Source organism: Strix uralensis, chromosome 2, assembly GCF_047716275.1.
Source record: "Strix uralensis isolate ZFMK-TIS-50842 chromosome 2, bStrUra1, whole genome shotgun sequence".
Taxonomy (NCBI): domain Eukaryota; kingdom Metazoa; phylum Chordata; class Aves; order Strigiformes; family Strigidae; genus Strix; species Strix uralensis.
This window is the reverse complement of record NC_133973.1, coordinates 108710223-108854401: the sequence shown is the minus strand read 5'-3', so window position 1 is coordinate 108854401 and position 144179 is coordinate 108710223. Positions and strand designations below refer to the sequence as shown.

At 42.8% G+C, this 144179-nt stretch overlaps 1 protein-coding gene across 1 annotated transcript; it reads right to left on the bottom strand.

Annotated features, from left to right (window-relative positions):
- Positions 1–71633: 71633 nt before the first annotated feature.
- On the bottom strand, positions 71634–143972 carry FOXO1 (forkhead box O1). The gene is made up of 3 exons (XM_074859774.1): positions 143245–143972; positions 82466–83822; positions 71634–82112 (listed from the first exon to the last, which is right to left on the bottom strand). The coding sequence occupies exons 1-2, from the start codon at positions 143842–143844 to the stop codon at positions 82479–82481; spliced, it is 1944 nt and encodes a 647-aa protein (XP_074715875.1). The 5' UTR covers positions 143845–143972; the 3' UTR covers positions 71634–82112; positions 82466–82478.
- Positions 143973–144179: the final 207 nt, after the last annotated feature.

Genomic DNA, 144179 nt, shown 5'->3' with positions numbered 1-144179 from the left:
TGAGCGTCCAACCTATACCAAAAGCTGGAGATCCACAGTTTCCCCACACAACCTCCAGCAGTATTTCACTATCCCTGCTGCTGATCTAACCTCAAAATTGCTTGATGCTGTTTAAACCCAACCTATCTTCCCCACCACGGACATGCAAAACAGATGGCTTCCTTCCATTATGCATCAATCTTACAGATACCTGAAGGCTTTTATCATCCCCTCCACTCTCCAATACTCTTTTCTTTCCATTGTATCACCACTGTCATTCAGATTTTCTTCACAGCACAGGATTTCTAGACCATTGACCATTGGCATGGCTCTTTTCTGAATTCCCTTCCACAGCTCTACTTTTGTCTTGAAGCCCAGTCTCCAAAACCAGATATACGTCATAGCTGAGGGTCCACTAGCAGTGGGCAGAATGGACAACTGATGGAGCGTGTCAGGCCAGACTTCTCCATGCACATCACAGAGTGGCATCATGTCTAGTTCATAGCATGTGCCTTGCCATGCAGTCTGGGTTGTTATCATGACCCTTACAGCTCTGTCAAGGCTGTATGGCAGAAATCAAGTTATAATATTGACCGAGGCACTTAGCATAACCTGCCCAGGTGGTGAGAGAAACAAAACATGCCACTCAGGAGGGAATAAAGAAGGGTAGGCAGAGTGCCCTCTGAACTGATGTCAGAAATTGCTGACTAAGAGGACCCAAGGTGTGACTTGTGATTAAATAGTTGGAGGATGTTAGTTTTTGGTTCATGGCTGTCCTGGTTTAGCTAGGATAGGGTTAAGTTTCCCCAGCAGCGGAGGGGAAGCTCTAGCCAGGTTATTCATATACCATGCTGACGTCATGTCCGGGCAATATAGCGCGGGAAGAATCGGTAAGCACGTGGGTTTGTGCAGCCGTTCCTCTCACTGCTGTATCGGTATATACCTTGCTCTGTTCCTTGTTATTACTGTTATTGTTGTTGTTGTTTGTTGTGTTGCTGTTGCACTGTTGTATTAAACCTGTCCTTATCTCAGCCCCAGGGCTTTGTATTTCACTCCCTTTGTGGGGGAGGGGCAGTGGCCGCGTGGTCTCAGACCCCGGCAGGGACTAAACCACCACAATGGCATGTAGAATTGAGTGCCCTGCAGAGAAGATACCCACTAGACCTCTGCTGAAAGCTGGTAATCCCCACCTGATGACAGTCTCCTGCATCTGGACCGCAGACTGTAGAAGGGCAACTTGCCAGGTGGTTCTTTCAGGGCGTCTATGTACTTGGCATGGCCACGCTTACCAGTTTTCAGCAGACTTCGAGCCTTTCCTCACATCATGCTCTCAGACCACAAGGCCTGGCATATCTCTGTTTCTGCTTATATAATACTCCCAAATTGGCTTTCACATTCTCTCTGAACCACACACAAAACCTTTGCCTTAGAGCAAAACACTCTTCTCAAGCAATGAGGAACCAGAGCAGGCACTGAGGTTACAGGACCTGACTCCCACTGCTCAGCAAAGGGCAGCCCCATGCCTCAGCATCCCCTCTGTGCAGGGGTTAGAGAGGTACTTGAGCGGAAGCAGCTTTTCCAAAAACACCTGCTCCTCACCCAAACTCCCCCATCTCAACCTCAGCATGCATATAAATTGTTGCAGAAGACCAGGAATGCATCATGGAAACACTTCCCCTGTAACCGTAGCTGGGTGTAACGTTTGCAAGTGTTAAGCACTTATGTTTGTGCAACAGCGCTTCTGTACACTGTGTTCCACCTGGACCGCGGGAAGAGGAGTTCACCGTGACCCCGTCACAGCATCATATTTAGGCACAGTCACACTCTCCTGCCATGAAGGAGGTGAGGGAGGGAGCAGGGAGATGAAAGCTCCAATTTAGTGCCAGATGAAGCAGTAAGTTGAAGTGACAAAATTCAGGTTTCCACCCACTTTCTTCTAAATTTGACATTTCACTGCTATCATTTTCCACAATTTATCTCAGAAAAATGTACTTTTAGGAATAGCAGTGTGACTCTAGTCCATAAAACTCAAAGATATCATGTCATTTTATTGATAAATGTGCCAAACAGCAATGTAGACAGTTCAGATAAGACATCAGTAAGAGGGATTTGGGCTGCCAGGACACCATAGAGGTTAGTGCAATGGGATTGCAGGAGGGATCACATAGTGACTCCCAGATTGTCAACAAAAACACTTACATGCACCTCAGATTCCTTTGTTCAAGGGGGAATCTGGTATTATTGCAATAAATACAGAATAAATTCTACTTAAGTGGTAGATATACATCTATTTAATCTCCACTTAAGCAGAGATAGAGAATGCTTTTATCTGATCAGCTGTCTCTTAAGTGTAGCTACTACATGGCACATGGCAAGACAAATGGAGGAGATACTAGGCAGCAAACAAGGCTGAGCATTTACCTACCGTTTTTCAATGTTGTGAGACTCATGGATTGTTTTTTAATAGCCAAAATACACTGGCAGAGTGGCAGAGAGTTAATGAAATAATGAAAATGCTGCACAGATGGAGTGACTTGCAGCCAGGTGTTGTGCTGGGGTTTGAGACCAGGAAGTGCACTGCAGCCTGAGGGTCCTATGAGAGCTATGGGGAGGTCTCCCTCAGTCCCTGGTTGAGATGCTCCTCACTATGAATCACAGAATCACAGAATCATCAAGGTTGGAAAAGACTTTGTAAATCATCCAATCCAACCATTAACCTAACACTGACAGTTCCCAACTACACCATGTCCCTAAGCACTATGTCAAAGCGACTCTTAAACACCTCCAGGGATGGAGACTCCACCACCTCCCTGGGTAGCCCATTCCAATGCCTAACAACCTCTTCTGAAAAGAAATACTTCCTAATATCCAGTCTAAACATTCCCTGGTGCAACTTGAGGCCATTCCCTCTTGTCCTATCGCTTGTTACTTGCTTAAAGAGGCTCATCCCCAGCTCTCTGCAACCTCCTTTCAGGTAGTTGTAGAGGGCGATGAGGTCTCCCCTCAGCCTCCTCTTCTCCAGACTAAACAACCCCAGTTCCCTCAGCCGCTCCTCGTATGACATGTGCTCCAGACCCTTCACCAGCTTCATTGCCCTTCTTTGGACACGCTCGAGTAATTCAATGATGAAACAGCGCAGTGCTCCATGGGAGGAAACAGGGCTCAGGGACTGACCCTACAGACTGAGTATCAAAGCATTTAAGCAGGGATGGAGGGATCCAGACAGACACTGTTCCAGTTAATCATTCTGTGCAAAGTGGAACAGTCTGAATGTGAGAAATTGGAAAGAAACCATCTCAAAATACACAACCTGGTGACTGGAGTAACATTCAGGTCCCATAAGAAAGCAGAGGGAGCAATAACACCACTACCAGATGAAGTGACACATTGGTTCCCCCCATCATTTTGTGTATCTCTCAAGGGAAAGTTTTCCATCACATCTGTTCCACAAATTTAAGTCAAATTTACAGAAAATGTACAAATTTCCTACAGGAGGAAGAGACTTCTCCCAAAGCCTGAGGTTCCCTCACAGAACTGCTTCACTGCTTTTCAGACTGAAGAGGAAAGACCCTTCACATCAGGAAAGACACTGGAGCTGAGTAAGGCAGCCTGGTCTGCTCCCTGTATAACTACCAGCACAATGAAGAAAAGGTGACGGTTGATAGTAGTAGGCGACTCTCTTCTGAGGGGTATGGAGGCACCCATCTGCCAACCTGATGCACTCTCTAGAGAGCTGTGCTGCTTAGTGGGGGCTCGTATGAGGGATGTCGCCAAGAGACTACCGAGCTTCATACAGTCCACTGACTATTATCCACTGCTGTTGTTTCATGTGGGCACCAATGATACAGCCAGGAGAGTCTGAGGAGTATCAAGAAGGATTACAGAGCCCTGGGAGCAGCAGTAAGGACTCTGGACCGCAGGGAGTTTTTTCATCAGTCCTCCCAGTCAAAGGGAAGGGGTTTGAAAGAGCCAGTCGAATCTGGCAAATCAACAGGACTGGTGCCACAGCCAGGGGTTCAGCTACTTAGACCATGGGACTAGCTTTGAGAAACCTGGTCTACTGGGGGCTGATTGGGTCCATCTGTCAGAGGAGGGGAAGAGCATCCTCAGTCATAGGCTTACCAAGCTGGAGAAGAGGGCTTTAACTAAATTTGCCGGGATAGGGGAACTTCAATCTACCTGACTCTTACCAGCTAGATGCCAGTGCCAGCAATAGATGCCCAGAACCTGAAGAGGGATCACAGGTCAGCAAGAGAGCACCTGAAGAGCAGCACAAAGGAATTACAGCCACTCCAGCCAGTAAGTCAGCTTCATCAGGGGCCCAGCTTAAATGCCTCTATGCAAATGCACATAGCATGGGGAATAAAAAAGAGGAGCTAGAAATGTGCATACTCCTGCAGGGCTGTGATTTTATTGGCATCACAGAGACATGGTGGGGTGACTCCTACGACTGGAGTGTTGGAATGGAAGGATACAGGCTCTTTAGGAAGGACAGGCAGGGGAGACGAGGAGGGGGTGTCATCCTCTATGTCAGTGACCAGCTGGAGTGCATGGAGCTCCACCTGGAGAGTGATGAGGAGCCAACCGAGAGCTTATGGGTCAGGATTAAAGGGAGGGCAGGGACAGGAGACATTATAGTGGGGGTCTGCTACAGGCCACCCAACCAGGAAGACTGAGCAGGTGAGGCCCTTTGTAGACAGATAGGAGCAGCCTCACATTCACAAGCCCTGGTCATCATGTGGACTTCAACCACACCGACATCTGTTGGAGGGGCAACACAGCAGGGCATAAGCAATCCAGGAGGTTCCTTCTCCAAATGATAGAGGAGCCAACAAGGAGAGGCACTATGCTGGACCTTATTCTCACCAAGGAGGGGCTGGTGGGAAGTGTGAAGCTCAAGAGCAGCCTTGGCTGCAGTGACCATGAAACAGTAGAGTTCAAGATCCTTTGGGCAGCGAGGAGGGCACACAGCAAGCTTGATAACCTGGACTGCAGGAGAGGTGACTTTGGCTTCTTCAGGCATCTGATTGACCGAGTAGCATGGGATAAAGCCTTGAAGGGAACAGGGGCCCAAGAAAGCTAGTTAATATTCAAGGATCACCTCCTCCAAGCTCAGGAGTGATGCATCCCAACAAAGAGGAAGTCACGTAAGACTGCCAGGAGGCCTGCATGGATGAACAAGGAGCTCCTCGACAACCTCAAACACAAAAAGGAAGCCTACAGAGGGTGAAAGCAAGGACAGGTAGCCTGGGAGAAATACAGAGATGGGTAGGCAGGGATCATGTTAGGAAGGCCAAAGTCCTGATAGAATTTAATCTGGCCAGAGACATCACGGGCAACAAGAAAAGCTTCTATAGGTATATCAGTGGTAAAAGGAAGACTAGGGAAAACGTGGGCCCTCTCTGGAAGGAAACAGGACACCTGGTCACCCAGGATACAGAGAAGGCTGAGGTACTCAACAAGTTTTGCCTCAGTCTTCAGTGGCAAGTAGTCCATCCACAATGCCCAAGATGCAGAAGGCAAAGGCAAGTACTGGGAGAATGAAGAACCACGTACTGTATGAGAAGATCAGGTTTGAGATCATCTGAAGAACCTGAAAGTGCACAAGTCCATGGGACCTGATGAGATGCATCTGAAGGTCCTGAGGGAAGTGGAGGATGAAGCAACTAAGCCACTATCTATCATATTTGAGAAGTCGTGTCACTCCAGTGAAGTTCTTGCTGACTATAAAAGGGGAAACATAACCCCCATTTTTAAAAAGGGAAAAAGAGCGACCCAGGGAACTACAGGCCAGTCAGTCTCATCTCTGTGCCCGGCAAGATCATGGAGCAGATCCTCCTAGAAACTGTGCTAGGGCACATGGAAAATAAGGAGGTGATTGGTGACAGCCAACATGGCTTCACCAAGGGCAAATCATGCCTGACAAATCTGGTGGCCTTCTACAATGGGGATACAGCATTGGTGGATAAGGGATACAGCATTGGTGGATAAGGGAAGAGCAACTGATGTCATCTACCTGGACTTATGCAAAGCATTCTACATTGTCCCACATGACATCCTTGTCTGTAAATTGGAGAGACATGGATTTGATGGATGGACCTCTCGGTAGACAAGGAATTTGCTGGATGGTCACACTCAAAAGAGTTGCGGTCAATGGTTCGGTGTCCAAGTGAAGACTAGTGATGAGTGGCATTCCACAGGGATCAGTATTGGGACCAGTGCTTTGTTGGCAACATGGACAGTGGGTTTGAGTGCATCTTCAGCAAGTTTGACAATGACATCAAGCTGTGTGGTGCAGTCAACACGCTGGAGGGAAGGGATGCCATCCAGAGGGACCTTGGCAGGCTTGAGAGGTGGGCCCGTGTGAACTTCATGAAGTTCAACAAGGCCAAGTACAAGGTCCTGCACATGGGTCAAGGCAATCCCATGCACAAATACAGGCTGGGTGGAGAATGGATTGAGAGCAGTCCTGCAGAGAAGGACTTGGGGGTATTAGTGGACAGAAAAGTGACTATGAGCCAGCAATGTGTGCTCGCAGCCCAGAAAGCCAATCGTATCCTGGGCTGAATCAAGAGAATTGTGACCAGCAGGTCAAGGGAGGTGATTCTCCCCCTCTACTCTGCTCTCATGAGACCCCACCTGTAGAACTGTGTCCAGCTCTGGGGCCCCCAACATAAGAAAGACATAGACCTCTTTGAGTGGGTCCAGAGGAGAGCCACAAAGATAATCAGGGGCTGGAGCACCTCCTTTATGAGGACAGGCTAAAATAGTTGGGGTTGTTTAACCTAGAGAAGAGAAGGCTCCAGGGAGACCTTATAGCGGCCTTCCAGTACTTAAGGGGGACCTACAGGAAAGATGAGGAGGGACTCTTTCTCAGGGAGTGTAGTGATAGGATGAGGGGTAATGGTTTTAAACTTAAAGAGAGCAGATTTAGATTAGATAGAGGAATAAATTCTTTACTGTGAGGGTGGTGAGACACTGCCACAGGATGCTCAGAGAAGTTGTGGATGCCCCCTCCCTGGAAGTGTTCAAGGCCAGGTTGGATGGCGCTTTGAGCAACCTGATCTAGTGGAAGGTGTCCCTGCCTATGGCAGGGGGGTTGAAACTATATGACCTTTAACATCCCTTCCAACCCAAACCATTCTATGATGTTCAATGATGGATACTGGAGTCAGCTCAAAACTGCATTTCTCAATTGTTAAATTACTGGCCACAAAAAAAAAAACAAGGAGAGGAAGGGAGAGGGAATGTGCAATCCAACCTGCAGCTCTTGGAAACAGATGGAACTGAAGTTTACTTCAGAGAGCAGAATCAGACTCTTCTGGTCCTGGGGAGCTCAGGGAGGTGGAGGCATTGTAGCAGTGTTCTACTGCTGCTGCTTCACATGACAGCAAAGACAAGAGCTTGTGATCCCCCTGCTCTGCTGCAGTTCCAGCTGCAAAGGTCGTGATGCTGGACACAACCGCCAGGGCTCCATCAATGCTACCACACCTAATGGTTGCATGAAGCTCTTTCCCACCCTTGCCAGAAGCATTTTGCAAAGGAAGAGCTTGGAGTTTTGTCCTCCACTTGGCACTTATCCTGCCTCCAAGTCATTAAAAAGTTTTTTAAGATAAATATGTTACTCCAGTTGAAAAAACATCATAATCAGAGTCTGTTACAAAGTTATAGATTTTGCCAAACACAGCCTAAGCAAAGATCACAAGAGTTCTGTGGCAGAAATCAAAATTTGCTGTTTGACTACATAATGCCCCATGCAGTGGAGTCCCAACCTAACTGGTGCCTCCAGATGCTCTGAAAATAAAATAGGATACTTAAAATATTAACATATTTCAATAAAGCTACTAGTGTTACTGATTATAGTGCTACTATGTCAATACTCCTACAGATTGTTAGTACCAATAATTGTAAGAGTAAAGTAGTAATAAGCACAATGGAACTAATACTGACTTTTTTAAATGGAGATTCCTGAAACCTCTTGCATTTTGATCTGAAATTCAGGAAACAGTCTCATCATCTTTATTTGCTGAACAAATTGATGTTAGCCTGTTATGGAGCAGCTCATTTGCTAACACGTCATCAGAAAGGCTGATAAAAGTCAGTACACTGAGCATTAATATATTTGTAATAGTGCCAAAGGACAGTGTCTGGATAGACAGCTTTAAACCTTTCCTTATGCTACCTTTCCTCCTAAAAATGTATCAAAACTGTCTCCTTCAGTAACTACAAATAGGTGCTCTCAAGGGTTTAAAAACTAGTATTGACCTAGACAGTCCAAATGCAAGAAAAAGCTAACATTGAGAGGGGTCCAAAGCAAAACCTCAGACCTGAATAACTCCAGTTTTAGGGAAGTTCTAAGTCTGGTTCATACAGATGTTTCACATAAGGGAGAGGTGCTCTCTGAGCTTCCTTTGTCCTAAGGACTTTTGCAGCCTTGCCAGCAGTGACGTGCAGGATGCACCTATATAACAGGGAACTTTCCTGGGCACAAAAGCTCAATCACCTGCACCACAAGGATGGTTCCTGGTGTGCTTTTGGCTCTCAGCCACCAGTCCCCAGAACTGGCTTGAGAGCTGACTGTGTTGTGCAGGTCCCTGAATAGAAGAGTGTTGCCCTTGGGGGTGGCCTTGCATGGCACACACCTGTGTCCCCCCAACCTGCCTGACACTGCAGAAACGAGCTCCATGATGTGAAGAGCTGCTCAGACCATCCCATCACTTGCAGCCCTGATGCTCACTTCAATCTCCAGCTGTCTCCTGTTGTTGTTGTTGCTGTTTCTTTGGAGGACCGCAGGAGATGTCACCACCCATGTATGAAAACAAAACTCACTTTATGTTACATCAGTAACCTATTGACATGGAACAGCACAGTAAGCTTTCTTGCTGATAAATAAAAATGATTAGCCTAACTGATTATTGTATATTCATCATTCTTGATACCTGGCAAACATTCTGGTTGTCAAGCAGGTAATATCTGATACATCTGCTCTGTTGTTTATCTCTCAGGCTACACTAACTCAAGCACCCCATCCTTGTCTTCATTCTTTGCCAACTCTCTCAAAAGCCTGATTGAAAGTATGGCCATATTCACATATTTTTAATGTATTTTTTTAAACTCCAACAGTACGAGGCTAATAGTGGACTTCTGAAACCTTATAAAAACTGCAGCTCATACTTAGTACCATTGTCAATTCCAACCATTTGCTACCTGCTAATATAATAAACACTTGCTCAGAGTTATATTCAGACTACCTAAAATAGCACCTAACACTCCAGCTTCAGAGCCAAAGCTCAGGGGAGCAGGAGCAGTTTGGGTTGGCTCCCCACAGAGCCTTTGGAGATAAATAGTCACAGTGTCCATATTAGGCATTTTATAAGTACCAGTTAGAAAACACAGTCCCTACATCTCTGTTGGCTGGATAAAAAGCCAGCTCTGCAGCCCTGGATAGCAAGCAGCTTGTTCAACTCTCAGCTCCCTTGAACTTAGGGTTTGTAACTAGCGTGTAAGTATAGCTAATGTGAGGCTCTCTAAAAATCATACCAGATACTGCTTGAAGGGCCACATTCAGATAAAGTAGAATTTTAGCTAAGTTTCTATCTAGAATCAATAAAGTCTGATAGGTACTTATAAAACCTTTTCAGAGCAATTTAGAGAGCTTACTCAAGGTGCTGAGTCTCATCTTGCTATGTTATTGGCATAGATTCAGAAAAATAGTTTTTACATGATCATGACCATTTCTGATCAATTAAACTATGTTCTGTACATTTAAAAATAAATGTGTCTCTAATCCCATTTTTCAGCTTTTACAATCAACCAAGACAAAATTGTGGTTCTTCACCCTTCCACCAAGATATAATGAATTTTCTTCTGAAACTATTGAAAACAAGAACAGCAACTGAAACATCAACCTTAAAAGAAGATTGTCTTATATCCTAATCACTTTTGCAACTGGAAAGAACACATGCAAAAGTAGAGAAGATCTTCAGTGCTGGGTCTCACTTGGGACTGGGCCTCAGACTCACAAAATAGATGCAACGCCATACACTTTGTCCTGGGATCATTAGTTTTCCCAGTTCTTCCCTCAAAATTGCCACGAGATGTAACATAATCCCAACCTAAACATGGAAAGAGAGACAGAGGAGAACACTGACATTTTCAGGTGATGAACAGACAACCAGTTGTGCCAGTTCAAAAGCAGCAGAGCCACAGGATAGGCAGGAATAGAGTAGACAGGGTTGTGGAATCAAGTGGACATAGATGGCCCCTGCCTGCTGCCCGCAGAGGGGAGACTTTGGGTAGTGGAGGAGGAGGAACAGCATTTTAATTGGCTGGGCTTTTTCATTTCAGAAGTAGAAACTATAATGCTACATGGTGCTTCACTGACCATATAGCCCCTGTCTCCAAGATGGCTGGTTTCTGCAAGAAAACATGCAGATATGCATTCCTTTGGGTCAGCTCATGTCAGGCAACTGTTCTGCATGAACACACTACACCAGGATCCTGGGCCCTTGCTTATAGTTCACCCAGATGGGTACAGATCACAAGGAATCCAGGGAGTCTGAGTAGCATTGGAACCCATGCATGGTGAGTGACCCTCCCCCCTTGAGCAAAGGGGAAGAAAGATTTTTTACTTCACTTATTGTTTTCTCCACTTTAAAAAGTCCTGCCCTTTCTTTTGCAAGGCTGTATCAAACATTCCTATGTCTTGATGACTGGAATGAGCAAGATCAAGAGACAGAAATCAGAAGTGTGTAGAAAAATAGGAAGGACAACTGGAAGCCAGAGAATGACAAAAAAGCCTGAGACTGGAGAAAGAAATTGGGAGAGCCCCTCACTTCCCACAGTTGACTGTGAAATGGAGGGCTGAGGGAAGAGCAATGGACAATCTGACAAAAATTCATGTTACACATGAGAACTGGGCCTAACTGGGCAGATTCATACTGGGCAAAACACAAATTAGGCAAGCAGACCCAGAAGGAGATTAGCCCATGGAGCTAATCTGGAGAGATGATCAGGAGCACAAGTGAAGATGGGGAATGACAAAAGGGAAGAACTCAGCAACAAAGAGAGATTGATGGCAAAACAAAAGTGGTACAGTATGAAGTGGGAATGACAGGTTCCAGTCAAAACCAGCTGGTGAATTTGCAGTGGGAAGTCATTGAAGGATCTGCTGAATGAGGAAACTGGAACTTGAGATAGGAGAGCTGAAGATGAGAGAATGAAGCTGGCTGGACATGGAGAAAAGGATTGGAATAAGCAGCCAGAATTGGCACAGGACAAGGCAGAATGATGTGTTGATCCTGTACACTGAAGTAAGCAGTGCTTCTGAGCTCTCCATCAGGAAGTTAAAGACTGTGCCAGGAGATAGGCATAGGAAATTATTGTAAATTAAAAATCAAGAAGGAGCCTTCACTTTTGGTGTAACTTGGAAGAGCTGAATTTTGCAACCTTAGAGTTCTTTTAACATGCTTCGTGCATGTATATGTTTGTACTTTATAGCACAGGATGGGTTCAGTCTATTCTATGCCAGAAGCCAAGAGTGTGAAACCAGGGCTTTCCTTCTTTGTGATTTACCGCTTCTGACTCTTTGGCTGGAAAAGTTCATTGGTCTGTCTTGTTTGTGCTCCACATTACAGTACCTAATCTCACATCTGATCAGTTGTCAGACAAGGCTTGTCAGAGCTGTCTCACCTCCTTTACCTGTCCCCCATCCTAGTTTTTCCAGCTTACTGCTCCACCAGTTTCTCCTTTCTGTGGGAGGAGACCTTACATCACCTCTAGAGGACTGGCCTATTTTTGCCTACACTGAATTTCATTGTGCTGTTTTGCACATATTTTAAACACTGATGTACCTCTTACTTATTGTTTTTCTTTTCTCAGTGGGGCTCAGATCACCAGTTTGATTTCCTCTGGAGATGTCACCTTCAGCCACAAGCCACCATTCAGCAGAGTCCTTAGCAGGCCACTCCTTGCGGGTGCAGGTCTCTGAGGCCACCAGATAGCCAGGTACTACTGAAGTGACACAAGAACAGAAGTGCTAAGAAGAGGGCAACAATACATATAGCCTCTACTTTCCAGTCCTGTTTCACAAGCAAGACCAATCTCCTTGTACAGTACCTGCCGGTGTGCACACACATCCCAGCCTGGGCAGAGCACTTGGCACTCCAGGTAATTCCACACAGACCTAGCTATGGATTAAGGGTAGTCAAACAGCCTCAGTGTTGCCACTAAAATGGTCATGGGATTTCACAGCCTTTTCCTTTCTCCTGGGGAAGCCCTGTTCTTACATCTCTTCAAATGCCATCTCCCCAAGCCAGAAGCCCCAGCCCATGCATAATAGGATTTCTGATTCTCTCATTTCCCAAACCCCTGCTGCTCCACCCACAGCCCCAGTCCCTCAATTCCTGCTTCCCAGCTCCTCCTAGAATTACTTCAGAGAAGAAGCACTGACTGCTGACCTCTTCCACACTCCATGTCCACAGGCCCTTTTCCTTATTTTCTGAGTCCATCCCTCTCCCACATCCTCAGCTGAAAGCATTGACTCCAGTATTAGCTGAATTCCTCCCCAAAGTGCTCCATAGATGGCTATAGACAGATATTGGAGCCAAACCTTCCACCTTACACAAGAGCAAGTTATCATGTGTGAGTTGATCCTTGATCAGCCATAACAGCTCCTTTGCTCACCCGTATCATCGCTGCACAAGAATTGCTTCTCTATCGCTATCCTAGTGTTGCTAAAGTCCATGCAGTCCCAAGAGAGTAGGCAGAAGCAGCTGATATCTCCTGGACACTTCAAAACTAAGACATATGGAGAGAATTGCTGATGAATTTTGAGATGTATCATGTGACAGGTGCTTTTGGCTCTGGTTGTCTGGAATGAGGGGGAAGAGGTGGAGAGGGTCTCAGATGGATAGTTTTCTAGTGGAGGTTTAAATATGCCTAGCCATGAATCATTCTTGTCTATGCTGACCACAGAGCATCACATCTGTTGTTTTTATGGTCAAAAAAAAAAAAAAGAAAATGACTAATACATCCTTATATAGACAAGCCACTTGAGTCAAGCCTAAAGCAGAGTCTGCTAATTGGACAAAACCATGGCTCGTAATAGCATTTTAACATTTCTCCTGCTTAATGTTTGTGTTTTGGTTAGTTACTGAAGGGTGTTAACCTAGAAGTGGTCACCACAAGGGTTTGAAGTTACAGTAACACCCCATTAAGCAGAACATGGCAAATTCACTTCACACCTGGCTTGCCAGTGGTAGCATTTCACATGCCAAAGGCTGCCAGCCAATGTGGAGCAGTTTGCTAACAACTGGCTACGTGAGAAAGGGCACAGCACCGAGGAACTGCTGACAACGGCGACGTGATGGGAGAATACCGAAAAGTATCAAAGAAGAACAAAGAACAGAAGCAGGACTATGTAGAAGGCCTTGCAGAAATCATAAGGGGAGAGATTGGTATTTAACCTTAGCAACCAAAGTATCTAACCTTAGCAACCTATAAGGAGCTTGCTTTTTGCAATATGTATGAACTAATTATTGTGGATATAAAAGAAGTGTGAGTACTAATAAAGTTGAGCCTTTGTGCATTAAATGATGGCTGGGCTCCCTCTGCGTTCTTTCAACAAATGGTGACCCCGACGTGATACGTGCCAAAGGACGTATAAGGCACCACGAAGGATAAAGACCAGAGAAGGTTGTTCAGGTCCTTAAGCAGCGAGGACGGCGAAAGGCGACTAAAAAGGCCCGCGCCCAGGGTGTCATAAGCGGTGAGCCCTGCTGATACGTGCTGCCGAGACCTGGAAAGGCTGCAACGGAAAAATTAAGGTATGGACAGGCAAGCAGCATATGATTTATTTGCATCCTGGCTGACACAACGCCGGGTTGAGGGAATAGATGTAAAAAAGGATCTTCAGGGGCTTTTAGCTTATGGGGTAGAGCAAGGTTGTTTTATTAATCCACATACAGTTCATGAGTTATCGGAATGGAGAAAATTTGGAGATAAGTTATGGGAATTAACATTGAATGATGATAAGACAGCAAAAAAGTTGGGAAAGTTATGGAGGGTGGTTCATAATGAATTGCTAAGGTATCAGGCTGAAAAAAGAGCTGCACAGGGCGCAATTGCGGCAAAAGAGAAAAACACCAGATATGGGGAGGAGGAAACTAGGTGGCCATTACCGCCTACGTTTCGTGAGCTTGTTTTACCACCTTTACGTTCCGAAGAGACGGGACAGGAAAGCTCAGAACGAGTTCTCCCTACCGCTCCCCCCGCTTCTGCCCTGAGTAGCCCTGATGAGTCCAGCCAGACTGTGACGCCGGAAAGCGAGAATTCTACTCCTGGCTCAGAAGATGGGCTGGGGATAGAGATCGCTAAAGAAAGGTGTCGGGCTTGGAATGCATTGGCACGAGAGGGGTTAGAAAAAGGGGATGAGGAGATGACTCAGATGGCGACAGCAATGGCTTTTCCAGTTCAGTTTCAGCCGAACCCAGCTGGTGGACTAAATGCTACTGTTACGGCATTAGATTGGAAGCTTTTATCACAATTGCGCTCTACAGTGAGTTCTTATGGTGTTACTGGTGAACCGACTCGTCAAATGTTAGATTATCTCTGGAGCACTCAACTTCTTTTGCCTGCAGATTGTCGGGGTATAGCAAAGTTAATTTTCTCTCCTAGTCAGTGGTTGTTGTTTAATGCGCATTGGCAAGCGAGAGTGTTAGAATCGATAGCGGTACAGCGGCAAGCAGGAGATCCATTACAAGGGATTACAATGGATGAATTAATGGGGTTAGGACCTTATGCTAGAGTAGAAGCTCAAGCATTGCTTGGTCCGGATAAGGTGAGAGAGGCAATGAGGTTAGTGAGAGAAGCCATAGAGCAAGTGAAAGAGCCAGGCGGAGTTCCAATGTATATGGGGATTAAGCAAGGGAGAGAAGAGACTTTGGGCAGTTTTGTAGATAAGTTGGTAAATGCAATTGAAAGAGCAAGAGTACCTCTCTACATGCAGGGTGCTCTCTTAAAACAGTGTATTTCACAAAATGGCAATCCTGCTACAAAGAGTTTATTGAATACATTAAGGGCACATTGGACTATAGAGGAGGCACTTGAAAAAGCGTCATCGATACCTACTGGACCTCAGGCTTTTCTTGTAGAGGCAATAAAGAAATTAGGGGAAGGAATGAAAGAACAGGCTCAGGCTACTCAAAGTCAGGTTATGGCAGCCCTTGCGCCTCTCCAGACTTCAGCAGCAACAGCAGTTAAAGTGCAAACACCTAAAAAGGGGCAGCTGCGGTGTTACCGATGCGGAGCTCCAGGGCATGTACGAAAGAGTTGTACAGCCAGAAATGTATGGTGTCAAACTTGCCGATCTAACTCCCATAATGAGGTGGCTTGCTGCAGACGGTCGGGAAACTCCACACGGAGCGCGTTCGCCGGCCGCCGCGCAACGACCAAAATTGCAGCCGCAGCGCAGTCCTTCAACCCGCCACCCGGGGAAGTCTCGGGTTGGACCTGGCAGCAGCAGTAGATGTTATTCTGTTAACAAATAATCCTCAAACAATATCTACGAATGTACGAGGACCTATCATTATTAATGGGAGAGCCATGGGAGCTTTATTATTAGGAAGATCATCGGCATCACAATGTGGACTATTTGTTTTACCGGGAGTTATTGATGCAGATTATGAAGGTGAAATTTATATTATGGCATATACACTGAATCCACCAGTAAAGATTGCACAGGGACAACGGATTGCACAGCTGGTGCCTCTGCCACAAGTGACTCAAACAATACGACCAGTAACTGAGGAGAGTCGCGGAAATAAAGGCTTTGGATCCACAGGAAGCCTGACCCTGCTAACACTGGATCTGAGTACGAGACCCAGGAAGACTGTTCACCTGTCATTTCAAGGTAACGCAATAACTGTGGAAGGGTTGTTAGACACAGGCGCAGATTCCAGCATACTGTCGCCTTCTTCTTGGCCACAAGGCTGGCCGTTACAAGAGCATACCACTACCATCACTGGCGTGGGTGGTTTAACTTTAGCTAATCGAACGCCGCCCCTACAATTAACAATTGAAGAACAAACAGTCACAGCGGTGCTTGCTGTAGTGCAATTACCTCCAGGGGTAAATTGCTTAATTGGAAGAGATGTGTTAGCACAAATGGGAATAGTTTTGACAAACGATCACCATTTATTCTAATGGCCATTGCTTGGACTTTCCCGATCCCTATAACTTGGACATCTGACAATCCAATATGGGTAAAGCAGTGGCCACTAAAAAGGGAAAGTCTTGAGCAAGCACACTTGCTAGTACAAGAACAATATCAGCAAGGACATTTAAGATTATCTACTAGTCCTTGGAATACTCCAATATTTGTCATAAAGAAGAAATCAGGCAAATATCGACTTTTGCATGACCTTAGAGAAGTAAACAAACAAATGGAACCAATGGGGGCTTTACAACCAGGTATGCCGAATCCAGCTATGTTACCTTATGAATGGCGTATATTGATTGTGGACTTAAAAGATTGTTTCTTTACGATTCCGCTTCATGAAAAGGACATGCGCCGATTTGCTTTCACTTTACCGGCAATAAATAGAGAAGGGCCAGATCAACGGTTTGAATGGACAGTTTTACCGCAAGGAATGAGAAATAGTCCAACTTTATGTCAGATTTTTGTAGATGCAGCCTTACAGCCATTACGTCAAAAATGGACTGATGTTATAATTTATCACTATATGGATGATATATTATTTGCACAGAAAGAACCATTTACAGAAGCACAGATAAAAGAAATTGTAAACACCCTTGCAAAGCAAAGATTAGTAATTGCACCAGAAAAGATACAAAAAACAGCTCCATGGAAATATTTAGGATTGTCTTTGACGAAACAAATAGTAGCACCACAAAAATTGACAATTAATCCTGAAATTTCAACACTGCATGATGCTCAAAAGCTATTAGGAGATTTACAATGGCTAAAACCTATAGTGGGCATCCCAAACGAGCTTTTACAACAACTACGACCACTGTTAAAAGGAAATGATCCTGCACAGGTAGTGTCTTTATCAGCAGACCAGAAGCGAGTGCTACAACAGATTATGGATCGTATTACTTCTGGACAAGTGCGTCGGAGAGACGCTGAGCTCCCCCTGGACATACTTGTGTGGATGGGTTCACAGCATTTGCTCGGAGCTATTACGCAGTTTAAAAAGAAAACGGGGGAGACATGGGTGCTAGAATGGATCACGCCAGCATTACAACAATCAAAATCTCTACTTCAAAAAGTTGAGGCATTAGCAAATTTAGTAAAGAAAGGTCGTGTGCGAGTTATTCAAATAAGTGGAAGAGAACCTCAATTCATATACTGTCCAATGCAGAAGGAAACCATGCAGTGGTACCTGGCAAATAGCACAGCATTGCAGGAAGCCATGTTAAATGGGCCAATGATGTTGTCAACTGATCAATTATCTATGGAACCTTTGAGATGGTTAGGACAATTACATTGGATTGAACAGCCAAAAAGACAACAGGCGCCGATCCCGAATGCCATCACAGTTTATACAGATGCAGGAAAGAAATCTCAGACAGCAGCTATAACGTGGCAGGAAGATAATACATGGAAACACGAGATATTAAAAGCCACAGCACAAGACACACTACAAACTTTGGAACTGTTGGCAGTAGTTTGGGCGATGGTTAAGTTTAATGAACCATTGAATATTGTAACTGATTCTATGTATGTAGCGGGAATAGTAGCAAGGATAGAAGATGCAGAAGTCAGGGAAGTACAAAATAAGCGTCTCTATGAGTTGTTCTTACAATTACAGAGGGCCATAAAAATAAGGGAACAACCGTATGCTGTAATTCATGTTAGAAGTCATAAATGGGATATAGGACTTGGGGAAGGTAATGCTCGAGCGGACAAATTGGTATCCACTGTTATACATGTTCCCATGCCGAAAGACAAATTGGCAAAAGAAGCACATGACATATTCCATCAGAATGCAAAAGGGCTAAAAACACAGTTTGGCATCACAATGGCGGAAGCAACGGCCATAGTAAAAACATGCCCTGTTTGTAGTTTTCACAATAAAGGGGTTGGTATTGGAATAGGAGTTAATCCTAGAGGGACGAAATCTAATGAAGTATGGCAAATGGATGTGACTCACATACAAAGTTTTGGTAGACTTAAATATGTACATGTTACTATAGATACTTATAGCAAATATATATGGGCCTCCGCGCAGAGTGGAGAAAAGGCCATACAGGTAATCAGACACTTAACATGTTGTTTTGCAATAATGGGAGTCCCGAATACTATAAAGACAGACAATGGACCAGCATATGTCGGAAGTCGAATGCAAAGATTTTTAAGCAAGTGGGGAGTGAAGCATGTGACAGGAATACCGCATTCTCCCACAGGACAGGCCATAGTTGAGAGAGCAAATGGTACCTTGAAACGTTATGTAGCAAAATATCAGGAAATACAGGATGTACAGGAAAGATTAGCAAAAACATTATTTGTAATGAATCACTTGTGTATATTTGGAGACGCAGAACAACCACCAGCTATGTTACATTATGAGAAGGCAAAAGTAAGTGAGGGAAGGAAAGAGATATGGGTAAATTATAAGGATCCAAAAGATGGATTGTGGAAAGGACCAGCTAAAGTAGTAATATGGGGAAGGGGATATCTTTGTGTTTCTACACCAACAGGCACCGTATGGGTTCCAGCGAGATGGGCGAAACCTGCCGCACCTCCCAATGACACCAGAGGAGAGACAAGCTCATCGACAGCGGCTGAAGATCCAGCCTGTTTTGACCCAACTTGAGGGTCTACTCGGACATTCACTTTACTGGGCAACATTGTCAGATGTATGGAGAATTATTGAGTGGTTAAATGGGAATGTAATAAGAAGTGGGCAAAATTGTTTAAACTGCAACAATCCAGATCATCAAGCGTGGGTAAAGGTGTTTTGTGGAGGATGTGAAAAAAGATATTGGATACACCAATCACAGCTATATTTTGGGTTAAGATGTATTAACTGTCGTAACACATGGATTAATGACAACCCACAGAGGGCATTAGCAAGGTTTGCAGGACAGCCAATTCAAGAATGTTTCGGTTTGTGGGAAAATCGAGAGTCGTTATCCCTGGCAGCGGCTGTTTGGTGGCTGCAGCATCATAAGCAACGGTTAGAACAGGAATCAAAATCTGCATGTTTACAGACTGAGTGTTTCATACATAGTGCTATTCCTACGTGGATACAGATTGCTCCCCGTAGGTGGGGACAGATGAAAAGGCGTTATGTAGCAATAAAAGATGGAAGTACAAAGAACAATTGATTAATCAGGATTAGGAATTTATTTGTGTCTCCACAGATGGCAACCTTCATTAAGATCCTATCCAGCGTGATTGGCCTGTTTTGGACAATATATCAAGCTGAAGGCTGGATGGTTTCACAACCTAAACAAAATGTCTGGGTAACTTTGGCAAACATGACACATCAAGAAACCTTGTGCCTTTCTACTACGAATCCGGAAAATCCATTCTCCACCTGTTTGGTGGGAGTGCCAGTAGACACATGGCCAATCCCACAAACCCTTCAGATTTTCTCTCTTTGCAACTCTCCAAAAAAATTGTACAGATAATTGGGATGGTGTATACAGTCACCTTCCACAGGTTACGCAAGAACCTCAAGAGCTAGAGTTGCTAGGCTCTGTTATAATGGATGCTTGTGTGTTTTTTAATTACTCCTATAACACCACACGGAGAGGGCAAAATGTGAATGCAACTAATGCTGCTTATCATAATTCAACTGCTTGGTGCAATTATACTTCGACTAACATCTCACGATCTTTTGCTGTTCCTCTTGCATTACCTCCTGGTGTGTTTCTAATCTGTGGAGATCGTGCCTGGGGAGGCGTCCCATCTAAACTGAATGGAGGCCCGTGTAGCCTCGGACGTCTCACGTTATTAACACCAAATGTGTCAATGATTCTGAATATGACTCGAAAACATAAGCGAGTCCCAAGGACCGTTCATCGGTTTGAAAGTTCTTGTCGAGATAACATTGAATTCTGGAATCCAGACCAAATCATAACAGCCTCCATATTGGCACCAGGAGTTGGTGTTGCAAATGCCTTAACTACTTTGAATAAGTTGGGATGTTGGCTTAGCAAACAGACTAATGCTACTTCTTTAGCTTTAAGTGGTCTTTTAACTGATGTTGATAGTGTTAGACATGCTACTTTACAGAACAGAGCAGCTATTGATTTTTTGCTCTTAGCGCAAGGACATGGATGTGAAGATTTTGAAGGAATGTGTTGCATGAATTTGTCTGACCACTCAGAATCTATTTTCAAAAGCATACAACAGCTAAAGGATGGTGTCAAACATTTAACAGAAGATGATGGATTAGATTGGTTAACAAGGATGTTTAAAGGATGGGGACTTTCAGGATGGTTAATATCTCTGATCAAGTCTGTGGGGGTCATGATCTTGGTAATTGTGGTTGTGCTTTTGATGTTGCCATGTATTGTCAGTCTTCTGCAAAGGGCCCTGCAGAAGACTGCCTCTGCAATATTTTTAGCACAAGTGCAAAAAGAAAACGGGGGAGATGTGGAGCAGTTTGCTAACAACTGGCTACGTGAGAAAGGGCACAGCACCGAGGAACTGCTGACAACGGCGACGTGATGGGAGAATACCGAAAAGTATCAAAGAAGAACAAAGAACAGAAGCAGGACTATGTAGAAGGCCTTGCAGAAATCATAAGGGGAGAGATTGGTATTTAACCTTAGCAACCAAAGTATCTAACCTTAGCAACCTATAAGGAGCTTGCTTTTTGCAATATGTATGAACTAATTATTGTGGATATAAAAGAAGTGTGAGTACTAATAAAGTTGAGCCTTTGTGCATTAAATGATGGCTGGGCTCCCTCTGCGTTCTTTCAACAAGCCAAGCCAAACAGCAACACAGGGATCCATGCAATGACTGGCAGTTGTATAACCCAGAAAGCAGGCAACATTCTTCCATCTCTTATAGAAAGCATGGGGGCATTCAGGCAAAGACTGTGAATGAACCATGTGCAGCTTGGACAGGTCTTCTCTGACAGCACTCATTGTACAGGTACATGCACACATGCGCTCCATGATGGGCAAAGCTGCCCAGTATATGTAACAAGAACAGCAGGCAGTCAGTCTTCATATAACGTCTGGAGCTCAGCACACAGATTCAAATCCCAACAGTGGCAAAAACACATGATAAAAGCACACAAAACACGGACACTACAGCAATAAATCAAGTGAAAGTGTTGGCTTGTAGGACTCGGTCTCGCCTTTCTTTGCTATCACTGAGTTAGAGCCTATGAGGTTTCAATTATGCTCTAGGTAATACTTCTGTGCACTCTAGACAGCTCTTCATGCCCGGGTCAGTAGTTTTCAGTCCTCTTTGTCCTTCTTCCCTACTGATACACTCAATACATTACACCACTGTGGCCTCAAATCTCCTCTGCTACCATTCAACCAGTAAACATTCAGCAAGGAGAAAAAATATCTTTCTGTATTCCTGTAGTTCCCCAGGCTCAGTTCCCAAACTTCCTCTGAAATAATGCCAGCTGCTTTACATAGGTGCTATTCATGTTTGTATTTATGTATGAAAATTTATTTAACCTACAGGGTGGGGTTTGCTTCTTGTCCACTGAATAGTGCCGCCTTCAAACATGCAAACTTGATCTGTTTGCAGCATCCAAAATAGAAACATTGCTCTAACAGTAATTAGATCAGAGTTTAAAAGGATCAGATCCTCATTAAGGCTTTTCCTCAAAGACTTTACAAGCTTAGAGCTTGAAGCTAATCTTCAGTGTCAGCTGAAAGGGAAGCCAGGGGCGTTGAAAGAGGGGAACAACAACCGTAACTTGCATTGGTTGCTGTTGGTGAAAAGAAACAAGGACTTAGTGCCGCAAGTAGTTAAATCCATAAGATCCTTGAGGGAGAGACACAGCCTTGAGACTCTCTTAAGTATCCCTGCTTTCAACAAGACTTAGGTGTATTGTAAAGCAAAAGCTGAACTGGGAGTGCCCTGACTTTCCCACCGTCCCTCTCCCCGCAAAGCAGCTGTCACTGCAGGCAGCCACATTGAGCATGAGGAAAATCTTTGGAGGAAAAATCCATAATGAGGGTGCCAAACCTGGCCTGACTTAATTCAGTCTTCCAGAAGCTTCATCCTCTCTTTTTTCTCTCTGTTTAATCTTGGTTGTTTCTTCCCTTCCTGCCACACTGGTGCCCCTTCTTCCACACCCTGTTTCTAAATAGCGCAAATGAGTCACGAAATATCGTGGTGAGCTAGCAAGGTTTTTATCATCTGTGTTTTATAGATAGAAAACTGAGGGACAGAAATATTAGGTATCTGACCTAATCAGCTCTAAGAACAGTGTGGCAGGCCACAGATCCAGCCTATAAACCCATCTTTCTTGTCTCTATCCATTCATTCACACACAACGCTTGAACAATGTGTTTCTTGTTTACTTTTCTGTTCTTGCAACCAACTTTCTTTCCTTGCCTCCTGTTTAATTACCTCTCTGCTTCTTAAAGTTCTTATTTCCTTCTTGATCTTTTGCTAGTCCTCACTCCCATAGGTTTTTACTGGTACCCCAAAACATCCCCTTAGCAGGGTTCAGTAGATTTTCTTTGTGTCAGAGCTTTACACACCCCAGGAAAGCCTTACATTTAAAAGGTATGAAAGGCAGCAAGAAACCTAATAGACACTGGCAGGTTTATTTCAATCTATAGGGATGGGTTTAAGATATAACTGATTCTTAGGGCCTGGGATTTAATATGGAAGATGAACTGAAAGAAGTAATCCAATTGATCTAAGCCTTAAATATGGCTCAGCTCTGCTTGCTAATTAAAAGCAATAATTATGCATAACCTATAAAAGCATTTGATTTCATTTTAATGGCCTTTGCAAATTGCATTACTGGATCATTTGTTTACAAGAGCAACAGATTGTAAAACAAATCTATCACCTCTTACCCCCGTTATCACATTGATTACGATGAGTTGTGCAGGATATAAAATTGAGTGGAAACACATCCATACCTTTGATAATGTTGAACTTCAAATTTCCATTATATAGAAAGATCAGTTTCCTCTTTAACTCCCAAGATGCTTCTGGTCTAAATCTTACAGTATTAAGAATTGTATTTGTACCAGATGAATGGCATCAAAATATTGGTATGCAAACAAACTGATTATAAAGATTCATGAGACAAAGCACAGTCTATAATTAGGGGCCACTGGTCTACTGTGAAGCCAGGATCAGAGCATCTTGCTCATGAGCCACTGAGTACATGTGATATTACCTGTTGTCTTAGCTCCTGACACTCCTCAAATAAGAGGGAAGCACCTAAAGTATTTTTTCAGTGTTGCAACAATGCTTCTTCCACATTACACTTGACTTCCATTTATTAACGTGGGTTATCCACTTCATGATAAACCCTGACATCTTTTTAGTCATTAATTAGCTAAATTCCCATCAGACCTGATGCTACACAGTTCTGAGATTTGTGTAGTCAGTTAGGCCTGGACTAATCAGAGCAGTTTCATTGTACAATCAGTCCTCAAGGGTATAAAAGTACATAAAAGAAAAAGAAAGAAAAAACAGAGTGTTACCTCACATTGATTTAAGTGAGTCAATGGGAGGTCTGAATAAAGACCAGGTAAAAGTCGAGGAAAGAACCTGATAAATCAGTGCAATACAGATGACATTGTCAGTCTATCAAAATGCTTTTTGAATAAAATAAAAAGTGTCACCAACATGCTGGGAGAAATATTTTAAGTGCCTCCAACTTAAACAGAAGTAACAAATAAAAAGAGATTATGCATTCTGTACAGAAAGCCGAGGATCTTAGATATCAAAATGAAACAACAACCACAGTGAAGGATTCTCTAGTTCAGTGATCCTCATAACGGAGAAGGAGGGAAAAGAGCAGTCTATCCAGTCTTCACCTCCCGCCCCTTTTTCCCTCTCTCTGATAGCTCCCTGAGGATCATAAGGGTTAGCTGAGCCACGGGGAGCCAGAGGCAAGCACGTTATGGATGCTGCAGCCAGCCCATGGACCAGTCCCATCTTCCACCTTCCTGTGGAATCTGGGGCCAAGCCCACATAGGGATTTGCCAGAACAGGAATTCAAGACTTGCTGCAGGGAGAGAAGGCAGTGTAAGTAGATACTACTGGCTGCTACACTCAGGGAAAGGTAGAAAGTTTGGAGGGGAGGTTAGCATGGCAGAGTAAAGGTTATGTATCTGGGAAGATGGGAACTGGAGAGGGGGTAAGAAGAAGGAAGATGAATTATTGAAAGTATTACTCATTTGAATTGTTACTGAATTGAAATAAATTCAATATTGATTTTTTTTAGTTACTGAAATCTATATTGAGGAGAGGAAAAAGGAAAACCTGATGAGAATTGTTGTTCTCCTTTACAGACGAGCCATTACACCTGCTGAGTGAAAACAAAAGGAGTAGGACCATCACCTCATGCAAGATAAAGAGAAGCACCTGCTAAGTGAAATAGATGTTCTACTCACACACCCCAGCTAGGGCTCTGGACCCAGATCCAAACAGTAACAGAAGTCATAACTTCTTTTTTTGCTTCTGACTTCTTATTTTGCTTTTAAATTATAAACAAAGGTTTATACATTTTGTTTGGTTATTAATCTGACCCCTCAAAATGTGCCTTTTAGATTTAAAAACTTCTGGAATTTGTACCAAAAAAGAAATCAGTGATATGAAAAAGAATGAAGAATCTGTGCGGTGATACACCATCATCTCAGAAATGCTTACAGAGAGCTTTTTGACCGTGCTAATGAGTAGCAAACCAGATCATATTCCCATCTGCACTAGAATCGGGGTACTTTGTTCAAGTGTTTTCTGCTTATTAAAAAAAAAAATATGTAAACAGTAGGGATGAAAGAGACAGAGAAGTCTCATGGGCCAAAATCTACTTTCTGAAGCAAACAATGGCTCATCTGAACTTCCATCAGACTCCTCAGAAACATCTTAGCTCAGGCTGTGCCTGCAAGTGAGCAGGCACTGTACCAAACATAAATATGCCATCTAGTCAGAATGAGACAGATATCTTTTTGCATGTCAAAACATATCTAATAACTGAACAGAAATATACAAGTATCGTGGAGCACCTTTCATTAACCTCACAGAATCCCTCAGTGAGCACATGAATTTGTTTGAAAGCAATCAGGCTTTGCCTTTCTCTCCTCATGAAGTTTTGCCATCTTACTTCCCCAGCCATAAACACTGAATTTCATCCCTATCCTGGTTTGCTGGGGTGCAGCCACCTTGTCACCCAAATATCTCTTCAGCATCCTACTGCTGTGACCTTCACACAATACGAGCAACAGCAGCTACCTAAAATAAAAAATGAACAAAAATCTCCTGAATTATGAAGAAACTTATTACACACACATCTATTAAATTGTGGTGTTTAGCACATGACTGTCCTTCACTTTGTCTTCCCGTTGTGTCATTTACACCCTTATGTCTCAACTCTGCTGCCGGATTAGCCTGGAAAGACATACACAAGTGAGGAACCCTAATGACACTAATGAGCCCTGGTTTAGGAATGGGAAAGCTGTGTTTAGAGTGTGCGACCTAGTTCTTGCATCCTGGTAACATGTGGATTTGCTCTTTACATGGGGCAGAAACCTGCTGAGGTGAGTCAGGAGCAAGGAGAGACAGGTGAGAAGAAGCAGGACAAAACCTTTCTGGTCACAGCTAGCAATTTTAGTCAGGCAAGCAACATACCCATTTTTTAACAGAAGATTTAAGTTTGGAAACTCTTTATTTAGCAATTACAAAAAAATACATGTACACATAGTGGAATGTGGCAAAAGAGAAGAATCCCTAAGCCAAGGAGTGCTTTCTGCTTGCCCATGATGGAAGAGGTCTGCACCTCCAAACTGCCTCAGTCCATTGTGGAGGCACAACCTGCTCTGCAGAAGGGAAAGTCATGGGGGCAGGCATCCACTTTTGCCTTCTTCACCTCAGTACTGCCATACACTCACTCCTGAGCACTCACACCAGCCCTGCCCCACTGGCTCTCCTCTGTGGTGGCTCCGTTCTTGGGTTGCTCAGGGCCCCCTTCCACTCAAGTGCTGTGATTTCCATCCAACACTGGTTAAAAGGAGGGATCTCACAGGCAGGTGGCCTGGAGGAAAGGAAAAGAAAGGAAAGGAAAGGGGAAGGGGAAGGGGAAAATGGGAAGGGGAAGAGGGGAAGAGGAAGGGAAGAGGAAGGGAAGAGGAAGGGAAGGGAAGGGAAGGGAAGGGAAGGGAAGGGAAGGGAAGGGAAGGGAAGGGAAGGGAAGGGAAGGGAAGGGAAGGGAAGGGAAGGGAAGGGAAGGGAAGGGAAGGGAAGGGAAGGGAAGGGAAGGGAAGGGAAGGGAAGGGAAGGGAAGGGAAGGGAAGGGAAGGGAAGGGAAGGGAAGGGAAGGGAAAGGAAGGGAAGGGAAGGGAAGGGAAGGGAAGGGAAGGGAAGGGAAGGGAAGGGAAGGGAAGGGAAGGGAAGGGAAGGGAAGGGAAGGGAAGGGAAGGGAAGGGAAGGGAAGGGAAGGGAAGGGAAGGGAAGGGAAGGGAAGGGAAGGGAAGGGAAGGGAAGGGAAGGGAAGAGGAAGAGGAAGAGGAAGAGGAAGAGGAAGGGAAGGGAAGGGAAGGGAAGGGAAGGGAAGGGAAGGGAAGGGAAGGGAAGGGAAGGGAAGGGAAGGGAAGGGAAGGGAAGGGAAGGGAAGGGAAGGGAAGGGAAGGGAAGGGAAGGGAAGGGAAGGGAAGGGAAGGGAAGGGAAGGGAAGGGAAGGGAAGGAAGGGAAGGGAAGGGAAGGGAAGGGAAGGGAAGGGAAGGGAAGGGAAGGGAAGGGAAGGGAAGGGAAGGGAAGGGAAGGGAAGGGAAGGGAAGGGAAGGGAAGGGAAGGGAAGGGGAAGGGGAAGGGGAAGGGGAAGGGGAAGGGGAAGGGGAAGGGGAAGGGGAAGGGGAAGGGGAAGGGGAAGGGGAAGGGGAGGGGGAAGGGGAAGGGGAAGGGGAAGGGGAAGGGGAAGGGGAAGGGGAAGGGGAAGGGGAAGATCTTCACTGATTAAATAGTTAACATCAATTCTGGCTGTAGGATTAATCCAACATATTCTTGAACGAGACTATAAACCCACCGCCAAATACCTTAGACATGCACATGGGACATATGCATGGTGAGCCTGCACTTGAAGCTCTGCTGCCACGGGATAGAGGTGAGAGTCATCCTATGCCCTGGGACCTGAAGAGGAACATATTCTAGCACGAGAGTTCCCTGGTTTTCTACACAAGCTGAATTTTACCTCAACTGCCACATAAACAGTCTCAGTTCTATCTTTCAGTATCACATTCTGGTGCCCTTAAGTTGTTGGAGCTTCTTGAGATGCAATATAATGTTTTATTTCTTTCATATATTTTGAATGAGGGGTTTCTATATAGAAAGCTGTGAAAAAAATTTCTGTCTTCATCATGCTCGGTCTTAAATGATGAGTCTAAGGCTCTGGAACATGTAGCCCTCTATATCTGAAAGGTCTGGGTAAGCTGTGAAGTGCAGGTATCCCCTGTGTAACTTAAATATACTTTAACAGGTCATCTCAAAACATATTCTCTGACTTGGTATCTCTCCCTTATGCCCTATAAATGAAATCTCTAGCCAGTAATTAGGCTGTCCCCAGTTTGTTTTTCTGGAATGAGGATTCTCCACATTTGCATCTAACTTCCTAGGTATGCATCTCTGTAGATGCCTCTTTCTCTGATGATTCAGGTATTTTTTAAATGAAGTGTCATATACAGTGTGCTTTTTATTCTATTTAAACTTTTAATTCTTATACAAACAAAACATTGTTCCAATTCTCTGGCTGTGATTTCTTGTTCTTGCTTCATTGTTCAACTCTAAACTCAGTGATCGAAACATTCAAAGGGCTTTCAGGAGGTCATCTAGTGGTGCCCAAAGGCAGAATTGACTACACATCAACAGTTCTTGGCAGTTGCTTGTCTAACCTGTTCTTAAAAACCTCCAGTGATGAAGATTTCATCACCTCCCTAGGCAACCTGTGCCAGAGCATAACTATCCTTATCATCAGAAAGTTTTTCTTCCCGGTATGACATATCAGTCACTGAGAAATGCTTTGAGATAATGCTGTGCTCCCATCCAAATCCACCAGGTGCTTACTTAATCTTAACATTTGGTCAGGAATATGACATCCTTGAAAGATACAGAAATGTTTTTTGAGCCAATCTCAAGACAACAACTGATAGCAACTAATTCAGATTCAATTAGCTGTTGGATCCTTAGAGGCACCTTAGAGGCAATAAATATCTCTGTGGCTGCTCCTGGGTATCTTCCACACAATGAATAGGAATGAACTGGGACCAACACTTCTCCAAAATACTTAATTCTTAAAGAATAGCCATTAAGGGGAAGAAAAAAAAAAGTGCCTGGATCAAATGCTGAAAGTATCCAGCCCCTGATGAGATCCAGATGGCATTGTGAAACAGATCAGATTAGACTGGATTAGGCCAAATATATATTCCAAGTTCTTTTGCCAGTGAGCAAAAAGAAGAAGCTTCCAAGAAGGCCTACTGAGTTTGCAATTTAAACTGTCACTCCCTGCAACATAATCAAATCACTTTAGTAAGAGGCAGCCTCGTGAATGCAAGCTTATTTTGTGTATGGCTGTTCTAATGCAAAAAAATAGAGCGGTTGTTTAATGGCACAAGAGACAAGGCATTTCCAGTGGTGTTCTGACCAGCAGTTCTTATTTGGTGTGCACATTTCAGGAAGGAAAATGGGGGCCAGGAGAAACTGATCACTCAATCCATTTTGGCTAATTCAATTCTCCATGCCTGAGATTCCTGACTTTAAAATGAGACAGAGATGCATCTTATTTCTTCATTAACTTTTGTAAGAAAAATATTGAAGCTGTTCTCCTTTTCTGTTGAAAAAGTTTTCCATGGAAACCAGATAATGAGAGTTAAAAAAAAAAAAAGAAAAAAAATCACAAAAAACAACAGAAACTCTAAGTCTCAATCACAAGCCCTCCATTAAAATTTTATTCTATTCAGATCCTAGCACTCACTTGGTCCTCATCCAAATGATGGCTGAGAGATCCCACTGAGCTACCTACTTTATTGCTTCGATTATCTGGCAAGAAAATCATCAAGTTCTGTGCTTGTGTGAAGGCTCAAACATGTGCAGGGAGGCTACAATGTACAGGAAAATCCTACGACCCCAAGAATGAACTGGTGACATACGAAATAAGCTAGATGTGAGAACAGATGAACACTGAAGTGGTTTTCAGTGGTCCCACACAGTGGACTTCTTCCAGGGGATTGTACCTGAATCATCCCCTCTAACTCAGGCACATAACTGAAGTGCCTCTTCACCCTTGGTGACCTCATTAGTCAGTGGAGGGAGACAGACATTTCCAGCCCACCCAGAACCTGTGTTGCTCTCAGAGGCCTCACTCTTCCACCACTGTTGACAGAAGTTTGGAGCATCCAGGCTCCTATATTAGATGTTTCCTTTAAGTGTCAAAAATTAGATGGGATGCAATCAGGGCTTACCACAGGGTGGGATGCAAACAGGGGAATCTTAGCTGGGCAATTTAATGCCTTGTGTAAAGTATGATGGCAACTGCGGGGCACAGGAACCTATGAAAGAGTGGGGAGGCCTGTAAGCTATTCTAAGAAATAACCTCTAAGAAAGTTTAGAGCTTGACTTCAGAGTGCAGAAAGGGCTTTTTACCCATCTGAGATTCTCAGGACTTGGACAACATGGCAATCCTGTCTCCTCAAGACTCAGTCAGAGAAAGGCAATGTATGAGCCCCCTGAGCCCTCCTTCCGCCTCAGGGCATTTCAGACCACTTCTCCTACAAGACAGCTGTAACCACAAAGGTATGGAGCTTTCAGAGGAGCTCCATCTGGTTTTGACCATATAGTCCTCATGTTGGCAGGCCAGGTGATCAGTTAATTTCTGTAGCTGTGATCAGAATATGTCAATAGGGTAGGTCCTACAGCAAAACTGAACTAATACCTAGCTAAGGGTCTACTTTCTGACTCTGTCTGTGTTTGCAGATACATGCATGTCTGAATGTGACTTTTCCTGTAGATTCTTCACCAAGGACCTAAAAAACTAAAGTCAAGACTGTCCCCAAATAAAGCATCCTTGGTTTTAGATCAAACCTCTCATTTTCTGGCAGTAGGAACTTAGTCAGCATTTTGGTAGTGTTCACACATTGCAGACATGATCATTAAAAAAGGCTTACGGTTGACTGCAGCCAAGACTCCCTGTTAGACCCCTTCATTTTGCAGCCCTGAGGCTGTGTCCTGGAGAGGCTGTGGCAGCATCCCCTAATCCTTTAAACTCAACCTTTCCAGGCTACCAAGGACAAGCAGTCACAGGATTGGTATGGTTCAGCCTGTGGTTTTTCAGTTGCATGTTAGACTACCTCTTTTTCGCTATCCCCAGCCCAAGGCTGATATTTTAGGCTGTGCCAGATTTGGCCTTTATCTCGAAGAGGGCTGCCAAGAGGACAGCTGCCAGCGTGCCCCGGAGCAGTGTGGCCTGGGAGGAAGCACAGTCACGGGTGCAGGAAAGCCGCTCTCCATGTGACCGGGCTCTGCTTCCACAGCTGGGCAACCTGGCCTGGAAGTGGCTCCAGCCTGAGATGGGGAGTGAGCACCTGGCTGAGCCAAAGGGCTTTTCCCCTCAGGCACCAGAGTAGCCCCAGCCCTGTAGGTCTGGGAGCACTTTATCTGTCATCTCCATCCTTCATCCCATCCCAGTCACCACTTTTAAGCACAAAAAGGAATAGCAGCTAAATGTGAATGTAGGAAAAGCAGAGGGTCCTCACCTCTCCTCACATGTTATTTTGCCCAAACCATTGAGTCTGTAAGAAGGAAAAAATTAGAAAGAAGAATTATTTAATCTTTGTTTGAGCATGGCTAGTAATTAAGAAAAGTTTTGTATTACTAATCTGTACGTTGTCATCAGATCCTATTTCTCAACAATAAACAGACCTAGAAAATATGGTTAGACAGGGGTATTAAATTTTATTGGTTGAAAACATAACTAAAGATTATAAGCCTATATCTGTTAATTGGTCTGTCTTCCATGTATTGAACAGCAAAAATTGACCGGGCACTAATAGCTGGGAAAAGAAGAAAAAAAAATTACTAAAGTTGTCTCTCTTTTTCCTTTCCACCATGAAGTCATCCAGAGCCAGTTCCTTATCCTAATAACGGCTAGTTAATAACTCATTCTAGAAAGAATAAGCATGTACAGTTTCATCTTGCACCCTGATTAGTTAATAATGATAAAAATAAATCCGTTTGGACAGGAACTTAAGTGGGTTTAAGAGTGGCCAAAAAAGTCACAATTTCCTGAAAGGGTATGCTGAACAACTGACATTAAGTTATTTTCCTAAATCCTTGGTGAAAACCAACCCAGCCGCAGCTCTGACACTTCAAGGTGGGTCAGAGCTTTATGGTCCTCTATGAGTTCAGCCACATCAAAATTATAAAAGGTACATCCAAAGGAAAGCCAGGCAGTGGGAACTCAATTATTAATTAATGGGTCTGGTAACTCTCAGATTCCTTTCCTGCAGATATCAAACCTGTACAGAGTAAAAATTCACTTCAGTATTCCCTTCTTCCTTTGCTCCTTGCTGAAGGCAGGTCAGATAAGCTTGTTCCATGTGAGGCTTCTTTCCTTGTTTGATGTAAGGTGCTTATTTCAGTACCACTGAAGCAGGAATTAATATTAATGATTCATTGCCTCCAAAATCTTGACTCATCCAAAACTGCAGGGGTAGGTTTTCTTTACAGCTCCAATTAAAAATAGAGGTGGCTTTATCCTTCTAAAAAGGAACTGTCAGCAATGAAATACAAATGACAGAAACTTTGATGCCTCAGGATCTTCCACCATTCTCTGCTGTGAGGTTCAAAAGGCCAGCAGGTTCCTGACAAAAATGTATTCAAACACAGATACCTGCTAAGACTGGTTTTCAGCTACTATAAAATGTATTTATTTCTCAGTGATCAAACTTTTGTTATGATTGGCTGAATTTGCATGTTTCCAAAATAAAAGACTGGCTCTAAGGGGTGGGGGCTGGTATCCAGCCATAAAGGAGTATCCATTTTTAAATAAAATCATATACTTGTAATTTCATTTTGGCTCTCATTTGCAAAGGAGAAAACCAGAATAATTTCTTAACAAGAAATTTAACTGTCAACTACTGAGCCCCAAACAACCTTGGACCCCCAAATGAATTTGTCCTTAAGGATTACAGTCAGGACATCACTCGTGCTAAGATGTGATGCTGTGAAGTGTTTCGAAATACCAGTGCTAGGACCTAAGGCTGACTTTGGGGCAACCTGCCAAGTAGGCATTGCTTTCAGAGCCTTGTTTCCCACTTGCCAAGGCAGGGAGGATTTGATTTGGTGTAGATGTCACAGTTTATGCAATATCACCCAGCAGAAAACTAAAATTCACGTGCCCCACACTGACTCAGCAGAATGGGGTTACAGGGATGTGGTCTCATCCAGAGATATCACGCACAAGCTCAGGTCACTGGTTCCCTCTTCATGGCCTTCCTCCTCCCAGGCAAACACCCCACAAACTAGCAGCCCCTTGGGGTGCCACGTAGCCTACACTGAGGGCAGCACAGCAGATGTGTGGGCACCCAGCCACTACTGCCCACAAAATGCACCCGTGGGTATGGGACCAACAGTCCAGACACCAGGGACCCTCTTTGAGAGCTCAGGGATGCTGATGCATGTGAATCATTCTACTTCCCTCTTTCTGGGTTATTCCTTCCCTCCCCCAAAACCACTGTCCCTCTGCCTTCCCCCTGCACCCTGCTCCCACCAGACCCATGTCGTGAGTGGCACTCCTTAATCCTTTCTAGGGGGCCCCACTTCCCAGCCATAAGCTGTTATGTGTGAGTGCAAACTTTGGCATTTCTTGTGTGTCATGAATTTGTGCTTCTCTCTTCCTGACCTTGAGCTCAAAGCTCAGCTGCTGGGGACAGCTGTTGTCTTTCTTTTTTCTTTGCAGTTGCTTCCAAGGGACCACCCTTCACATCTGACTCACCACCTCACAGGCAGAGCCCAGAAGAAGTTAACTTCCTTGTCACCCTGTTTTGAGGTTTCCTGCTTTGATACTGCAAAGACTCTTCATATAGCAACACAGAGGAAAAGGAGGGGGGGAAGCCCTTCTGATTGTAACACCTGGTCAAGAGCTGCTTGCATGAATAAAAATTACACTCCCCTTTCTCTCAAGTTGAAAACAATCATCAGAACTACTTCCCTGCACCCAGAATTAAATAAACATACAGCCAGGCTGAGTGGGGAATGGGGAATTGCACATCGGCCGGTGTCTGAGATAGAAGCCCCCTCAGCTGCTATTGGCTTCAGCAGTTCTGTCTGTACTGCTGCAGTGGAGCGATGTACAGACCATCCCACACTCCTGATGTTTTGGGACTAGCCCCTCTATGGCAGACAGGCTATGTCTGTACTACACAGCATATGACCCTATATCTCTGTCACTGTGGTCCCTTATTACAGTATCATAGACTCATAGAATATCTCAAGTTGTAAGGGACCCATAAGGGTCACCAAGTCCAACTCCCTGCTCCTCACAGGACTACCTAAAACTAAAGCATATGACTAAGAGCATCATCCAGGCGCCCCCTGAACTCTGGCAGGCTTGGTGCCATGACCACTTCCCTGGGGAGCCTGTTCCAGTGAGCAAGTATTATTATTTTTCATCCTTTTCTTAACTGAAAATGTCTGAAGTAGTGAGGTCTTGGCTCCACCCCAGGGGGATAATGTTATGGCCCTGAAAGTACATGTTGCATACTCCTGGGGTAGCAAGAAGTTATATGGGCATGTTTGAGGATACACAGCCCTCTGAGATAGCACTGGATGACCGTGTAGGGTGAAGGCACACACACCTGGTGCCCTTCCAGTGGGCACTATGAGCTGTTCCCAGGACTCTGCCAGGGCTGTATCTTGGAGACAGATCATTGAAAGAGTTTGAAAGAGAGCCAGGGAATGAGTTAAGCTGTAGAATCAATCATGGCTTCAGTGTTCAGGATTCTTTCCTGGCCTTTTCTATTTAACATGATGGACATACTCTACGAGGTTGAGGGTGCAGAGGGCCATGTGGGGACACACAGTCTCCAGGAATGTCCACAGTGGCATGCATGCAAAGATTTTGTCACTGGGAAAGTGGAACTAGCAAGGATGTGAGATTCACTTAACCCAAATGAGCTGATCCATAGCACTTATGTATGAGTCTTCTTTCTGTCTATAGCAAATGCAAGGAGGGCCCGACTAAACCATAGTGATAGGGGGTTAAGCTGGGTCAGATTTCCTCCCATGTGCCATAGGGTAGGAGCATGCACTCAATTACCGTGCCTCAGCTGATGCTCAATGTATTTATTGTGCTACAATATGCTGATCATATGTCTGAGCCTCAAGAAATGATTAACATTTCTGGTTTGATTAAGTGAAGGTCCCTTTTGAAGCTGCAAATGATGCCGCTACAATCTATCAAGCAAATATGTATTTATGAATATTTAAAAATGCTAGTTATGCAAATGTGCACTTAGGGAATTTAAAAATACATGTAATTAATCTCTTTGGGGTTGCTGTGATCTGTTGAGTGAATACATATCCAAGGAGAATAACCAAGCCAATAACCCAACAATGACTATTGCAGAAGGATACTCAGTTCTATCTCCCTTCTCCCCAGGTGAAGGTAACACACAGTGGTTCTGGAGTAGACAGTTATCTTACATCTTTAGTCATTTCTCTGCCAGGCTGCAATAGCTTGGACTGGGTGATGAAGCATTCCCTGCCACAGCCACATCTAATCAGGGCGACTCATTACAAAATCACTGCCGGGGGAAAAAAAAAAAAAAAAAAAAAAAAAAGAGTATGCAGCACCTTTTTTACATTAAATGTTTGTGTTCAATCCTTCATCCCACCATTCACTTCAGACTATGTCCTCAAAGGTACTAAATGCTTATTTTTGTAATGTCTGACCCCACAGCACCCCACTCTTTAGTGGAATCCTCATCCCCAAGCACATGTGATGTCCAAGGAGTGTGGATTGTCTATAGAAAGCAGTCCTGAAAGCCATTCAAGTTGGTATCCACTTAAGTTAGCAAAGACACAAAGGAAAGAGATGGTGCTTAAGGTATATAAGGGTTGTTTCCATCATCTCATAGCTTAGCTCCCATGCTTACTCCTGCGTCTTGGTCCCTTTCCCACCCATATTGCATGTATATTACTACATACCCAGGATCTTTTTTGTAGAAGTCAACAAGATAAAACATAAACACAGTAATAGCAGGACAGACATAGCCTAAGAGGCTAAATGGATCAGCAGTGTGTGTCTGCGGGCCAGTTAGAATTTACACACTCACTAGCTGTCCAGCTGCTCTCCCATAACTTCCACCTAAGCCTATCAGACTGTTCTTGTGGAGCAAGCAAATGGTTCCAGGAGCCACACATGATCTCCAGGCTATACAGCATAAAGGCCCATTGAAGAAATCTGGATGAGACTTCTTTCCATTTGCTGAATTTGACTGAAATTAAATACTGGATTTAAAACTTATTGGTGGGGAGAGCAGGGGCGGAGACAGGAAGCTAGCAAAAGCATGCATGCAGAATATATGCTCAGAATATTTTTCTATAATTTTCACAGAAGATGGTATTTTAAAAACTATCTTTGCACATAATTCTCCTTGGTTATTTACCTGGTGATCTGTAGAAGATTCTACTTCCTGAGCTGAAACACACTAACTACATCTCCTCTTAAGCTTTCAAATGTTCGGGGATGGACTTCTAGCTAGAGCTTTTTTACTTCTTCCCTTATTCCATGTCAGTTGGTGATTGGCTCTATAATCTGCTCAACAGGGTTTTCATCTGAGATACAAGAGATTGAGGATCAGATCCTCCGCATAACCCATTTGTACAGTGTTCAACAGGCAAGATTAAGAAAGTTTGACCCCATAATTCTCCACAGGCAATTATTCACCTTATTACTTAGATCAAAGAGAAGGATTTGAACATGAGGGAGGATGCTTTTGACTGCCAGGGTTCCATTCTTCCTGCCTGCTGGATGAGTAGCCTTCACCAAGACACACTCAGAGCACACACTTAAGGTTTGATGGGAGATCATCTGCCCCATGACTGGAGTCAGCTCAGCACCCACCCTGTGTGCATGCTTAGGATTTGATTTTCTGGGTTCAGTAGCCATGATTTTCAAGACACCAGGAGAACTGTGTTGAAATACCTTTAGATTCAAGGCCTCATGCATAATTGTGGTAAAGGTGGGAAAGGCACCATGGCACTGTTGTCCTATGTCCACGGCTTTCATGCCATGCTTTGCCTGCTTATCTAGTGACAGAGCTTTGGTCCATATAGGCCCCCTCCTTGGAATAATCTCCCATGAAGACTCTGGGTTCATGTTCACAGGATCTCTCACTCCTTCTGGCATTAGGAACGTGCCTTGCCACAAGGCTTGCAGAGGATTCATCTTGCAGCAGGCCAGCATCCCTGGAGGTCACTAGCATTTACTGCTAGCCTGTCCATGGAGCCCATCAGCATGTACTGCCCACACCTCCAGCAGTTAGGATCCAGCACAGGAACCCAAAAAAATGAACAACTATTTAGTCAGCACTGACTCACACCTGGAGGATAATGCTAAGCCCCAAATATTACACACTGTCAGCTCTGTATAAGCAGTATAGCTAATTTTTTATTTATTTCACATATCAACTAAGACAAGCAGTCAGTTTCCAACTCCAGAGTTACCAGAATACAACAGAAAGCAGAAAAGAACCAGCTAAATTTTCAGTGACAAAACTGAGAATGCAGTGCAGGCATTTAAAAATAATTGTTTTGAAAGCATGGATCTGGGTCCATTCTTTCTGGAAGTGAGAAGTATATCAGGATCCTCAAAAGGGCGTTTGAACAGGCTACAGACCTGGGATACAGAGAGTAAGGGCACAATTCATCCTTGTGCAAAAGTCTACAACAAGTTTGAGCTTCACTGGAGCCCACGGTCCACGTAGTCCTGAGTACTCTCCATCATACATGTTGTAACACTAGCACTCTGCACTTGTGGTAGCCACGCCAAGCAGGAACAGTGCTGGTCCCAGAGCAGGTTCAGGAAATGTAAGGGCAGCTGGACAGCAAGGCAATGCAGCAGACAATACTGTGGGTGGTTACATTTACTTCATGACTGCTTTCCGAAAGTAAGTAAAGGCAGCACAGCCTTTCACAAAACAGTTGCTGAAATCTCAACCTGGGGCCAGGCTTGTGCAGAGGGATGAAGTTCAGCCTTTAGGGAACAGGCAATAACTTCATAGGTGCCTTTATTAGCCACATCTGAATCCACTGTTACCACACTTGTGACCACAGGAGCAACAAATGCACCTCTAAACCATGCCTGGAAATCTGATCAGTGTGAAAGGGACCAATGTGAAAGGGACCATAGTTCACTAGAAACAAATAAAGTTTAGGAAACAGCAGCCTGTTTATAATTTCAGATGTCTGTGAGAAAAGGTAAAATCAGGACCATTATGTTCAGCAGTGCACTGACTGACATTTTCGTATGCTAAGTTTCAGTAACAAAACCACTTATCTCTAGTGGAAATATTGACACAGATATGAACAGCATCACTAAATGCTTTTAGAAAAGCATTTTATTCCTGAGCTTAAGACCTACTGTTTCAAGTGGCCACAACTAGTAGTTCTCTTAAGCAAATTAAGTCCAATTATCTGATGTCTAAATTATAATCCTCTCCCTCCTCAGCTCCATTTGCAGCAATTTTTAGCACAAGAGCAATAACAGTTACACACACTTACCTAATTATAGATAATGATCTTTATAAAGAGCTGCTAGAATATGCTAAGCATCTTAGCATAAACATACCCATTCATTGCTACAGCAAAAGTATGGTAAAGCCTAGTGATCATGGGAAATAGTACCCCCTTGGAAGCAATCTGCTCAGTACAAAATACTATGTTAGTGAAATGACCTACCTCCTCCCTTTCTTCCATCCCATTGGCTGCAGGTGTTTTTTCCCAGCTCAGAGAGAAGATCTCAGTCTGTCACTCACATCAGCAGTTTTTAGGAAAGCATCCTTTATTGCCTCTGTTTGTGATGCTTTCTCTCTTTGTTGCCATGAGGCAGGCCAGTTTGAAGACCCATTTTGTCCCAGATCCCACACTGCTCATACTGTTAGATAAAAATTAATGACCAAATTCTTATGTCAGGGCTGATTAAAGCTACCACTTGTTACAAAAGGGTCAGATTTCCTCAGTGTGATTGGGACAGGCAACGTAATAGACCCCCAGTCCTGTCCTCTACTCTTCCTTCCCTTCCTTGATCTTCGTAGTCTGATTCTGGACACTGATTTCACATAAAAATTAAATAATAGGTGAACAAATCCTTTTGGTACCCAGCGATTGTGGGTGAAACTCTATCTGCACTGGACCCCATATAGTGAAATTTACCCTGCACATTACATATTTTTCCTCACAGAAGAGTTCATTCTGCTAGAGACAGGTAAAAGGAAGAGATCCACTTGTAAAACTACGAGCCTGAGCCTAAATGTGTTGCTTGTGTACTCAAAGAAAAGCCCTACCTCCGAGCAGCCCTATGTCCTGACAGTGCTCAAGGCACAGCTCTATATCCCTGTGATGTCTAGGACTCCTCATCTACTGCTGCTCCCCAACCCGCAGCAACCCCACAAGTAAAGCAAAAGGCTCCCCAGCAGCAGTACGCTTTCCAGGTGCTTCAAGGAGCTGGAAAGGGAGAGGATAAATGCATTGTAAATACAGATTCCCCAGCACCTGGGCAGTGCAGCAGGAGACTATCCTGACATTAAGATCATGCCTTTGCCTCTCCTGACATTGCATCCTAGGAATTCAGGAGCAAATGCTGACAGTTGCCAGGATGGTCTGTGCTACACTTCCCAACTCTCCCTGCATGACAAAAACAGCCTCATCTCACAAAGGGCAGCTACTGGAAAGACAAAGTCTCCTCTTGCCACCGTGAACTCCCACTGACATGTCTCTGAAAAACAGCTATGCTGCTAATAGAGAGCTAAAAGGAGCTGAAATACAGCTTCTGCGTGAGCAGATGCAGCCACCAAGGGCCTGTGGAGGTCCTCTGGAAAGTTCTGGAGGACCCAGCCCCTAACGTGCTGTCTGGAGCATGCACGCTTTTTCACATCTGAGGACCAGGTCTGCAAGTTCTGGTGAGGCAGGCTGAGCAACAAGTGCATTTCCTCCTCTCGCTGCCAGCAGACCTGAGAAACCACAAACCGCGGGGCTGGGAGGGGCTGTGGGAGCAACCTCTTCACAACAGAGTGGTCCAGCATCTGTGCCTGACACAAGGACCTCCTGAGAGAGATTGTACTGGCCAAAAAGATTCTGCCAGAGCTGTCTGTGCTCTTGCAGCTCTGACAGCAATGGGGTCACCCCCATGAGAAATTATTCCTGCTTTCTATCTCTGTGGAATAACAAAAGAAAGGAAGCCAGTCCCCAGTTCTGTGCTCTGGCCCATCAAACCATCAGCAGCTGCCTCAGGGTCTTAGGCAATGGGCGTGTGACAGCAGCCTGAGGTAGCAAGTTTTGCTACCCTGGTCATCTGGTAGAAACTGAAATTCTTGCACAGGATGTTGTGAGAACCATCACATGGAACACTTATAAGATGTATTTCCATGAGTTGTTGAGGGTCTGTATCTCTTGAGCATACAAATACGGTGCTTCTGTCAGGGGAAACATACAAGAGAAGCACCTTTGCTGCTGTCAGGAGCAAAAAAAGATGCAGCAGTAAAAGAAAATTAGAAAATGGCCCCATTAAGGTCTCAGCTGTTTGATCCTGCCCAATTAAAAGGTCTAGTCAGAGAAAGGCATGATGGTGAAAGAAAACTGCTTTGAGAGGCTGATCCCATGTTTGGGAAAAGCAGTAGAGATGAGGCTGTTACAAAAGAAGTACGTCTGTCGAAGGGCCTGCTTCTACGTGTGGTACACTATCTGTGTGAATATCAACTCAGATGCAAACTCACATGACAAGTTACTGTACAAAACCTTTCGTAACTTAGAGGTGAGGTTGCAAGACTGCTAACCTTACTGGCACAAACCTCAACACTGCAGACAAACCCATCTCACTGCTGCTATTTGCCAGTCAGATCCTCGCCACCATCTCCGTACAAAACAACCGTACAACATGTTTTCAGGAAAGTCACACTAATAGTGTGCAGAACGGATGAGCATGTAGCTAATGTGCTGGGTTATGAAGACTTCCTGCCTCTTACCCAGGAAGGGCATGGTCTGCAGGTGTCATCTGGGGTGAAAAATAAAGGGCAGCTCCCAGTGACTTATTCCTAGTTACTGCTTTGACTTTCAAGGCTTGTCTTAGTGAAAGCAGCCCTTTAGCCATGTTGTATTTATATGGAAATCTATATGTCTAGAGAACACATGTGATACCAGGAAAAAGAAGTATGGCATTATTTTGGGCAGGCAGAGTGGAACTGAAGCTACACACACAAACAAAACCCCATTCCTTGCAGTGATAGAGGAATGGATGAGCTGGAAATGGTTGCTGGAAACAAGCCTTGAAGATGTACCTGTAGTGCCTTTGCATGACTGACCTTTGCATGCCCCAGGCAAGCAGAAAGCAGAGACCCCAGGGTTGAGGGAGGCTTTCCAGCTCAGCCAGCTTCTCACTGTAGCAGCTCTGTGAAAATCACCCAAGAACGGCCTCAGCTGGGCGGATTTAACTGTCAAGAAAAAAGTCGTTTCCTGCTGATATGAGCAACAGCACTAACTCTCTCCTGTACATAAATTTGTGTGTCCCATTTTACAGATTAAGAAACAAAAAAAAAACAGAAAAGGGTTGTGATCCTCCTGACTTGGAGTCAGACATAGCACACATCTGAGTTGACAAGAGCTTGCACTACCCACTCCCGTAATCCAAGACTTTCTCTTCAAGGGAATACACCAGCAGAATCAATTTTAATAGTCAGCCAGGAGGTATTCTCTGGTGAATGCGTACAGGTGTACATTTTTCAGTACCTGAAACTATACAGATTTTCTACAAAATGGGCTCTGTTAAGTGATCCAAAATACTTAATCAAATAAAATCTTTATTAAATGAAGCTTTCCATAAAATACTTCTTCATTATATCTAGGAAATGTGAAGGGCATCTTCTGCCTACATAGACCTGTTAGTGCATAAGTCCAACAGGCATTAATGATCGTAGTGCTGACAACTATTTGCCATCAACCTAATCTGGAACAATAACTCTTACAATGCCCTTGAATAGTTTCAGCTGATTCACCATAGAGCTCATTCTTTACTTTCAGTCACTAATCTCTTTTTCCCCAGTTAACACTATGCAGAAAAGATGGTATGCCTAATTTGTGTTATTACTACAAGTATTTATAAAAATGGTATTTTAATGAGGTCAAGGCACAGTGGGTCTGGTCCTCATCTCCAAGGCCAGGGCTGCAGAGCACAGTTTGTTTTACTAAGCTAGCAAGATGAGTTGGCAGCATTGTGCATGGGCATGAGATCTTCTTATCCTGTCTTTTTCAAAAGAAAAACAAACCCAGCATGCTCTCTTAAGTGGCTGAAAGAATAAGAAAGTTTTTCTATAGAGGGACACATCAGTGGGCACTATACTCCACCCAAGGACAGCAAAGAACTCAGCTTCATTACATCATGATCAGTGGAGAGGATTAAATCTTTTTATCTATTTCTAAGCACAGTTTTCATCTGTCTTAGCCAACAGATTAAATGGAAGCAAAGGAGCAGCACCCGCAGTGATTTACAGACTGCTCATGATATCAAATGTGATTGCTCAGAGCAAGAAGGTATTCCTGGCTGTGCTGCACTTTCCTGTTACAATTCCCCTGGAGCACCCTCCGGGCCTCATTCCTTGGCCACCACCTACTCACCCCATCTCTGGAGACTCCTTAGCCTACCAAGTGAGCATGTCCCTTGCTACACCAAGTGGGAAAGTCTGCAAGCACAATTCTCTTATTTTATGCTCTCTGGTCATCTATCCTCACACAGGCATCTCCAACAGAGAGGCAATGCCACAGAGACCACTCAAAGCATAGTGCACACAGTTGCATAAACATCTTGTAGCCTAGTATCCCCATGCCTTCAGGCCTAGGCAAAACATCTTCAGCACAGGGAAAACATGATCATAGTGTAGCTACATGTTGAATACTGTGGCATATTTTGGCCTTCCCATCTCAAAAAGTATACAGCAGAATTGGAAAGGGTGGAGTGAAGGACTGATATAAAGGCAAAAAAAAAAAAAAAAAAAAAAAAAGAAACTTCTGTATAAGCAATAGCCAAAGATACAAAAACACTTCAGTCCAGAAAAACAGGGACTGAAGGGGAATATGACATCATATATAATGGCATGTATCAAATCCTGAGTGGTATGGAGAAAGCAGGGAACTTCATTTTTCCCCTCACACACAAAGAACTTAGGGAGCATTTTACGAAACTAGAAGATGGTAGATTCAAAAGAAACAAAAAGAACTACTTCACACACACACAGAGTTGAGCTGTCTTCACATCTGGCTATTGTGGATGCTAAACAGTTTAAAAAGCAACCAAACAGGTTGACAAAAGTTGTGAAAACTTTGAGAGCTTGGGAAAAAGAAATATAACCTATTGACAGCTATTAAATACAAGGCGACTCATCTCCCTCCCAGCTGAGGAAGTGCCTAGACAGGTAACTGTTGGAAGTCAGAAAAACTTTCCCATGAAAGTGAACATTTGTCCTACATATCCCTGTCCTTAGGTGCCCACTCTGAGCCTGGTGGGGAGAATTGCCAGCCTTCCTTTAGTCTTATCCCTACGAATGCTCTTAGGGTGTTTCTCAAAACACACGGTTATGGTGTCAGACCTTTAGTGAGCTGTACAGACCATACCAAGGCAGTCCATCACCTACAGGAGTCACATAGCCCTGCAAGAAATCCCATACCATCTTCTTTATCTGGAAGAGATATATGTAGGATCACAGTTTTGGGAAGGCCCTTTACAGCCACCGTGGTGTTGCAGACAGATTACCCATGTGTCACAGTGGGGTACAGAGGGAAGAGGGAACTGTGTTAGATAAAAGGAAAAGCCACTAACAAGAAGGATCCCAGCTCTTCAGCTGCATCAGGCAATAAATAGGAGGAATTACCCTTCACAAGCAGCATGACCCCAGATCCACCCAGGCCCTTTGACAGCTCAGCAGACACCACCAGAGGGGATGCCATGGGGACTCAGAACATCACTCTGGGAGCCATCCACGAGGAGAGGAGAGGAGAGGAGAGGAGAGGAGAGGAGAGGAGAGGAGAGGAGAGGAGAGGAGAGGAGAGGAGAGGAGAGGAGAGGAGAGGAGAGGAGAGGAGAGGAGAGGAGAGGAGAGGAGAGGAGAGGAGAGGAGAGGAGAGGAGAGGAGAGGAGAGGAGAGGAGAGGGGAGGGGAGGGGAGGGGAGGGGAGGGGAGGGGAGGGGAGGGGAGGAGAGGAGAGGAGAGGAGGGGAGGGGAGGGGAGGGGAGGGGAGGGGAGGGGAGGGGAGGGGAGGGGAGAGGAGAGGAGAGGAGAGGAGAGGAGAGGAGAGGAGAGGAGAGGAGAGGAGAGGAGAGGAGAGGAGAGGAGAGGAGAGGAGAGGAGAGGAGAGGAGAGGAGAGGAGAGGAGAGGAGAGGAGAGGAGAGGAGAGGAGAGGAGAGGAGAGGAGAGGAGAGGAGAGGGCACATGTGGCCATTGTTTCTCTGATTACATCTCCAGCATGTTGACTGAAGTTCCCCATTTATTTCCTAGTTGTCTTGATGTGTAAACCTTACCTTACATGTAATATTTACGTTTGTGCCTGCTTGCAAAGTTTGTTTCCATTAGATGTTGCTTCACCATAGCTAAGAATAAAGGACCTCGGAAGGAAGGTGCTGAGCTACATTTACTTTAATTCACTTAGAAGTTGAGCTGTGATTCACAATAAGCTGGAGGTGATGGCAAGTGCATAAACATCAGGAAGAGTGTGTTTTCTTTCCAGCACAAATCACTTCACTTGACTAGGTCTCTGTCAGCCTCATTTACAGAGGTGAAAATATTTACCCTCCTTGGAAATCCACAAACACAAAAGCATGAGATAAGTGCTAAGTATTAGCTGAGGGACTGTAAAATTTCAAAGAGACATCTCCACCATGCTGGAACTTCCTTTAGCAATGAGGAAAAGACATTGCCATGAGTAGAGAAGGAAAACATAATTCCTTCTCATTCACTCACTGCAAGCATAATTGTAAATCCACCTTGACCAGATGACATGAGAGGAAGAAATGCTGCTTCTAAAGTTGGTTAGAAATCAGTGTCACTAGCACTAAATGCTCCAAATGGTTGTTTTTAAACTGGGGACAGTAAAATTACAGTCCTTGCCATGTACATCAGCAATGATATATAATGTAACTAAACAGCTCCTATCACGCTCCTGCAAATTAAATGCAAGTGTTTTCAAAGGGATGGGTTTGTTTTCAATCAATGAACAGCCACAGGACAATTAATTACTGAGCATACACAGTAGAAAAATTCCCTTTCTCTGCAGGGAGGTAGCTTAAACTATAGACTCTGCACTGCTACTTGAAGGTGCATGTCCTAAGACCTGTGGTGTTCTATTTGTGCCAATGGAGAGTCTATCCAATTATACTCAATGTGATATCATTGTTCAAGTCTCTGTAAAACACAAACACACATACTGCAGGTTGGAGGAAATTGCAAGTGAGCCATTATGATTAAGTAACCAAGTAACTTTTTGATAAGTTCCAAGTAATTTAGTTTTCCCTGGAGCTATGGTGTTGAGTCCCTCCAATGAGCAGCACAGGCAAGACAGTGAGGGGCTGGCTGGGAGGGCAGCCATCCTGCAGCTATGCTCATGCATGCAAACCAAGTTTCTGGAACATTCACCTCCTTAACCACACTTCCGTTGAGCTCGCTTTTTAAAGGTACAATTATGTTACACACTCCTGCCAAAAAAACAGCTGACACAATTAAATTTTAAAGAACTCTATTTGCTCTCTGACTACAGCACTTGTCCTGCCCCATGTTACTTTTCTTGGCAACTCCATCGAAAGTCCATTTTTCTTTGTCTGGTTCTAGTAAATAAGGATTTGTGGAGTGAGCATCTGGCTGCAGACCCCAGGTCTGCCAAACTTTCTTCTTTCAAAGAGTTACTTTTCAAGAAACAGGGAACATTCTGCTGAGATGAAGAGCAACATTGACTGACTTCTTTGTATTGAAATTACTTCTTAGTCCTGTTTTGCAGATTAAGAAATCAAGTCTTACAGATGGGTTGCAATTTAGCTAGGAGCAACCCCACAGGAGAAGCACATGGAAATGAGCATCTGGAAAAACCTGGATTAGCATCTGGAAGTGCCTACACTGCCACATTCCTGACACAAACGCCTGAAATCCCGGTGCCCAAGTAGCACTACAACGTCTGCACAGAAATAACTGCACAGGACCTACACACAGATCTATTAGACAATTTCAAATGTCTCTCACAACATAGAGAAGTACCCAAAAGGCTGGAAGGAAGGGAAGGGGTATCCAAGCACAAGACCCCTTCTCAGTGAAATCAGGTGCCTGGAACCATTGCCTCCAACACCCAAGTGCACATTCAGGTGCTAGATAACTCTGCAACTCCAATCCAAAATGAACTTCAGTCCCTGGGGATGACATCTGTGGGAAAGGATGTCCTCATCTTCATCTGCAAAATAATCAGGTTCTACTCACTCTTTTTTTAAGGGTTGTGTGTTCCCCTTAAAAATGTATCTTAACTTGCAGGAATATAGTAGCATCCCAGTAATTTACCTCACATTACATGCTACCACAGCAATGAGATAGCAAAGCCTTCTGGCTTTAACCACAGCCCACCAATTAATGTTGCGTAGGCAAATGTAGTTCAGAGGCAAATGAAGTTTTAACCAAAGGTTATAAGTGTCATTGTGTCATTTTTCTAAATGGGACAGAATCGAACACCATAATTTGAATCTAATGTAGTTTTTCATGTTTTTCAGGAAACAAACCAAATATTTGGCTATGAAAGTAGATCTGCTCTTTCAAAAAAGACAGGTGGCATTTTTTTGCATTATTAATGCTGGCCCATCACCACAACACTGAAGTGAAAGGCATGGAGAGACTAGTTGATTTCAGTAGAGCAGGGTTAACCCAGTGCTACCTGCCTTTGAAGAACCAGCCCAGAAGGTCCTCCACATGCAAAATCATGGCCCAAATAGCAGAACTTCGAAGTGGGAAGGAAGTAGGTGAAGAAGAGACAGCAGTGAGTTTTGACAAAAGGGGAAGTAGAGAAGCTACTAATAGAATTGCTCAGGGAGAAGCCTTGGCCCCATCTTGTTTAATATTTTTGCAAGTGACCTTGATATACAAAGCTAGTGTGCTGCTGATATCTGCTCATAGCATAAAGGAAACAGGTCCCATTTTTCTAGGGGAGGCTTGCAAAGCCAAGAACTGGAGGAGCAAGGTGACGAGATACAAAAATGGGATGAAATTCAAAGCTACTCAACACAAGATCATATATCCATGGAGTAATAGTGAGAACTGCTGCCATAAGCTGAGAGCTCATTAACTGGAGATGACTGAGGAGGAGGAGAAGATGCAGGGAGCATTAGTTAATTATAGGATGACTTAAGGTACTAAATGATGTAACTACGAGAAAAAGCAAATGTGATCCTAGGATATGTCAGTCAAGGTATTTCCAGAGGAGTAATTGTTGTCATGGCGTAAAGCAGTGGTGCAACATGGAATGGCAATAACATACAAATGGCCATACTAGTTCAGACCAAGGGTCCTCCTAGCCCATTACCCTTCCTTCAACAGTGGCCAGCGTAAGAACAGGAAGAATAAGAATAGGACAAGCACATGTAAGACTTCCCTCTGGTACTCTCACAGCCTTGAAACATTTTCAGCTCAGGGGATTTCCTTTGCTAGCTGTGGTTTGACTATTAAGCAACCCACAATGGATTTTTCTTCCAAATGATTCTCAATCTACCCTTGAGCCCGTGTAAATTCCCTGAATCCACTGTGTCCTTCAGCAAGGACTTCCTCATGTTTACTGCTTATCACATGAAGAATCACCCCCTTTTTTTGTTTTGAATCTAATTCCCAGTAGGGGTCAGTAATTTCATCATTTGGCCCCTAATTCTTGTGCAGGATGAAACAAGGAACAGTCAATCCACATCTAAATTTTCCCAAACTTTGTAGACCTCTATCATGTCTTCCCAAGTGGCCTCTCTTCCAGGCTGAACAGGCCCCCTGTATTTAGTCCATCCATATCCGTGGACACCCCTGCTGTCCTATTCTCAGTTTCAATACACCCTTTCTAAGCTAAGGAGAGCAGGACTGCACTAAGCATTCAGGAATGATCAAGTCACCAAATTAAACAGTGGTATAAAGAGGTTGTGTTCTCTATTACATGCCTAATAGTTCTTATGTTTGATGAGGATGGGAATTTTTTTTCTTTCTAATGGGTAGAAAAGTGATGTGTGCATGTCTGATTCAGTCATCCATGCCCAAAAAACATTAGCTTAACCTTGAAGAGGTATTGAAGTACAAAATCAGGCTAAGATAATGAGAGACATGAAGAGTTCATATGAGTTGACTTTAAAAGAAAAGTTATGATTCCTGTCTGTACATATCACTGAAAGCACCAGGCAAATAGCAGAGTTACTGAGGATAAAAGGCAATGCTAAGACAAAGATGTAAATTGGGTTTGGATGTAAATCAGGTTTGGATATATTCAGACTGGTGATTAGAAGAAAGCTGAGGACTGACTCTGGAACAGCCTCTCAACAGAAAGGGGGTTAAAAATGAAATTAGTTCCAAGATGGGGCATATTCAGTTTGTGAAAAGACAATTGCCTGCAGTACCAGGAGATTCGTTAACACAGGTAGGTCCCATCTAGGTATGCATTTAATAACATATGAGGTGCTTCACACCAGCTCCCTCTGCGGCTCCATTTAGGCCTTCCCAAGGGCGATGCTGCTTCCTTGCCTTTTAGGACGGAGTATGTTTCTTTGCACATAGATCCAGAGACCTGCCGAAAGCATCCACAAAGTGAAGGTAGAGGAAGCAAGACGGGCTGTAAAGCTTGCTGCTGGTTAGGGTTACAAGCCATTACCAGATGAAGAATTAGCTTGGGCAGCTACATGGCGGTAGGAAATCTACATTAATCCTTCTACCTCAGAGTAAAGTGGTGGGACAAGCTGGTTACATAATCCCTAACCATTTAAATAATTCAATACTTATTAAATACTTAAATCATTTAAGCAATTATTTATGGACTGACTAATCCCCTTGTTTATTGTTCCTTGTGTAGACAATCTCGGAGTAACCATTACTGCAAATACCTGAGCTTATAGTAGGTCAGATAACAGGAGTGTGGAACTAGGCACTGGATGGACAAAGAAACTGTTTGGGTTTGGGATAAGGGGCTTTTTGGTAGAGTTTTTTTTTCACCAGCCTCAGCATTTATAAAACCTCAGACTACCACCACATTAAAGAGAAAAAAAAAAAAAATAAAAGAGACTCCAGAAGTCTTCACGTTCACTGTTTTCCTTATCATTCGATATACGACCAAAACGCTAGAAGATACATGTTGGAAAGTTAACTAGTCAAAGGTATTGTATACAATGGCAAAATGCAGGCACATTTCAGAGAAGTGTAAGGCAAATTTAATACATTTCTCTTCTCTTGGGAGGTCAGAAAACTGGGAGGAGACATTTCCGTATGCTCAAAGAGATCCTGTGTCACAGGCAGGAACAGTAAATGTCTTCCTTACTAAAATGCCAGTAGAGATGGCAACTCTGATTCAAAAGAGTGAGACCAGTCTGTAAAACTCTCTTTACTTTGGCTGACAAACAGCTGCCAGGCTCTTTAATGTCACTGCCAATCTCAGAAGATTCAATCTAGTGACACTGGTTATAATGCTGTGCTTCCAAAGTTATCCAGCCAAAATCCATTGTCCAGAGGGACAGAGATTTAGAGCTGACTACAAGTAGATCCTGTTAAATAATCTTAAAAAATGAAAATATGAAATATGAAAAAGTATATGAAAAAGTATATGAAAAATGCACGTAAATATTGTTTAAAGTTATTTATTTGATTACTTGGTGTACATAGGCAGTGCAGAAATACATTCTTTTCTCAACAAAAATATATTTTGCCCATCACAGACATACACAAATGTGGGTTTGACAACCAGTTTCTGTATTTTTCTTTCAAGAGTAGAGGAGGGATGGATCACAACAGCAGCTGCAGAGTTTCAGAGGTCGAGCTTCACACCACGCAGCTATAGACACCTCACAAAGAAGGCCCAGCTTCCACATGAATGAAGAGAGATCAGCAGAGAGCAACGCAGTCTCCCTAAAACACAGTCTCAGTAAATTAAAATTCTTGAAATTTTGTTTGGAGGAAGAAAATGAACAGAAAAACCCTCATGATTTCTATTCTATTCCCACTGGGTCTGTGTCATCTCATCATCAAGAATAACAATAAAATCAATTCATTGTGTTCCATTGAAGGCAGCCTCAGGAGGGAGATCAAAGAATGAGAGGAAATGAAAGCTGACTGACTTTATCACCTTTGGAGTCAGTCCCAAAGATCTCAAATTAATTTAGATTGGTGGGGCAGTGCATAAAAGCTGGCAAATCCTTTACCAGTGCAGAGCCTCTATACAAACCAGTGAAGTGCTGTGGTCTCTGGGGTTTTTCAATAAGCCAAACATTTTTGCAAGTGCTAAGTACTTCTTCCTTTGGCCATTTCAAGTTTATTATCAGAGGCAGGGGGAATACTTTCACATTTTCCTCTTGAATTCTGCAGGGAGCCATCTCTTTCTGCTAAAAGACCCAGCGGTGACATTTCTTCATAAAAACTCTTCCCCCATGGGAGGCTGCCGGCTGTTGGCCCTTCTCGCTCCCGGCACCAACCCTTACCAGCCAGCCAGCCCAGGACAACATCCTGAGCCAGCAACCAGCAATGGTGCCCGCAGGAATCAAGGGCTGCCTGCAGCAAATCTTTATCTCTGCTCAAGAGAGTAAAGCAGCTCCCCAAAGCTGCAAGTCACAGGGAGTTTGCCAGCGTTGCTGCAGCATAAAAACTCTCTGGGAAGGGGCTGCAACCCAAGCAGTTGCTCACATGGGGAGCAGGGATCCCCCTGCCACCGGTTACAGAGGGCAACACAAAACCTGACCCCAGCCTCCCTTCACTCATCCACACCAGGGCCACAACAGCTGCTGGAACTCCCTCACCCTGCTGTTTATTTTTGTCCCTTTCCTAGGAATTTGATTTCAGATGTTTGAGAACAGCCTTCTGAGCATTAGTTTCCCCTCCAGTCTTTCCTCGCAATGACTTATTGTGTTTCATTTTCAAACCAGATCACCATTTCCTTTTCAGCCTTTGCTTTAATACCCAGGCCCTGGACTCCTAGACACAAGACTGACTCTGTACAACAGCCCTGCCTTATCCCAGGCCAAATTTCACAGCAACCATGGTACCACATGCCAGAGACAGAGAGACAAGATCCTGACAGACACCTTCCCTTCCCTCACCTCCTTGGCAAGTGGCTGCCTCCTGGAAACACCCAGTTAGTCAGTGGATCCCATTAGCCCTGGTGATTCAAAGCTGTGTCATCTGCAGCTGCAGACGGACACTGCCTTTTTCCACTCCACTGAGTGCAACTCTCTGAATGGCATGAAGGTATTAAACATCTCTGACCTCATTTCTTAACAGCCATCAACGTGGCATCTGAGCCTACAAGGCTGGGGAATCTCCCTCAAAATGAGACGTGCTTGATACCTTAACACCTTCTGTATGAACCATAGGATGTTTAGAACTGTGTGTTTCAGAGAGGATATGGGCTTTGAAGAGGCTTCCAGGTAGGTAGGCGTTCCTCACCATGCAATCAAGCCCCACCACAGAAACCAGGGTCTGTGAAAGGACCCTTTTCAGCTAATTACTGAACATCCAACAGAAATTGAATTCCCTCATTCAGTCCCAGTTCTACGTTCAGTAGGAGGTAAAACCTCATGAAAAAATTATATTTTATGGAACAGTTCCTGATCTTCCAACTTAACTTACCACCTGAGGACTCCCACAAGGAGTCCCACAGGGACAGTACGAAGTTTGCAGATCCTACTGCATCAGCCAATTTTGAAGGCTCAGCCCTGAAAAAGAGCTGCTCTGAAGAACTAAGAAAAGATGCATTTACTGCCATAAAAAATCTGTACTCTTCGCAAGCAGTTTGAAAACCTCCATTTTCTTTCACTAGCCCCCTCACCACATGGCCTCACTGGAGGGCAGCTAATATTTGTGGAGGGTCTCCTTGCCTCCTATTCCCAAAGCATGGTGGAAATACATGGTGACTAAACCTAGGTGTGAACTGTGTGCTCCAAAAAAAGAAACTCTGTCCCCAGTCCATATCTTGATCCACTGGCATTCAAATGTGCATGCAAATAAATAATAAAAAGAAAGCTGAGAATTTTTTTAACTGTCTGACAGCTGTTCCTGGACTTGAATGAGAGGAGTCATTTGTCTCAGTGTAGCTCGTGATGGATAGATCCACATGATCAAAACCACTTTCAAAAGTAAAGTGTAGTCAGGCTGCTGGCAAGCTCAGAGGACAGAAGGGAAGAGAGACAGAAGGACTTTTCAACTGCTTTTCCTGGTGGTCAGTTCAGCTGAGTGTCAAAGTACAGTGACAGTCTAAAGAAGAGATGCTGTCACTGGCGCATGCCAGCCTTGCCTGTAAATAAATAAATAAAAGGCATCATTTTCCTCTGGTATGAATCTGGCACTTTTCACCAACACTAAATTGATTTAAAACCTTCCAAAGGAAAAGCCTCAATGTTTAATTTCTCTGGCTAGCCTTAGATTCTTGGCCCTAATTTTATTTTCCATAACATCCAGTTTATTTCTTTTGATACTTGTTATCCTTCAAAAATGCTGTTGTAATTAGATCATGACACTCTACAACTATCTCCAAACTTAAATATTCCCTTTCACTTAAGACAGTTTATGTGTAAATTTCATAAGATTTTGAACAATGTTATCTTGAAAGTACACAGTGTTCAGAGCCAGGGTGGAAGGAAAATAAACTCATAGAAAATAAAAAGCAACTCAAACTTCTGCCCAAAAACTCAAATTAAACTCTTTTGATCCTCCAGAAAAACTTACTTGATTTTATTTATTTTCCCATTCTTCTCTGCTTCCTCTGCTCAGACTGGGAGGGAAATACTGAAATACCGCGTGAAAAAGCTATTTTTTACTGTATTTTCAGCTCATCAAGGACTGGAAAATTAAAGAGAAAGCATTGTGACCTGAAAATAATCTCAGTTCATTCACCTCAGAACAGTTGTCTGATTAAGGGCCACTATGTAGTATGTTATCTGAAATATAGATCTGTCCATTTCAGACTGGTGAGATGCCACAGACTTACCAAGGATCACTTGCTGCTCCTGCCAAATTTGTTGCTCCCCAGATTCCTTTGATTTCAGCTTCACACAGTTCACCATCAAATCATTTTCTTTCCCTTATTTTTTCCAGAGTGGTTGTGGCCTAAAAACAGAAGACTTTGCTTTCTTTTCCCAATTAAATTCATCTGCTGAGGAAACCTCTCCAAAAGCAAGCAAACTAAATAGCAGCTGACTTTTAAAGATTAAAGGTTCATCCCCAAGTACATGTGACTGCTTGAGAGTTTGGTTGGTTCTAACTGCTCTAATACCCTCTCTAATTGCTGGCCGCCAGCCTTGAGGGCACCTTTCCACACCAGCGTCCAAGGGTGCACTCATACAGAATCACAGAATCACAGAATCAACTAGGTTGGAAAGAACCTTGAAGATCATCTAGTCCAACCATTAACCTAACACTGCCAGTTCCCATCTACACCATATCTCTCAGCGCTATGTCAACCCTACCCTTAAACACCCCTGAGTTTCTGTATGGGCCAGAGACAGGTCCTGGCCTTGGCTTGGCAATGCTGCATGATCAGTCACATAAATACACCTTCAAGACACTGAATACAGGAGCAGGGGGAGGAATCCCTGAGCTGCTCTCAGGCAAGGTCACAAGAAGTGGTGCCAGGAAAAAAAATCATGCAAGAAAACATATTGGAACCAGCTCCAGTAATGTTGTCACTGCCTTTGCATATTACTGGCACCAAATTCCTGCAAACCAGTGCCCCCTCCAAACCAGAGAATAATGTTATGGATAGGGTTATACAGAGGTCCCAAGGCAGCAAGACAAGCAACCAAGTTCCACAGGTGTGTTCTTTTAACACAGACATGTTATGGGGTCCAACCATAATCACTTGTGAGTATCTGACCTACCTGATCCTGCTGCTACACAACAATCCACTGCGCTGGACAGGACTCAGATAGTATATTCATGTTCCGGGTATATAATCTCTACCTAACATGCTCAAACTGCTGCCTATATCACAGGCTTGCAGTGTAAATCTCATTTCCCTGAAGTTTCACTTTATACTCAGGCTCCTAACTCTCCCACCCCTACACAACAACCCCACCCCATAACAAGGCATCTAGAAGTCATCATCTAGAATCTAAGGACATTTCTAACATGCTAAGGCAAGAAGAGACCTACCTTTACCATTGGTGTGCTCAGCTTTTAGGAGCCCAAAACAATATCCTGAGACTTTTAGAACTGCAGAGGGTTTAAGGCACTTGGCTTCAGAGAAATCTCCACAGAAATCTGTTGATTTGGTGATTTGTTTCATGTTGATTCATAGGTTTTAAAGCAGATAAAGATAACTCCTTTTTGGCACATTTTGTAGGTGAAAAGCAGCTTTCTTGGGCCTGCCTGTGAAATTGTCCTTCTCCCTTCAAAGCAGACTGCCTTTAACAGCCAGTCACTGGGGTTTGTTGCCCAAACCATGAGCTGTTCCTCTGAACTTGGTTCTTCTCCCCCAGTTTCTGTGTTCCCCCAGTCCAACAAGCATGACCCGGAGAGCAACCCTGCAATGAAGAGGTAATGAAAGCCCAGGAGGACTCAGCTTGAACTCATATAATCTCCTCGTAATCAAACACCTCCAGTGTTCCAGTGCTCCATACAGTGATCTCCAGTGGTTCTCATACAACAGCATGAAGAACAACCAAGTCCATGCCCTCGTTATCAAACACTCTACCTAGTAGTGCTCATGTACTGCATTTCTTCAACTCATGGGACATGTTGATTCAGCCTGTACCTACTGTAAGACTTCTTAGAGTATCAAAAAACAAAGTTAAATAAAATCCTCAAGCATGTTATCTAAACAATAAGAAAAACAAGCAGTTGTCTTTTGAGAGAAAGCAATTTTTGAGCCCTTTTCTGTGAGATTCGGGATGCCCCAGGGCCAGTTGGCTTCAGAAATGAAGGATCAGTTCAGGATCCTTAGGATAAAACTGTCTCTGAAATCCACAGGCATTTTACCTCAAAGGTAAAATGAGTGACCATTACAAGGCTCTTCTGAAGGTCTCTCCCTTTAAGCCCTCTTTGTCTTAGTCCAGTCTAGTCTCTGGGATCAAACACATGGTAACAGCATTAATCCCATTCTCTGTTGAACAGGTTTGTTTCCTTCCTCCGCTGATACTCAGTACAACTCCCATCATCAATGCACCACTAGTAGGAAAGGTTGTGAATGAGCAGTAGTGCCAGAGGCTTCATCTCTTCTCACCTTTTAGAGCACTGAGGTACTCCTCAAAACATGGTCCCACATCTCCCAGTCTGAGTACCCATCAGAAGGAATCCTAGCTCCTCTCTTACTTTTCCTCTTCTGGAAAACCAGTTCATACTGGGAAAAAACTCATCCAGGCTTAACTGTCCCGGTATAAAATTTGGCAACACTTCTGGGTGTTCTAGGAGCAGGTCAGAAGGACTAAATGGGTACCTTGTACAATTCATCTAAGTGCAATTCAAATTTTAAAAAATGTGTGAAAACAATAGAAGTGCAAAGTTCTCAGGAATGAAATTGTCCTCTTTATTCTATTGTTAGAGGAGTTAAAGGGGATACTCTTTTCAATTGATGATGGTAATACACCCAGTATGTCCCAGGGCCAAAATGCTCCTTCAGTTCCCGCAAGTTCAAGATGGAAAGAATTTCATGAGACATTATCAGAAAGAATTCACAGTGAGATAAACACTTACTTCTTCCATTTGTTTTCATTCAGACTTGACTTGTCACTAATAATTATGACAGAGGATGTGATAAATGTCCGCTCGACATTTGTAAGAACAATATGCTTTACCCAAACATGAGAACACACAGGAAAAAAAGGCTAATCATAAACTAATTATTTCTTTCACTAATCATTACTGCTCTGAGTCACTGTTTCTATGAATTGCCTCACTTTTTTACCTTCAGGAGTGAAGCAAAGGAATACTTTAATCTTGTTTTGTTTCTTATCTTGCATCTTTTCATGTCCTTATGTATTTTATATCTCCTTGTCAAGAGTATGTTGATGTTCCAAAACCTGCATTTGAATTTTCCAGCCTTCATAGATCTATCTAACGGCTAAGAGCAGCTAAAATACCAAAACGCTAAAACCTGACTGTGTTTTCATTCACATAAAATGTAGCTCTTGGGAAGTTACATTCTTTTCATGGGGTTGGTCTTTCACCTTTCCAGGGGGTGGAAAAGCTCTTCTGCCACAGAGATGAGACCTGTTCTTATTTTGAGCCTCTGTTTTGCTTTCATACCTCAGCAACGGGTGATACATCCTGAGCAGACCACACCTTCTTACCATTCCTGAATGAAAAATAAATATGATAGTTTCAAAGTCTTGACATTCCCTCCCGACAAGAGAATGAAAGTCACACCAACGGCTCTGCAGAGCAGGCACCAAAGGTAGGAGAGAAAGGTAGTGAGGAAAATGACACAGGATCTGTTAGATTATAATTGTTAGATTATGATCTGTTAGATTATAATTGTTGAACCAAATACATTTAGAAAAGGCAACATTTCACTGAGTTGAACATTTCCTTCGTGAACTGTGGAGGTTCTCTCATCAACAGGACTGTGTAAAACAGCAAAATTGAACAAACACTTTGGGGTGTTGTAATTACCAAGAGAGTTTGACCATGAGAGTTTGAGTTTGTGCTTCTTCTGGGTACATTCCGTAGAGCTACATGGACTCTCAAACCCACCTCTATGCTGCCCAGAAATGGGACTGTGTATCATGCTGGACACCTTCAGGTTTTTGGGCTGGCAAGTAAATTTTCTGCATACCTTAGGGTTCCATCTTAAAAGACAAATTCTAGATCCTGTAACTAATTGTGTAGCTCCTATGGTACTGAGTGCTCTCACCTTCTCTTGGCTTCCTAAAAAGTGCAGAATTCTGAGTGTTTTAAAGTAGGATCTCAGCAAACTGCTGGATTGAGCCTTTGATAGAAATACAATGTTTCTTAGGTAGAAAACTCAGGTGTGTCATTTACTTAACCTTCAAGAGATGTGAGAAGTTCTGGATATTGCACGATCTCTGGGGAAAAGAAAAAAACACCAACCATCAACAACTGAACAGGGACAAAATTAAGAAATTTCTCTTTAGAAGCTGCACAATCTGACAGTTACATAGCAATTTGGAGTTATTGTCAACAACCTTATCTCCTTGGAGACTGGCTGACGCTGCAGAGAAATATTAGATGGGAAATTAAGGTTAACAAAGGGTTTCCTACTGTTGTTCCTAGTAATATAAGCACTTTACACATCAGTTCTAATTCTGTTGAACTGAGAAAAAGGAAATGAGAGAAGAAAATTTAAACAGGGACCCTCATTCTACAGTAGAATTAGCTAACAGAAACCCCCATTAAAATTAGAGGTACTCCATCCTCCACAGACTCACGTTCCCACCAGCAAATCACTGGTGCAGCCTTACCTTACCTTGGCTGGCTTGTCCAGAGGCAATCTTTTGATTGTAAATTGCTTTGAAGTTCCATGATTTTGCCATTAACCCAAGTTCAATAGCTGTTTTTCAGCAAGGTTTTGTTTCTGTTCAGGTAGAAACATGACATGGTAATGTCCTCAAAGACAGGACAAACTGTGTATCCAAAAGCTGTCTCAGGCCTGATGCTGAGAGGCAATAGGCAAGTCTGACAAGCGGTGCAGTTGATGCAATGCTTGCTCAGCACTGCTTACCACCATGTATATCCAGTGTTTCAACTGAATATGAACTCAAGTCTCTTGATAACAGCTGTGTTCCACTTTCCAGCAAGGCTCTGACATGAATCAAGTGAAAAATAAATATTCCCATTTCTCTTATACAGATGTATCAGCAGTAATGAAAATATTTCAAGAGGTCTACGAATTCATTCCCAATCAGATCCTGCCTGTTCTGCTGTTTTCCCAAGGTACTGCAATATTGCCATCTTGCATTGAGAATCCCTCAGGTGTTCAGAGATCATACTGCCAAATACACATTAGCATGAGTAGTTATGGTTCTACACGTTTTCACATGCTTGGAAAAAAGGTGGCCATTTTGAGGTAGAAGCAGCATAGCAAGCCTGCTTAGTGGATCTTTCATTAGAACGCTGAGAAGAAGCTAACATTTCCCAGGTCTCCTGTCTGAAGAGAAAAGGCTCTTGCATTTCTCATTCATGCGGGGAAGAACACATCCAACCTTGGACACTGGATGTTTCTATCATCTGTCACGACCTGCACCAGGGTCAAATGGACTTCAAACCAAGTTTTAAGTTCTGCTCTGACTCAGAGATTCATGGCCATCCTGTGAGTGCTCTTTCCTGCTTCCAGCTCTGCCTCACAGGGATAAAAAGGTTTGCAAAAACTCATGAGGGATTAAAAATAAGAAGATATTTGCTTGTCTCTTTTGCATAGAAAACAGACTTGGCTTGTGCAACCTCTGCCATCACCATGTGTGTAGTCACTGCTACCATGTACTTTCCTGATCCCTTTTATTGCATTAGCCTCTTATTTATCTTGCTTTTGGACCGGAAGAAATTTGGACATGGACCCATCTATCTGTACAGTATAGCATACTCTGGATAGAGAATTATACACCATGAGCTTTCAGATAGCATCATTATCATTTAGCATTCAAGATACTGAGAGTCTAAAGTTTTATAGAAGCTTTCTTCCTTTTGAACAGTATAAACCTGATTTAAAAGAACTGTGACAGAGTGGAAGTGATGCAGACTGGATAGCACAGAAATGACCTGTCAGTAGCAAGAGAGCTGATAAAATTCAGGAATTCTGAATTTGAAGGCGAGCTTGAATATATTGGATAATATTTCCTCCAAACCCTTTCAAAATGCTTCTGTTCCTGTCTGTCTTCCTTACCCTGGCTCAAGCTACATCATGTTCATCTGTGCCGCTCATGTCCCTGCATCCCAATGGTCCCAGTCTATATTTCAGACCATCTCCCTCCCTTCACTGTTTCCGGTTTTACTTGTTCAGTCAGTCCCAGCCTCCCCTTTCCTTCAGCCACATACCTGATCCCAGCTGCCTTCCCATCCACCTCCCTCTTTTCTAAATCATTCATCCACCTAAACTGAATTTCCCCCCATTCACCCTCCCAACACTGTTTCTCTCCTCTCTTGTCACCTTTAATCGCTGAGGTCCTTATTTCAACCCCCTGTATTTGGATAAGACAGCTCTTTCCCCCATACTACCAAGGCACCAGGAAAAGATCATGAACAGGAGAGCTGTTCTCCATCCCGTTCTCACTTCTAGCAGCTGCTCCCCACTAATCCCACAGCAGAACAAGACACAGACACAGGAGATGCTTTCCAGCCCACCACAGACTCAGATGCTCTGCAGGGATGGAGCATGCACATGAGGACATTGCCAGGGCTGGAATATGGCCAGTGAGGAAGATATCTTCAGGAGATTTGAACTCTAAAAAGACCTGCAAGTTTTTACCTCAAATTTGTGCAAAATGCAGATTTCACATGGCTTATAAATTGATTAAGCCTGGAGAGATTTTCAGATGGATGGAAAAGAGACATCTTTGACAGAAAAGCAACCATTTCCTACTGTTTTGTATCTCTGCTACAGAGCAGAGGGAAGCATGGAAATGAGAACATTAAAAAAAAAATTACTAAAGTGATAATAAATATTCTTAAAGTTTTGTCTTTATCTTGAACTTTTGGGGGTGGGGGGGAGCCATTCTGGCCTCATTTGCCTCTTATACTTTATCATAGCAGCACACCACATTGAAAATTTCAGCCTACGTAGTTGAGCCTTGAGAACGTGAGTAATAATTAAAACAGAACACTGAGCTGCCAGGTATCACATGACTTTAATGATAATCAAAGCTACCAGCCCCACCTATAATCACATCTTTAAAAGAATAGAAAGGAACCAGCCACTTCTAACCTCTTTGTGTTCATTATTGCTACACCTTTTTTTTTTTTCCCTGTCTGCTGCTCTTCTCCAGCTCCTCCCATCTCAGCCTGAGTACACTGTGGAAAGACCAGTCACAGCCCAGGGGTTATGAGTGTTTTCTAGGACATGTACACAGAAAATTTCACGACATCTGGCAGTTTAATGCTACAGCACCTAGTACAATAACATAGTAATATTTTCAAGCAACTGTGTAATGCTCTATTCTTTCTGAATCAGTCAAGAGTTTCATTATCTAAATCCGTGTGAGAACACAGGAAGCTGTGTTTCCCCAACTCCTGAAATATCTGCCTCAGGAAGGAAGGTATATTGTCTTTTTGATGCCTCTGTTTTGCTTGTGAGGTGGTTCTGTGTGCCTGTTTTGCAACAGTACTACAAAAGCAAACCAATTCAAATCTCCTATGGAAATGCCATGTTTGCTAGACACAGTTTGCATCCCTTTAACTCAAGAGTGACTGGATCTTGAGCATATCTTTAACATTATCAAAAACCTCTGTGATCTGGAGAGCTCCAAAGTGCAATCATTTGAGCTGCAGTGGGAAATGAACAATATGAAAATGATTCCCTGGATTTCAATTACCCCATGTTTTTGTTTTGAGAAAGGGAAATATACTTCCTGAAAGTCTTTTGCTAAGTCCAGGACAAAAAAAGAAAACCTACTTTAATCTTTCCTTGTAGTGTGTGAAAAATAATATCTGCAGTATGGGATGATTTTTATGACCTCTGAAGGCATGAAAGCAGAGCTGAAATAATAATGATTACCCAGACTTCAATCTTCCTCATTCTTTGCCTACACAAATCCTACTCCAGGCACCAGGAATTTGATCTGACTAATAAAACCTAAAGATATAGAGATTCAGCACAGTTAGGAAAGTAATACTAAACAAGTGCAAGTCACTGACATGATAAATCTCAACCCGCATGTGTAAATCATCAAAATACTTCTGTGAAGTTTAACTTACTGGACTTAAAAGGAAACTAGTTTTATAATGCTTCAAAACAGTTTCAGAAAATTATGCTCCTCTTTCTACTCTTTCTTCTTCCTCCCCTACCAGCAGAAGACATGGTTCAGAGAAGCATTTACACATGCACGTACAATGAGCATACCATCAAGTCCCACTGGCATCAGCTAGGAAGGGAATTTCAATTTGCACCAACCTACACTACACTTCTGAGTGCTCCTCTTGCAGAGTCTCATCCTTACTGACCTGCAGGAACCTCTCTCTGATATACCTGTGTCCAGTCCCTGGGCCCTGACCTGTCAAGCCTGTGCTTCAAGTTAGCTGCAGCAATAGACCCACTGGCTCACAGGCTTGCTACTGGCTACAGTAGGCTTTGGGTTAGACCTGGGAAGATTGCTACTAGAAATTACCACAAATGCAGGCAGAGACAAGCAAGCTTTGAGAGAGATGTCAGAAAAGGCTGGCAAGTCCACTCTGGGCATTGCTTCAGTCAGTAGGGGTATAGCAAGAGGGACAGACAGGTGCCCAAGGAGCAGAGCAGAGCAGGTAACTGAGTCCACCAAGGAGACATCCCCCGTGACTCTTTGGAAAAGAGGGGTGTGATCCAAAATAGTCGATAGTCAGAAACAATCTTTATATAAGGAAAAGGAGCACTGGGAGTCCTGAACCATGCTGCAACCTGACATGCAGACTGGCGTTTATTCCTGTAGTGAGAACACAAGGCAGCTGTAAGCAACAACTCAGTCTTGTGCTCACCAGTAATTCAGGAAACATTATTCTCACCACATCTACTGTTCTCATATTTATTGGTCTGGGGGAGTTGGCATGTTCTAGCAAGGCTAGTGGGAAAGAATATTTGAAGAAGGTGACAAAGGGGGTTTTCTACTCGAGCTCATAAATGAATGTTTTTAGAATGGCAAGGTGTTCCTTAAGTTTACAGGATACCTCCTCCACCTACTACTTGTTAGACTGGATAAACATATCACAGCAACAAAATAAAGCCTAGAAATAGCCCCAGTGGGCTCTGGTAGTCCATACCACTTGTTATTCTCTTTCTCTCAGCTGACAAAGACAACCTGATTTTTTTTTAAATTTCACATATTTATACACAGTCAACATCGGCCTACTGGTATAAAATAGAAAAAAATTCTGAAAGGTTTAACATAGTGCTTTCAAGCCATGTATATTATCAGCTCAGAAATCTTCCCCACAACAATCTACAGTAAGAAGTGAAGAACAAAAAAGCGCTCTTAAAAGGCTGATGAATAAGGTAGAAAGAACACTCATACAGGACTCCTTAATGTGTTTTTTATATTCTCCCATGGATACATTTGTACTTTATAATTCAGTTGCTCCACTGTCCAATTATCTACACACAATTTAGTCTTGGGTGGATTATAATAGGTTCTGCTTCAGTTCAGCCAAGACAGAATCATCGACGGTTAGTACAAGGCCAGCAGCAAAGGAGTGTCAGACTGCTGAAGTATTTTCAGGGTCACGTCTTATTCTGAGCTTCCTACAGTGTGTCCAAGCATATTGTAATCTTAGCTTTTTATGTTCGGCACATATCCAGGTCTGAGGTAGAACTTTTTATTTCCCTGCTTATTTCAAATATCTTTGAGATATGAACAATTACCAGCTCACCTCTTGTGCAGGGTTCAGAAATAGCCTCCCTTCCTACTCTCTGTCCTCCTAACATCACTGTTTCTCTCATTTTTTCAAGACCAGAAACTAAAGACAATGTTCTCTACCGCCCAACTTATCTGATGTACAATCAAGAGTAACAGCTTGGTTTTGATTGTTTTATTTTAATCTTTTCACTTAAGAGGACCAAAACTTGGGCAAAAATTCCCTTGAAGTGCTTTTTAAATGGCAAGTCTACACTCCACAGTTCAACCAGCGTGATACTGCATGTGCCTGGGAATATGCTGAAAGAGGGATAAACTGAATGTGTTGAGAGCTCAGTTATTACAGTGCATTAATACCACAGACCTTAACTTCTCTGTAATTCTCACATGCAGCTTCCTGTAATATCATAAAGTCCCTATTGTCTTGTACAGAACAGAGTCTGGTACTTTCCTCCTTTTTAAAATATACTTGACATTTATAATACCACCAAAAGCTCTGAGGTTTTCTGACAAAAGCTCTCAAAGCCTTGCTTCCTGTTCTAATCTACAGGCAGACATAAAATTCACAGCAGAGCAGCATGTGCACCAGCAAACCCTCAGTTTCTAAAGGGTTTGTGTGTTTTAGGTTTTTTTTCCGTTTTGCCTCTCCCAACTTGCACTACTAGTTGCTACTCTGTTTGAAAATCAGCACCAAGGTGGTCTCAAGCCCCTCTTTGAGTCAAGGTGAGCTTTCAAAGTATTAGCTGCCAGACACCAACGCGCTCTTCAAAGCAGATTCTTGGAGCCCCTGAATGACCCTTTCCATTGTCTGATTTGCTTTTTCCATTATTACTCTACCAGAGCTAAAATCTGCTGCTTTGGGATGTCAATGTGGCAATCAACACTGTACATCATATGCTAGAAGTGATCCAGGTGGTGCAAGTCCTTACCTCAAACCAGTAGGCTCTTCCTGCTAGCCCTCCATCTTCCCGCAAACCATGGGAATGGTCCACCTGATTCACACACACAACACAGCTCCAACTTCAATGGCTTCCCTCCAGACTTGGAGTCCCCAGCTGGCAAGAGCACCCTGCTGCGTAGGTGTTCAGGGTGACATGAGCTTTGGATCCAGCCAGCAGAGACATGCCTGGAGCCTCCCACAGAGAGCTCCCAAGCTGTTCACAAAAAGCTATCCTGGAGAGCAAATATTCCATTCCCTCTACAGGTTTCTCGACATTTCTGAATTTCCTATTGTTCCCAGAGAAATAACTCCTGGATTATAACCTTGCTTAGTGGAGCACCTTTCCCTAGAGCTAGGAATATGTTGATTCTGTGAAAAATGGAAGGACCTTGGCAAAAGCTTCCACCGGATAATATCCATTTCCTCCCACTAAACAACTCAATTTCCATCATAAAATATCCTTAGAAGGATATTTTTCATTTAGATAGTTGTGCTGCCTCTAAGATCAACCAGTCAGACAGGTCTATAGGTTTATTCCTTTGTCTCCAAAATCTTTTTAGCCTGATATAAACCAAAGACAGAACTAAAAAGCCAATATCCACAACATCATTAAATCCTTTGCAAAGGAATTAATTTCAAGACAGTAAACTAATGTAGACAATAGGCTAACATAAGCTAGGTTGACTTTCACTGTCTAACTTCTGGCAGTGCCTCTGACAACTTTACTGGGACTGTTTATATAGTAGATGGCTTCTTAATTATGTCTCCAAAAATCTAGCAGTATATCTTGGTCCACACCCTTTTTTTTACAGCAAACAGCAATGTCTTTCAGTGCCTCTAAGTGACTGTTCTGTAATAATTAGGCTTGTTTTGCAGAAGTCGCTGGGCTGCAAACAGCTAAGGACACTCATTCCTCTCAATAGCTCATCCCCAGGTCCTAGGACAATCACCAAGCAGTTCTTCCACAAACCTAGTTCCTTGGGCATTTTTTCCCATGGACCATTTCAGAGCCATGAGGAGTGTGCTAGCAGAGCCCATTATATATGGTGCTCTGAGAGGTATGTCAGAGAAGAAAGTAGTGTGCTGTGATCCTTTGCACAATGGGAGATTGTGCCACAGAGTGGAGGGTCAGTGTTCAAAGGGGCTGAAGAAGGCAGGATACTCCCAGCATGCACGTCATCATCATAGCATCTTCCCCATATAAGACATCACATTGCAGCTGGAAAATTTGATGTGCCAGTGAAATACAAAGGGTACTTCCCATGGCCTCAGAGATCATTAGGATCCACAAACTACAATTTAGGAACCACTAACTCAGGATTTATTAACACAGACAGTCCATACATGGCTTAAATTTTTGTCAGAACTATCCACCTTTATGAATCTGCAAAAAACAACTTTTCTTGAAATCACAGGTCCTGTTCTAAAATCTAGTTTCCAAGCTTCCCATCGAACATTTTCATGTTACCAGAGGAAGAAAACCCTTAACGCTACAACTCTTAAGCAACAACAATGTTTATGGAGTAAGATAATCAAGACAGCTCAAATGCTTTTATTTCTGACTCCAGAACATAACTTCTGTGTGACTCCACTCAGAATATTAGTGCTCTACTAGGCAAGGTACTAGGCAAGCTAAAGACAGAGCTGCATGAGGCCTTCAAAACACCTCAACACTCAAGGGTGGAAGAAAATTGAAAAAAAGAGGAAGAGCATGGACAAATTGTAATGTCATATTAGTACCCCAGGCTAAATCGTAAATAAATAGGTCAACCCCATTCTATTGGTCTGATACTGACCCTATTAAAATAAGTGATTGACAAAAGGATTGGGAACAATGTAGAATTACATATAGTTAATGACAATCAACATGGATTTATGGAAAATAAATCCTATAAAATTAAATTGAGGTCTTAATATGACACAGTTTTTCATAGCAGTAATAGGGGTGGTAGAACTGCTTAACTATATATAAAGTATTTTGATGGGCATTAACATTTGGACCAGGAAGACAGAAGATGAAGAAACCAATAAAATGAATGATAACTTTAATCAAAACTGGTATTGTCAAATGTCAATGTCAATAACCATCAAGTAACTGTCTTAAGGGGTGCTCCATAGGCAGAGAATCCCCTCAGACATCCATGACTGACAGACCATGGGTCATGATTTGATAGCCAACTTGCAGTGCTGCACTCTGGCCAAAACACAAATGCAATCTTTGGATGTTTGAGCAGACCTGTACGAAATCCATGGTGGGAATCATATGACTACTGCTGGTTCAGTGTACCCAGCCCTGGGAACACTGGACATCAGAGAGGAACTCGAAGAATGACTAAAGAGTTTTAAAGATGTGCCTTATGAAGATTCCAGACAATCACTCCAATTTGTTCCTCAAAGATTAAGAGAGAAAACCACAGCAGTTTACCAGGGAACAGAAATTCATCCACTCTATCAGAAAATATGAAGACAAGATTCAAAGGCTGAAGGCAGAGGCTAGGCAACTGGTGCAGCATCTTCAGCAGGGCTGGTTCCTTCAGACTCCGTTTCTAGTCAGCAAACAAAAATAGGCTCTTACAGGATGCAGTTCATCTACACCCATTTTAGATGTCTAACTTTGGATGAGGTACATGATACCCCAAAAGTGCCTTCACTGACCAGAGAGAGAATCTGGGATGGGGGGAAACAAGCTTGAATTTAGATACCCCTTTTGTAGAGATCTGAAGCTGGGATGGAGAGAACCCACCTAGCCTAGATGGGAGTCAGATTCACTGAGACAACATACCAAGAAGCAGAGGAGATTTGCATTCAGCAATGGCATCTAAATCAGGGTCAGAAGGTGCATTGCTGTTGTCACAAGTCCCATGCCCTGCATTATGCAGGTGGTCAGGCAGCACTGTTGCAGTTTCCTTCTGGCCTTACATCAATCTATGCTTGGTTAAATTTCTTGCAAGGCACCTTGAATTCTTCACATGAGCAATTCCATTTATTTACAGCATCAGTCTTTGTTCACTGCTTATTCTCATGTAACAATGGCTATACTATGCAGGCTTAAATATTGTATGTGTGCTTGTGTACATGTATGTAGATATATAACACCTGTGCGTACGTGTATACACACACACACCGTTTTTACATTTATGACTGGATCTTGATCAGCAATGAGCAAGCTAGAGATACCTGTTCAGTACAGCTGGATCTAGGCTGTTTGTGTCTTTCTTCACCAAGCAGCCCCTTGCTTTAGAACAGTAGCAGTTTTTACCTAGACACTTACAGTGGTGAAGAGTCACCAGTTTGTCAACATACACTATAAGAAAAAAAGGCGAGGTCTGTTGATACTGTTTATTGATCCCCTGTGAAACAGCAACCACTTCCCTTAACCCAGAGAGGCAGGAGCAACAGCAGTAACATATCAAAAAAGACCACTTAAATTGTTTTACAAGCAGTTTAGGCTCAGTAATTAGACATCAGGTCTTGCTAGCATTTCTTCTTAGTTTGTCCATGCTCCTGGTAAAAACTGAGATTTTAAAAGAAGATACCTACAAAGGCCAGCCTAACATCTCTAATAACAACATTCGCATCAGTTGCTTGTTTTTCTGCTCTTCAGGTTCTGCCTTGGCACGAAGCAGAGGCCAAATGAAATGCAGCAGTTAGCTAGGCCAGTTCACGTGTTGTGTTGCAACTTTGTGGGTGGGAACACTTGCTCTGGCTATTGTAAATTAGGGAGAATAATTCCCTCATCTCTGGCTGGGGTGGAGCTGCCCCAAAATTGCACACCTTTGCTTTCTGAAACCCGGCCAAGGGCTATTACAGTTCCACATGTGACAAAGAAGCACACAATCAGCTTAAACTGTCCATGCTATCTTGGGTCTGGGACTCTCACTGTCCTGGCAGCCCTAGGAACAAAGATACTAAAGCAACGGAAAAAGAAATAGAAAGTGACATGACTATTTTCAAACTATCAAGTGAAATCTGTTCTTCAATACAGCACATAGCTCAGATTTGTTGGGTCACTGTTATACCAAATAAGAACAGCTGCCTAACAAGAATCCAATCCACTGACAAATGGTCAAGCCGCCACAGGGAGAGAGGATAGTGTTACTAAGAGAAGTTGCTCGGAATGGAGGACGTCTGGTTGCTTTCCGTAGTTAGAGGTGACCAAAAAAAAAAAAAGTTTATTGCAAGCTGAGGAGTTTTCAGGCACATTTTTCCCCCTGTGTTTGCTCTGAGCCCAAAACTCCAAGTTAGCTCAAATACCTGCTGCATTTATCAGAAATATCAGGGAATGATCAAAGGGCTCCTTCAGTTCGCCTGTGCAGGGCTCTTGTACACACAGACCTCCTCTCTGCTGTGTGCATGAAGGTGAGAGAGAAGCTCTAGCTTAAGGAAGCAGCCTCTGTAGGAACAACATATAGGCATACATATGTGTTTTCATCTGAAAAACTCAAAAGATTCAGAAACTGTCGTTAACTAATCTCCTAAAATCTCCTGTGAAAGAGGTAGGTAAACACCATGGCTTTGGGGACATGGTGTAGAATCTCTGGAGTTTTTGTTCTTTTTTTTTAAACTTTTACCAGCCCATTTCAATTGTGAGTGAGATGGCTGGAAGTTAAACAAATGCTGAAGCTGAGACCTTGAAACTGGAACACAGTTGTGGATTTAGCAGCTTAAATTTTCCAACAAATGCAGTTTTATAGCATGAAGTGTCTGAAGCTGAACATCTCAGACCTAAAGACATCGGGCTTAACCTATGCTTAAAGGTCCCTCAGCACCTGATAGACTTCACAGCTGCTGAGTTTTATTGCTAGAACCAGACAGTTCAAACTGAGGACATCAGCCAGTTTAATAAAAGCACAACAAAATATCTCAAGAGTGACCTATTCCAAGCATCATGTGTTATGGGCATGCTCATGCCTTATCACAAAGTCATGCTTGAACAGGTCGTTAGACTGGGAACAGCAGCTTGCTTCACCTGGTTGTGGAGCACTTGACCATTCCAAGGAGAAGCTAAACTCTCTGAAAGTGAAATCCACTGCACATCAACCACAAGCTCCAAAAAAGTAACAACACTGCACAGTCTAAAGACAGGATGGAGAAGGAATAGCAGGAGGAAAAAGCCTGTCTTTTCCTCCAAATGGATATTTCTCTCCAGAAGAATTATGAGGAGCTGGGAGTAAATTTGAGCATCAGACTATGTATGGATAGTCTTATTTTGCACAGATCCATCCATCCACAGAAATCCTTCCATACTGCAAAGTATGCATATGTTGGTTTCTACTAGCTTCTCTAGGGGGTTAAACTCCGGACCAGAGCCACCAGAGGTTAGGAGAGTAGGTGGAGAGGGCATGTCAATTGTCATGAATTCTCTCAAACAAATGGGATTGTAGTGGCTAGCAACATATATGGGGCTAGACTTCTCAGACCAACATTGGAAGAACAAGGGGAGTTTTCATGTCAGGAACAAGATTATACTAGACCCCAAGACTAATTAGACCCCAAGTCAGGCAGGGCTGACGGCATTCGTTGGAAAATTTAAGCTGCTAAATACACAACTGTGTTCCAGTTCTAAGGTTTCAGCTTCAGCATTTCCTTAGCTTCCAGCCGTCTCACTCTCAAATGAAACAGGTTGGTAAAAGGATAAAAAGAAGAAATTACTCCAAAGCTTCTAGACCAGGAGCACTGCTTGGACTTCTCTTAATCAAATGGATCTAGCTTTGCAGAGGCAAAAAATGTAGCGGGTATGGGCAAAGTAATATTTAAAGCAGGGTCCTTCGGAGCTTTCACAAAAGCGAAAGCCTCCTTGTTTGGCCAGCGCTCTCTGTCACTTGTGTTCATGAGCACAGTCACTGGTGTAGGTCTCAGCACCTGCCTTTTAAGCTGGATAATAATGCCTGGGTATCCCTGTGCCTTGCTTTGGAGGAAGTGCTGACCTAGCATAGCTCCATCTCTTAGCCACAGATGCTCTTTTCCAATTCCATAATTCCCAAGACCTCTTTTCTGGTAAGTTATTTTTTGGCTGAATCAGCTCTCCAAGCCAGTTCCCTCAGCAGCTGCCCTGCGTGGTCAGCAAAAGGGCTGGGACAAGTAGCTGGAGTCTCTTATGCTCTGCAGTCACTAGCGTGTGGAGTCACTTACAGTGTTGGGTTTGGCTAGAGCTGAAAGGTGTGTCTCAGCTGTTTGTTTTTGCAGATGAGTGCCAGTTTGCACAGACCACTAATAGCCCCATCCCAAAACTCAGCACTTAGCTACATGGATCCCATTTCCAGTCTCCCTAAAGGTGGGCAGTAAATCAGCCCCACACACAGCCTTGACAACAGGTCTTTGAAGCGTGTATGCACCCACCATTTTCTCAAGACTGTTTACCCAGACACCACAAATTCATCTGCTTCACCCTTTCATGCTTCACACCTGATCAGTCACACAGATACCACTAATGACTCCTCCAGGAGCTGGAAGTCCATGGTTCCCAGCAGCCTGGTGGCCAAACACTCTCCATATGTCGTCTAGACTATTCATTTTATATAGGACTGTTAATACTCTCAATATTATACAGTTTTTCATTCAGCTATGAGTACCTTCATTAAGCTCATTGTTTTGGGTTATTTTATCAGCTTTGGCATAAAGAGCATACACTGCCACATAGGACATACTGGCTGAGAAGCTGCTTTGCTTGAACGTGTGACTGAGATCACAGTTCCCCAGCAATTTTGCTGGCTCTCTGCACCACAGTAACTCTCAGACCAGGTACATCTCGCCCAGCCACTGGTTTGAATGCCTGGTAACTCTCCCCAGCTCTCTCTGTTCTGCACTGACCAGAAACAGAATCTGCTCCTTCCCATTTCTTCCTCCACCTGGCCCTGTCTTCTCCTCCCCAATCCCATTTCATTTACCTCCATTCCTTTCTGCATGTCCTTTAGGTTTTCTTTCCTCTTAGCTTCTCATGGCATCAAAATCAAATATGAAATACTTGGATCATAACACTGATTGCCAGCATGCTACTCAGTCCGTTTCTTTGTTTTCCCTTTTCCCACCCTGCTTCCCTTTTCACAACAAAGACCGTAAAGGCTGCAAATCAGAGATGATTTCCTGGAGTAGGTTTTTCCAACACCCAGCCCAGTGGGGCCCCATTCTGCCATATACAATGCTGATAAAGTAGCAGTATAAAACTCTTCAAAGAGGGAAGGACTATAGGAACATGATAAAAAGCAGGTACCCAGAAGCCTAGCACCCCTTGATTTCCATCATCTGTCAAGGACTATGTTTATTTCTGTGCTCCACATTATTGGATTTCTTTTGGACTGTGTCATACTGAAAGCAAATCAACTATTTCTCCACACAAACCTAACAACTAAGATGTGCCTTCTTCAAACGTATAGGTAAAATGTGTTCCAGAATTGTCTATAACTTGAAGGAGCATGAAGGAAATAATTTTTTAAAAAAATTTAAATTCAGTTGTCAGGGCCATATTTTTGTCTTGAGAAAAATAAGTCAAAAATCCCCTCCTTTCTCATTAAACCTGTTCCTATCAATATATCAGAATCCATTCTCATCTGAGCAATAGCAAATAATTTTCAAACATGGTAAATGCATCTTGATCTTAAATATCACACTTCTGAAGTTTTAAAACAGTGCTCCCGTAAAAAAAAAAAAAAAAAAAAGAAGCGTCCCCTAGAGACGTGGGTCATTTTTCCAACAGAAAGAGAGCATCCCAAGTAAACACTGATGCTGTCTTCCCATGGTTTCCATTGCCACTGAAGTTAGAGGCTGTTCTCGTAGCTATTGAGCACAACTTATTATGTCTGCACCACCAAAGCCTCTGAGAACCCGAACACACAGAATCAGAGACCATCCTACCTACTGTCTTTGATGAGTGTTTTCCAATTAGATAAACCAAATCCTTAAAAATAAACAGAAAATCAACGCCATCATGTGCCATGAAAGGACTGCTCCCTTCATGCAGCTGTCAGCAGGGAGGGCTCAGGGCTCTTGGTGGGCAGCTCCTGAGCACTTGCATTGCAGGAGCGACTTACCTAAGTGGAGCAGCCTTTAGAGCTGGGGGTGGCCAAGGCTTTGGCAGTGGGCTAGGCAAGTCTTCGTTTGCCAGGGTTCATGCTCTCCCCTCGCACCATGGGTAGGAGTCATATTCCAGCAATTAGCACAGCAGCACCAGAAACTCAGAGTGAGCAGGGCTGCCTGACTGAGACCCTGCGCCAGCAGATCTGCCAGCTGGATTTCATCCCCTTGGCTGCCAAACAGCTTTGTATCATCACTCAGTTAACTAATGCACAAAAGGCAACTGTAATGTTGGTGTGCAATTCCCTCTTAAATTAGGGAATTATAAGGCGTTCCTCAGTCAAACTATGAGGATGCACAGAAATGCAGTGAATAAAGGAGCTGTCATGGTCAGCTAGGTTGTGGGTTCCTTTTACATGGCCAAAGGTGCAAGAAGTCAAAACTTCTGCTTGATAGAAGCTACCACTTCTCCACAGAGCCCCAGTAACTAACTGACTGTGTAAATACCAACAGACCATTTCACATGAGAAAAAAGAAAAAAAAAGAAAAAAAAAAGAAAGAAAAAAGTTGATACAAATCACCTCCAAATTAAGTTTATTCATAGGAAATAGTCTCACATGTTTCACTTTGCATTTGCAATAGCATCGGAGTATCTGCACAGCTTCTGGAGTGGGTGGCAGAGAGCTTCCTGAAGCTCTCATAATGACCTCAACATATCTTAATGTTGCTAATGGCTAATACAGTCAAAACAGGGTTCAGGACAAACTAGGAAACTTTGAGAAGACAAATAGCAGCCTTCAAAACCAGTCATACAAAAACAATTGCTTACTACAAATTGTCAGTTGCAAGCTTTTTCAGAATGGGAATATTTTCATTGTGTTTGAGAAACGCTTCACACCTTGTGGCTACTAATAAAAGCAAGTAAAAGAGAAGCTAAATAATAATGGATGCCAATATAAACAGGAAAGAGCTCTGGATGCCCAGTCTGTGACACTGCACCTGTGATTTGGGTGTCACTAAGCCATTGCCAAACCTATGGGCAAGGAGAAAGTGGGTGAGAAAAGACAGGGAAGAGGCAATGGATCTGCTTGATAAAAAAACCTACCCAGTGCTTTATAAAGCACATGGTTGTCTATTATTCAAAATGAAATACATTAAAAAGTCCAGGTTTCAGTTGGTTGAGGTGCCAAACATTAAGTTAATTTAAACAACCTACAGGTTGTATTTATGGAGGTTTAGATATCTCCATTTTCTTTTAATGGTGGAAATTTAGAGAAAACAACCACTCGCCGTTGAAGGGGAACATACAGAGGTGACAGCTTTCTTAAAAATTCTTTTTGAATGTTTTGAGAAGAGTCAGCATTGATCAGATTTCACATTTCAAAGCTTCGCAGAGCAAGCAGCTTTGGACACAGATCTAAGGAAAGAAAGCTACGTTTGCAATGCATATGGAAGTCCATTAGCATTACATTTTCAACACTTGAGTGAAGTCTGTGATTTCCTGCATGTTGACTGGTGAGCTACAGCATAAATTCACTCTCATCCAGTATTTATAGCTGCTGGCATTCAAGACTACGTTGCGATGTCTACTCAGTGTCTCTTCACATAAAGTCCTATAATGGGCTGTCTCAGCTACAGGCAGGAAAACAAGCCTTACCTTTCCTCGCATCTTTAGGTCAGCATTTCTTAATCAGTTACAGTGAGTTAATAAGGCTGGTGTCATTCTGTTAACATACAAAGGAAAGAGCTCAAACAATGGATCCAGCAAGAAAATGCTGTTCTGTCCTCCACTAGAACTCCATTCTACATCATTAAAACATTTAGAAAGAGATAAAACTGCATAGTTCACACACATTTCTCTTCTGGCTGACCTCAGCTGTCAGCACTGAAGAAGCTGCTCCCACTGACACACCATTACTTCTAGACTGGTTCTGCTAGGCTCACTGTCCAGTATCACTGTTGACTATATTTGAAAAGCTTTCATATGCCCACATGAATTACTTTAACCCCTTATCTGCCAAGAAAAGTGAAAAAAGGTAGTGCTTTAGTTGTGGGTGTGGAAGTGAGGCTGGGATCTGTAACACACTATCCTATCCCTGCCTTGAGAGCAGCCTCCAGATTGCTGCTTGGGAAGAGCTGCTTGAGAAGATAGATTTTAGTTGTCCCTGGGTCTGTCTTGTGCATGTTTTTTTACCCTAAAATCTTACAAATCTAACCAGGTGTTTTGCATTTGTTACATTGCAGCTTATTATGGTGAGAACATAATCTCAGTTGACGCCTCTCAGTGGAAGGTATCAAGTAAGATTCCCAACACAAGAGACAGCCAGTCTATGACCACTGCCAGAGACCTGAAAAGGGACAAGTGGATGTTTGAAACCTCCTCACAGAAGGGTGTTGGGCAGCTGTTTCTGGCTGTACCTATTACCAGCACAACTAAGAATCATAAGACACCCTTGTGAGGTCAGATTAAAGGTCCACTTACGCCAATGGCTGGTTCCTGATAGTGGCCAGTAGCAGATATGTAGGAGAGAAGAGCGTAAGGAACAGGCCATGGACTGAGTAATCCCTTCCCTGATACATGCTCCAAGCTTCCAGCAAAGGGCCATTTAGAGACTTCCTGAGCTAGAGGCTACATCCGGACCATTGTACTTAATAGCCACTGATGGACCTATCTTCTATTAATTGTATAATCCATTTTTTAATCCATTTATACTTTTGGCCTCCACAACATCCCGTGGCAATGAGTTCCAAATTTTAACTATGTACTGTGTGAAAAAGTACTTCCTCTTGTTTGTTTTAAATCTGCTACCTGATCATTTCATTGGGTACCCCCAGTTGTGTCACAGGAAATACTGATTAATCATTTCCTACTCACCTTCTCCACAGCATCCACAATTTTACAAATTTCTATCACCTCACTCATCTATACCCACCCTCACTCATCCCTTCTTCTATTTAGGCTCTGCTTCTGGTTCTTTGTAGCCCGGCAATACCCTCTTTAAAAACCAAACAGCATGCAATATTTACGATATAGGTGCATTTTGCACGTCAGCAGTAGCACAACAGAGGTTTTCCATGCTCTTTTCCTACTCTTATTTCCACTGTGTCTTTTTGTCCACAGCCAATTGTGAGCTGAGACTTGCAAGAAATCCTTCCAACGACTCCAAAATCTTTCTCATGGTGGTAGCACCTCATCCAGGGTTCATTATGCATCCATATGTGCTAGACTCACTTTTCCCTTCTCCCCTATGCATTATTTCACATTTATCAACACTTAATTATATCTGCTTGTTTATCAGCTAGTCACAAAATATCCTGAAACCCTTCCGCAACTCTTGGCACAGCCTGACATTTCGCTATCCTGCATAATGATGCACTCAGCAATTTAGATCAACTGCTTCTACTGATCGTTGTTCAAACTCATTGAACAGCACAGGTCCTTGAGGGAAGGCAGTGGTGGCCTTCCTAGTTTGGAAAAACCAAGTACTACTCGCACTCAAATGGCCAACCCTTTAAAGCAGTGTTAGGAACTGAGAGGACCTCCATTACATCCCAGTTGTCTCGGGAACTTCAGTGAGGAAAATTTCTGAAGCCACTGAAAATCCAAACAGGTTATACTGATCACCCATGTCCCCATGTTACTGACTTAGCCACATTTGTGAAGCATCACTCCTTCCGACAGGGACACAGCCACTATTACCCCCATCACTCCACACTGTTACCAAGTCTGTATTGCACATTCTGTGAGGTTACCCCACGTGGAAGTCAAACCCAGCTCTTCTGACCATGCTAGGACCCCTTGCAAAGATGAGCAACACCATTGGGTTTTTTTACTTCATTTATCTGGCGCTCAGTTCTATTTAAGCAACAGGTCTCCCAGCAGTTATATTGGAGTCCAGCATATTCAATATAATTATACTGAATATTATTATTTAATGTTATTTTTGGAGTGAATACAATCCCCATCCACCTGGCATGCTGCTCGGTCACCAGCAGGCTCTTGGCTTGCTGTACCTACCACACCAGGCCCACTGAGACAGACAGCTGCTCAAGGAGTCTGTAGGTGGGAGGGCTGTGCCTCTCATTTTAGGCTGAAAATAAACTTCCAGGCGCATGGGCTTACACCAGCAGTTTGCCTGCAGTAGAATGAGACATCTGGGCTGTGGAAACCCTGCTCAGAAACCCCTCCTGTGAAAGCCTTGCTTTGCAGACCAACAAGGCCCAGTGCAAGGGTTAAAGGAACACCAAGGCAGGGTGGGAGAGGGCCAGCAGTAGAGCAGACCAGGAAGTAGAGCCCCTTTCCCAGGACTCTCCCTGCCACCTTAAGGCTGTTTTCAATTTAGAAGCCTCCCAGCCCGAAAGCCACAGGCAGACAAAACTTCACACCTCAAATAGCTCCTGGAGTCATCTACAGAGTGAATTAACTTTGGTTTTGGGGCTCATTTGGGTGTTAATTTAAGAGGTCTGTTGTATGGGCTGACAGGGGAGGATGAGGCAAAGAACTTCCATATCACAGCCATCACTGTTGGAGCTGAAAGAAGGATGCAAGGCCTTGCCTAGCCCAACTCCTCTGAGCAGGGTGGAAAGGTTAAAAAAACAACCCAAACAGTAACACACCTCTCATGTGCTGCAAATTGATGGGGTGAAGGGGGAAGAAAGGGAGGAGCAGGAAGTGGTAACTTACTTGGACTCTTGAAATGAGACTCCAGCTCTCACAGGGTTTCATAGCTCATCACTTGTTTTCACCTCGTGAGAAAGTCCTAAACAACAAATTGGCCCCGGACATTGTGCCGACTGTGGTTGCTACTGGACACAACTTCAAAATCCAACAGAAAGGAAGCTCTTTTCTCACTACATTGAGCCTTTACCCCAGAGAAATCCAGCCTCCTTTGCCGTTTGAAGCAACCTCTTGCCCTGCTTCATCATCCCAGAAACAGCTCGTTATACCTGCAGAATTTCTCATCCCCCCTCCCTTTTCAATGCATATACATGGACTTTGGTAATGGACTTTTCCATGAAGTCCTCCAACTTCAGCAAAATTGAAGTTGATTGAATATTTCAGAAACAATTTAGACATTCCTGACAAACTCCACAGTTTCCTGAAAACCCAGCAAAGCACCTGTACAAGCTCTGGGCAGTTGCCTGCTCAAGTACTGTCACTCTAGGGCACTGAGAAGGAAATGCAACCCGTTAGAAAGGCCCCTTCACTTAAGGACGGCATGAGCAACTATAGATGAGCACACAGCAAGTATGTAAAATGTTGAGGTTCCAAGTTATGAACAAGCTCCTTGTCATATTCTTCATTCCACAGGCCTTCCTGCAGTGCTCCTTCAGTTGTACTGCATGAAGCCTTCATCCCTTTTCCCATCATCTCAGTGATAAACACCCATGCAAGTTTACTCACAAAAAATACGTGCAAAGTTTCTGATTGCCCCAGGGTCCAAGAGCAACTAGAAAAACAAAATGAAGTAAAATGGGGTGCTGTCCCTGCCTCCTCATTTTAGCTTTCATTTTGGCACATGCCAGAACATTACCCCAGGCAAAACATCACCAGGTAATGAACAGGGATTTCCATGCAAGTCCAGCAGTAGGCATGACCACAGTGCAAGTTTTTCCTTCTCGTGGTCTTCACAAAATCCATCTTTGCACACCAGCTGCACGATAAACGGCTGCAACATCTAATGCTACTTGTACTTTTAATTGGACTGTCAATTGACGTGACATAATAGCTGATGTTTCTGCACAAAAACATGTTTATTACATTGATGCAGAACTGACTCAGAGCATAAGGATGCTTTGAGGTCTCTGTGCTTGATCAGCAGATTCAAATCCCTTGTTGCCAGATTGGCATAAATTGCTAGCCGGTCCCTTCCCAAGCAACAAGCTTTGACTATCTCTCCTGACAGAAGTAACTAATCATGTCCCAATTAGACACGCATCCCTTCCAACAACGGCTTCGTGAACACCCAAAGAGGGTATCTTTGGATCTTACAACCCTCCCATTCCAGAAGTCAGGCTTTTCAAAACATGAGCGGAGATATCTTCAGCTTCCCCTAACGTGCAAAAACCCTTCCAAAACATACACTGAAAAAAAAAAAAAAAAAGGGCAAAGCTAAAATAAAGATGGAACTGCAAAGTACAAGGGGAAATTATTTTTTAAATATCTTTAAATATGTCTATGTTTATGTGCAATGCATTCTTTCATGGTTTTTAGGTCTTCCTCTGCTCACTTTAATATCAAACTGGCATTTTTGCCAGCAATTCATTTAAAGCCTGCTCTCTGCTACCCCTCTCCCTCCCCACCTGCAGGCAAGCAGGGTTCTGGGCCTCACAAGACTACTGTGGCGTGGGTGTTATTGGCTGTCTGTTTTGGCAGCCTCTCCTCCTTTCTTCCAGCTCTGTTTTGAAACACAATTTAAATTAAAAAAAAAAAATAAATTAGACATTCCTGCTCTTTCTACTCACATCAGTGCTCCTGCCACCACAGCATAAAGTGTGGCTGTGAAAGGAGCAGCACTGTGCAGGTTGGCCTATATAGCCCAAATGTTTGGCAACGAAAAAACTTTACTCCGAGAAAAGGTACATACTTCAGGAAGGCAGAAGGGGCAGAGGGAGGCAAGAGGCGAAACCGAGGGAAAAGAGGGCCAAGAGGAATTTGTGAAACATCTTGCTTTAACAGGGGGAGCGGAGGGAAGAGAAAAATGTCTCTCCAGAGCCGGCTCTCTCCCACATTTAGTAGCATTAGGATCTAACATGTAATTTGGACTAAAAGACTAATTCTTTCCTGTGGTTTGATGGTTGTTAGCATCCCCTTTTTTCTTCTTCTTTAACAATGTATTACATAACATTCTGATACACTAATTACCATCTCATGTCATAGCAATTTTATTAAGAGCTTATACTTACAAATACCCATTCTGAAAGGATTTCAGGACTTTTTTGTAATTTTCTCTGAACTAGGCTTGTTGAAGCACTGGCAATACGGTCTGATGCTGCCTAATGCAGCTTCCAGTAACAAAGCGTCTCTACACAAAGATCTCTCATGAGCCCTAAGTCAAGCATGGATTCTTCTTGCGTTTAGTCTCAAAGACTTGTAAACAAGTTACTTTTAGCACACTATGTTGTGATAAAACACTGGTAACACAGCCCTATTAGGTTCCTGTACCTGCTACAGTTCCAATTCCAGAAGCAATGCCAAGAGAGAGAAATTCCTTTATACCAAGTAATGGAAAATTTGTGAACTATTCTGCAGTTAGTGTTTGCTCATTAATATGGTATCATCTTGCCAGGCAAGACTTGGTACCATGAGGTATTTTTCTGTATAAAATTGCTAATGCCATCAGGATTGTCCAAATGGGATCATCATCATTAAAAAGATTACGTGGTAAGGAAAGTGATTACGACAATGTCTGAGTAAAAGGATTACTAATCACAAGTAGAATCCTCGTACAAATCTCATTCTCCGTATACAAGAAAGGACACAAAACCTTTTAAACATAATTTATATACATTTATGGCTTTATACAACAAACTGTCAGGGATTGTTCTCGTGTGTCTGTAGAAGTACATCAGGCACTTTTTCTGAAAATATCCACGTATGAATTTTAATTCTGCAATGTGACTAAGTCAGAGCAGTGAAGCGTTGAAGAGCTGTCACACCACTCGCAAGTAGAACTAGCAGTATGTACATGCCAATCTCTCACGATATTGCTGGTTTGTGGAACACCCTCAAAAAGGAGGCCAGTTTTAATGCCAAGTAATTTGCTTCTTGCTTGCATAAACCATGCTGCATTTTACATTATGATTACCAAAATAATAATAATAATAATGAGAATACCATATTTAAAATCAGTCATAAATTAAGGATCCTAGCAATTTCATAATGAAAATAGGAATTTCAAATCAGTAAAAAAATAAAAAAGTACTAACATACATCCAGTGGTTTAACAAGTGCAAATTTTATACTTTTTATAATTGGTCCAATTTTAACTTGTCTTCTTAGGGATGCTCTGTTGACTTAAGCCAATGATAAGCAATATGACTTTTGCTTATAAATGTAGGCAAATTGTCAGTTTATCAAAGCAGAGCTTTCCGATTAATGCATCTACTACCTAAACATATATCATATAGCTATATTATGGAAACAATACATCTTTATATTTAAAATATCTGAACAGCTCTATAATACAATAAACTTTTAATAACAGTACAAACCAGAGAAAAGTCAAAAACAAGGCTGCATAGGTAAGATCATCTGCACAATTCACAAACCAATCATTTACAACAATTCTGACAAACTAAGTTACTCTAGAAACTTGGTACTTTTACTAAAAAAGGATTTATTACTAGAGGTCACATAATGTTTGTTTTCAAGGCAGACAACATGCCCCTTCACCAGACTTCACAGTATTCCAGAATTACAATTGCAAAATATTAGAATGGCACCACAAAAAAAAAGGAAATAAATTTGACCACACAGCCCAAACCTCTGATTATCTACAACTGTTTTCTCATAATAATTAAAAGCAGCTTCCTACAGACTGTTGTAATTAAGGAACAGCTACATTTATGTTATTTATAGTTATAAAAGGAAATGAAGAAAATATCTGTATACAGGAAGTTATACAGTAGCAGTAAATAATAAACAGGAGGTATATTGTTACATGTAGCATGTTCAGCTGCAACCCCATGGAGTATAGCTGTAAGTACTGCTTTCTTTGCATGCAGAGGTGAATTTTACAACTACTTTGGCCTATGCATATCAGTGCCCACCTGGAAGCAAACATTTTTGCACACTCAGCAGAAAGAAGGATCTTTGGAAAACCCGTATGTGAGCCTTTTGCTTGCTCCACTGTCAGGATTTACCTGGGAGTATAAATCATTTCAGGGACTATGAATTTGATGGTGAAGATGCTAGTAGACATATTTGCCTGTAAAAGCAGGCGGTTTCGTTGAGGCTTCAGCACTAGGAACATTTCATTTTGCTCAACAGAAATTCAAAGACTGATTTCACACTGGGGGAGATCCTGTATCACAGGACAGCTTAACATCAGAGCCCCTGGAACTGCTGACAACTGTAATAGGATATCTAAAAAAGTAGGACCAGCTGTAATTAGTAGTGATTTAAGCCCAACAGGGAGCTAAATGCTAGCACATCAATAAACACATTGCAGAGCCTTAGGAAAGTCGTAACAGGATCATTAAGTATATGGCTTGTTGCTAAACTTCATCTTCTTAGCATATCCCATTTCTTTCTCCACCATAAGCCATCACTACAGCGAAGATAAGTTTCAGTTAAAACATTTTCCAGTTGTGGGCTATGTAGACAAAAGAAAAAGCAGTGGAAAAACGTTTATTTCTCCCCCTCTGCACAACAGCCAGCCCTAGCACAAAAGCTGTGCATCCTGTCAGTGCATAAAAAAGCTCCAAGGATTTCTATAACACAAATAATGTGTAGCAACCAGTGAAAAGACAGGTGAGGCCTGTTATCCACATATCCATAAAAACCGCATCATGTGATTATGAAAAATCAGAAATCATTTATCCAAGATCCAATCCTGAAAACACTCAGGTAGCTGTCAGTGTGCCTACTCCAACAAGAACAAGTTTTTCCACAGGAACAAGGCCTCTGTCATTGATGTTCCCCCTACCCTACATCTCATGTATTTGTATAACTTTGCCACTTACTTAACCTTTCTTACTTCAAAAAAAAGTAATGTTTTGTCCTGCAATAGGTTTTAGCCTCCCACTCAAAAGCAGCACTTCTGCCTCTTCAAAGGTACTGCATTACAACAGAAACACTGACAAACCCTAAAACTACTGCTAATTAAGATAAATGATAAATTTGTCACTTTTTATCAAAATCTAGAATTTTATCCGAAAGGTCCTGCTCTTGAGTGCGCAAACATTATGAGACCTCCATGAAATAAATATAAATGTGAAGCATTGTACAAGCATCTAACAATGAATACTTAACACTTTGTGGTAGTCAGGGTTAAAATGATAGTAGAAGCAGATGACATTTCTAAAAATGCATATATAAAACTGATTAAATATTTCCTAAACATAAAGTTGTCTATATTTATACATCACACAACAAAAAAAGGGACAGAAATGTTTTGTATTCAAGATCCTTATTAAGCTTTTCCTTTATTAGCACTCCCAAGTGCTAGGGAAATTTATAAAAACATGTACTTAATCCAGTTAAAATACTGTACAAAATGAAGAGATTATGAATGCTGCCAGATCTCAGATTTTTTTTTTTTAAGTTGCCTATGTAACAAAAGTAGACTTTAATTATAAGAAAAATAGCTTGGAAAGTATTCCAAAAATTATCTCAAGTCCAACAATAAAGTCATTAGTCTGACAATGAAATCCAGATATATTCTTGCATAAATTTGCATGAATACAGGTAACTTATCAAATGGCATTTAACCTACTGTTTGCTTTGAATAGTCAGTGAGTTTAGTAGGATCATATTTAACAGGCTATTCTGTTCCCATATGAAATGTGTGGCAATTTTGAGTAAAATAATGCAGTTCGTACTGCTGCAAGGCAAGTCCACAGTTATCTCAATTCATCAAAACACAGGTAACATCAACGAAGGTTAAACTTATTTAGGGCATGAGATCATCACAGTATTCTTACAAAAGTTTATAAACTTTTCTTGGACCAAAACAGATAGTCTTAAAAAACAATTCTTCTACAGATCATACTGTACAAAACCGAAAGCACAACATGATGTAAGTAAGAGTCTTTGCTGTGATTATATGGTGTAGTGAATTTGGCACTTCAGAGTAATGAAATTCCCAATTGCACAGTTCTTATCTACAGCAGCACATAACCTGCAAACCTTGGGCAAACATCCTGTACAGGAAAATACTCTGCTGCCAACTCTGACGAAAGGAAGAAAAAAGAAAAAAAAAAAAGACCCAAAAAAAAAGCTAGTGCATGCGCACAGCTTTGTCAAGAAAATTAAAAAGGAAGGTGAAGGACATCTTTGTACTGCTTTTCTCAGTTCCTGCTGTCAGACAAGTCTGGAGAATTTAACCGTAGCCTAGGAAGAAAAAAAAAAAACAACAAACAACAGAAAGAACAAATTAACATTCACACCAAAAGATTAAATCTATTAAAATATCAAAAGTTCAAACTAGCTTTAAGATACCTTAAATGGGGAAAAAAATTTATTGATTAATTGCTAGTTACCACCAAGTTTTTTTGTTTAAAATGGTAATGGCAAAACATTAGTGCTCCACACAAAGTAACAGAAGTTGGTACAGGGCAATCCTAATGTACCAGTGCAAACCTCACTTCACATGTCAACATAGAAGACCACCCAGATTTTAAGCATTTTAACATCTCTTTTCCTTTTAGCTGTTTTTCAGATTTATTATAAAAAGCACAGCTTACCTCCTACTACATCCTAGCCTGACACCCAACTGTGTGTGGTTGTCTTTACGCTGTGCTGAAAACTTTGGTTAGGCAATACACTGTCAAAGTTAAAATCTAATGTTTCTCCATCCATAAGGTCATTACGGATAATTGACTCCATGTCACAGTCCAACCGTTCAATTAGCATGTCATCTAAGTCACTGGGAAGCTTCTCCTGGTGAAGGGAAACAATTCCCACCCTTCCGTAGCCATTGCAACTGTTAACAGGGGCGTACGGGTTCATAGCATTCATCTGCATTGGGTGACTCATAGGCACTTGTAACGAAGTCTTCACTGTTGACAGGCGATTTAGACCTGATGTATGTGACATGGTGTTCACTGTGTGTGACAAGGCACGACCATTAACTGCAGGTGTTGGCTGGTTATGTCCTTGGTGAGGGCGGGCATTAGGGTTCATCATTTTGTTGTGGGGCGGTTGACTGCCATAAGTTGGCATCACCGAGTTAGCGACCATCAGCACACTTTGGCCCAGCGCCCTGCCACCAGCCTGGGAAACACCAGTGTCCACTGATGCCAAGATATCATTGTGCGGCGGAGAATCAGAAGTCAGTAACTCCTTCAGAAGTCCTGCGGGACAGTTATATTGGCTCATCGATCCATAGCTTGATTTACTGTCTTGAAGAGTCTGCATAGGAATCTGGGGCAAAGAGTTCATGCTAGCTTGAGCATATGTAAATTTCCTGTAGTCTGGATTTGGTGAACCTATACTTGTAGTCGAGGATGCAAATGAGTAACCTGGTGTTTGCTGCATCAGGGTAGCAGATGAAGACTGGGTTGACACAGTCATTGATGTATTAGGTGACAAGAGATTAAGATTATCCAAAAGATTTTCCATGTTCTCAGAATTACTCATCTCTGAAAGGCTGGGTAGAGTAGAAGTCATTTTGGTGGCTGATGATGGGTATACCATGGAGTGCACATCCCCATCTCCAAGATCATCTTGCTCTGGCAAAATAGGAGAAAGTCTTCCGCTAATCGTACTAGCGTTAGAGCTAGTTCTAGGTCGAAATGTACTCCAGTTATCAAAGTCATCGTTACTGTGAGAGCTGGGGCTTGCAGGCCACTTCGAGAACTGCGATCCAGGGCTGTCACTATTTCCCTCTTGACCAGACTGAAGGGATGCTTTTTTCTTGGCAGCTCTTCCTCTGCTTTTGGCAAACTTGCTGTTGTTATCCATGGATGCCGCTCGCCTCCTAGGAGATTTGCCACTCTTTCCTCCTTCAGGATTGAGCATCCACCAGGAACTCTTCCCTGTTCCCTCATTCTGCACTCTGATGAACTTGCTGTGCAGAGACAGGTTGTGACGGATTGAATTCTGAAAAACAAAATAAGGTGTAAGAAATGGGAGAAAACATGCGTCTTTTATGGCGTAGTAATATCTGTCTTTGCAAACATACTGTCATTTTACTAGAAAACATAGGGGTAATCATGAAATGGGAAAACATACCAGTCTGGAAACATCTTCTATCAGCTCACCACTCAGAACTAGCTGAAATGAGCTTGCAAAGAGTTGCCACGTCAATTTGTCTGTCATGTGGCCCAACCACAACTGACGTTATAAAAAGTTAAATAAAATACTGAAGGAGCTGTTCTGAAAAACAAATTCCTCATAAAGGAGACAAAACATACTAGAAGACCAAGACGATGACTGAAGATCTCATTATCACCTTCACTCTAATGAGTTGAACCTTTTTTGAACCTAGGGGGTTTTTTGTTATTATTTTATGCAAAAATCAGAAATGCTAGATCCTGTTCTATGATCCTTATAATGCGTTCTCATTCTGCACATCCCTAAACTCTGCAAACATGCCAGCCTGTGAGTATTGCCACTGAACATTAGTGAGGTTTATATTACTTGTGTTATGTGAGAAAACACATACAGAAAACCAGCTGAGGATTAAGTTCTAAGTTTTATAAATAAACATCACAAATTGCCTAAGAAATCATATGGGAGAAAGAAATGCAAACAGCATAGACAAAATTGCATTTAAAACCCCAGTCTTAAAACCATCTCTGTCTTTCAAAAATCAGTATTTTAATATGCAAAATTGACTCTTCTAATACCTGAGTGCACAAGATATCTTGTGCCAAGACTGACCAGAGGTACTGAAGCTTTTCGTTATCTCTTCGGCCATGAGTAATGTTTCAAGTTTTGTTCTTAACTATTAAAAAAAAAAAAAGAAAAAGATCCCAAAATCCAAAATCCAAGCCCACAGGTTGACCTGTTAAGAAGAAACTACCCTTTGTATTACCAAGCTCTAGATAAACATTTTTTTCCTCGTGTAATTTTCTGCTGAGCACATGTAAAGAACATTATATCAACAGAAAAGTTGTCCTATGTTTTGACATAATTGCTAACAAAAGGCCACAAGTTCAAAGAGTGCTGAAATAGGCAGCCATGTATGTTGGTAGGAGGGTGGGACAGTAGCACAGTCTACATGGGGACCCACAGTCTGTGCTAGGACTGCAGCTCATGTAGAACAAGTAGGAGGGAACCACAAAACACATGAAATGGGTAAAACAGAAATTAGATCTCAGTGGCAAAGAAATCAGTGATGCAGTAGCTGCCTTCCACTCAGCCATTTTTAGCAATTTGTCTAGAGAAAAATTCGGGGGAACAAAAATGGAAAGACTGTTTCTAGAAAACTAAGTAGAGTAAGGCTGATCTTGACCAAAACCCTGTTCTATCTTTCCTATTTTCCACCTTTTTTCCTCCCCATCTATCTTCTCTTAAGTTTTTAAGCTGACCCCCAAGACCTACTACAACACCAAACCATGAGGATGATACAGCTCAAGGAGCTTTGCATACGTTGTAAGGCAAACGAGAGGACGAGGGACACAGCCACTGCTGTGGTCTCTGGCTGCTTTTGCTGTATTTCCCAACCCAGAGTGCTGCCTGTGATAGCAGCATCTCCAGAAATGTCTTCCTTTACCTTCTCTATCTGTCCTCCTGTGTACATCTGCTTTCTCAAAGATGCACATCTTTCCTCATTGTCTATACATCCAGCTGACAGAAGAAAAGGAGCAAAGACCATAAGGAGGCATGCCAGGTGAAAACAGTCATCTCAGGGGCTCAAATCAGAGACAACAGGCTCAAATTCCCTAGAAGTGCCATGACACATTGTGGACCACGGAAAGCCAACCACCCAAAGCAGGCCTGGCCACCTGCAGAGCTCAACAGGAATGGCTACTCTGGGGTTGAAGAGGAGACCTTCAGCAGACAAGGGCAGCAAGGAGACATTACAGTCCTGTAACACCTTACAGGCATCCGTGTCCTGAGACTACCCCCATAGAAGTGCAGCTTCACCCCAAGAGGGGTACAAGGCGCTTTTTGACAGCAGAAGATGGCAGAACATGGCCTCATGGCATCTCGCTGTTCAACCAGCACAGCAAGGAGTCAAACCATGTGCCTAACCTCAGATGCTTTTCCAACCTCTCCTTCCCCTCCAAAGAACCACCTTTAACAAATTATCCCAGTTAAACAAACACCAGCGACAATTTGAGCGCTTCCTTATTCAATTTTGAAAGGAAGCTATTCTCATATTAACTAATTAACATAGAACTGTATCTCTTCACTGCAGGTAACCCTGCAATCAAAATCTCATCCTCTATCTAGCTACAGGGTGTTAGGGAAGGCCTTGACATTTTATTTTCACCAGGTGCAGCTAACACATCAGGAGGGTAAACCTGAAAATCCATCTTTGGACTTGCCCACGGACCCAAGGGCCACCCGAGAAGCCTCGTGAGGCCTGCCTGGCACAGCCCATTGTTTTCACTCAAGGGCCACAGCCGAATCCCTGGCTGACACAAGTCCAGCTCTAGAAATGTCGCAAGAAAGTTGTTCTGCATGTCTGTTGATTAAAAAACCTCCTGCGCCAGTTCATTTTTTTTTTTACTGTATTTTGTAAACATACCCAGTTGGCTCAGGCTTACTGTTTACTATCAAAATAGGCATATCAAACACACAAAACATCAGGCAGAGAAAATGCCGTGCTAAGGCTCAGTTCCCTCTTCTCTGCAACAGAAGTGTTAAACATTTAAGAAATCGCTGCTATTCCTTAGTCATCAAAAATGTTATAATCTGGTATTATTGTACTGAGGACATCTGAGGTCGCTCTTTGAGTAACAGAGCTGTCTCCTAACTCTGCCAGCAATGAAAAAAAAATTTTCCTAACAGGAAAAGGTTTGCGGCCCAGAGCTTGTTACATAAATTCCTGTTTTTCACGCAGCCAGCAGGACATTAAAGAAGCTATGATTTACTAACTTGGAAAAAGTGTTGAAGAGGTAAATCTTGTGAAAATATGCACTGCTGTTAATGATGTTGTGTCTACAAATCTTTGCCAGACGCAAACATGACCTGATAAAAAAGTATAGTTTCAGCAGTGGATCTTGGCAGTGGGAAAAGTGGCACGGCTGTCAGTGGCTGGGCGCTCAGCGGCACACTGCAAGATGCCTTCAGCCATGGCTTTCGGCGGCACTTCGAAACAAAGCCTCCCAAAACCTGGCCTGAATGACGCAAAAAGCAAGCTGCCACGTTTTGAGGCTGGTTTCCACACAGCAGCCCACATGCCGGATCGCTCTGAGAGCATCCATGTTGGAATCTTATCAAAACCTTGTCAGGATGGCAGCAGGGCTATTGCCACCTGTGGGGTGTTTCCTGGGATGGAGTTTCTGCCTTTGAGATAAAGTGCAAAGAGCCTTCGCTCCTGTTTGGTTCATGAACCGACTTCATAACATACTTCAGCATACGGACCAGGAACCATGGATATGCTTATCGCTGCTTGCTGATTTAAGAGCCAAAATATGCAAACCCAGTATCTGCTAAATGCAGCGTGATGAGCACATACCAGCTAATAAAACTTGTGAAGCCAAGAAAATTATTCCTTTGAATCTACATGTTTATATCATTCAGCTGCATTTCCAACATTTCCTACAGCCAAACCGCACTGCTGCGAGAATGCCCTGCTTGCTGCTCTTCTAAACAACAAAAAACTCAAACTGCTTTATGTTTTAAAATGATTAAAGAAATAAATGTCTCAGCCATTTAATCCCTGGGTGCCAATAGTTCTGCTGATACCTGATACTGCATTAAAATCCGAGATATTCATACTAAAACATGCAACTTAAGTTTTACCTTACTAATTGCTGAAAAAATCATACCCCTATTACAATTAAAGTTGAGGTATTTAATTACTTTTCCAGTAAATTGTTTTGGTGTTTTAGTAAAAAGAAACACCCGAAAACACAGCTGCTTTGTTAAACTTTGCAACACTGTAGGCTTGTACTTACTGAAGCAAAACCATACAGTCATGCTGGCCATCTTTCCTCCACCCTGGCCCTTGGAGCATGCAAGGGAGCGGGAAGCAGAGTAGAGCTCCTGCTGCCACTGCAAACCTCTCCAAGCAGGATCTAACTGTGGATCTGTGAGTATTCAGGGAGCTGCAAGACCCAAACTTTGTAGAAGCACCTTCAAGTGCCCATGGTCTCTCCCACCCTCATACCCTCACACGCAGGCACAGGCAGCACCCATTCTGCCACAGTGCTGAGATAGCCACCAAAACGGAGAGCAAGGAATGGATGCAACAGCCAATAAATTTTACAAAAATGAGTGGATTTCCTATCAAGGTGCCTATGTTGATGGTGTTGCAATAAAGTACGCCATGGCATCTCAGAAAAGATTCACCAGTAACTAGTAACAAAGGCAGAAGGTGTTGGCCTCTAGAGGCAGATGCAGCCATAACAAAGTGGAAGGCTGTAAGAGCAAGACTGCTTCCATAATACAGAGGTCAAACATTTCCATTAAAATTAACAGTCTAATGACTGCCCATCAGTATTTCATTCAGAAGACATCTCAGCCGTCCACTGCTTCCTACATCTCATCCAAGGGGACCATCTACACATGTTGCTAGCCAGCTTGCACTGCCATCAGCTGAAATGGCTGCAAATACAAATTGGGCCACAGCATCTTACTGTAGTTCTCAGATCTTTCCAAACAGTATCTGAAACGGATTTGGAAGCTGGAGCTTTCAGGACTGATTCTGCCATGACCCTCTAAGATAATCACAATTCAAAAAAAGAAAAAAAAGAGAGAAGGGGGAGATTACTTATTTATTTATTTTAACTGATAGTTGGAGAATACTGCAATAGGAACATGCTTGGCAAAAAAGTTAGGGTTGAAGACTGGTAGGATAGAAGTTCAGAAACCCATCTGCTAACATCATCACTGTTGAGAGGTGTCTACTGTGATCAGTGGTGGCTGGCACGTGAGTCAGCTGTGTTAGCATGTCCTGTAGCTGACAGGTTACAGCAGGATTCAGAAACAGCAGAGTCCCTCTGTGGAAACAACAACAAAGCAAAAAAACCTTTGCAGCAGAGAAGGGAAGACCCCAGGATTTTCATATACTGTTACAGAAGACATCAGACCTCTCAAGGTCTGTGTATGGGGACTCTACAGCAGGTCCAGTTGTTCAAATCACCCTCCTCTTGGACCCTCAGTGGCAAGCACCACTCTAAAAAGTAGTCACAAAAAAACCTCCTAAGAAAGTATGCAAAGGACAGGAAGTTCACCTGCACACTTGCTCAGGGTTCCTTCAGCATTAACAGCGAGACAGCAGCAGCAGCAGGGGATAACCGTGGCACGTGGCACCACGTAGCATCTATCCAAGGCTAAGCTGGACCATGACTGGTGAAAGAGGCAGGTCTACTTGGGATAGTTACACTGCCTGCACCTGCTTTGCTGTGGTTTCCAACTATGCTGCCAACTTTGCAGGGGCAGGGTGAAGGAGGAAAGAGAACATTGATAACTCCAGATGTACCAGAATTTCCTTTGGTACGACAGTCTGGTGTAAGGCAATCCTGTGTCTCTTATCTGATGACTATGAGATACAAGAAGTTCAGATGCAGATGCTGCACATGGAGCTTGGGTTTGCCTCAGAGCTAGTGTTGGACACTCAAAAGCATTTGGTCAACAGATAGAACACTTGTTCATAAAACAGCCTTAGCCACATTTCTCTCTTAAAAGGGTTCCTGATACTACAATGTTCACCAACACAACGGAATATCTGGCTGCAGTGTCAGAGGCTTCAAATGCTAATGAAACAGCTATCTTTACCACCCAATTGCAGCATTCTTTGATTACAGCTCAGAAACCTTCTCCATCGTCAGATAAGACCATGTACAGAAAGCATGTCACTTAGCCTCAGGTCAAAGAGTCATATTTAGAAGATGCTGGCAATTTGCCACCTGCAGCTGCATGAAGGTGGAAGGGCAGGATTTCCTCCCAAACAGGTCATGCTTTTTTGGGTCCTTTGTTCTTGGGGGGTTGCTTTTGTTTGACTTCATTTTTGTCCTGTACTGTTACATGGTTAAGAAGTGTCAGCTGGAAAAAGTGCATAAACACTTTAATTTTACTAGAGGGACCTTGCACTTTTTCTCTGTGCTCTGGCGTAGCAAGAGTCTTTCCCAGACTACCACCCATGAAACACCATCTCCAAACAGAGATACTTTCACAGACTGTTTCATTTTATAATATTTCAGCAATGCATCCCTTGTTGCATGCATGAAGGTACAAGAATGGGACAGTTATCATATGGTCGCTATACATGTCTCTCCTGAACAGAGGGCGAGTCTCCTGTGACCACGTCAGTGGCATTAATCTGAATCCTGCACATTCTGCATTTAAATCCTCAGATTTACACTCTCCTATACTTCCTTCTCATGGCTGTAGGAGACAAAAAACTTTGGACACCAAAGGGGCTTGGCCATCCTCCAGGTTGCATCCTGTTGCCACACGTGGCTCCAAGGACTGGATGGGATTTCACAACGACTGTAGCTTTCTCCTCTGGAACATGGTATGTAGTAACAAAATACATGCACAGCTCTAGACATGGATGTTTAAGGGACTTGGCTATGCATACTTACGTGTCAGAACTGGCAGCTCTACTGACATGTATTTGAGTAATTACCAATTGCTATCCTCAGATACCCCCCTCTTCATTCTAGGCAGACTCCTTTGAAGCACTTTTCCATAATTACAGTTTGGACATTTCTAATGAGTTGATAACACCTGCCTACTTTCCCTAAACAGGCATTTAGAAAGAACAAGTGTAAAAACCATGAACAAGGTAAAGCATGGTATAAGAAGTATACACACAGGGCAAGCACACACCTGGATACTGTTCCACATGTGATGACCCCAACCAAAACTTCTTATGACCACCCTTATGTCTTCTGTACCTCCAAGAGAGACACAGAGCCACAAACAGGTTAACGACCACCTACATCAGTGCCAATACTTCGTTTTATAGCTACAATTATTTCTATAACCACAATACAGGCATGATATAACATCAACACAGCATACACCAAATATATAAACATTTGCTAGCATTTCAAAGCCAAGGAAACTAAGTGACACTGATTAGGAAAAACAACAGACGAAGATGCATATGAAAATTGTGAGATTTTTAAAAGGGATTTGTCAAATGGAACTTCCTCTCTCTCTGGTAAAATAATCTGGGAAGCCAAGACAGCCCACAGGTTTGTCTAAAATGTATCAGTTTTCAGGGGTAAAAGAAAGGCAACAAGAAGGCAGCAGCACAGTGTTATAACAAAAAAAAAAAAAAAGGGGCAAATAACCATCAGGACAAAACAAAGTTGTGTAGAAAATAAGGGAAGAAATAAGTACCAGATGTGAAAAAAATTCAAAGCTAGCAGGGATAACTATGTATTTGGTGATCCAGACAAATCCTAATGCTGCCTTTACAAAACTGATGCTGTAAGCTTTCTATTCCAACAGATAGAAAATAAGTGTTTGACAAATATAAGGGTTCTGTATTTGTAAACAAACGTTTCTGTTTTCCACAAATATGAAACATATATCTATGCATATGTACATATATAGCTTACGATGAAGAAGCATTTCCCAAGTTCACTGGTGACACAGGTTGCCAGCACTGGGGCCTCACTGAAGAGGAACATTTCAAAAATCAGGATGCCCCTATAACTGGGGCCTCTCCTCCTCCCTCTTTAAGCGCTCTCAGACCTTTGGCCTTTGCAAGCAGCCTGTGCTGCAGTTACAGCAGTAACGCAAAAACAGCAAAGCAGGAGGAGGCATGCATAACCTGGGTGCCCTGACATCAGTCCCAGGTGCTATCATAGAAAAGCTGATAAGGCATTCAATTAATAAACCATCAGAGGTCAGAGATATAATTAATATATATATTTTATATATATTAAAAATAATGTGTGTCTTTCAAAACATTTCCACAGAATATAGGCCATCATGTGTACAAGAAAAATACATCTTTCGTTCAAGAAAGGTAAGCAAGAGAACACCTGCAGATACGCCAATGCCACACTGAATGACAGTGAAGCCAAGATTAGCACCACGCACCACTGCTAATGTGTGTTCATCAAAGGGATTAAAACCATTAAAATTATCTGTAGTGCAATAAGCCGTGAGGAAGTCTGCTGCGATTCATGACAGGCAGGTAGCCCTCTTACAATTACTCACTGCAGGTTCTAATGCAGCAACCAGGAAAGCAACTAACGGTTTGAGGCAAAGCTGTCCTTAAATGCAGAGCACAAGCAGATTATTGCAAGGAAAACATGAATCACAATTATAAGCAAAGTTTAGTAAAATAAATAAATACAAATTTGGAGTAATAAAGTAGCAGTTCATCCATACAATGCCAGAATGACTAACAGCTTATAATTTTATTCTGCAACTATAGTAAAGAGAGACTAAGGGGTGTTTATTTTTTTTCAGCCAGTGGGAATAATTATGATCAGAGGACAAAAAATGTTAATCACTCATTTCCTGTTTAACAGACAGCCTGTTTCACCTCTGCCACTCTCCAGGGTTACACCCAATTCATCACAAAGACTACAGCACTGTTTATAGAAAGCTTCTCCCTTTTTTTTCTTTCTAAACTAATCTGCCTTTTATTGACATTTGTTATCACTAATGAAGAGGTACAAATGTGTAAACATGCTAAAGATATCAATACTAATTAGACCAGCAGATCATCTTAAAAGGAACACTAGAAATACATTCTCACTAATAAGAAGCAATAAAGTGAGAAATAGGCCAAAGTCTCCGTGTAAACCACAGAGGTGAAAAACATCAGTCTGAAAATAGGGGTCATTTTTTGCATTGGCCTTTATGGACAGGCAGAGAACTTGCAAGAATAAAAAATGGGGGGGGGGGGGGGGGAGGGAGGAAAACCAGATATGATTACTTCAAAAACTTTAATAGTGTGAGTGAAACAATTGGAAAGACCCCTGCCTGAGAAATCACATAAACTTTACATGCCAAAAGCCCTGCGTAATGACCAAAGCAGTCATTTGCCACTTGCCTAGGTAAAGGCACAAGCAGACCTAACCCTGAATGTTTGGTTTCAGTTGGATGCTTTACTAGGGAGCCACACATCTTCTCTTCATTTTCATGTATCAAGACTATTTGCTTTCACAAAATCACTTATAACCTAAAGGGTTGGAATGATTGTCACGACCTGATGGATTTACAAGCAATGGGCTACCCGCAACAGTGGAAAAGTTAAAACTGAGGCTGGTGAAGCAAAGCAGGATGCATTGGACACACATGCTGTCCACGACACTTGCCCCATTTGCTGTACTGCCCACAGGCTAGCTGTGGCTGGAGAGGCTTCAGGACTTATTTCACCTGCAACAACACCCACTGCCTGACCATAGACCTCTCCTTAGGGACACGGGGAAGGAGCTGCTGCCAGTTTGCAGCCGTGGATCCACAGACAGAGCCAAACGCACCTACAGCACTGTGCCCACAACTCCTAGAACGCACAAACACACCTGACAAGGGCAGCAGAGAGATGTTTCTTTGTTGGCAGGAAAGGTATCAAGCCTGTCTGTATTTCCTACCTTGGGAAGCAACATATCAAGGAGGTTGTACAGATGCAATAATATAAAAAGTTGGGTTGACTGAGTCTTTGTGTAGATTAAAAAAAACAAAGCAAAACATAAATACATCTTCTTCTTATATTTATACTAGCATAGCAGAGGGAGCCCTTTTCCTTTAGCAAGGAAAGGACTCAAATTCTCCAGACATGGGTGTCACTGAATACTAGTTTTTCAGAAACAAAGTCAATGAAAGCAGCAAGCTTCCTTTGCAGCAGGGTTAGCTGTGCCCCACAGGAAATCCCTGGCTGAAGGAAACTGCAAGTCTTGTAAAAAGAAGGGCAAAGCCTTCCATTTACAGGCTGAGCGATATCTTATGCTACATCTCACTATGCATTTGATCTTTATTTTGACTACAGCAAGTGGAAGAATAGGCTAGCAAAATCTCGGTATAGTCCCCAAAACTACAAAAAGGAAAATAAAAGAGAGTTGAGCAGGATTTGTTTTAGTGCGTCTTTAGAGACTCTTTACTGCATCTAGTGGTAAAGATGCTGAAGGCTTCACATTTGTAAGGGGACAGTGTCAGCTTGAAAATAACAACCATCCTCCGGATTTCACCTAATGTTGTAAGTATCTGATGTTGCTGTAGTAACCAAGAGAAACTGAGGAAAGAAGACAGGGACATTTCTCTTTCCTTTAGTTTCCTTTGCACGTTGAGTACAGTCTAGTGTATAAAGCCACTGTTTTTACTATTCTCCTCTAGCCAATTCTCCCTTTATCTGTCTCACATGTAAAAAGAAAACAAAATATCATTTTCTTGTTAACAAACTATTAGCAGATAAAACAGATTTCTGAAGTTTTTAATAAAATAGCTTAAACAGGATCAAATTTAAGTTCTCTTTAAACTACTGCATCATCTGCAAACATACAGATAAAGGATATTGCCTTATGTAGTCAATATTTGTTCAGTTTTCTTTGTGTTCTGTTCTTCATACTTGTTCTTTACTCCAAAGTTACAAGAAGCAAGCGCCGATTTCCAATTACTCCTCTTTGTACATCCTAAAGAGGCAGCACATATACTAGGTATTGTGTTTCTACTCAGCTTCTTTGAACAGTTTGCCTTGGTACTTTTTTCCACCACCACAGAAGCATGCCAGACCACCAGCACACTCTCTTTGGGAGAGCTCTTTCCAATTCAAGCTTGCTCCCACAGCCTAGTATATTTTATATAACATGATTTACTACTACAATGCCCATAAAAAACCCTCATCCAAATTTCATTATAGCCTCGAGCTATATTCCAGTGTGCATTGCCCCTCTCCACCGCCTGGCCAGTTGCAGCCACCCTCTTTCACATAAGGCATGTTTTATACTTAAAGGGCTTTTAGTTCATTTTCTCACAAGAGGGTCTCGGGACTCAGAGGACTCCTGAGGGGGTGGCTGCACTGTTCATGACAGCATCTTCCTCTCAAACACTGCTTTCCATCATGTTCTCCAGGCTGCAGTTTCAAGAAACGCTGGCACTCATCACTGTTTTTTATGACATCTGTTCAGCATTATAAAGCCACAGTCGCCCAATCTTGCAAAATGTGTAGCACCAACTCTGAACCAAGTTACCCTCAGACACGCTCACAACTTTCAGTAGGCTATGGGAGGCAGAGTACTATTTCTCAGAGCAAGCTGGGCACACAGAGGAGGGAAATCTAAAGGGTAATTTCTTCCCTCACACCTATTTTGGAAGTATTCCTATTCCCTCACTACTGTAGGCTGTGCTCTGTACTTAACAGACCCTTATTAAATCAAAGGACTATTTACAATCTACATACTGGCAAGTCCACATTCCCATAGAATGTCATCTGGCAACAGTGACTTAAACCATCAGCTCTGTATTTACTTGCTTTCCTCCTTCCCAAACATGAAAAGTAAAAAGCAGAAGAAAAGGCCATGTTTTTAACGACAAGAATGGAATTAACAGTAAAGCCCAAGAGTTCGGGTGCATCAGCATTCATCACAATACCAAAACATCCTTTTTTGAAAAACAGTAAAATATTACAATGAGGACAATAAAAAGGAAGGTAAGCCACACCGTTGTAGCTTGGGACCTTTTACATATACATCTGCTGCTAGCAGGACCATGCTGGACACAAAAGTAAGACAGCTCCCAGAGTGGGATGCTGTTATACAAAAAGGAGCTTTGTTAGGCATTTTGGGTGCTATTTTTCTCCTGCTTACTAGATCTAATTAATCTCCCCTCGTTACTATTTCTCTCCATTTGATATATGCAAGGACACTGGCCTCACCACAGCTGCTCAGAGCAGACCTCACTCATTCTCCCATTCCCCTGGAAAGAGCCTGACATGAGGAGGCTCTCAGTGCACTGGGGACTGCCAGGTGCAACAGGAGGTGTCCAGGAAGGACATTGCCATGACTCTCATCAGTTCGGAAAAGAAAATACTGTTTTTGAAAAGCCTCACATCCCCCTTCACTAGTCCCACAAACTCAAAAAAGCTCTTACCAACTTTTGGATTAGGCTCTGTGCTCCCAGAGGTCACAGTCTTTGCTTGGTGCAAACTTCACCATCATTGCTCCCATCCCCCCTCAATGAAAAGCCCACAGGTAACTGGGCAGTCTGAGCCTGCCTGACTAGTTATTCAGATTTAAGGACTGCAACATCCAACTTCACAATCACAAAGGCTGCCATGGGTCTCCCATCCCTCCCGTGCCTTTGCCCAAAGATGAGGAAGGCACAGGAGCTCTTCTCCAGCTTTCCCCAGATGTCAGAAGCACAGCTGAGACAGAGAGCTAAAATGCCCTAATCAATTCAAAGGTCTGCAAAGGAAGTCTTAAGACACTCTACAGGGATTTGCTCAGTATTTGTCTCCTGACAGCTTTTGTTTCTTGTAAGTACCGCAGTTTAGTTTTCCCTCTTGCAGAACTTCAGAGAGAAGCAACAACAGGCCCCTGCGCCGCTCCAAAGCTGTGCAAGGTCTTTCCTTGAGCAAATCGGCTTGCTAGGTCAGAATGAGGCACTCATTTCAAAAAATAAATTTAAAAAAATTACAGGACACAAACTTACTTCAGATTAAAAATAGCAGGAATGTCAGCAGTAGGAGCTGTCATTTGCAATAGCTATCAAGACACAGGAAGTTATTTATTCTGCGGATCACATAAGGGCCTCTTCAAAAACAAGGATGAAACAGAAAAAAGCAAGCATGTTTACTGAGGCATGTTTTCCAATATTATTTATCTAACCAAGTTTGTTTATGAAGTTTTATAATAATTTGTCATTGATACCTCTATGGGTTTATATCTACAGATTCGTTAAACTGCTAGCAAACTCCAGAAGACACTGCAGCCCTTGCTGCTCTTGTTTCATTTTTGGATTATTTTCAGTTTTGAAGATATTATGGGGAATGTTTGCACATTTTCATTTTGTTTTAAAAAGAAATTAAAGTCTTCACCCAGAAGGTCAGGTGTTTTCAAGTATTTTGTTTGTTGATTATTCATGTAGTCATAAATTACACAGAGTATTTGGCAGGCCATGCCTTTCTCTGTTAAAACGTTTGTTTTTACTTTTTCAGTTATTGTTTAGATCCTGGTCATAACATGCTTCAGGTTGTTTTGAACAGCAAAAAGGAAATAAGCAGTATTTTAACTTATATCACACTGTAACAACATTAAGTGCCTACGCAGCAATATGCTGCCTATTCAGTATTTTCAACTTTCTTCCTGTCCACTGCTGACTTACAACAGCAAGAAGATAATTCATAATTTTACACAGCTTCGCAACCTGTAAACACAGCTATGATTTGGCTCACAAGCATGGTCAGAACAAAACACAAACAAAAGGGAGCAAGAAACAGGATGTAAAAAAAAGAGCAGAATATAAAGTAACCATATTTGCTCAAGGTTGGTTTTGAAATGATAGGAAAACCAACAGAGCTCTTCTGGAGTCAGCTCAGATGCAACCAGGCATTGCAGGTAACTCAGCTAGAAGAGGCAAAGACCCAGCAAGGCACTGTTGGCCTACGTTCACCCTGACACTAAGGCAGAGAGTTAGAAAAGAGACTTTGAACCTCATGCCATTCCTGCTGCTCATCAGGCTCACGGTCTGCTGTGGACATGATTACTAACTCGCTGTGACTCCTAAGAATATGCCCTCTGGATTAGAAAAAAAGAGACATTGTTCCAAAAGTCACACAATTCATACAAAACAGTATCTGTGCCAAAGTAGAAATTATGGAACTACATTTCAGGAATTTCTCAAGGATTTTTTCTATTGGGTTAAGTTGGACATTATCTTTCAAGCATTCAATTCCCATGCAGCAGGATTTCCATCTCTCCTCCATTAGAGAAGTCTTAGGAATCCCAATAAACAAAAGGGAAGAAATATGACTGTTTCACTATGTGTTTTCCTTTGGCCATCTTTGTGAAAAATATATCTTCAGAATACGAGTCTGAGTTTTGACCTAACGTTTAGTCGTGCCTCAAGTCCTTCAAGCATACAGGCTCAAAACCCCCAACTCTTTCTGTTCACAAAAGGCAGAGCGAATGACCCCATCTAAAAATACCTTCGTTTGGATCCCCCTAACATGAACTTTGAAGATCTACTTTTCTAGGAAAATACAGACTTATGACTCAAAAATAAAGGTGCTTGGCAATATAACTCCCTCTTCCCACCAACATCTACAGTCTACCCAAGCAAACCTCAGTGCACTACAGCTGCCCAAAAATACCCTTCTTTTAGAGGTGGAACACATTTACCAATTTACCTGCAGAACATTTCTGGCAAACCAGCAACAGAAGAACTCCTTCCCCCATCCAAATGTCAAGTCTGTAACTAAATAAAAGTACAAGGAGACATGCAAGAAAGAGCAGATCTGCTTGTCTGTAAATCAGAAGAGCTCATGGCCCTTTTTGAGCTGTGAACTTCCAAAGTGCTACGTCAACCCCCGAACCATAGCAACTGGGAATTGTGCTGAGCCAAACTATTGCCAACTGGGCAATAAAAGTTGGAGCAAAGATAGTTTTCCTAAAGACAAGACCATACACATCAATTAATTTTTCTTCTCCTTCTCTCCCACCACCAGTGGTATGTATGCCAGGCTCGACACCAGGCATCACCATTCTCTAATTTAATTTAAAATTAAATTTAGTATGCCAGCTTGACAAAGTTACAAAGGAGCCTCTCCAATAGAGCAATAGCGTACTGGAGCCTCTGACAAAGTTGGTATCTGAAGCTTCAAAAAAGCAGTGGTAGAAGTTGAGAGTAAACATAAATAATTGCAGTTTATCTGCTTTTACACTTCAGCAATATTGAATGTATCTACTTCACAGTGCTTGGCCTTAAATAATAATAGGAAAGCTTACCTACCCTACCCCTTCTCCGTCCTTTCCTCTTCCCTTACTCCCTATTTCCCCCCTGGAATAAAAGTAATAAAATCAGAGAAGGTAACAGAATAATTATCTGCTCACAGGTCAGAGCCTTGACCTCAACATTTACAAGTTAGTTGTTTGTCACAAGATCAAGTCTGTATCTCCTAAAAGAACTACAGTTAACAACTGCTCTGGTTTAACTACATGTTCCTCATTTTCCTAGGAAGGAGAGGGGGAGCTGAAGGAAAGAAGAACATTTTTTCCAAAACTGACTTTGTAAAAACGATCCTTTCAAAACTCAGCTTTGGAGCAATGAGTGAAGGATCTGGACCTAGTACCTTGAAGATATCTAGGCACTAATTACTATTTTAACAAAGTCTAGTAACTCCTTTTTATGAAATTCTCAAGGCATCAGCTGAGTTCAGGACCCACCACTTAAAAACACATTGCACACACCACGCTCAAATACTGGAAACTGGCAAAATGGCTGTGGGCTCAATCCTCCTTTTTCCTCCTCCGTCAATTATTCAAGAACCCCCTCATTCACTTCTCCACTGCTTCCTTCAACTCCAGGCATCTGATTGGGGGCATCTGATAAGGAAGCCCAGAGTTATCTTGCTCAAAGTTTGCCTAACAACAGCAGACATCCCACACACACATATACATTCACCACATTTGCCTGATTTTCCAAGGAGAGTAGTAGCTGAGTAATTTTGACAACAAAAATACAAATCTCTCTGCTCTACAGCTCTTTAAAAAAAATTGGTATTTTAAACCAAAAAGATGAATTTTTTAGCAATTCTCAACTATTTCTGTCTATTTTTGTGTTAAGTATTCAAACGTGAAAACATTCAAGATTGAGCGTGATCAACCAAAGCATTCAGATATACATTCACCCCTTAGGAGAACTGTAGAGAACACTGATTCATACAAATCCCCCAGCTGCAGCAATTTCTATACAGTATGACTGGCTAATAAAAGCCACAGAAACACATTTAAACCAGGCTTAAAGGCCTTTAACCCGAATAAAGAACTTGCCAGAGAGCAGCAGTGATAAGGCATTTGCTTCCTGGCACAGCTAGGGGCACACTGCAACTTTTGCATCAGCTTGTGTGACTGCTCTGCATTGCCACAGAGGGTTCCCACTTCTCAGATAGCCTTAACCATACATATTTTTAATTTTTTTAATCAAGTCTATTAGTAAATCCACATCCTTTCTACTGTAGCTGTTCTCAGCTTGAAGCCCACAGATTCTTAGGGCCTCCGAAATACTTTAAAAATCCTTCAGAAGGCAGCTAGGGGAGGTAGTGGCAGTCAAATGTCCTCTCCCTGATTGCACTGGCTTTTCTGTAATCCTGACTTAGATACACCTGCACCACAGGAAAAAAAGCGACTATTTTAAGTTGCTGACTCTAGAAAAAGAGCAAGAACCGCCTCAGATTAAACCTAGTCGTCAGACTTTGTCAAAAGACTGATTTAAAGAATAAGACCAAAGGAGATTAACACAAGTATGATGTCAAAGTACACTCAAACAGCTTCAAGCAACAGCTTCTTGACAAACACTGAGGGGTCATAAAAACTAGAACATATAAGAAACCAATACTGCAGAGAATTCATAACTCTGCAGTCTGTGCACGAAGGAAAGATCTCCCAGACAAGGTTCTGGCACCTGGTAAACCCCAGCAAATCGTTTTGGTTGTAATGATGCAACACAACTCGCTGAGCCCACAACCAGAAATGCAGACAACCCAGATGACTTTGGAGCAACAAAATCCTTCCAAGAGACATACTGTCCAATGGAGAAGGCAACGTTGGCATTCTTCCATGGACTTTGGGACCTGGTGGTTGTTTCAGCTGCCAGGAGCCAGGGAAAGATGCAGTAGCAGAGGAGAGAACAGCTTAGAAGGGAACATCCACAAACACATGTGCAATGATAGCAAGGGACAGGGAAAGAGGTGGGCTCATCAGCTGGTTCCTCTCAGTCCTGCTATGAGGGGCAAGAGGCTTTTGGGATCATTCCTACAGAAAGACCTGTCAGCCCCTCACACGCAAGGAACAAACAAGAGCAGGTCCCAGGTTAGGAAGCTCTGCCAGGTTGTGGTCGTCTCCCCACAAGAGTGAAAAGACATGGTGGGAATAACCCCCACTAACAGCATTAACAGAGAAGGATTTAAAGACTAGTATTGTATAGCAGTTTCCTCATAGCTGCTCAATGACACAGTAGATACCAGTCACTCAGCGACACCAAGGGAAGAAGTGTCAGCCACTAAACCAGGCAACACTTCCCTGAACACTTTGGGTCATCCAGCTCCTCTCATCCAGTTGTGGGCTTACAGGGTGGTAGGAGCTGCCACTCAAATTAAGCTGTTTCTGCTTCAGATGAAATCAGGAACCTGCAACCTCAGCAGCAGCTTCAAAATAGAAAGGCTGCTTCTTCAAACAGACACCCAGAGAGCATCACTATGAGAGCTTCAGCTGAACACAGTCCTGATTCTCGAGCACTGCTCACTAAGAAATGTGGCCAGTGCAACAAGAGCTTCCCCATACAGAAGGTATTCCTCCACACCTCAGCTGCCATGCCCTGAATCTGCATGTTACTGGACTCAAGTCCACCGCCGACCAAAATTTTCCTCCTCCTCTTTCTCATCCTGCCCACACCAAGTTTACCTTATTTCTACCACAATGATGACATCTCCAACACCAGAACTGAACACTGGCACTTTCCCCAATGAAGAAGCAAATTCCCCTGCACCAATTCCCAGTGGCAAAAGCTGCCAGTAAACAGGTTTCAACAATTCAATATATGAATAAAACTTATGCTAATCAAGTCAATAGAAACTTAGCATTTATTTTCCTATGTCCAACATCCATTTTTTGTTGAGGGAATTAAAATACTACAACTAACATTGCTAGTTCTACCATATGAAGATCTGCTCTGCTTTGGTTCTATTTTTCCTTTACCTACATTTCAATACAATATGCTTGATTCTTTTTGTTTCCCTTTTTTTTTTTTGTAAGATGAGTTTATTATCCATCCTACGAGCCCCAAGATAAAAAGCAGTAAAGACAGTATAAAGAGCACTGTGAAGATTAAAAATCGTAATGAGGATCGCAGGTCACACACAGAGGAGGCTGACACTCTCAGTGGTATTTTGGTTGTTGACTCTTAACCACTTTGTGAAAGTCTAACAGAGCAGTAACAGACACAAAGAGTAACTTTCTCTCCTAGATGTAGCTCTCCCCAGTGAGTCAAGACACAAAGACCTACAGCACACAGTAAGCTGCCCTCCCTTATCTACAGCACCACTGCTAACAGGTACTCCCACCAGCCTGGTGCCTACTCACACATGGAAAGGCAGAGGGAGAAGAGGAGGGAGATGAAAAGGTGCCTGGCACCTTTGTCAGGTGTTCGGAAAACACCATTTTCTCTAACATAGAGAAGGAAGCAAACAGCAAGAGCTGCAAGCACCATCCCTCAGCCACGGCAGCACACACGCACATGCACACGCATTTCCTCCAGCTTCACAAAAACAATGAAGTGTGGGGAGGCCGGCTGTTATATAAAAGTACGTACCAGCTATATATAAAATTAGGAAAGCAGCTGCTTCAAAAGCTCAGATGCCCTTTTATCATCAACAGGGCTTTAATTAGTACCCATCTGCTTCCTGTTTTATACTACAGAACCAACTTTCACCTGTTTCAGCAAAACACCGCTTCCCCCAAATGCAAGTGTGTTCATACACACGAACACACACAAAAAGTTAACAAACATCGTTACACTTAAGTAATTAACATCAGAAATCCTTGTTCTGAGTATCTGGGTTATTTATTTGCTTTTTAAAAAAACTAAGCTTTGCCAGAGTTATCAAATTTCACAGCCTACACCTTTAAATCACACACATCATATGCTTCACCATTAATATTAATTCATTGGCACTCGGGGACCCCAAAGGAGGACTGGAGCTCTGTTGTACTGGCACTGTACTACAGAGAGCCTGCCCAGAGGACTCAAAATGGAAGTGTGGGTTTTTCCTGAGGTCCATCACACACATGAAAGGATTTATGAATAAACAATGGCAAGGCTGATAGTTAAGAATGGATTCAAACTCACCCCATTGTTTGAAGAGAAGAAACAACACACAGAAGAAAAATATTACTGAGGGAGGAAATAGCTTCACCTTTGAATTTCCTGACATTTTTCCTCCCACGCTTTTCCCCTTCACACGTCAATTATTTATTTATTTTGCAGGGAGAAGACAAGTGAAAGTTAAGTACACCAGCAAAGCTACGTGCTGTCAGACCTGCCCACCTCTCCTGCACAGAGGAGCTACCAGCACTTGAAAGTTCGCCAGGCATGGGGTATCCATAGAGCAAAACAAGAGCAAGCGAAGCACCAGGAGAAAGAATTGTTTGCCAATGGTCAAGCAAGAAGCACCACTTGCCTGCTCCCAGGCCCAGCGATAGGAGTGGGAAGAGAGGAAAGTGCCAAAAGGAGCAGTATTCATAAGGACTCTGTATGAATTTTGTGAGTATGGGAAGCTTTCTCGAACTTAAAGCCACTCATCGCAGAAAGGAGCTTTTCTTAGTACACCTTTAGCATCAGCCACCACCTCCGATGCTTCTTCTGCCAAAACAAACCTGGCAACCACTCGACTCATGCTCCAGTTTTGGAGCGGGAACAGATCATTCTCTCTTTACAGTTAGAAACCTCATCTGCAATAGCTTTCCCAGGTGCACAATGCTGACCTAACTCTTAGTTTTTTCCTATAGCATCTTGGAGCTGCTTCCTGAGGTTTTGGACCTGCCTGTCTGCAGGTTCCATGAGATTCACCTCCAGAAGGTTGTTTTGGAAGACTGAGAATTTTTTTTCATTCATTTCAAATCTTAAGCCATTTACTAGTGGGAATTTAACTTTTCAGAGACTGCCAATTAAACAGGAGAGCCATGAGAACAGGTAAACATATACACTCTAGTATCAACCATGGCAAGTGTATTTATTCCCCTTTCTTTCCCACTTGGTGACAAAACCCAGTTCTCCTGACATCCTCCTTATTAGGGGACTTTTCCATTTCATTCTTTGGGGTTGGAAGAAAAAGGATAATACAAACATCTGAAAAGTAGAAAAAAAAAAAAAAAGAAAAATAATCCCAATAAACAGGATTTCAGCAGTTACCCCTTGATGTGTTACCATGAGCAGCCAGCCTACAATATCTTCCTGTGCCCTCTACATGATCACCCAAGGGGAGATCCCATTGTTGGCAACACCAGAAGGGTCAACACTAACAACCCAACATTGTTGGTTGTAAGACTCAGAGTATTCAGGCTAGGTTCTCTAAGAAATTTATTTGCAGCATACTGCCATTTGTTATTAAAACAGCACACCAAAGTACCATCTACCTCTGTACACATATATACAGGGGAAATAGAGAGATTTGTCCAGCATTACACAAGTCTGATAAAGAATAAGAACTGTCATTCAAAAGTAAAGATTGAGCCTTGTTCTTACATCTCCAACTTCTAAAAGTTGTCACCAACTCTTCTGCTGTATCATTGACCAGCAAAGGCAGGATTTTGTACATACACTAAGAGAGGTACTAGTTAAGGGAATGAGCTCTGTCTCTAGAGGAAAAAAAATTAGTGAAAACAAACAGGCTTCCAGGCATAATGAATGCTCTGAGCATGTGAGATCAGTGAGAAAGGATGAAGCAAAATGAGCACCAAATATAAGATATCCAAATATTCCTTGGAAAAGAAAAGGTGGCTCACTTCTAACTCAACTACTGCAATCACAAATGGAAAGAATAGGTGCACTAGAGTCTTGGGGTTTTTTTAAAAGATCTTATAGATTTTGTTCATTGATAAAATCAAGTAATCAATTTTTTACTAAAAAAATTTATAACCCTGTGTTTTCACCTAGAAGATTACACCACCACTTAGATATTTTTCCATGATATCTCAAGCAACATATTACAAAACTTCATTCAGGATTGAAACAACAGATTGTCTCAAGAGCAAATGACAAAATATTTGTACCAGAAATCCTGGCAACGTTGCGTGCAGATGGGTTTCTGAAAAACGGGGTTCCAAGAATAAGTCACCCATGGTTCCAAAAATAAGAGTTAAATTCAAACAAAAACTGGATGTTCACTTAGCAGGGCACTGCAGTCCCTCCCCAGGGTCCCACCCTCACCACACACATGAGACACTTGCTAACCACAAGCCTCTGAAGTCTGAGCTTCAGCTAAACAAGAAACTGGAGGAATGCAACCAAGTCCAATGTCCTGGCCACATAACCCAGCACATGGTACGCTACAGTGTGGTCAGCCATTTTACTTTCAATGGACTCGAACCTGAGCATTGGGGCAGCCCCAGAATTGCATGGCCACCATCTACAGGGGCTCTGAGCTGCAGCCGGAGAGGGACCATCCTATCAAGCAGGGCCAGGAACATCTCTGCCTGCGGTTGGAGATGTGGGGATGCTGGTCAGGTGTCTCAGCCTGCCAAGGTACAGCTGGGACCCCCTCCAAAATGCTCACACCCTCCCCAAGGCACCAGGGCAGGTGCTGTGTGAGCTGAGGCACGGAGACATGTGACACTTTGGTGGGGGGAGCACCGGAGCATGACTGCACCACAGCAGAAACAGATGTCTGAGACTATTCTTAAAAACAGGGATGGAGAAATTTAAAACCTGCAGGTTATTTCTCCTCCTCCTCTTTTTTAAGGGGAGTAAGAATCAAAGTTCATTGGCCATTACCCACCTTTTTTTAAATGACCCCTGGGTTTGGGGACACACTGCTTTCAAGGCTCTGGTTGGTTTTGAGAACTTTACTCAGGCAGACAATCATGTTTATTTTTTTGTTTTTACTGTCAATAGCTACTGATCTAATAGGGAATTCCAGAATATTTTGAAACAAGAGTAAGAAAATGGATCCTTGTTTTAAAAGTAATATTCAGTCAATACATTGCCAATCCCTAGAATCTAGAGCCTCCAACTAACTTTCCACCATTACCTTGTCTTCCTTGGCAATGGTCAACTTCATATATACAAATATTGTTCATAAAGGCTATGCAAAGCTAGTGATGTTTGGTAGGAGACAGGCACCCATTAACAGTTCTAGCCTGAGATGAAAAAGCTAATACAATTTTTTTGAAATTCGGCACTCAACTGAGACCAAACTTTTCCGTTAAGATGATTAAATAACTGGCTTGATGTATTTTGCATAAAAGACTTAAAAATGTAATATGGATATGGGGGAAGGAGAAGTGAAACAAGAATGGGATAATGACATTTCATGATAACTGGGAGCATTACAGTCTGGGGCACATAAGCAAACAGTGCCCTCTCTTTCCTTTCCTTCCCTCCACATTTTCCTCTATATACAAAGTTAATGAAACTTTTTATTTTTCCTTTAAGCTTAAAAGATGACATAAAAATCATGACTTAAAGTAAAAGTTTGGTCATACTCAACAAAGCCCAAAGGAATGTGATAAGAGGAACAGAAAACAAACTCAGCACCTCATAACATCAGCAGACACAGTACATGCCTATATGTTTGGTTATAAAAAAACCCCAAAGCTGCACACTGAAGTTTATTCATTCTCTGACATAGTGTAAGCTTCCAACTTATGATCCTGAGTTTTCAAGAAAAAACAAAGCTGTTGGTGTTACCACAGCAGCTGTCTAGAGTATACACTATTCTCAACATATAATTAGTTCACATTACAATTAGACCAAAACTTAGTTTCTGCCCCCCAAAAAGTCAACAATAATGCATCAAGCTGATGACTTTAGAAACTCAACCACTTCCCATCATTTTACTGGCTCACCATCATACTCATCTTACTTTGACCAAATACATTTATTTGCGTTGGATAGTTGTGCAATTTTTGTTGCTTCAGCAGATTTAAGGCTTATTTAAGCTGAACTGCAAATTTCTCTTAAAAGACGCACATACACACACACACACAAGAAGGCTTGAATTAATGCTCATCCAATATAACTTTATTTTGAGCAGGTCAAATCACTGAACAGAATCTGCAGATGACCTTACAGATTACTGCTGCCAAGAGATATGCCTGAATTCACAGGCAAGACTCTCTGTCACAAATACTTACTGTATCTAAGTGTTGATTGGATCTATTAAACAACCTGCTTACTCAGGACAAGCAGTATTACATGCAAATTCAAAGTTCTGTCAGACAAAAGTAGTCAAAACTTTCTATCACAGTTAAAAAGAGTATTTTTTCTTTAAAGATCATCTCCTTTCTTGAAAAAATAGGCTAAATGAGAAAACAAAACATGCAGCTTTGCACAGTTCAAATAAGGAATAAGGGAACTACCTACATAAGCACAAGAAAACCTGTAGGGACTCAAAGGCCAGTGATAAACAGCCAAACTCCACTTAGTATTTTTTTTATTTTATTTTAGAAGAGAAGCATGGGAAGGGCCATTCAGTGACAAACCAAAATCAAATGACAAGTCTACAGTCCTGCTGGATTCCACAGAAACGCAAACTCTGCTTCAGAAGCTCTGGATTTCAAGAGAAGTGGAAAGAAGATTCCCTGCTAAAGAGGAGAGATGGCAAGATGATCAAGTAAGACCTTATTGCATATTGCTCCCTTCCTATCTCACTGGGGCCAAACTTCAGCAAAACTGGATGAGGTTCAAAACTGGTAAACTGAAGATTACTTCTTTTGGTATGGGGAAAGGCAGAAGACAGACCTCCAAAGAATGCACATGCATACAAATACTAGCTGTAGGAGGACACCAGCAGCTTCATATTCATCCTGAAACCTCCTGTCCACAGAGCAGGTAAAGACAAGCAAGTGAGCTCCTTCCTACATGTTCAACTTCTAACAGCAAAAGAATCACCTTCTACCACCTTTCTTAATTTTGCACCTGGGCATTGCAGTAAGAACAAAAATAACAAGAACAAATGTATTTCTTAGAAATTCCAACCTTTTAAAAATACTAAGTACATTGAAACTAGCATTTTAGAGCCATCAGTGTAACAGAAATCTTAATGATAAAGCACTGCTAACCCTCAGTTCAGTAAGAAGTTATTTCATAATGGAGAGCAACTCTTAAAAAAGAGCTCAGATATTCAAAGCCAACATTTAACTGTCGCTGTATCTGTATGACTACTAACATACCTTTAAGTTTGATTTACTGCTAGTAAAACTCTTAAGCACAACTGTGATGAGACAGCTTTCTGCATCCAGCTATAAAGGTGATTTTACTTTTAAATGGATTCATTTAACTTCAGTGTCATTTACTTCTGTAGTATCTCAATCATGGCAAGAACACACTTCTGCTTTAGGCCACAGATAGATGACACATTCTAAGAAGGAAGAAAGAAAAATTCATTTTCTATATTAATGCAACAAGGTCACTCACTTTTCTCTATATAGTGGTGTTACCTATATTACACTTCTCAAAAGGGGGAAAAACATCTTCTAGAAATTTTATTACAGCAGTCACTGGACTCACAACCACCTAATCTTGCCAACTGCTTTGCATTACAAATACAACCAGACAATACAGGGTAACACCAATGGTCCCCAAATTCAGCTGACACTGAGGCCAACAGGAACCACATCAACCCATCAGCAGCTTCATTACTTTTCCCTGCCTCCAGCCCAACCACAGGCAGCTTCTTGCCACCACAAGGATGATCAGGATGATTGCCCAAAAGCCAGGGATGGAGTACACTGGAGTACAGACACGTGGAGTTATGCCAAAATTCCCAGCAAACAACCTTGCTCTATTTTATTTTCTGTGGGCTTCATCTGGCTGATCTTTCTCAATAATCCTGCCCAAACTGACGCAGAGCAGCTTTGCAGAGATCAAATCACCCCACAACTGTTCCCCTCCCACCCAAACCAAGGCCAGCCTGCAGCATTTTTAAGAGTTCAGATCTCTTCATCTGAGCACTTAAGCATTTAAGATTTTTCTGTTGTCCGCTATTACATGTTTTCACTTTAATCCTTAAACCTGGCTGTACCCTTTAGACCACAGGGCGCTCTAAACAAGGGAGCTGTTCATCCAAGTTCACCTAGGTAACAAATCAGATCTCTACATCTAGATCTACCATCATTTTCTTGTGTTATGGATTATCCTGTCAACACAGGGCTGTTGACCTGTTGTACTGGGCCTTCTGCAGAGGGAGAAAAACAGTGGCCTCTCAGGCAGGGGGTTACAACCTGAGATAGGAGAATATAACAACAGACAACCAGCGATATGGAAGCAGCATTACGTTGAATCAATGAGGGAACATGCAACCGCAAGGAAGTAGTAGGAGCACACCAGCAACCCAGCCTGTTACCAAGGTCTTTAAAACACTACAAAGACTTGAAATAGGCTTTTGAATGAGGATAATGAAGCAGTTTTGTGGAAGGTTTCTCTCCAAAATAGGTTTTGTACAAATGCATCAAGTAGGCAATGGAGACAGATACTGCAAGCAAACTAGAGGCTGGCATGAACATCACAGGAATGAGTAAAAGTGGAAGGGAAAATAACAGTAGGTTAAATGAGGCCCTGAAAGTGAAGATGAGACACTCAGATCGGATGTGACAGAGAGAGGAGGGGGGAGGAGGTGGCTAGGCAGGATGCAGCATGGCCCAGTAAGGGATACAGGGTGCTGTCTTTAAAACCATACCGTGAATGGACATGAGCATGGTGCTCTTCTCATGATTAGAAGCACAGTGCAAAACAGTGAAGCTTCTGGCTTCTCAACAGTGATCTCTAATTTGTTTGGAACATGCTCCAGATCCTTTAGCAAAACTGAAAGTGGTCATTTGCTTTCATAGCACCATGAAAGGCACTATGTCCCCCTTTTCCCTAGGGGATCAGCATTTCCCTGTTTTAAGAAAAAATACCCTTACTGTGACACTGGTCAAACAGTGACAGAGTTGCCCAGAGAGGCTGCAGAGTCTCTACCCTTGGACATATTCAAAACCCAACTGGACCTGGTCCTGAGCACAGCCCTAGCAGATCCAGCTGTGAGCAAGGGGCTGGACTAGACAATCTCCCAGAGGTACCTTCGTGCCTCAACTACCCTGTGATTCTGTGATCTCTGCCTTAGCCTATCTCCACTGATGGTGGCCTTATATATGCTGGAGACTCTAGCACTGCCATGGGAGGGATGGTCACGTACCCTGTCTTAAACAGCACTTTGATCCATGCCGCCTCTGTGCTCTTTCGACAACTTGGCCCACGGCAATTCCAAAGGAATTGCACACTCTGTATTTTATGAAAAGCATAAAAGTCTTTCAAATATTTAAATGGAAAATTACAAGGGGCCTCATGTTCCCAAACCATCTTGGACACTGACTCATCACTGTCCGAGTCTTCCAAAACCATGTCCCTGTGGCTCTAACGTACTCTGTCCACCCCTTCAAACAGAGCTGGCCCAGCACAGATTTGGTTTACACTGCTCTGGAGCAGGTTTCAGTGAGACAATGGACTTTCCCTGCAGGATATAGTCATCAAACAAAAACTTCTCCATAGAGCACAGAATGAATTGAAGAGCAGATGGGTTGAGGAGACGTTACAATCTCACTACTTAGGAAAACACTGTTCAGACACAGTCACTGCAAGCTGTATTTCAGCTCCTGTATGGATAAAGTTTAAATCACCCTTACTAGGCCCAGACAGCTATGAGCATGCATCTGAGTTCTGCTCAAAACAGCAGCAAGCCTCTTCTTGCCCCTTCTACGTCCCCAGGAACATCCATCAGCCACAAGACTCCTCTGAGAGGATCCAGGGTGCATTGTCAATGGGGGTGTCCAGCTCTTCTAGCTTCAAACTGCAAGGAAGGTGTTAGGAGGCATTGGAGGCTGGGTGACATTTGTTCCTGGTACTTTGGAGCTGCAGGACAGCTGTATGGTCACAGGCTCTCATTCTGGCAAAAGAAAGACTGCAGAGAAAGTAATACACAGGTCAAAAAGATAGCAGAGCAACTAGTGCTTCGAGTAAGGGAAGTTCACCTAAAACAGCATCAACGATTGAAAGTATTAATGTTCTTGATGTTTATACTTACACATTTTTTTTGGCATGTGAAACTTTTTCTCCTGAAGAAACTACATAGGCATAAAAAGCAGAATTACTACAAAGTAATATCCAACAATAAAGACAAATCAGCAACTTCCTTCAAATTAATTTGCATTAAGCATTCTGAAAGCATCTCTTTTTCTGAAGAAAATGTTCAGTATAAATTCTAATTCATTTTCAGCTCATTACTTCCCGATGCATTCAAATGCCATCAACAAATAAAGACAAGAAAGAAGAAATATCATCTCCCTCTTCTCTCATTTATCATTATGGAAGTTTGGTACAAAGTCTACCCTTCAAAAGGAAAAAAAAAAAAAGCAGAATAAAATCCCACAAGCTGTAGCAGGCCCCCAGAAATGAATACAGTTCTTAATGAAAGGAATGAAAATAGCTGTCATAGTAGATAGCTTTCACAATGGACTAATTTATTAATTTATTTTTAAAGCAAGACCATAGGAGAGAAAAAAAAAATCTTCAACACTGAAATTAATCAAAATATCTTTTTGATTAACCGCAGCTAAGACTGTGCAGTATTACTACAGATTTCTGAAAGAAAATTCCAAGCATGTTCACAAAAATCAGACTATTTTGATTTTTTGCCAGACAGGCTACCTTCCAAGAATAAAAGTGTGGGAAAAAATGCTAGTACAGTGACAGAACATCATCCCCACTTCTCACTCCTAAAAAAGAGACAAACTGAAGATAAAATGAAAGAGTTGACAATTACTTGGTGGATCTTAAAGCTCGTGTATTCTAAGAACCAAGGTGCAATAATAAGCAATGTCATCTGGAGAAAGTGAATGAAGACAGAACAGGGTGTCTAAAAAAGCTCAGGAAAATCCTGGTGCATTTATCAATGGCAAAAGACTAAAAGTAATTAAATTTATGAAGATATTTTTTCTATTAATTACTCTGAAAGAAAAAATACTATTAGACTTTAAACCATATTTTCATTGCCAAGGGTTTTTTTTGTGGGGAGGGTCTGATAAATTTACTTCTCCCATTTCTTTTTCAAGGGCACTGCAGAGACACCTTTAATACACAAACTAAGTAGGTTCCACCAACCGACACTTAACATTTTAAGTGTAATCAAATTAACATTGTCTCAAGCATATCAAGTCCATAAATTTTTAAGCTTCTATAAAGCAAGAGTCACTTAATGCAACTTTTTGTTTGTAAGGAGCCGGGCAGTACTCGATGGTGTAAACACGGCCACCTGTCTCTCTCTGAGTCTTCACGTATGGCGCGAGAGCCAGCGTGAACATTTGTTCGCCTAAAATGCTCGGCATATGGTTGAACTGACAATTTAATAATATCTCGATAAGGATGTTGCCAGATTTTTGGCGGGAGATAAGCATGTTTTATCATTAAATATTTGTACTGCAGTAGCACCCAGAGACCTTGAGCAGAAAGGGGCCTTGTTGTGCCAGGTACAGAGGCTTACTGAGTCAGTGACCCAAAGAGCTGACAGCCCAGGACAACCACGCTATGAAAAGACACTGAGGAGGGTACATACTACATAAACTATGCTGGAAACAAGTGTTCCTCCGAAATACACCTACCCATTAAGGCTTCTCCTACAAGTCATAATTGATCTTGAGACAGAAATTGGAAGGATCTACTCTGCACCAACCTCCCACCATGCTGAGAAACCATAGTTTCATGGGGGAAAGGACTGGTTTATCTTCAAGATGTTTTCTTCTTTATCCATCAGAAAGCCATGCTTCAAAGGCAAAATCAAAGTGGACATTTGTTTTCTGGACATAACAGCTAGCGGCTTCATTAACAGCACCACACACTGAAGCTTTGTTTCCTACAACGTTTCCTTTAAAACACTGCACATGAACATTGCTCTGGCATCGCAGATGGTTCTACCTGCAAAATTTCTTATTTTACATATTCTTATTTATTGCCAATGATCCAGCAAAAATCCCTCTTCCTCCCTCCAATGCCATGAATATGATTTTTTTTTTTTCCAGAATATCTTCTATCCTTAACAACCAAGTGAAAAGTGAATAGAGGAAATGAATTAAGCATGAAATCGGGTCTTGGGATACCTTCGTTCCATTCACACTGCTAAAGCCAAGTTAGTTATGTAAACATTACTGAAAGTAGTTCTCCCAGGCTATGCATTAAATCTAGTGGCAACCCCACAAGAACAGAAAACAACCCCCATATAGTACAGCTAAGTCTTACCCTTCAAACAGTATTTGCTACTCAGTGACTTCCTATGAAAATGGGCTTTATTAAACCATGTGCCAGGAGACTGAAAAGAACTGTGATCTATGGTACAGAGAAAAGATGAGAGCAATAAAAGTTTCTGCTCAAAAAAACTGCCTATGTGGAAAACTTAGTAGTAACACTACAAAAATGAAAGACACTATCACCAGTAGAAATGTCTCAAGTCTGGTTCACCTTAATCTTTAGACAGTGACACAACACATTTGCTCTACTTTTACATTCATGACATGAAAATAACTGCAGCAGGAACAGGATTTTAGCACATAGATGTTACATGTCTCCTAAATGCTGCATGCAATTAAAGCATCTGCCTTTGCAGCAGCACCATGATTTGCGTATTGGCCATTGTACATTGTTTCGGTTAGGTTTTGGTTTTTTAAAAACACATCACACACAAATTAGCAACAAAATGCTAATATTTTATATATGTAAATATTACATATAGATACAATATTTTATATATATTTCCTTATATGTGTGTGTATATATATCCTTAGATGCTTAGATGAGGCATCCTGCAGACTTACATTGCACAACAGGTGGTAACACCTCCTTTTCCCCTTCTCCACTCTCAAAGGAATAAGCAGGGGCAGGCTCACATAACTTACTTTCATCTAAGGTTCATACCAACACACAAATTCTAGAATATTTTTGCCTGGCATGTGTTTTCAATTGTTTTTTGTGTATCACCTTTTCTCCAACTTCATATTTAACTAAAGGTTTAGCTTAAGTAACCCATAGTATTTTAATTTGCCTTTACAAGCCCCGTTCACAGCTGATGAGTGAACTCTGTCCTTATTGCCGTTTACAGACATGCCTGCACATGCAAGACAGCCTTATTCTGCCTTCTTGTTTCTAGGACTTGAGGTAGTATACACAAGACATCATTTCTAAGAAAGTTACAATGGTTTTAGTGAAAGTTATTCTAAAAGACCAGAGACCCTTACTGCATTTTTTTTTAAGATAGCCAATAGGATTCATTTTTTAATTTCGTATTTCCATGATTTCTTCCTCTTAACAAGAAATATAACTGAAAGCTTCAAGAGCAGCAAGTACCTTCTTGATGAAGATTCTCAGCCTGTAAAGTTTCACAAGCGTTTTATGCACACCAATAACAGCAATACTACATCGTATTTTAGGAGCCCAATGTGAAACCATTAGCATTATTTGCTATTCATTTAATCTAACATGACAAATTAAGAAAATGAAAACATAGTATTTATGAAGATATATGTGTAACTTGAAAATTTCAACTATCCATTTACTTTAAGTTGTAATTACATGCTTTCCATAAAATAAATTCAAAGCCCTTGCTTTAATGTGAAGATGTTTCACTGGATGGATGCATGCCTTGATCTTGAACTCTAAATACGATAGGTCCCAGGCAGATAAAAGATGGCAGTAGAGGGATCTGAGGCCTAATTCACTAAAGGCCATTTTTATATTCTGAAATTCACTTTTAAAACATCATTTGGCTGATGTCAGATAGCAAACAGAGCCTGAAGGCAGACAGTGATAAGTGTGCTCCGATTAATTGGTTTTAATCCTGATGTTAGGCCTGCTGGGTGAAACATCTTCCATTCTCACCAGATCCATCTCACAGGTCCCCTGCTGTGGGGTACTGCCTGCCTCCTCCCTGTACACCAGTCCTTGCCCCATCGGGTGAGGAAGCCAGGCACAGTTTCCTCCGGACAGACAGCAATACTAGGGGGGAGAAATCCTTTTACGACTGGAGCTCCTCCCCACTCCTTCCTCCCTGCGCTTGCTATCATTGTGCTGTAAAACAAACTAGAGGGGAGATGTCGGGATAACAATCACAGGAAGAGAGATTGTGACAGCCTGGATGCAGAGTTACGGTGCCCCGAGACGGGAGGGCAGAGGTTCACGCAGGAAACGATGCCGAGACCTGGACCCTGTCCTGGCTGGCAACGGGCCTCTCAGGACTACAAGTTTTGGGGGACGGAGGGAAGGTGAGGAGGAAATGTATTTTGCTCTTTACTGTTTTAAAGGAATCCAAGTAGACAGTGGCACAGAGCTGCTGTACAGCACAGGCTGCAAGATGTTTGCATTTACAAAAGATCTCGCACTTAGAAAAGTCCACTTTGCTCAGCTGCGCGCTGCTGCAAAGGTCGCAGCAGGCTCTGCTCCGCAGCGTTTTAGCACCACGACAGGAATTCAGGCGTCTCACTCTTGTCGGGAAAAATTTCAGCACCACCTCCTGTAGAGGAAGGACTTCTCTGGCTCCCAAGATGACTTCCAACAGTAGCAACAAGTTAGTCCTTTAAAGAAAAGCATCTGCCAAATCAAAACACAGACTTGGGGCTTCCAAGGGACTAGGGTGCGCTTGAGAGCTGCTGCAGTCTCCAACACCATTGAATATTGACAACAACAGGAATAAGGAATGAACTAAAAAGGATCTTTGAAAAATAAATACATTTACTTTAGATGATTCAAAGTACTATATGCTCTAAATTAAAAAAATCCTTGTGAAAGGATTTCAGATTATGCTAAACCAAGTTATGCTCACTCTTTTCTGGTGACCACGCTCTCTGTCCCCTCACCTTCTGCTGGAGGAGAAACAACAACATCACATGCTTTGCTGCAGGTCTGGGACAGGACAGATGTTCATAAACACTCAGTCATGTGTCTATCCTGTTTTCCACATTTCTAACTTCATGTCATTTATTTATATGTTTTGGAAATTCCACTATATGCATGAGTTTAAAATCCTCTAAAAGCTGCCCATTCTGGCAATAGCAGTTTCTGATTTGTTTACCTATATATACTGAAATAAAAATACAACTTTCACTTGTGTTTTTCTACCCGATTTCAATCAAAACTCCTGTTTGGCCAGGCCATTCACAGCAGAAACACTGGGCTTTGGCTGTGCATATTCTCATACTTCTGGTAACAGCTTCCCTTGTATTTTACAGCCCCTCGAGCATGTTACTGCAGTCAGTGAATCCAAGGGTGGTTTTGAACTCAGCCTCCTCACATAAACACCTCTTTGAGAAGCTCTAGCCTGGCACCACTTTCATACTGATGCATGTGATAGAGGCCAAAGTCTCAAAGCTATAAAACCCGGCAAGTTCAATCACCTGCGGGAGCAGGAGGCACAGCATTCTGCCCACACATTGCTGTAGAAAAAAGCACACCCAGACTTCCTGATCTGATTAGCAATTCTGGCATCAAATCCTCACCCAGACAAAGTATGTGTGACTGATACTTGCCTAGGACCAGCTCAGGGTTTCGCAACAGCATAGGCAAAATTGAATCTGGTGGCATTACCAGGCTGGTAAGTGGGAAGCTGAGAACAGCCCCAAAAAGGTGTCTTCCATTCTCTGCAGCATGACATCCTGCATCCATCTACCTCATACACATTCCCACTGCAGCATGCTCATCGTCTGTCTTCTCAAACCCAGACTCAACTAACCACATCTGTCCAAGCCTCATTCCTTCTACAAAAGCTATTCATCCTCCATTTTGCCCTGCTGCAATCCTTAATCACGGTCAGATGACTTTCAGGCTGCTGTGGCACAGAAGGAAGCACCAGGCTGGAGGTTTCTTTGCCTTGGAGAAAGGAGGCAGTGGAATGGGGCAAAAACACCAGGGCTAAGAGTCAGGCTTTCTTCTTTTACTGCAGTCTTACAAAGCTGAAGTGATGACTGATTCTGCTGAAGAGGGCTCTCCTCCTACAAAAATGCAGGCTGCTCCTCCCAGTGCGATAGAGGGCTGTGTGGAAGAGAAGTGAAATAAGCCATCTGGGCACAAGGTTGGTCCTCACAGCCTCTGGTTCAAACTCTGGCAGCCATCACCCTGCCAGCTTCGCCCATGCCATAGCATGCCCCAACATCCCCACATGACTTGCACAAGGGCTGGTGTTGAAGGATGCAGGGAGGTGGTTTTGTTCCAGCTCTGTAGAAACCATCATTAGAAGGTCCATTTCCCGATAGGCGTAAAAAAAAAGCTGCTAACTGCAATGTAGAACCTTCTTTGGGAGCAGCTTTGTCTGGGTATTTTAGAGAGAAAGTACCAGGAATGCTGTAGCAAGGAAGAACAAGACATTTTTAAATTTATAAAAAAAATAAAAGGGATGAGGCACAACTGCACAAAGCAATGGAGTTCTCCATCCCAAGAAAAGCACTGTGTGCAGGCAATACACTTTAAAAAAAGGATTGCTTCCATGTCCCAGAAAGAAAGAAGACTCAAAACCACACCTAAATACTTCCTACAACGAACTGCTTAAGACTTTTTTGCTGCCTTCTCTGATTTTCCATGGATATCACCCTAAGGGGCAGAGGCTTCTTAGCTGGGTATTTAGTGGTAGGTTCACAGAGCAAGCAGTAGCTCAAAGGAATGAGGTGAGTGGAGAGCCAGGGGCAATAAGGATCATGCCATAGTTTCTGACACATTATGGTTTGGGTTTTCTCTGCATTGTGAGCTCAGTGCTCTCACTGTAGTCTTTTGAATGAAATAACATGCTTCCTAGAAAGACCCTTCCTATTAAATATCTGAGATAACTACCGCAAATAGGCTCTAGAAAAATAATGCTCACAGAATTTTTTCAGTCTCTATGTAGGACAAATCCAGAAGCAGTCCAATTATAAATACTTGTTCTTAGAGGTAAAATTCAAATTTTTATTAATGAATGCTCCCAAGTTTTCCCCAGAAATATATGGTAAAGTATACATATATATTCAGCAACAGTTTCTCAACAAAAATTCTTATTGTAAAGCAAATGGCTTGAGAAAGACCCACATACTTGATCTTAATAAAAATCTAGCTTGTTAAATGGATGGGAATATGGAGTTGGTAGGATTTAATTAATTCTTAGCCTTAAACCAGTCTTTCCTAGTTAAGTACAAAGCTCATAACATCAAATAACTGTAGTAGAAAGATCCTTGGCACATGTAGAGTTAATCCATACATTCCTGCTTTATGATTATAAAGCTGCTTATTATCCAGCACTGTGCATCTAAGAGAAGATGTAACCCCTATATGTTTCTTTACTAACCTGGATTTAAGTACCTAGAATTTAGTCCTGCAACTCCCATTTTTATCTCAACACCTTTTCTCCCAAAACATGTGCAATAGTGCCTTTGCTATTTCATAAATAATTATTTGCATCAGTCTTTTGAAATTTAAAGGAAAGCATCAAGCAGAAAACTCTTAACTAGATCTGTGGCTTGCCTAGAAAAGGACTTGGGGTAACAAATAGCAATGCAGTGCCACAGCCAGACTAGCAACAACAGCAGAGAAAATACAAAGTATTTTGACATCAATCTTACTAAAAAAACCACCTTGTAACTCCCAAGGAACATCTACTTATACATTCTTTGTTGATACACATACAGGGTAATTTCTTACTCTAAATTTAATCAAAGAGCTCCTCTTCCTACTTACATATCCACATGATCTCAAAGAAAGCACCTACCAGCTACAACTCTATCTCCAAACCTGCTACCTGTCTCTCATACAGAAGCTCCAGTGTCATTTGCATGTTAATTCTGTTCTGGGAGAAGTTCTGTCGTTCTGCAAACAACACAGTCAAAGTCCATTCAAAACCTGTGCCCTACAGTTTTCCCTTCAACACAAGTTCAGGCCAAATTTAAAAAAAAAAAAATAATTCATTAAAGTAAATGACAGATTACCAACATGTTTCATGTGATAAATAAAGGGTTCACAGTATAAATTCTCCCTTGGGCCCACATTGCCTTTCAACTTGCATATTTTGTATAACCTCTTCCCATACAGAGATTTTTCAGATTAGATATGCCAGTATTTTAGCCTAGAATCTAGTATTTCCTCTTCATTTTGGAAGATCTGTGTAGACCCACGGCTCTGGTAGCTGACAAGCCTACAGAAAACCAGGTAAGATTTTGGATCCTTGCACAATTTAAGGAGAACTACACTGGTGCATACTTTTAGTTTCTTCTGAATGCAAATAAGCAGAGATTATGCATTTATACAGAAGCAGCTTAAAAGATAGACTTCATACACAGAGCTGCCCTGCCTTCAAGAAAAAGAAGAAAAAGCGAGGAGACTTTGCCTCTTCTATCATACAGTAAATTATGAAGCCTGGCATTAACATTTACTTATTAAGAAAACTGCATGTTCACCATCAGATTTTTTTCTCAGAAAGTCTATGCCTTCAGCTGTCATATATTCTTACACACACTAGAGCTTCACAACAGCTAGTGAAATTTCCTGGGCTACTATGATGAACTGCTTGTACCTCCAATTTTGCCATTTCCAAGGAGCCTGAAGCTATTAGACTCTCTCCGCTAAGTTTTAATCCATATGCTTTCTTGCATCTTGATTTTGACAACACATTAAGTACCACATACTCCCTAAAGATGATTTGAAAACAAACTGCCAAGCAGATTTTGCTATGGAAACCTACCAAGCAGTCTTTTTGATGCCTTGCTCAAATTACCCTGTACAGCTAAGTGGGCAACCTGCATTGCTTAAGCAACCAATTACTTTGTCTCCCATCAAACATCCAATACTGCATATATCCAATACTGCAAGACAGAAATGCTACAACACTGGTGTACTTTCTGAGCACCCAAGTAGGGAAGAGAAAAAATAGTAAAGTAAGCATTGAATAGAGGATTTGATGGTTAACTACAGAATGCTGTTAAGTAGCAGGCTTCAAGAAGACATGAGTAGTCTCCTCAAAAAGAGACGGGAAATTAAAGGGCAGTTTAAGAGTGGATCATCCAAAGCCTAACTTCTTTGGGAGAATAAATGGCAAAAAGGTAGCTCCTATATGCATAGGAAGTCTCACTGAATCTTGATTTAGTATTTGTACTCAAACATGTACTCAGTATCTGGCAAACAAAAGACAGTCTCTGTCAGATTAACTCAACAGCAAATCTCAGCATAAGCTTAACTCTGAGGTTAACTTCTCCATCTTCCTCATAAGAAAACAAGTCAAACTCTTGTGCACATGAGACCCCGCACAAAATCAAGGGGCCAAGATCTTCAGCCATGTCAACCAGTTCTTCTACCTGCAGTTTGTCTCCTGCAAGTAACTTTTGCATGTGTTAAATGTGTAAGGGCACATCTGAATCACACTCCATTTGTCACTCACTGACAAAAATTAAGTTGACACAAGAGCCTTTCAGCTATGCAGCTCAGGGAACACATTAGCCAGATACCAGATTAAACCAACTGACCAGCAAAAAACAATCTATTCAATCACCAGCCACCTCCTCTCTCAGGAGCACAAGACCTCCAGTCTCTGCTGTTAGAGGAAAGTGTAATGAAATATTGGCGGAGTCCCCATATGTGGAAGTGGGTACAGTACACACCTGCATGCAGGACTGGTCCCTCTCATTGAGCAAGCCAGCCTTCCCCTCCCAGCATGGTGGGATGAGGTTGTCTGAACACCAAGACCCAGAGCAAGCACTGGCTACAGTCTTATTTTTGAAGACACTCCCAAAGTAGACCTGACTTTCTGACCTACCTTCCTACTTCTGATTCACATGTGGAGCTGTGGGCTTAAGCAGAATAGAGACATCCAGTCACAGGTTGCCCACTGTGATGCTTATCAAAGAGCAAGAGACCACATACTATTCTTAAATAGTTATGTGGGAAGAGTCTTAGCTCATCCACTGATGAGGATCTCAATATTCCTTTCCCAGTCATCTTTCAACATTTAGCTATCAAAAGACCATGAATTTCACAGATGCCCTCATTTATCAGTAATTGCAATACTGATTAGTAGAGTACAAGATGATGTCACACATCTCATAGTAAAAGGAGCACTTTAGGATTTGGCTTGGCCAGTCAAACACTCGAATTCTGGTTATTTTTATTCCCAGGACATGTATTTTGAAGTTATTTATACAAGCACCAAAAATGACGGGACAGATGCTTTCACGAATGCAAAGAATAAAAGCCGGGATTTATCATCCAAAAATGCACCAGAGCATTTCTCAGTCTATACACAAGTGCGAGGATAAAGTCACTCACCCAACGTCAAAACAGTTACCTCCAAGGTGCGTTGAAGCAGCCACTGAACTTGAACACTACGGGATTGTTTATAAGAAGAGAAACGAAGCTCAACTTCTCCAGCTGAAGCTGCAGAGGAATTCAAGGCAGGCAGAAAGTAATTATTCAGCTGGAGTTTGGCCAGGACGCTGGAGTTAGCACTGCTTTTCTTTCAGACTGTGTCAGGGGACTATGCAATGACCACCAGCGCTGTCTACTGAGTCATCAGCGCCGCTTCCCGCAGAACCCGGGTTCTCCTTGGAAATCTCCCATTTCTGGATTGAGCAAGCCCAGCCTCAGTTGGTTTGGGAACAACATAGGACAAGGAGGAAGGGCGAGAAGTATAACTATTAGTATCACTTTCAAGAGCAGTAAAATTTACATGGATTAAAGGAATGAAATCTTTATATATAGTAAAAAGGATAATCATAATGAAGGCATCTGTCTAGCTGGCACCACCTACAGCAAGACCTGCAAGCTGTAATTGTACAATAACAACGTGGTGTTTAGTATGAGGTTTAGGACATTCTGCCAGAAAACCTAAAGCATCCAGGTTGTAAAACACTGTAATAAGTAGGTAATCCCCAGCCTGGCGTCCAAGTTACTGCCCTAACCTGTTCCTTATGATTATAAAATGTCTCAGTGTCAGCAGGTTCACTGTGAGTCAGAGCTGAAATAATAAATGGCTTATTTTCCATCCTGATGGAGGAAATACATCACAGCTCATTGTGGCTCACTTACTGAGGCTTTTTTTTTTAAACCGGAAAATGTAAAAATAACCAAGTCATTCTGCCTTATTGCACTTATTTTTGATTAACAAAGCCCTTATTACAATCAAATTAGAAAAGAAAAAGAAGCATGTTTTCAATATGTTCTGCAAAAACAATACCTTAGGAAAAAATAAAGAAGAAAAAATACTGCACAAACAGCCAAAGAATATGAAATTTGTGACAAATAGCCTCTTTGCCAAAGTGATTCCACCACTTCGCTCCTGTAAACAACAGGTTGCCTGCACTGAGGTAAAGGTCTAGGCTCTAACCTCGCCTGCACTTTTGCTCCCAGGAAGCTGTCTTTAATCAGGTTCCAGGGCTCACAACATGTTCACAACTGCTCAGTCGTGCATTTGCACACTTAGGACCTCTGGCTGTAAACTCCAGAGTCGCTTTGTGAATTGCTAGTGAGCAAATAGTGCCCTACTTCTGGCAGCTCTGCCCAAACACTACGTACAAACCATACACATTGTCCCATTGGAAAGTATTAAGAGAGAGATGATATCCCAAAAATACTCACCCTTTACCTAACACAGAATACATAACAGCAGGAGTATTGCAAGCAACGTGCAATCAGTCCTTACACCATTTACAAACTAAAAGAACAGTAACAAGTAGAAGAAAATCAGTATCATTATTTTATGGACTTAGACAAAAAGCACAGACATATTAAGACGGCTATTTCAAGCTCAAATTTGGAGCACATATATTTTTATACACAGAGTGGCCTACATACACAGAACACTTTAAACAACAGAATAATATAGAAAAAATAGAACAACATAGAAAAATCTATAATCAAATTTTATATATAAGTCTTAAAAGTAGCATCCATTTTTAAAAAAAAGAAACAAAAATACCTAAAATAGTAGAAAACACAAATAGATCGGTATTTGCACAAGGTTAAGTGTCACAAAGACAGCCCTGATTGTTTCCAGGGGAAATATCTGTCTCAAAGGATTTAAAGCTCTATGACTCTGCATATTTGAAATATACAATAATTGACATTAGACATACAAAGAATGCAAAATTCTTTGAGTTAAAATAACATGTACTGAGAATATAAAAGTTCTCTAATATTTCATTGTAGGGAAAAAACCTGACATTTTTCTGCATTATACATAGAACAACAAATTGTAAACTAATGCTTTAGACTGGAGTATGAAAAGCAAATGTTAATTCCCAGAGTACTACTGCTAATAAACTGGTAATCAATAACTACTAAGTTATTCATGACCAAAAGTCTAATACTGTACCAAAAATGCAGACAAAAGTACAAAGTTGCCTTTAAAGTGGTGTCTCTTGACTGCAAGTTTTTTAAACATACAGTTTAAATGTACAAATGCACAATTTCCATTTCTTGCATATCCTTTCTGCACCTTCTTATGCATGCTTCAGTAACTCAAATTTATCATGACCTTTAAAACCTCAAGATCCTTTGGGTAACAGTGGTCAGGACTGAGAGCTACCATTGCAGCTGGCCAGACTTTTTCTTCCCATGCACGTTTTACCGTGCCAGAGATTGCCTGTGAGACACACTGCAGTGTTGGTTTCTACCCCATGCTGCTTTCTAGCTGAAAACCCCGAATAATTCAAGTTCTGTTCTGGTGCTATCCATCAGCCTTAATTCTTGGCAGCCCTTAAGGCAGCTACTTAAAAGGACTAATGGTCTTGCAATGGAGTCATGGGACTTTGACTCACAGTCCCAGATTCAGCTCCAGGTTCCACCACCAGCCCCCACACAGCTTCAGCCCTCTCCTTTGTCCGGTGCTCCTCCTCAACTGCCCCACCACTGCCAGCAAGGACACTGAAACCCCTCTCCTCTTGGGCCCCCCCAGGCTTTAGGCTATTTTGTGGAGGTTTCTGATACATTCAGGGTTGCCTTTGCTTGCAATTGCTCCTCTCAGCTGCCCTAAATACAAATATGTGTCAAAATGAGAATATTGTCATGTGAAAGGTTGATACACTAAAGCTATGCAAGCACAACAAGCCATGCCATGGTTTCCTGCAGATTTACCCCCTCCCCACCGTGTCCCACACAGCTTGACATGGGCATAACCTGAACTCCACGATCTGCACTCCCTTTCCAATTTAGCTACTTTCACTCCTTTATCTTTTGCAGCCCCCAAATACTGCAAGCCCCCAGCATATGCCTCAAACTCCACAGCACCCTTCGGCCCCTCCTAAACAACATCCCTTGGAGGGTCCACCAGGTCCACAACACAGCTTGAACCAGCCAGCAAGTTGCTTTCCACCAGGAGCAAAACAGAAGATCCCAAGCAAGGCTACTTAACTCTTGAACTGAACCTTTTTTTTTTTTGGTGATGTTTTATGACAGCCATAATAATGAATATTACAGCAATGAGCACAGAAGCTGGATTCATTACTGCCTTGTGACTCATTAAACATTTTTTCTAAACTGAGTAAAGTTTCCATAATTTTGGGGCCACATTTCACATCAGAGCTACACTTCAAAAAGTGTTACAAATCAAAACAATTTTGATGACAACGCTACAGGGAAGCACAAGCACCCAGCATTTGGAATGGCAAAATATTAGGATTTATAAACAGCCTACAGATACATTTAGGTTTTTTTAATCCCTTTCACACTTTGGATTTCAACCCTTAAAAATGCAGGAAGAATGGTTCATTTTAAGCTTCTGGATTTTTTTTTTTAATTTATTTCCGTTTTGGCTTGTGATGTGAACAGCCCCATTCAATGACATTACACAGCACTGCTTCTGAAAGCAAAAGTCTGCTTTTTTCTACCCTACACCAGTAAGAGCAAAAAAATCTCTTCCTTCTGACCCAGAAATCATGGAAAAGAATACACGTGTCTAAAGACAAGACTTGCAGACAGATGTCATAGCTTATACTGGACAACAAAGTTGGAAGAAGCACATAGGCTTTGAATTACACAAGCTCTTCCTTTAACTCTTTTTATTATTTTAATTTTCTGCATGGGAATAGCCATTTTCTTAAATAAAATTCATAGCAAGTTACCTTCCTTATTAATTGCAGCTTGTTTATAACGTAATAGTTTAATTCTGTATCTTTCTATTTTATTCTCATCTGCACTTTTGTTATTGAAGAGTTAGTTCATGCTTCCAGGTAAAGATTGTTTTTTGTAACTAACTGGAAATCCTATAAGGTCTTACTGTTGCAGTTTTTCCCCATAACAAACCTTTCCATTACATAGCAGATTACTACCTTTAAGTTATTCCTTTTCTTTGTGACATACATTGTCTTCTCTTTAGAAAGTGAAACTTTCCTTACTAAGGCTCAGCAACAGAAAGCAGGATTTTACAAAGCAAAAAACGAGAAAAACACAACAACTCACGGTACTCACGATTTAACTCACATTTCAAAGTCTTCTCATCTCCTCTCTCGCCTTTTCTTATAAACACCACAACCAAAACACATTTGTTTGCTTTGATTTTCAAAGCTCTACTACTCCCAAATATGAAGAAATTTCTCTGCAACCCACAGCACATTATAGCCTTTGTCCCCATATTGAAACCATCCAGCCTGCGCAGACTTTCTAGGAAGCACAAAACAACTTGTAGTTCAGATATTTCTTACGTCTGTCCTGGCAGTGGGCAAGCCAGAGACTCACGGACGTCACAACCATCACTGGCTCAAAGAGCATATTTCATCATACACAACCGGGATGCACAGCATACTGCGCTGTATTCCCGGCCTTGCTTTCAAAGGGAAACCCTCTTGGACTGCATATGCATAGAAGTTATACTATTTATCTGAAAAAACGCACCTACACTATGTGTGAATTGTGTGGTTGTGCTCAGTCTTTAAGAGACCAGAGTTAAGACTTCCCAGTGCTGGCAAGCAGGGAGTCAGGCACTGGTTAAACCCCATGTAAGACTGTCACCTTTCCACCTCCTTGGAGGAGAAGACTGTTGCTACTGCATGCGATACCCATGACTTCTCTACAGCCTAGGAGATTCTTGCTTTTTTAATCCTTCCTAGAGGACCTTCTTCCCAGTCCTTTAGTGGCCACTGTAGTATGGACAAGAAGATGCCCAGAGCTTGGTTTCCAAATCAGTTTGCTGAAATATAGCCCGTACAGAGAGAAATTCAGAGGTGCCTAAACTCTCAATGTCTGCACAACAGGGCAAACTGGGCCAATCCCTCAAGAAGCCAAAATACAAAGTCCTCACATGAGCTGGAAACAATGTGGTCTGAGATACCATCTTAGTCCCAGGCACTTGGGGCTACAGGCTTGAATTTGATGAGGTTATTTTGTCAACACTCAAAACTGTCCCTTGGTCTCTTCCCTAAACTGATGGTGTCTCATAATTTGAGCCTAAAAGGACCTCTGGGGATTTTCATAAGGGCTGTCTCCTTTCTAGGAAGTTATTCACCATGCCTGATGAAGTTTCTCCTTGCGAACAGTTAAAGCAGGAACCTATTCTCCTTCACCAACTACCAATCCCAAATAGATCAGTCTCCTAAGCTAAAAGCACACTTCATATCTAGCTGTCTTCCCTTCTCCTGTTACCCAAGGGCTTTCCTTGCAACACCAAGAAGCACTTTGAATCACAAAAGTCAGCACATGGAAAGGAACCACTAGGCTTAACTAAAGGCAACTATTAGGCTTTCTAACTTCAGGCAACCTCACACGGAGTTCAGAAGAGGACTGTGGTCTACACACCAGCTAAACAGTCAGGGGCAAAGAAGAAACCTCTATTTCCTACTTTGAAGCTCCAATGCTGCAGAGGAACCTCAGAACCTCTCACACAACCAGTTCCCATCAGCAGTTACACTCATGATCTTTAGGTTGCCAGTACAAGATGAAAAGTCAAATCTTAAATGGTGAGATCTACTTTTCTTACTGGTGCTACCCATGTGAACATTAATGCAAGATTTACATGGCAGAGGGGAAAAAGGGGTTAACAGGGAGAGGAAATATTTAGGTCAGTACAGATATGTTTTGCTACTCTGTTTCTATTTCTCATATAATAAAATTCAGTGTAAGTGGTACTTTAGCAAATCAGCAGCACAAGCAATAAACCTGGTTAGAAGTTTCTGACAATAAAAGCATATTCTGCCCTCTGATTTTTATTCTTCCATAAATTTGGAAGGAAGTTTCACGTTTCAATATAATTCAGACCATGTTAAAGACATTTCTAGGAAAGGGCATGTTTCCTATAGCAAAGCTCATTTAACAGTCACTTAACAGCAACAAACTTAAAGCCTTGGTTGGCAATTTCAATTTCTCCTCTGCATGATTCATTTATCCCTGGGATAAGCCTGAGCAAGGGATTTCCCAGTGAAAGACAGACTAATCAAATTATTTCAAGTTAGTCAGGTATTTGCTTTATGCCATCCAAACCCGATGGCAAAATCTCTTGTAATAGCAGATCTCCCAATGTTAAAAGAAAAAAAATGTTCACGGGCTAAACATTGACTTAATCAGAGCCAAGAGGAAAAGCTCCTACAGTCAGAAAGACATAAACGTTATCACTGTCTCATTCTCATTCCTAATATTTCACGTTGCATTGGAAAGTGGCTTATATACATATATATGCACCCTATTCAGACACACACTTGACAGAGCACAAAATTACCCCCCTGTGCAAGGCAGCATTGCTACATTGCGTCCCAGTGGCTAGCACAGAGACGACAGATTTTTGCAAGATGCTGAAAGATCCCAGCACAGTGGCCAGGACTGAGCAACAAACCTGAAAAGGCTTGAGGCTCTCCACCCCTCTTTCTGAGCAGGTGAGCTATCCATGTGTATCCAAACATACATAGTCCAGAAAAGCAAAATTCTCCTTTCCAGTTTCCTTGACCTCCAGTGAGGAAGGGAGACAGGACTCAAGTCAGTCACACCAAAAGTTTATAGAGGGCAGCACAGCGAAGTCCGCCACCATGCCCCCATCCCCAGCCTTGCACACTGCCATTGGGCAGGGACACCAGCCGCTGGGGCACCACAGGGATGCCGCCACAAGAGCTGGCTCACGAAAACGAAACGCTGCCCTGGGCCACAGCTGCAATGTCAGCTGGTCTGTAACTAAACCCTGTTGTTCAGCAGAACAACGGAAGCAGTTTGGAAACTTCTACCTCAGAAGAAATCTTTGCAGCCATGGCATCGCCCTGGGTCACAGATGGGCTAATGTAAAAGGCCTGAAGACCTTGGCGCGAGTTGTATTTTATGCACACATCATTTGCTGTTCTTTTACACAACGTGCCTAGCTAAAGACACACAACCTGGCAAGTGATTTCTGGTGTAAATATTTCTTACCTCTGTCTCAACCTGGATTATAGCTTTAAAATTAAGCCATTTGGTGCACTTTTGCTTTAGCCTGGTTTCCAAAGGACAGGCTGCAGCATCAGTTTGTCTGCTGGGTATCTGCACTTGCACAGCAGCTGGCTGGCAGTGAAAAAACACAGCAAATACCAGCTCTTGCCCCAGGAGTAGATAGGAAACATGAGGAAAAGATCAAGCAATGATGCTGATAACTACAGTGGGTTATTCTCTTCCTCCCCTCCCCCCAATATTTCCAAGCTCCAACAGCTCCCTCCCTTCTCTCTCCCTTGGGAGAGCCACTCAGCCCTCCACCTTCCCCGGTGCCCCTTCTCAACACCTGTCAACGATGCTCTTGCTCTGATCATTTTTGAAAATGAAAATATTTCTTCTCAGCTATATAGTTTTGAAGTTGACAGCTTCTATTTCACACACGAAGAACCTCCTGCACGCCTGAAAGTTTGCCAGCCTTTCCCCCACGGTACCCTTGGCTCTAAGAAAAGGCACTGCCTCTTTTAAGAGCATCGTGACACCACCGACGCCACCGCTATTTCCTATGTGCTCAAATCCAATGCAGAGGGCAGTCACATGCTCCTGTTTATACATCCCATAATACAAGGCCCCTATTTATCAATAAATGCCTTGAGGTGCAGAGCAAAGCCCAAGCTAATAAAAATCTGCTAGGATTATCTGCTGGTGTTTCACATCAAGCAACAGCAGTGGCCAGAGAAAAGTAAAGGGAAATGAGGATGCAGCAAAGAGAGTCCAAAGAGTAGAGAGCAAAAGCAAGGGGCTGCTATAGATATTTGAAGAGTTGGGGAATGAAGAGGGAGGAGAAGGCAGCAGAAGTAGAGGAACAACTTTTTTCTTTTTTTTTTTAAACTCTAATCCAAGGCATTAAAGAATGACTTCAAAAAAAATACACAAACAGCCAAATGCTATGTTTTGCTCAGTAAATAACTAACCATTGGAACCCATGGCTGCAGGATAACTACTGGAAAATAACTTGCAGTGATTAAAAAGGGATTAAATGGGTTTTATAAACAACAGTATCTGTTGTTAAACATGCTAAAATAAAGTTACAAGAGTTAATAACCCATTTGCTTCAGGGCATAAACTAATCCTCATCTAAGGGTAGCAGAGATCTGCCTGCACGTCAGCTCAATATCTGGTGCAACAACTCGTCTCCATAGGCAAGCAATCTTTGCTTTTAATTCCTGGCATTTAAAAATTGTCTTTCTTGACTGGAAAAGAGAGCATGCTATTGTTCAGGCCTTCAACTGACCTCACATAATTAATTCTGGAGTTTACCAGATATATCATTCCCTTGAGGGGCAGGGGTGAAATGCATGAAAAGGGAGAAAAGAGTTTAATTGCTCCGCACTTCAATATTTTGCTCTCAGTTTCTTCAAATACAGTTTGTCTGGGCACTAAAACCAAGCACATGAGATAAAATTCTTGTAAAAAGCTTAAAGACATGAAGAAAGCACAAAATCTATTAGTATTTTTCAGTCCAAGCGTTCACCAGCCAAATCGGTTTATGAGAAAATTAAGATCTTTAGGACAGCAGCAAGGGAAGATTTTTAATATATTAGAACAGAAGAATTTACTCTGCCTGGTAATAATTAAAGCATTATCTAATATCATAGCCTGTTCTCAAAGATGGGATAAGGTTGAAGTACAAACTCCTCAAGATTATGATTCCAGCCCTCTCCAAACCCAAATCCAAAGACATGAACCTTACTAACAGATTGGCTTGTCTCCCAAATAATTGCTTCTGGACAAAACAAGAGATGGGACACGACATGTCCAATGCTCTACTGTGGTTATGAATTTTTGGTTTCAAATGCCAGCTTGCTCTTTCCCACAGGTAAGACAGCTGCATGCTGGGGATGCTCTTCCCCTGGCTCAGGAGAGCTCCTGGAAGAACAAGTTTTGAACATCAGCCCTATAGACTCATTCCACAGGTGACCTTTCTACTGCCAGGCTACCCGCTCCAGTTTCACTTGTCTACAACTCTTTTGTTATTATTTTTTATTCTTAGGGGAGTGCAAATTACAGCTGGCTCAGTTTGGCAATCCCAAGGGTCAACATTTGAACTGTGTTTTCAAAAAATTACTTTGCAATGGTCCACTTCAACTCACTAGCAGGCCAGATCAAGGATCCCCTCCTGTGCCTTGTGAGTCTCTGCAAAGTTTGTCACTGACCACCCCAACAGAGCAGTATCAGCGCTGGAGCCACATGTGAAACTGATAACCAAAGCAAAAAATATAAAATTTCTGCTAGAAAAAAAAAGCTCTGAAACTTAAATTAGTTTTACAGTGAATGCAAACATACTGTTTCAGGCCACTGTATGTATATATTCCCTCTCCTCCCCTACTGCTGAAACAGCAAAGCATGCATGGCAGATGGCATGATTCATCTGAAAATTACTCTAGCAGCACTCTATTAGCCTCTAAGGAGTAAACTAGGATATAAATATTCTGAATGTTAACTTAAACTAGGCAGTTGTCATGAGGAGTCATCAGGTCAGTCTCCTTGCTTAGTTTGCAGAATTTTTCTTTCAATGAGCAGTAAGTGTTACGTATGAAGATACCACCATTTATTTGTTCTACCTACCAGGAATTAATACAGACACAAGAAGAGAAGCAACTGAGAGACAAAAAGGTTTATTTTCACACACATAAGTAAAAATGTACCAGCCAAAGTCAGGCCAAGAGCCACAGCACATCATGTTAACAATGGCATCAGCCATTTCTGGCAAGATGGGATAGATTCTGTTTCTAGAGACTGCACACCCTAGCTGGGAGAACAACTTCCCACAGGCCCTGTAGTTGAATATCACTCTGCTCAGTTGAAGACATGTAAGTGACCTCAGGAAGTCTATCCCCTGCCCCAAGGCATCAGCAATTTTGTCCAAGACATTTGCAAGAAGCTGCTTGGTAATAACATCCACTGAGGGGAGCCAGCCTTAGCCCCAGTCGCAGCCACCCCAGCTCACTCGCAAGTCCACAGGGGACACAGGTAGCCAGCAGACTGAACGCAATGAGGGGCATCACACCTCTGCTCCAGTGCAGTCCTGCTCCCAGCTCCCCGGGCAGCACTGCCCACCAGCCTGCGTGACACGCAGGGTAACTCACCAGGGAAGTGACAAAACACACACATGTGTCACATTCAGTGCTAAGGCAGCCTCACCTATGAGCCTGCCCCGAAAATGCAGTTAGAGCACTGTGGCATCAGTCCCCTTCCTTCATACAAAAGACAGGAGTCAGTGGTGCTGCACATCTTCTTCCAGAGAAATTAAAAACCATAGGAAGTAAGGAATCGAGTTCCCAGCTGCAAGGAACGCTGAGTACTCGCTCGCAGACCTGTTGGACTAGAACATCATGCTTCCAACTGAAACTCCATCACTCATTTGAAAAAAAAAAGAAACTAAACACACACTTAGATGGTTCAGATTATGCTGACAATACAAAAACTCACTACAGTGCAGGACGCTGCCCCAGGACTGACAACTGTAACGTTAATTGCCTGGACTCTGGGCCCCAAGATAAAAAACTCCTTCCCAAATAAACAGTCCACAAGAACCAATTTATTTTTTTGCTCCATCAACAATAATCCTTAGTCAACAGAAGCTGAGTATTTGGTGTGCTTTAATATGCAGGTTAACCAGCCAGGGGGTGAAGCAAGTAACACAGTTGCCCTCATCTTTGGGGAGAAGGTGGTGAAACTGTGCTTAATGTCATCTCTTCAAAAAGGCGTTTTCTACATATGTATACGCTATCACGTCAGCCTCGTTGCATAACCGGGTTGTGCAATCGTTGCAAATTCATTTACATCTTCATTTTTGTTCCAGAGCTCCAGAAGGGGGAAGGAGTGATCACTGTCAAAGGACAGCATGGACTTTGCAGAACTGGTCTCCTCGGCCACAGGAGGATGGTCTGAAGACGGGTCAGAGGCAGTGGGAAGGCACCAAGACTCCCTCACTAATGCCACTACCACTCACGCAGAGCAGACGTTTGGAGCAAAGTCTTAGAAACCTCAAAGCAAAGGATGACTTCATAGCATCAGGGAATGACTAGCATTGGCTTGGACTACAAGCAGAGAAAATTATGGTTTCTCCTTTAAATACTTATTACTATGTCATTGCCACAGAACTGTAAAGAAGAAATAGGCAAGAGTGCAGTATCAGGTTTTCACAGACCGAACAAACTGGATTATTCAAGAGTGACTCAAGTTTCCAAACAAGCATGGAAAAGTCTGCATTAAGATAGCATCTCTATTTTCCCAAAATCAATTGCAATAGGCTGCATTTTAAAATACTGCTTTAAATTCCCATCCTCAACTTTTTTCAAGGTATTTACTGGATTTACTACATTTGTGGATAAGGGCGCAACACACCACCAGCAATAAGGACCAGACCCTAGAACAGCATTAATACTCCACTGGCTAGAATATACACTCACACAATGTTAGGAGAGACATTAGCTCTTGCAGCAAAAGCAGTCCCTCAGCCGTAAAGATCTGACACCACAGTTTTACTCAGAGGCTGTGTATATTCAAAAAGGAAAAAGGGGAAATAAGGCAACAAAAATTAAATCCCCAACTTGAGCCAAAAGCGAAATCTCCTGGTTCAGCCCCGTCCATCCATCTCTGATGTTTCCAAGCATCATGCCACCTGCATTTAAAAACAGAAGTGCCTTCCAGATCTGCCTTAATACCATCCCAAGGACGGCAGGACCAAGATACCCCAACAACTACAGAAAAGTGGTGAAGCTGCTCTGTGCTAAACAAGCAGTCACGCTCTGGGTTTTCACATTAAAAAAAAAATTTGTATTGCTTCCTTCACGATAGATTTCTAGATATTAATCAAGATCTAAATATATCTAGCCAGATAAAAATATGTAGTGCATTTTAATTTATGTTTGAATTATATAACACAACTTGCTGTATCCTCACCCTGAATTTCAAATAGCTTCTGGTTTGAGCTGCAGATCTGTCAGCTGAGCAGAGCTCAGCTCAGAGAGGCAGGACTAAAGTAGGACAAGCGTGGCAGTGGCAATAGGCAAACAGCAACTGCAAATACCCGAGACAGATCTGGCTCTGGCAACTCAACCTTCCTTAACATCAACACAAAGCTCATTAAAAAAAAAATAGTAGTAATACTAATGAATCTAATCAATAAACATTTATCTTGGAACAACACTTCCATCATGAATCTTTCACTTTAGCACAATCATTGCTTTCCTCACCTGAACCTCTGGAGACACTGAAAGACCTTATTGAGGAATTAAGGCAGCAGCACGGTATCCTCCGGGCAGGCCAAGGGACATACCTTAATTGCTTTAAGTAGCGAGGAACCTACGTGTTGAATCACTACAAACTTCTCCCTGTGACTGCTATGAGGAAATGTGATTCCTTTCCCTGACCTCCTCTTCACACCTGAGCAGCAAACAGAGAAGTGCCCTCAAACGGGCCTGACAGACGGCAGCGTTCAGTTCAGCAGGACCCCAGCAGCGGGCTCAGCTCCGGCACGGAGCAGCCGCCAGGTCACAGCTCCAACACCCAGAGAAATCTGCACAGCAGCACCCTGCCAGCACCGGGGCAGGAGCCAGGCTCCAGACTTTCCCGAAAAGCCCTTTGTTCACACCTCCCCACCGCTTCATGCCTTCCAGCTTGCGTCTGAGAGGACCACTGTGAAGAGCAGCGGGAGCAGCCCTTGGCCCCAGTCCGCAGCGCTCTGATGCTGGAGCCTCACAGGGAAGTGCTGTAGGGAAAGGGGACAAAGGGGGAAAGGAAAGAAGAGGGGCACTAACCAGTTACAAATTACATCTGCTAATTACATGTTTCCAGAGGGGAGACAACAGCAGAAATAATCCCTCTTCCCTCAGCGCGCCACCAGGATGCCTTCAGAGCCAGGTTTTCTGGAAGAAGGGGTTGTGGGGGTTGTAAATAATTACAGTTAATTTGAAGGTTCATATTTGAAGAGAGTATTTTTGGAAAGAGAAATCAACATGTTAACAGTGAGCAGGAGCATAGAGCACGTAATCCTTTCACATCCTGACAGGGGAGAACTGCGGAGGCCTGCTATGAAGCATCTCTGAATAACAGCATCTTCATTTTCTGAATATCTAATTAGGAGTTTCTATATATTGCAAAGCATCGCTATAAGATATAATTTAGTTGGCAAACACTAAAGATCTCTCAGTCTGTAAGTATGCTTTTGGCAATCAAAATTTAAATCTGGATATAAATCCGAGATATGTACAGCACAGGTACTTTTTTTTTATTCTAACAATCACATTCAAATTAGCAGATTAGCTCGAATCAGTTTTAAGCAAATGCAAGCTACACGCATATCAGCCTTCACCACCACCACAACAATGTATTTTTGGATTGTTAGTATCCTTACTCCCATTAGAGAACTCAAATACATTTAACATATAATAAAGAGCAGCAGATGAAGTCAAACAAGTTCTGTCTAAATCTAAGAAGGCTACAGATGCCAGAACTTAGCACCGACTCGGACTTGAAACTCACACATGCCAAAAAAACACTTGCAATTGCACTAATTCCTACTGTGGGAACTGAAAGGCAGCTTCATATAACACAACGGGCAACAAATCCATTCCTTTAATTTCAGTCGCCAAATTTTAATTAATTTCCATCCAGGCAAACATTAAGCATTTCTGCTGATCTTGCAGGATGTAAGCTCATTTGCACAATAAATGCGGTCTAACAAGTCACCACATTTATAGCAAGTTGCTTCAGTCTTATCTAACTGCGTAGTTTGAAAAGTCAGTGATGGGTAAGTGAAACTCCACCCACGTCACAGTTTCTGGAGTGAAGCATAAGAAAACTGAAGAAGTTGCTACCTTCTCATTGCAAGTGAGACTGCCAACAGTATTTGGACAATTAGAGTCCATATTCTGAACTACGCATACAGCCTTGTTTAGGAAGGGGAGAAGAAGCATGCAATATTCACTTCAATTTTCTTCTACAAAATGAATGTCTGTATCCCAACGCTGCAGAGCTCCCCTTCCCAAAAAAGTCAAAGTCAAAGACCCTCTGCGGCCCACTCACAGTAACTGCCAAAAAAAAAGCGAAAACAAATCAAACTTGAATTAAATTCTATAAATTTAAATAGGTCAGCATATAAACAAAACATTCACAAATTCTGCCTATGCCAGAAGGCACATATCACTGCAGCATTAAAGCAGAGACCATCAGCAAAAACAGGGACTCTCCAGAAGGTGGATCTGCCAGCAGAAGGGGAAGCAGGGCAGCCAGGGAATCAGTCTGTACACAGCCACTGCTGCCCATCTACACACAGCCAGCTCCAGCCCGGAGGTTTAAGACCAGCTCCAGGTGAAGAGCTGTGGTGTAGGGCCATCCGAGATACAGCACTTTTGCTCACTTGCTGCCCTTCTCCTCTGCAACATCAACAGCAGAGCAAGAAAGCGGTGCCCCTGCTGCTCAGCTACTGAGCTGTAGAGCTGCAGATCAACCTCACCAGCAATCAGCTGCTCTCTGCATCTCCTGTCTTTATGAACCTTCAACTTTCCCCAAAACTACAGCTTCCATGGAGAGCGCAAAGGCTGCTTAAGTGTGTAACTCCTTCACGTATGCACACCGCTCATTTCATTAAAAAAAGTTTTTAGTTTTCTGATTTATGTGCATGATGAAAATTTCATTCTGGTACTAACTGAATTAAAAGGGGGGGTAGGTCTCTAACATTTTAAAGGGAGATGCCAACACCCAAGAAGCAGAGAGCAGCCCACTTCACCCTTCCACATCCTAACAGAGGAGAAGCATGGAGGCCTAGCATGAAGTGGCCTCTGAACAATAGATACTCAAAAAAAAATAAAGATGATAATTAAGTAAGAGCTTTTACATATTACAAAGCATAGCTAGGAGATGTAATTTAGTCAGCAAACACTGTGGGTTAAGGGCACCTCTGCTTGCAAACACTTTTTTGTCAATCAATCCAAATTTAAATCTGAATATGTACTATCTTAGAGACCATGTCCCACACATACAGAGTACATTCTCTCAAGTACACACATGCCAGGCCCCAGAATTTACACACCCCTTAGACCTATACAACAAAAACAGCCTCGACAAAACGAAAAAGGAGCCCCACAGGCTCACACCAACGTGGGCCTGGGCTGCAGTTAACACACCAGCAAAGCATGCAGGGAGACACAGGCTGCTTAGAAATGCAATCACAGCCATCCCTGGCACGCTGGCTTGAAGCAGCAACAGGACTGAATACACTTCCAGCTGCATGGATTCCTAGCATTCCCAAAAATTAGGTTTCTAAGGCTAGAACAAGAGAAGACTTGTACCTTTAAGTTTAATTAACTCTAGAATAAGACATATTTTCAAACAGAACTATAACATCATTGATACTGTGCAGTGATGCAAGATGCCTTTAACAACAGTAAGTTGTCTGAGCAAATCGAGTGCTGCCCTCCACTCCTCCAGCAATTTCTAATCTCTGTTGGATGCGGCAGCTGCCAGAGTCCCAGGAGGTTTTCCATGACTACATTTTTAAACCTAGCCACTTCTGGTCTCATGTACCACAAAACAAAGCATTGCTAAACCTCTACCATTTACTGTAGAAGTGCTTCAAAACTAAATACATTTGCCTCCTTAGGTATTACTTTAAGTGATCTGGTATCCACTATTGAAATCTAGCACAGGCGTGAGGCCTAATGAAGTTCTTAGCAGATAATCATCAATCCAGTAAAAGCAGCTGACTTCATTCTTTTTATTCCTCCACCTTCTCCGTTAGGAATGGAGACCTACCAAGAAACTTCATGATACAGCTGCTGCACTGCTAACTTAAGATGTCAGCATATCACAAACTACAGTACAGGAATGAAGCACCTTTGTTTGATGAACACTTATGAGTAACATTTACTAAGTATATTTAGAAAGAATACTTAAATGTGAATAGCACTTGTCCTCAAGAGATCAATTTAATTCATGCTGAAGCTCTCTAAAGAGCAGCAGAGATGTTGTTCTTCGAAATGTGACTCTTCCCAGTGCACTTCATTTGTGAAGCAGTGTTTCCCCAATATTTAAAACCCATTTTGGCAACCAGACTTACAAACAAAATGCTACAAAATTCATTAAAATATTAGTATGCACTACCATATGCTTAACTATGACTAGCTGCAGCAGCATCGGTGAATTTGAAGTTCCTTTTTCATAGGAGTTAGTTGGCTGTAAAGTAAATATATCCATCTTTCCCATATTTCTGAAAGAGGAAAACAATAAACTATTTACCAGGTATCTTCACTATGTCTTACTTCAGTATTCATTACTCAAGGTTATAAAATCATTTCCATTAGAAATCCTTGTTTCACATACGAACTTTCTCCCAAAACAGAAGGGACTGAAGGTTGAATCTCTGTAGCCACAGCCCTACATATTTCACAAATCTGTGGCTGCAAAATTGTATCAGCATTTTGGTTCCAAAAGCCAAGCATTCATTTTACAAAATATTCACCACTTGTGTAAACAGAGGAGCGTATATTTAGGTAGTATTATGCTTTGGAAACTGAAAAAGTCTGAACAGACATCTCAAGAGTACATCATTTCTGGAGTCTTATAAAAAACCTAAACCACCAAAAATATTGCCTATTTTATTGTTGATCATTGTATTAAAAAAGAGAAAACTCACATACCTTACCTAAACATCTTTATCCCCTTGTACCACACTGCTTCCCCTTTCCATCCCAGGCAGCAAACGCCCCAATTCCCTAAACCACCAACTTCACTGACAACTTGTGAAAGCCTGTAAGTGATACAAAAATAATAATACTAAGGCAACAGCTGACCACGTTGTAAGGAATACAGTGGCAAAGAGCAGTTTTGAAGTTCTTTAAAGTCAGGCACTTCAGGAAAATTTAGTTCATTACATCAGTATACAAAGCCACTCAGGCGTTTTGTTCTGGTGTTTAATCTTACCTATAATCATACAAGTAACTGAACAGACATCACAGCAAATAGAAAAAGGGCCAAAGAAAATTAAGAGTATTTCCAGCACATAATTCAAGGCCCTAATGGGAAGCTCAAAACCACCAATGGATGCTGGGACACACCGCACCGGACAGCACAAACCACTGGCAGTAGGCACATCTTGAGCACCCCAGCTGCCAAGAGGCAGCTTGGTTCCTCCTGGCCGCAACCTGCCCCAGGGAAGCCCACACACCACCCCAAAAACAGGGCAGCAACATACAGGTTTGAGGTCAGAATGGGCCTTTTCCTTCAAGCAAGGGCTGAGGTCAAAAGGGCAAACATAAAAGGAGAAACAAAATTAGGTTTAAAAGGAACAAACAGTTAAGGGCCAGCATTTCGATACAGCTTCGCCATGAGCTATTCAGGGGCAAGCTAGAAGACTACCTTGCACCTGCAAAGATTAAGCTGAACTTTCATACCTGAAACAAAGCTAAACACAAGCTAGTGACTCAGACAGACAGCGAAGGCTGCTACAAAGGACTTTTAGTGGCAGTGAGCAGGTATGCAAGCCACTAAATAGTAAAACTCACAACGTGGCGGGCAGAGGCTGGAACTGGTCTGGCCATTTCTCCGAGTGCGCCTCTGCTGAGATCAGGCGTCACAGCAGAGAAGATGCAACTACAGCTTCCAGCTGTTCAGGCTGTTACTAGTGCCACATATAAGAAGGTATGACTGTAATTGCATTTAACTTGGCAGAATCCCGAAATAGAAAACCAAATATGCATCTGTTTGTGTTGAATGTAAGTATAAATACAATGCATGACGCTAGGGGGTCCACAAATCACCTAGGGAAGCAACTAAGAGGAGAGGTAAACGCCTACAGGTATGTAACCAGCATTGAGGGAATACACAGCAATTCTTCAAGGCAATCTTCAATTGTGGTATTTCCATATAGAAAAAGAAATGCGTGGTAAACACCTCAAAGATGCACACATTTCACTTTAAATAAATTGTATAAATTTCCACAGTTTAAATTGTTCGCTGATCTAGAATCAAAAGTTTTGGACAACTTCTGTGAAGGTTATTCTTCATTTCTCAAAGTCTTTCAAACACTTCATACTACATGTGGCTTCCAAATCAAATACACCACAACCCAGAATTTATTTTGCATGGTGACCAATCACTACAGAATAGAGTCACGACCACAGAGTATTCCTTCAGTAAGGCCACCCAAAGCACCCGTCCCACACCTGTTTTGTCCTCAGGCTTTCAGGCTTACATCCACTCATCCTTCTGCAGCTAGATATCATCTATTCTCATTCCTTCTGCAATGGCAACAAATAAATTTAGGTGATCGAGTTTCCTTGAGACTAGAAGTCAAGGAGGTGTAAATACCCATGCAACCTTAACGCCTGCCACTGTGAAAAATAAACAACCCATCCACCTCCAGATGAGGACCACCAAACCTCTGCGTTTTCTGTTTAAGAAAAATTATAGGTTTTGATTTGAACCCATTTTCAAAAGCCAGCTAAAAGGATGAGACCATTCAAGGAAGCTTAACTGTGATAGCTCCTTTACAATAAATCTCAACAATCTTGCCATAAAGCAAAGACATCATGAAATATGCACATCACAGAGATGTGTTATGTTTTATATATGATGATTAGCCAAAAAGCTATCAGATTTGAGTAGAGTTACCTACAGCTGCAGTGTTGTTCTTGGATGATTATAGGCTGTCTTAAGTCCTATGTCTCCCACTAGCACAGGTAAGGGAAAACACTGCTTTCACTTGACTACTACTAGGAGAAAAGTTTCATTCTTCCATGCAACTTCCACAACAATTTCTTTGTTATCTCTGAAACGGATCTTGCTCTTGCTTCAGCTTTCTCTGAGCAATGCTGGTCACTACTGGCACTCGTTCACAATCAACGATACAGCAGGTCTGGCAGAGCACATCTCAAGTGCTTCACTCAAGGTAGCCATTGCACGGGGGATCATGCGGACTTTGCTGCCCTGGAGTTCAATGGGAGGTTTGTTCGTAAAGCGGAGTTTGAGCTAAGAAAAGTCTGGAATAAACTACTTTGTATGTATAACTGAAAACAACTTTACTTTAATAAGCTACTACAGATAGTTTTATGTTACTACCTTCAGCTTCTACCCTTACTTTAAAAGCCATTTTTATCTGAATGTTTTTATTCAGAAGAACTTGGATGCTATTTTGAGCTCCTAACAGATAGTGTTGACACTACTGAACTTCTTTATTCAGTGAAAAATGAAAAAGCAGCTCAATATCAGATATTAAATCAGGGCAGTACATATTCACAAGCATTAAAGGAGGTAGCCCTCATCTTCTGGGTGAGAAACACAGCCTTGCCACTATGCAGAAAGTGCACATTCTTTTCAATTTCTTGTGTATTTCATAGATTTTGTGTATAATATGAAAGGTGCCTTGTTGCACTTACAAATATGCAAACTCCCACAAGATGAAGCTTTATTTAAGGGGGGAAAAAAAAGAAATCAACCACCCTCTCTTTCTCAGGCTGCGAAACACCCGCACACAATGTACTCCCGTCCCTAAGTCAGTGCCAGGCTCTAAGGCGAACCCGCGCTCCCTCTGTCAGCAGAAAAGTCCGCTGCTAATCTGTGCTCATCGCTGGAGCAATGCTCCTCCTCTGTCAGGGCCCTTGGCTGACTTGGGCTTCGCTCCCAGCCTTGCACCCGCACCTACAGCGGGTCCCCAGCCCCCAGAGCACAAGCAAACCAACAGCTCCCAATCTGAAAAATAAAAATAATCCTTACTCTGGCTGAGCCGTGGATAAATGGTGGTAAACAAGGCAAACGGGCTGGATGCCTCAAGCAGATCAGTTATAGCATTGACACCCAGTGGCTGCCAGTAACTAAACCTGAAAAGGTGGTTAAGAAACATTGCATTTATCTGGCTAAAGTGGTAAAACCTGCAAGCGTGTAACTTTCTGAGCAGCCTGGCAGTGAGTGACACAGCCAAAGGAAGGGATTAGGGCAACGTGTACAATGCAGAACACAGTAACTACTTAATTGTGGTAGGAGCATACATGTGTATTTACCCGCTAGCAGCGGCAGGGTACCTACTGCATTCTACCAGAGAGTACCACAACCAAAAAACAATACCCGTAACGGCTCTCCCCATCACAGTGGGAGCATGTGGGCATAGAAAGAGCTCGCTCCGTCAGAAAGAGGAGTGCAGGACTTGTTACTTGCTGAAGCACCACAGGAAGAGCAATAAAATAGTTACATAGCCAACAGAGTTTCTTATTTGCTCGCTTGAATTCAGGAGCTCTTTGCTTTGATTTTGTTTTGGTTTGTTTGGTTTTCATTTCTCTTCTACTCATTCTGAAATTGATGTATCTTGCTTTTTTCAAGGAGACCGAAATACCACTGGAAAAAACCCCAGCATTTTCGAGTAACAAGTTACCATATTTAAAAGTTGTCAGCTATCAATCATGTCACTCCTATTAAGGGTTTTCATGAAAGATGTCTTCAGAGAATTATCCTTTAAATTTTTTAGTCAAACACATCGATAGAAACTAACAAATTACTTTTAAAAGCCTTAAAAGCCTTCAGCTAAAGATGAGTTTAAGATTCATGGGCATTTCCTTAGCAGGATGTCGCTTACCTCTAAAAAAAAGAAATTTACAAAAACCTGATATAACAAACATTCCTAGCTACACAACTGAAAAAGTATAAATACACAATTTGAGTTGACACTTTCTTTTTTAAAAAAGGCAAATATTACAGATACCAGAAAGTGAAGCAAAGAGTTTGGCTGGCCCCAACTGGGCCGAAGCCACAAACACACCAGGACACGCTGATACCGTGGCTAGGTGTGTGCACCTCACACATTTATTGCCATTACTTAATCTCTCGCAGGGCAGAGGAGGCTCTGCCTTTACACAGACGGCTAAAGGTTATTCTGACAATGTTCTCGTGCAACCGTGTCACAGTATTACACGCTCTGCCTCTGCCGCGACCAGGGGCACAGGTGGGTGACACTTTCTCACCAGAGGCCTCGGAGGAAGAGGATTTGTTCGCAGCAGTGCTAAGCACTGGCCACCCAGAGGGATGAGGAGCTGGAGGGTACCACAGGCCTCCTGCAGCCACCACCATGGTGGGCGAGGGCCAGCGTGGCCACACAGCCCCACGCGAAGCGATGCCAGGCTCGGGGCCACCTGCCTTGGAGGGTGGCCGGTGCCCACGGGGCCCTCCGGGACCTGGCGAGACGGTGCCCCCGGGCCGAGGCAGCGCTCGGGCAGCTGGCCTTACGGCCTGGCTCTGGGCAGCACCGGCCGCTCGGCTCCAGCCTGCGCAGCGCCGAGCACAAATCCCCCCCCCCGGTTACCGCCGCCAGCTTGCAGCGGCTACAGGAGGAAACTGCGTCCCACTATTTCACAGGAGAAAGACGCTCCCGCAACCCAAGTTTAACAAAGCCATCAAGACAAATACAGCGGCTTACTCATTAAACACACGGTATTTCTACAACCCTTGTCCTGCCTCCGCTCTTTCCTCATCCCTGTTTGCTTCTGATCCCTCTCCGCCGCCCGACGGCAAACCCCGCCGCGCCGGGGCGGCTGCAGGCACTCCCCCCCCATCCCCCGGGGCCGGGCAGCCCCCAAGGGGACGCGGCGGTGCCTCCGCAGCGCCCGACGTCCACCCCCACGACACGGGTGTTGAACCCCGGCCCCCCGCCCCGGTGGAGCGGGAGGCGGCGGCGCTCCCGCCGCGATTGCCCGGGGACGGCGCCGTGACACGGCGTGAACTTTTGCTTTCGGCGGGGCAGGGCGGGGGGAGGAGGCGGAGAGCGGCGAGTTGGGGGGGCGGCCCCGGCGCCTCCTGCGCCCCACCGAGGGGGGGGGGCGGGGGCAAAATCGCTTTTTTTCCAGTCAGATTTTTCCCTTAGGAAGGGTGAAATAAGCAAAAATTGTAAGGGGAGTAAAAAAATAAATAAAAGCACGGAGCCGGAGCGCTGCAAACTGCGCGGCGGGCAGCGAGCAGCCCGGGGGGAGGCAGCGAGCCCCCCGCGGGAGGGCAGCGAGCCCAGCCGTTCGCAGCGCCGCGGCTCCCTGCCCCGGCTGCACCGTGTGCAGCGCCCGGCACGACGGAGCCCCCCCGGGCCCCCCTCCGACGGGGGCGTCCCCCACCGCCCGCCCCTCACCTTCCAGCCGGCCGAGCTGTTGCTGTCGCCCTTATCCTTGAAGTAGGGGACGCTCTTGACCATCCACTCGTAGATCTGGGAGAGGGTGAGCCGCTTCTCTGGGGAGCTCTCGATGGCCTTGGTGATGAGGTCCGCGTAGGACAGGTTGCCCCAGGCGTTGCGGCGCGACGAGCTGCTCTTGCGGGGCTGCCCGGCCACGGGGCCCGGCGACAGACCGGCCACGGGCGGCGGCACCGGCGGCACCGGCGGCGGCCCCGGCGGGTGGAGGCGGCAGCCGGCCTCGGGCGCCGGGAAGTCCCCGCAGCGGCAGGAGGCTGCCTCCGGGGGAGCGGCGGCGGGGGGCAGCGGCGCGAAGTCCTCGCTCTCCTCTAGCAGGCTGAGGTTGCTGATGAAGTCGGCACCGAGCCCTCCCGAGGCGGCAGCACCGGCCGCGGCCCCGGCCGCCCCCTCGGGCTGCCCGCCGCACGACGGCGCCGGGCTGGAGGTGGCCGAGCTGGGGGGGTTGAACTCCGGCCGCGGCAGGGGCCAGGTGCAGGAGCGGGGCCGCGGCAGCGGCTCGAAGTCGGGGTCGATGTCCACCAGCTGCGGTGCCTCGGCCATGGCGGGGCCGGGGCGGGAGCGCGGCGGCGGCGGAGGCAGCGGGGCGGCCGGGCTCAGCGCCGCCGCCCCATGCAGGCTCCGGGCACGGCCCGGCGCGGCCCCGACGGCGCGGCCGCCAACTCCCCTCGCGGCTCCGGCCCCGCCGCCCTGCCCCTGCCCGGCTCCCGGCTCCCTGCCCTCCGCGGCGGCAGCAACAGCAGCGACCCGGCCGCCCGGCGCGCACCGACTGGAGCGACCGCCCCGCGCGGGCCCGCCTCCAGCCTCCCTCCTCCTCCTCCTCCTCCTCCCAGCGGGGAGGGCCGGCCCGCGCCGCGCCAATGGCAGCGCCGCGCCGC

Excerpts from the sequence above, each read along its gene's own strand:
- FOXO1 (XM_074859774.1), bottom strand. The coding sequence starts at position 143,844 with ATGGCCGAGGCACCGCAGCTGGTGGACATCGACCCCGACTTCGAGCCG. Across the intron at positions 83,823-143,244 it reads ACAGCTCGGCCGGCTGGAAG|AATTCAATCCGTCACAACCT; the intron begins GTGAGGGGCGGG and ends TTTGTTTTTCAG.